Source organism: Desmodus rotundus, chromosome 9, assembly GCF_022682495.2.
Source record: "Desmodus rotundus isolate HL8 chromosome 9, HLdesRot8A.1, whole genome shotgun sequence".
In the NCBI taxonomy this organism is placed as follows: Eukaryota; Metazoa; Chordata; class Mammalia; order Chiroptera; family Phyllostomidae; genus Desmodus; species Desmodus rotundus.
The window spans coordinates 86395584-86539762 of NC_071395.1; the positions used below are offsets into that span (position 1 = coordinate 86395584).

Consider the following 144179-nt stretch of genomic DNA (forward strand, 5'->3'; position numbering starts at 1 on the left):
TTTTAAAGGGGTCAACTTCTGATTCAGCCACATCAACCTATCCAGGCAATAAGCAAGACAGAGGTGAATGTATGCCCCTGGGTACAATTGGTGATCCACTCCCACTGCCAGCACTAAAGTCTGGTAATTCTTCTCTAAACTGGATCAATGTGGATACAAGTCAAAATGGTCTAGTCGCTCCATTTATAGGAGAAATCGAAGAACTTAGCAGACCCAACCATACTTACTTGTACTAAGATTTTCTTTCTTTCTTTCTCAGAATATCTGCATCGCACCACTGCCTGATTATATAAAGCAAATTTCCTAATATTACGTAGGTTACGCATAGGATCAAGGGAAAAACTGAATGACTAGTTGACCTGTTAGTTCAGTGCCAGGAACACAGGAAGGCCCAATAGTCCTGGTCTTAATCTCTTCATTCAAGCGGTCTGGGCTATCCCCACCACAAGCCACCTGACGCTGATAATGAACTATGGGCCTTCACTTCCAGCCTAGGAACACTGACTGTAAGATTCGTCTGAAGCCCACGGCAGATGCAATGGCTTTCCGATGCGTCCTCACGACTGCGACAGTGTTGTTCAGTTACGTCTTCTTCCATTATGTTTTGGAACTGCAGTAATAGAGACGGGGGCAAACAAAGAGCAAGCCGTTCAGGCAACACTTTCGCCTGTAGGGCTGCGCTACTCGAAAGCAGCATTTCTGGAACAAAGGGCTTCCACGCGCAACTCCATGAATATACAGACTCACGGCACTTTTTAAATGTCTTTTATTGGTTGTACATCTTTTAATGAGACAAACACCCCATTTCTTTGAAGGACACCTTGCTCCTGAATAATTAATTATGTTCCTCGTCCTAGCTCTGAAAGTCACAGCAAGCGCTTTGACAGAAAGAGGTGGTTGGGTGTCTTTTGCCATTGTCACCGTCTTCTCAATCTTTGAATTGTTGAGTCCATTCACAGACTGATGCAACACCGAACACAACACACACAGTGCGAAGTTCTACATCCACGCATCCACGCACACACACACCCGGAGACCCGGCCCAGTGTCCGGGGCTGCTCCTTCCTCCTCAGCAGCAGTGTGAAAGGAAGAACATCCTGAGACGGGAGATCCAAGTGGAAGCGCCTCCTCCACAGAGGAGTCGAAGTCTGACTTAATCTCTCCGTTTCGTTTTCCTTGTGACGTGGTGAGAGCGGAGCCAGAGCGGCCCCCACGGGGGCCCTGCAGCCACCACTTGAGTTCCACAAACTACATCTCAGCCATTTCCTTTGTCAAAAAATACAGATTCAAAGAACTATTTCGTAGCATATCCTTGATTTCTCCTATGCTCTTAGATCAGAAAAGAGGAAGGAAGTTATAAAGTTATGCTTTGTGCAAGATACTCTGATTGGAAATCTCATCATAGAATAATCTATAAAAGGCAAAATTACCCCCACCTTTGGCAATTATTATAATCCCTTGGTTATTGACTGTTAATTGCTTGTTTATGAACAGATGAATTTCTCAAGAATAAGGATGCAGGACAAGTGGCCTCTCCCAATGTTAAAAACAAACATGGTTTCTTTAAAGCCACATGATGCCTCAATTCAGTATATTTCGGGTAACTCTATAAAAATTTAACCTACATCAATACAAAAACTGGCATCTACCCCAAGTCCCGTGCATTAGCTATTTCACTGGTTTCAAAATTTTGAGATAATGTCAACAATTATAATAAGCAGTAGTTCAAAAGAAAAAACAAGAAAAACTGTACACAACCTTGATAACGGGAGAGCCAGGCTTACGTGAGAATGCATGGAACCCTCAAAGCCAATACAGCGAGGACAATAAAGGCACGCTTGCCCACAAAAAAAGGGGGGGGGGCATTTTTAAATACAACTCTCCAGCTCGACTGAAGTTACCAATTGATATCCATAAGCTCCCTTCCCCCACACAATGCCAAGCAATGTTCTCTCCTTCAGAAAGTTGTCCCCCACATTTCCATACAGGAAAGCACAGAGTTAAGTAAATCCCACCCCCCACCCCCCGCCAGTTCCTTCTTTGCTTCAGCAGCTCCCAAGCAACAAGTTCCCAGGGCCAGCACAGAAACTTAACAGTCACCTCAAAGGCATGGACACATTCTACCCACATCCTTCAGAGGTCTCTACTTGATGAACCTCTAATGAATTCCAGACTCTACAGTTCACTCATAAAGAAACGATACTGCAATCCATGAAAAAGAGATGAATTCCTCCAGGGAAAGTGAGCAGCGTGCTACACCCGGCGGGAGAGATGAGGGACGTGGGTCGATGACGGAATCCACATGGTGGCCATTCTTTCATTTCCAAACTCTCCAGAGACAGTGTTGGAGCTGGGTTTTGAAGGACAGGGGTGCCCAACCCTCGTATCCCCTTCCAGAATATCTCAGGTACCAGGAAAAGATAGCAGAGCCTCCTGACTAGCATATGGAATTACTTCATTCTGGCATCAAGGAATTTAAACACCAGGGGTGTTTCCACCTGCCCAACAGCTGTCTTTACAATCAACATGACTTCAAAGCAAATTTGCAGTGCGACATAGGAAAACAATCAGTCATATATACAAATACAAGAAATGTCTATCGTGAAATTCACACAGCGTAAGGGGAAAGGTGGGGTTTTTTTTTTTTCTTTATAAAGACCCGAGTAATAAATGGAAGCAACATTTTCAGAGATGAAACTGAAACACAAGGGAAGTTAGGGAAACCCACCTATTTCACTACAATTCACGTAAAGTTCAATTCCATAAAGAAATTATACTGCGCATCTCATCGAGATTTTCACAAGCTATATAGAAAAATGTCCATGTACTGAAATTAAAAATTTGAACTACATCCTTCACACCTCTTTCAGCTGTAATTGACCCAATGGGATTATTGTGCCTATCGGGAAATATGCTCCGATTAATTGTGGCAGTTAAATACACACAGAAAACATTTTTCCTCTAAAACTACCTGTTGTTTTTATGAAACATCATTTCAGTTCATGTAGAAAATCACACCACTCAAAAAATAAATTTGAGACTGAAGAGTAAGTCAAACACCAGAGTATTATGACAGATAAACTGTCTGACTTTTCTTAATCAAACTACCTTTTGTGACTTTTACACAGAGATTGGCCGGGGACTCTATACATTGTTGCCAAATGTGACTTTCTGACACACACAGTGTCCTGAGAGGGCCGGTGTGAACCCCCAGCTGTGAAATGTGGTCTAGTGGCGAACAGGCCACCATCAGAGTTCACCACAGGCTCCAGACATGCATGTAGAAGGCACCGAGCATGAATCTGCTGAAGTCCAAACGCTCCCTCCTGCTCAGTTCACAACAGACACACCCTTGCAGTCAGTTCTCCGCTGCCCAAGGCTGTTCCGGCTTCCCATGGCCTGTAAACTTTGTAAATCCCAGCGACGGGAATTCTGCTAGTTGGAGTCTCAGACCCTACCCTTCCGTGTGCCACAACTGTCCCAAGCGTTCGACTTTGTCCTACACATCAATGAACAAAAAGGACAATTCCTGCCTCTGCAAACGAATTTAGAAATGGAGCCCAGTCACACCACCCTTGTCACTGAAATCGGGTTATTCTCACTCACTTTAGAAAAATAACCAATTTAAAGTTCTATAGGCATGGCTATCCCATACTGATTTTTGCATTTTCTTTCAAACGATGCGGGCTTCAAAATTAAAACAAATGGCCCTCTCTTGTTGCCCTTCCTTCTCCCAGCTCTCTCAGCATATCCTGACAGCAAAAGCCAAGGACTCACAGGCACTGTTGGCCACAAAATTTCCCAGATGCGTGGGCTGCTTGATGTCCTCAGGCTGTCACTTAAAGTTCCCAAGCCTTAAATGGCCACAGATTTCCAGTTAAAGGGGAAAATATCAGTAGCCACAGAGTGCTTGACCTTGCTTTGTGTTTCTGCTTAGGATATTCTGCGTGGAGGTTGATGGGGGTTTCAGATGGGCAAGGCTAACCCCCAGGGGCACCGCTGAATAGAACCTCAAAACCATTTCCATGTTCTTGACTCTAGGCGGCCATGGTCCACATTCTACAGCAGAGGTTACTGACCTTATGGGGTCTTTACACAGTACTCCGTCCCCCGGCCCCTCGACAACAAATGGCTGCCCTGAACATGCACTAGCACAGACAGCCTGAGATCAGAAGCAGGAAACAATGACTTCTCCACACAATTCACTGCTCCTCAAAGTCCCAGCGAGCTGAGTGGTTTTTAACTATACCTTCTAGCTCTTCTAGTGAAGACCTGTAGTGTATTTCTATGAACATTCCTAGCTCTCTGCACTGTGGGAAAAGTAGACTCACAGGGCCACCTTGGGTGTCTGCCTTTCTTAAAGCCACCAGAACTAAAGACTGAGTGGCTCATGTCTGGATTTGTCTTCCTTTAGCCAGAAGGTAGCTGATGGGTGGGCTGTATGCTCTCAAAGTATGGTATCACCCATCTAATTACTTATCTTCTTTTCAGTGCTGTATTTTAAAATGGTGACTCTGTAGAATCAATAACACCAGGGAAACACAAGAAAATTTTCTGATATCCTACGGCCACTCTCTGAATCTTCTTAAAGTTCCTTATTTTTAGAGGAAATAATAAATAAAGGTTTGTTTTTCTGATGTTTTTTCTTCTTCCCCCAAAGGAGATTGTCTCTGTAGCAACACTGAAGGTAAGTTAAGGAACACACACCTGTCTTCCAACTTCTTTTACCAGTTTGCTCATTCACGGGTTTCCTAGTGCATCACTGTTCCCCACATTTACCTTTTCTCCCAGCCCCAAAACATGACTTCACATCATAGTTCAGCTTTAAAATCCAAAGCCCAATGATAATCCCTAAGGCAGTGGCCTCTCTTTGTTGAAATAGCTTGTAGACTCCACTATAAACACTGGTAGTGTCCAAAATGATGTTAACTACTCATTTCTGGCCACAACAGGGTATGATTTAAAGAGAAAAAGTACCCATCCCAGCTGCTATTCTTTAAAGACCAAAGGGAAGTTTTATTATAAGGTCTAATATTTTGAATGAGTGTTTGGCTAAAAGTTCTCTTAAATATCCTTTACATTTTCAAGACTTGGGGACAGTAGAATCCATGTAGGCACACCATGCAAAACTGTTGATTCTGATTTTCAATAAATGAAAATAGTTGGGTCGGTTCCTTTCCACATAAGTGTTAAGTCAGCCCAGGTCATATGTGATGGGCACAGGAATAACAAGAAAATGAAATCAGGGAAAACATAAAAGATTATGACGGCTTGGCTGAAGCCACAGACTCTGGGGATTACTTAGGAAGTTCTGTTTCCTATATTAAGGCACAAGTAAGAGCTTAGACTTCCCCATGCTTTCCCTGAAGTCAGTTTCCAAGTCATAAGAGCAATCAGCCTCCCTCCTTGAAAGAGACTCTAAATCCCAGAAATGCAAAAGTATAACCTGGGGAAAACCTGGGCATGCCAAGATTCACTGCCCACTGTCCCAAGCTGCCCATACTGACACGGTAGGAGAGAAATACAATGCAAATCTCCCGAAATCTGTTATTTCCCAAGAATAAAGGGCTCAATTGTCCTGGCTCAAGTGACATTACAAGTGATATCAATTTGACAGTCCCAGGGACATAGGCTGGATGTTTTTAAATTCTATTAAGTTGTGTTACAGGGAGATAATGGGTTCTTCTTAACAAGAATATCCCTACGATAAAGTCCTTGCTTTGTGTTTCTACTTAGGCCCCAGTCCTCTTCACTTCAGATAGGAAAGAGGGTTTTTTAGAGAAACTTTGCTTACAAAAGGACTTTGGGTCAGAAACTGAAAAACTAAACCCAGCGTAAGTCTGGATTCCAAATGACCTTATCAGAAAACCTTCAGTGGCAGATTATAGTTGCATAGCTGTAAACAGTGACTCTCTAAACCTCAGAAAAATGACATCTTTGCAGACATGAGGAACAGGTGGTGAGTGATGTGTTTGGCGGCAGCGTGCTCCCCCCAGAGAATAACTTCAGGTTGAAGGCTCTGGAATGCAGGGTTTGTTTCTCTAGGTAGGGAGAAACATTCTTTCAGGTAAAGTGCCAGATCAAATACTTAAATGTGCTTTCTTAAGGAGTTCCTGAGTGTAATTTATGTTTGATGGTGCAGCAGGGGAAACATGTTTCGGAATATGAAAGAGACTCTAGCTGGAAGTGAGATGTGTTATACTGTTCTGGAAGAAAACGGATATAGCTTAGGTGACTGGCTGACTGTCGTCTGCAGAGCATTCTGTACAGAAAGAAGGGGGACGGACAGAACTGTAGACAGAAGGCAAAGCCAATCACGTAGTGGTTGTGGTCCCACCGGGAAGACAGAGCTCTCATGAGAGGCTGCGGAGCCCTGAAATTCAACCAGGGCTGGCAACCCAAGAAAATCACATCAGAGAGGAGGCACTTTGCACAGACCTCTTAAAATAGAAACTAATGGTTTAAAAAAGGATTAAGGCAAAGCAGCCTCATCTCAAGTCCAGAGACGATACTCAAGGGTAAGGCCGAGGTCAGCTGTCACAGTGAGAGCTTGGAGCTCTAAGTCCACAGAGAACAAACCATTTTTTTTTCCTTTCTTAAAAGATGGCAAAATAGATGAGATGGACGAATTGGAAGAGTTTAAGAATTTTACCTGCCTTCCACCTCTGATGTAAGCATGGCCTCCCAAAGTCTCAATCCTGATGCAGCTCAGGGAAAGGAAAACCGGGTGACTCACGTCCGGGGCCATGATTCTCCTTGCCTGAGAACCATACCACGGAGGGAAGCACAAGGCAAAGCCAAGAAACGAGAAGGCAGTTAAGGTCTAAGAGAGGTGTGCCTTTCATTTCCAAGTTGAAGTAAGTTATGTTGGGTATTTATTTTTTTTTTAAAGTACAAAGTAGGTACTCAATTTAATGTAAAGAAAATTGTCCTAATGGCTTACACAGCAAGGAATACTTACCTGAGGAAATCAAGAGGCAATTTTCATGGGACTGAACAGTTTCAATCCTTTCCGAATTTTTTCCTGTGTCCATCTTACTAATCTGCCTCAGCAGCTGCTGAGCTACACACTAGATGGAAGAACTCTACACACATCTTGGATCAATTAAGAGTTTTGTATTGGCTGGTCTAGGACAGGTGTTGGCAAACCATGGCCTGGGGTCCGAATCGAGCCCATTGCCTGATACTCTAAATAAAGTTTTATTGGAACACAGCCCTGAGCTCACTCACGGACATACTTACGTGTGCTTTCACACCTGCTTTTGCACCTGCAACAGAGACTGGATGGGACACAAAGCTGAAAATATTTACTGTCTTTCCCTTTCCAGAAACTGTTCGCCAAGCCCTGGTCTAGGATGTCACGATCCACCTCCCACAGAGCACAGGTTACTGATCTTATGGAATCTTTACACAGTACTCCACTCCCCTCCCCCTCAACAAGAAACGGTTGCAAAAGTTTCATGTACAATGTGTATGTTCCTAGGGAAAAGGTCCTAGCAATCACCAGATTCCCAAAGGAATCCAGAGCACCCCAATTAAAGTCAAAGAAAACTGCAAAGTGCCTTTAGCTGCTGGCACATTGGACAGTGCTCACACGCACACACACAAACACACACACACACGCACACACAAGAGGAATGTGGACCCTCAGAATGAAGTATCTTTTTTCCTCTCCTCTCAGGTTTGGTAGCTTCCTCTTTCTAGATTTACTCTGGCATTTTTCCATCTGAGTATGTCAATTGTCAGGGGTCTAATTGAAAACTATACTTTCTACATGGTAATGCAATAAAAATTGAAGATTCCTTTAAGCCAGCACATTTCCCTTTAAGCTTTAAGTCACAGACATTACGAAGGCAACATCCCCAGCACAATAAAGCTTTAATTCATTTTACGAGATCTGACCACCAGCTCCAACGAATTTTATGACTATGCTATTCCCATCCTCAAGGTCGCCAAAAAAAAAAAAAATTGGATCAGAAATCAGAACCGGGAACCCACTGTACTTTCCTGCAGGAGATAAAGTGTTTGTTAGACACTATGGGGAGAAACTGAGTAGTTTCTGAGCAGAGCTGACGAAGCCCCTTGGTCAACAAAAGCATTTTTACTGTTCAACTATGAACACGTCAGTCCCTCCTTGCCTCCTTTGTGATTCTACTCCAAACATACGAAATCAATTGCACTTGGAGACGCGGGGGCCCCTTTAGTCTCAGTGCCAGTCCCCTCTCATGCTGGGGGTAACGAGTATTTCATTGTCTAGATTATGAATGACACAAGGCGTAGCAGGAGCGATGAAAAGCAAAGAAGGGCAGGACCTCAATTATAAAGCTAATCAACCAGAGGCAAGCAAGACAATCGTGATGGTGAAACACACAGAGTGAAGCGATACAGAAGACTGAGTAGCCAGGAATTCCATTTTGTCACCAACCGTGGACAGTGCGACATCAGCAGAGCAGACATCGATGGTCCCCAAACTGTGTGCTTAGACACGGTGGAGCAAGGAGCGAGCTCACAGGGGCACCACCAGAAAGGGTAAATTTTTAAAGGAAACACAGCAACACCTTCAGGACACTGTGCAAACTGCTACTATTAAGTTGTTGGAACCTAGTTACCCAGTAGGTGGAATTATTAAATATCTATTTTGGCCTAGGGCACCATGAGAAAAATTCCTAAGACAACCATCGGGGTACCACGAAGAGAAAGTCTGGGAATCCCTGGCATATACTTTTTTTTTTTTTCGGTGAGGCTTGGAGGACACACAGAACAGTAAAATACAAACAAGATCGGGCTCTATCCACACATACTCATTTTCCATTTAAGATGGCTTAGTGAAAACAGAGGCTGCTGCTTAACCACTTCTTCCTCACAATAGCAGTGTGACTAAACAGTCTTTGGAACAATGGAACTGTCCCTCCATATCATGGCTAAGAGATGGCTATGAAATCAGGGACAACCTAACTGTATTTTATCATCAAATATATACATTAGGTGAGTTCTTTTTCCTTCAAAGTCTGGGAAGCTCTACACTTATTCCAGGAAGGCTGACATTACTTAAAAGCAAATGTACACTTTTGGGGGAAATATACTTTTGAAGTTATCTTCAGAGCCCAGGACGTGGTCTTTTAAAAAGATGTAGTAATTGCAAAACGTCAGCTGTGAAGGTGGATTTGAATTCTAGAAATTGCCAAACACAATTTGGCACTAAGTCTGATAATAAAAATCAGGTAAAGCAACGAAGACACCTGGTAAGGATTTTTGTAAAGCAGACGAACAGCTAAGGAGTAATTATAAAATGATTCTGCATGTGACACATGTGGGGGAGGAAATGAATTCTGAAGCCCTTCCTGAAGGAGAGGGAAGGGGCAAGAATGTTTTAGCAGCATTATTTATATAGACAGTCTTTAAGTAGCTATCCTGAAGGACAATACTCAGTGATATATAAGGCAATTGTCTTAAAGTCATTCACATTACTTTTTTGGCACACCTTGGCAATCAACAAGATATAGAGATGGATACTTTTATAAACATAAAGCCAATTTATAATATGAACAATTATGATACCAAATCAGTACATTTGAAAAAAAGGACATAATCTCTTTTGTAGAGACATTCTGACGGGTCCACACTTCTCTCTCTCTCTCTCTTTTTATACACATATGTATATATACACACACACATATATTTATGTATACACACATATATATTTACCTATATATGTATGTATATATGTATACATTATAAGTATGTATATGTGTGTATACATACAGCTGTACATATACATTTATATACATATATACGTATATATGTATGTACAGGAGACTCCCAACTTATATCAACTTAGATATAGTTTATGCATCTCTATATTTATTTTAATATTAGTTGTTTATAACTTATAACAGTTCTCAAAAAGCACATTCTCAACTTCAGACCGTTAAGGCTATCAAGTCATTCTACTCTGGTACCTAACATACTTAATCACATGTAGTACATCATGTCCATGGGGAAAAGACATCCCAAAGTTCAAATCAGTATTGCAGGAGCATGCCTTCTCTGACAGTGGCAAAGATGTGCCCACTGGTGAGGACAGGGAAAGAAGTGGGGGCTCCTGTTCCTCTCTGCAGCCACTAATTACTCTCTGCAGATGTTCAAGACAAATTTTAAGTCAACTCTTTCTTTACGAGGTACTACACTTGTGTTCTCAATCCTGGTGCACCTCAGAATCACATGAGCAGCTTATAAAAAATACCAACTCCCAGGCCCACCCGGGGCCCGATGTAATCCAAATCTCAGGGATGCTGACATTGATGGTGTTCCAAGCTCCCAGCTATTCCAATGCTCACTAGGGTTGAGACCCAATGACTAACGTCTCTACCACAGTATGATTGTTCTGGACGCTCAGGCCCCGGGCTTACCGAATGGAGGCGTGCACACATGAGAACACACTTGGTTAAGAATATTTCCAAGGAGAAACCACACTGAATAACAGCTAAGAGTAATCTGACCCAGACCAGAAAGATGTTTTGCTTTACATATTTCACAAAGCTGTAATGGAATGACCTCAGATTTGTTACTACTACTTTCTTTTTTTTCATAAGATGGATAAATAAAGCAAAAAATACAGTTGTGATTTTTTTCCCTCTCTGACTCGGAGGGAAACTTGCAGATGCAGGAAGATGGGTCGGAAAATGAATCGTCATGACCACTAGGATAACACCCCTTTTCTGGCTGGAAAAAGACGAGAACAGAGGTAGCTTCAGAGCAGATGAAACGGTTGTTGAATCAAGCAGGTATCTCTTGCAACTGAATATGAAGACATGTATGGAAATGCCATCGCCGCTTTAGGCGACTGCTTTGAGCTAGAGGTCAAGAGCAAAGAGAAAATGCTAACAGAGAAAAATATAATTGCACTTCAAAATCTAAAAGGGAAAGAACGGGAGGACTGGGGGAGCAATCCTCTCTCCATCTTTGTGAACTCGAGGCAAAGAAAGAAACAGAGTGTGTCCTCTTCTTCCTTCTTTTATCAAAATCTTCTGCCCTTGCACTGCCAAGAGTAGCCTTGAAGTTCCAAAAGCAATGTTTCCGGGTTAGTATCAGTAGTATTCTCCCTGTGGTTCACTTCACTCCTTGACCTTCCAGGAACCTAAAGCCCAGATCAGAGAACCCATTGGTGTATTTGGCCAGGAGGAAGAGTTCTTGTTCAATGCTTACTCAGTCTGCTTGGAATGCACAGTGGAGCTGGCCTCCTACTGTGGAGCAAGCTACTGCATGCTACTGAGGAAAGATGTGGCCTCAATTCAACTCGTGGAAATCTGGCAGTCTATTCCTAGGAATAATTCACCCCTCCCCATCTTCTAATTCATTACCTCCTCATCTTACCAAAGGACAACTACCTGCCTTTAATTTTCTTCTATGGCAGCCCTTCTGCTAATAGTAAGGCTTCGTCACTGAACAAGAAACAAACAAACAAACAAACAAAGCAAAAGCGTACATTAACCTCCTTGGGGTTTGTATATTGTAGGAGGGACAACAGCAGAAGGAACAAATTCTCTGTGTGGTTGGATGTGATACTCCTCCCTCAGGACTGACAAATGTCCTCCTTACTAAATGTGGATGCTCACAGAAGCCACTTGGCAGAACGTAGGACTTACCAAATACACACACACACACAGACAGGAAGACAAGGTGATAGAAAAATCACATCATGAATCACATTCCATTAATACTATACCACAAATGCCAAGAGAACTGAATTTGTGACTCTTTGAGCTATGATAAAAGTGATGTTTGTTTTCCAAAGTTAGGAAAAGAGTCTGACCAGGATACCTTGCCACTTCACCTAGGATATGTAGTTGTTACCCAGGACTGAGCAGAAACTTGAGAACATGCGGCAGCCACAACAGCTGAAACAGATATTTCACAAGAAGAGCTGCTTGTTGATAATTTTATAATACTCTTAAAGATGCACATTAAATAATTTCTTCTGGACCACAGACACAATGGAACTTAAAAAATAAAAGCCCTATAAATATTGCCAAACCAACCTTGTCTTTTGTATCTCCCTCCCTGCATAAAATGGGATCTTTTCAACCAAGCGCTGAAACATAAATATTAAAATAATAAGTTGGACGGACTACAAATCTACTTACAATTTCATCACTACTGTAGCACCTTTTTTTCCAGGGCCAATGCATTCATTTCGTAAAGAACAAGAGAAGTCTGAGAAGCTTAAGGACTCATAATGACACATCATTAAATATTTAATCACCTTTTAAAGTCCTAAGCCTTTATATTTCATCCATCCCAAAGTTCATTCTATACTATAGATTTCAAGGCCCCTTTTGGAGGGGGGGAAAAAAAAAAGAAAATGGGGAGAAAAAAGCCTTCTGGGAGGCGGGGTTAAATTATCTCAAAGATGAGTTTCTATTGGCGTTTTAGTGAACTTCCTTCACCCCGTACACCCACCAATCCACAGGAGGGTCAACTGATCGAGTCCACTGCTTCTAGTCTCCAATAATCAGTTTTACAAAAGATGCCACATCTGTTGCTTTGGATTCATGTAGGGTGAAAAATGGATGTTGCTGGGAAAGAAAAGAAAAAAAAATACATAGTATTAATATTCGTCACTGACAACATAAGAGATTAGCTGATTAACAGATCTGTTTGGTAAACGCAGTACGAACGCCTATCAGGGCTTAACTGGACTCTTCCTACCCTGTCCCAAATCAAGTACACATCCGGTGATACAAACATTTGAAAGACATCTCCTCTTAGTTACCACTCTCCCATTTCGGTATGTTCCCACTGCAGCGTAGCTATCGCTTAAAAATACAGATGCAATTAGGCTACGTAGATCATATCTATGGTAAACTACAAGGGTTCACAAAGACAGTCCCAACTCTGATGTACACAAAACGCTGTTCCCTACAAAGTAATTTTAGACTGATATAGTAGTAAAATAATCAGAAATTTCATAGGTTTAGGCACAGTCATTTCTCAGGAAACGGGTAGTAGAGTAAAAAACCAACTTCGTGGAACAGTAAATGGACAAGGCATTCCCCGCTCTTGACCTTGTGGAACGGGTCTGGACTGAATGAGTGAACAAAGCCACTTTCTAAGCCACATCCACAGCCATGAGTTATACTTATGTCTCTCCTGAGGAAGAGCTGATGCTTCTGAAAAGTAATTTAGACTGCCAAACTCTAGGTATATGTGGAGAAGATTCAACTCGGAGACTGAAGATAGAAAAGCAAAAGAAATGGTCTCTATTCACACAGGCCAGATTAAGTAAACTTCCCAAGAACAGCAAGTCCAGCACTGTGCTGGGGGAGTGGGCATGGCACGACACGAGAGGCTGTGCCTTCCAAAACAACTTCGAAGGAAACAAAGCCATCTTCTCTGCACCAGAACCGTCCTCCCTTCAATTTCATTGCAATAGGTGCCCCGCCGTCACACTGGGACCTTCCACCTCTAACTGGAAGGAGATACATCGGCTCACGATCGATGGTTCTCAGAGGGGAAACAGAACCAACCACCCAAATCAACAAGGACGACCCCTTCAGGCAGACCCGGTGCCAGGCATTGCTCCCTACTGCCCCAGCTGCCCCGGTGGCCACCTTCCTGATTGTCTGGTGGCATCATTTTCAATGACTGGTAGAGCAGCTAAATATGAGCATTTCTGCATGCAGACCAGTATGCAGATGACTCACTCTGTTTCCCTGACTGGGGATTTTAGTTTATAACCTTCATGTTGCCTAGCTGTAGGTTTTCTAATTATATTTGTTTTAAACCTGACAGCGGAGGGCTGGGTGAGTCAGCTCTGTGGGAAACTGAATGCCCACCCATGCAAGTTTTAGGAAACAATGCGAATGGGAAAGGAACAAAACAATAAAACCCCAAAGAAGGTAGAAGGTCACTGTTAAGTATCAGGACACAGAAAATGGCAAGAGGTTTTCTGTTTTTGCCTATCTGAAGATAAAGGTTGGGTGCTGGCTCCGAGCCTCACACCCACTCTATTAACTGAAGCTCTTGATGTTGGGTCCTTGGTCGTGAGCTCTCTGGATAAATAAATACAGCATTACTTTTGATTACTAACCACTTACACAGCACACTTACCAAGTGCTTTACCATCATGCTTATTAGCTTTCCCACATCCTCTTGACATTTGGCGATCTTTTAATGTACTTAAAAGCCTTCGACCATCAAAACAGGACATGTTAAACCTCAGATTACCTCAAGGACTGCGTGCCAGGCCCGCCAGCCCCATATTGCCTCTGGTTCTGCTGGTGGCTTTGAGCTCAGTGGATGCAGCCCAAGTCTGTGAATGAATTCAATAACCTGACCTGACATCTTAAAAAAACAATTCTCAGACGTCTTTCAGTTTATTCTCAGGCTGGGAAAATGCTGTGAGAGCCAGAGGGCAGAGAGAGGGGAAGCGGCAGTCATGTCAAAATGGAAAGTGACTCGCCTTCTTGTGTGGGTTTGGAGGCTGTAAAAGGTTAGGGGGGAACCCAGTCCCTTCTATAAGCAGCGCACTAAGAATAGCAAGGACAGCAACCGAGAGATGAGCAAATTAGGCACCATGAAATCATCTCCAGGCTGGGTTTCTCAAAACAGGAGCCAGGTACGGGAAGGAAGGACTTTACCAGTGGCCCTGCCTGGAGAAAACATGGAGATCCACGAACGTACTGCCAGGAGCATCGGGGCACCATACAGTACCAGTCCTCCCCTATCCTACGTTCAGCAGCTCACCCCTCAGGACGATGGTTTTCTGTGGGTTCAGTCATCGGCTTTAACACTGTGATTCAATCGAGAATGTCCCAGGGTATGTGGAGAACGTAATCACCTCACCAGGCAATCACTTGCGTGGCCTGGTTATCATTTCTGGTGATTATCATCTGGGACGGGGGTCAACTCTAGCCTACTTCCTATTTTCCAAATAAAGTTTTATCGGTACATGCCACATCCATTTGTTTACAGACTGAATATGGCTACTCTCACAGTCAAACAACACAAGCGAGCAATAATGATAGCCCACAGTGCCTAAAACACTTACTGTCTAACCCTTTACAGAAAACGCTGGTCTGTAGTCTAGAAGAACAAATCTCCAAGGGGAGTTTGGGAGAACAAGCAAATGAGAGGATATCAAAGCAAATACACCCACTCAATCCAAGTTAGAAAGAAAAACATTTGAGATTTCTATAAGAGGTACGTGTCTGGGCTGGGGCCTTAATTACAGTGTCCTTCACCTGAGAAAAGGATTTTTGTTTTCTTTTCTACCTCTTCACCAACTCCTACAACCTAAACAATGGCCTCTCAGCATGCGTTTTCCCAGGGCTAAAGTCAGTGTTTGGACTCAGATTTTCCACTTAAAAACCTCAATTCCAAAGAAAAGCAGGGAGCAGTGATGGCCTTAAAAGGCAAGACCAGTTGCAGTACCACAAAGACTAATGCCCTAAAAGGAAAGGGCTGCCCACACGACCTTACCACATTACTATGTAGGCCACAAAAGACCACAGCATTAGAACACACTGGAAAGGTAGAATTCAACATCGGCTGCCAGTGTATATTAAGCTAGAACTTGGCATTTTTTTTCTCAGGTCTGTTCCACTGAAACCTCTGATAAGAAGTCACTTGGAAGGAAAAATTAAGGTTTGCATTTTGCAGTCAGAATTATATAGGAAATGTTCCACAGGACCCCACAGGGATTACTCACGTCTACTGTACTTTATGTGAAATTAATGTTTAAATGCTCTGGGGGTTGCATATACCTACTGAAAAGGGGACTCCAGGACTGAAAAGACCCCTCTCTGGCTGGCTGTTAAAAACCCAACTGGGAGGAAATATTCAACCCAAACATGTAGTGTGCTAACACTTTCTCAAGCATTATTCACCTTTTCTCCCTCAAGTGTGGGTCTGAGTTTAATAAACATGGTAGAACGCTGAGTTGCAGGAGCGACCTTTGAAAGGGCACAATGGAGGCCCACAGAGCCACCCATCTCTCTTCAGACTCTTCCCAGAGTTCCTTTTCAGTCACCCCACTGGAGAACACTCCAGGCTTAAATCAAAGCTTAACCCACAGGACTGAACATCCATGAGTTTGGCTGTGACTATCACCTATTGCTGAATCAGCTCTCTACAACTCTTCTGAGATCGACATCTCCAAACGATACTTTTTCTCTTTGTTTCCAGCTTTACTGAGATATAATTGACATACAACATTGCGTAAGTTTAAGGTGGACATCGTGATGATTTCATACATCTATTTTTGCAAAATAGTTATCACAGTAAAGTGAGGGAGCCCATCCATCACCTCACATAGTTACCATTCTTCCTTTTGTGGTGGGAACATTTAAAAGCTATTCTTTATCCACCTTCAAGTATATAATGCAGTAGTAGTAACTATAGTCAGGATGTTGTACATCACATTCCCAGAACTTCTTCATCTTATACCTGGAAGACGGGACCCTATGACCCCCATCTCCCATTTCCCCCACCCTCCACCCCGGCACCACCAATCCACCGTCTATTTCCATGAGCACCACCAATCCACCGTCTATTTCCATGAGTTCTACTGTTTTAGATTCCACAGAAGTGAGATCATACAGAATCTATTTTTGGTTTTTTCCTGTCTGGCTTATTTCACTTAGCATAATGCCCCCAAGCTTCATTCATACTTTCACAAACGGTAGAATTTCTTTCTTCTGTGGCTGAATAATATTCCCTTGTGTGTGTAATATCACACTTTCTTCCCCTATTTATCCACTAGAAGACACTGAGATTATTTCCACGCCTTGGCCATTGCGAACGATGCTGCAATGACCATGGGAATGAGATAGGGATTTCCTTTCCTTCAAACATATACCCAGACATGGAATTGCTAGATCACACGCTAGTTCTAACTTTGATTTTTTTGAAGAACCTACATACTGTTTTCCATAGTGGCTGCACCAATTTACATTCTCACCAACAGTACAGAAGGGTTCCCTTTTCTCCACATCTCCACTCACACTTGCTATCTCTTGTCTTTTTGATAAAAACCATTCTAACAGGTGTGAGATAATATCTCATGGTGGTTTTCATTTGCATTTCACTGATGATTAGTAATGTGAGAACCTTCTCATGTACTTATTGGCAAAAATCAACAAGTGGAATTACATCAAACTAAAATGCTTCTGCACAGCAAAAGAAATAATTAACAAAATGAAATGGCAATCTACAGAATGGGAGAAAATATTTGCAAACCATATATCTATCTGATAAGGGATTATTATCCAAAATATATAAAGAACTTCCACAACTATATAGCAAAAAAAAAGTCTGATTTAAAAATAGGCAAAGGAACTAAAGAGACATTTTTTCCAAAGAAGATGTACAAATGGCCAACAAGCTATACCTTTTCCAAGTTAGAACCACCTCACCCGGCCATTTGTTAAGAGATATTAGGACCCTGTACCTCTATCACCTGCCCTGAGTTAGTCTGCAGCTGAGCATGGCTTGTGGGTGAGGGGAGAGGAGACGGCATTCAAGGCCCGCTGAGTAACTGTGCTCCAGCAAGAAATGCTGTCACTGCTGTCTCTGATCTCTTCTGAAGATGCACATGAACAGAACCCTTCCATCTCCTGCTAAAACTAAAACCTTGAAAATTATACCAGATGTAGGGAGGGGTTAACACAAATTAGTAAATAGTCTAAATTTTATAATATTTCAAAAAAAGGTGTTTCTCCCACATTCAACCATTCAACATATACTGAGATAAGAATGGCCAAGTTAGGTCTCTGAAAGAATCATTTGGCCTTTGCCAGTGTGGCTTAGGTGGTTGGAGCATTGCCCCATAAACCAAAACACTGTGGGTTCGATTCTGGGTCAGGGCATATACTCCGGTTGTGGGTTCCATCCCTGGTTGGGGCGTGTACGAGAGGCAACCAATTGATGTTTCTCTCTCACATTGATATCTGTCGGTCTGTCTGTCTCTCTCTCTTTAAAATGCAATGAAAAAATGTCCTTGGGTGAAGATTTAAAAAAAAAAAGATTCACTTATCAATAACTAGCTTAGAAATGTAGGTACCACAACTTAAACTATTTTAAAACAACAAGCCTGAAGTCTTATTTTCACTTTTTTTCCATAGGTCATTCAAATGGTAAACTGTGAATGCTGAAGTTGTATAATTCAAATTATTAAGGCTTTGTTTTTTTTCCACAAAAGTAAAAACCAGAAGGAAAAAACAAAGAGATTCTTTCCTCCCTAAACACCCACTGAAAAGTTCATCCAAGTAATCCTAAATATTTTATCAAAAATTCATCACTCACATAGCATTTAAATTTCTCTCATTATTAAAATCTGTTAAATCATGCTTTCCTGTATTATATATTAGTACTTTGTGACTGTGTATCTTTAGTTTGAAAATATCAATTTTATAGACATAATTTGGTCTATGCCATTATTTATCAGCATGGAAAATTTGCCGAGACTGGTAACCTGCCCCCCGTTTATAGTAAAGAAGGATTTAGGATGAATGAAGGACTCAACTCTTTTTGTTTTCAGTTCACTTCCAGTTACCAACGTCTCAGTGAGTCAGTTCTTCCAATATGGCTGTCCGGTTGTAATTTAGGTCTTAGTCACTTAGTCACTTTATCTTTACTAGCTGTTAGTTTGGACATGTTCACACTGCTGACAATACTCACCATAAGCTCTGGATATGTTGGCCGTTCTTTGGAATTCTTCTTCAAGCTTAAAGAAAAAAAAATAAATCCCATTAAATCTAGAAACCATCTGTAGTATCACTAGACTAGCATTTCAGAACTCGTAGAAAACTGAACATAACCAGCTTTAAAAGTGTACTGAAAACACAGATCGTCTATCCTGACTTTCTCCTGCTACACTTGCAAATTGTGGTTTAAATCACTCTTGGTGTACCTTCAGGGAAAAAATAGGTGTGTGTGTCTTTGTGTGTGTGTGTGTGTGTTCACTTTCCTTTGATACTTTGCCAGCACCATATACACTAGCCTTTCCAATCTACAGACATTATATTTCAAAATACGTATCTACCTTCCTTCAACACAATTTTTACTCCACCTCCATTGGTCGGCGTTTCTTACATTACATTTGTTATCGCTTCACTGTCTTCAGTGGGTTGTTTTGCTTGCTTCTGACCCCCCCTGAACGTATAGTTTGCTTTTATATAGTCTTAACCAAGCCCGCCTGCGATAGAAGCGAGACACACAGTGAAGCGTCTAAGATGACGCCACTTGCTGGGGGCCCTGTTGTGTTCTCGGACAGGGAAAGCTCGCCCAGCCTCTGACTTAGCAAGCACGCTTCTCAGCAAGGCTTTGTGGCCACGCGCTCTTGTCAAGCGGCTCCCGTGGATTCGGCGGTCTATATACACAGACATGTGAATGGCATTTGACATTGCAGACAACAGTAATAAAATGGAAATCGGAAGAAACCCATTCCTCCACCCACCCTGTACCCATGCCCAGCCTTAAAATGGAGAAACAAAAGAAGTGGTTGATTTGGAGTTGGAATCCCAGGTTACAGAATGGAGAAAAGGATGATTTTGAAAACTATGATTTGCAAGGCAACCTACAGACTCCCCTGCCCATCGGGTCACAAGTCAGACACGAATGGAAAGGCACTTTGCCTGGTATTGACGGAAGCAAAGTGGGACTGATTATTACATTGCTGGGACCTGCGTGAATGGACCGTTTGGAGCAGATGAGACCCGTATGCAGGATACAGCCCAGCAACGAGGGCGGTGGGAGCCAGGTACAAACCCACAAAAGAGTGAAGTAGTCGAGACGCTTTGAGAAACTGTGGTTTAAAATAAATCAAAATGAAGAAAAGAGGAAGCTTTTGAACCAAAACAACTTAAAGCAGCCTACCAGTTTATTCCAGGCAATTCTGTGGGTAGAAGCCAGGGAACCTGAGACAGGGTACAGGTAGATGTGAGGAGAGAAGTTTCAGTCTGGAACTGAGGGCAGATCTAGGACCTAGTGACCTCAGTGACCAGACAACCTATGAGAGAAAGTTTCATCTCAACTGAGGATAACAATAAGAAGGGATTAGACAGGAGAATTATCAACTGTCAGAGCAGATTGACATGGGAAGGTGCGTCTGAGTGAAATGAATGACACCTCGTCACTCCCCCTCACGACTCTGCAGGTCCCTATACCCTGAGATTCCATGGGGCCCTCCTGGTGGTTCTCAGCTACAGGGGGCTTTGCCCTCAAGAGGGTATTCAGCAAGGTCTGGCAGCATTTTGGTTGGCACAGCTGGTGGGGGACAAGGGTGGTCTTGGCATCTATAGGCAGAGGCCAGGGATGTTGCTAAACATCCTATAATGCACAGGACCGTTTCTCATGACAAAGAATGATCCAGCCCCAAATGTCACTAGTGCCGAGGCTGAGAAACCCAGGGCCATGTGCCCTGGGTATACGTCCTCGTTGCTACCTTCCATCCCCTTCTCTGGAATGAGTTTCACTTAGAACGGCGATTCCAACCTTTCTCATCTCATGGCACACATCAACTAATTACTAAAGTTCTACAGCACACCAAAAAATATACTTTTTGCCGATCTGACAAAAAAAATAGTTGTAATTTCGATTCATTCACACCAGACTGCTATTGTTGTGTTGGCTGTTGTCATTTTTTTTTTATCTGCCAGTCTAAGGGAAAAGAGGTCAGTGCCCCTGACTACATAGTCAGGTGTTCGATGTTTAACTTTTCACGGTACGTGGGTTGAAAATTGCCGACTTAGAAGCATCTCCAGCTGATTTGTCCGTCCTTTGGGCACATTCCCACCACAACCACCCGTCCCTACCTCCACCCCTGAAAGCAAAAGTTCTTCCTTCTAAATTCAAGAGCCACTTCACCAAGAAACACAAGCAGAAATGTGATCTCGGGAGTGTGGCTGACTTGCACAGAGACCCCAGTAAAAGCAAACACACAGGCTAACATACAAAAGCCCTACATTTTCAGCTGCTGTCAAAAGCAAATAAAAAACCGGTATGTCTTCTCTATAATCTGAACGATTTACCTTGCTAAAATCAAGAATGAGAAATGCAAATTCAACATTATATCCACAGTCAATGTCGAAGTGGTTCGGTAGATGGAACATGGCGTCCGGCAACAGCCCCTCACTCCACACAGACCCTGAAACTCTTCCCTTGAGGACCACGTCCCATTGGAATGAGAGTTGGGAAGAAGGGCTTGTTTCTCAAATGTTAAAAACAATGGCCTCTTTGGTCCACCAGAGATCTTTGTGAGGCTGGAGAATTCTGACCTTCTACTTAGTAGATAATGAAATTATAATCTCTTTTCTCTTCAGGTAGAAGAACTTGAAACTTCCATTTTTTAAGGAGAGGTAATTTTAAGTTACAATGTTTTTTCACTTCTGGAAGAATTTAAGAAAATTTCTCTAGTATTGTTTTTTAATCGGTACAAAGAAAATGTGGGGAAAGTACCACAAGTTTATCTGGCATAACGTGATAAGAATTCCTGAAATCTCAGAGATTGCTAACCAGTACTCATTCTTGACTTACAATCCCTGATTAGAAAGCTCAAAATTTAACACGGCTGTGCGGATGGAAAAAATACTTACACAGCAAACCAAGGCTGTTTATTAAATTAACGTAAGAGATAAACCCCATTCCCTCTATATTTTAAATTGAGAACACTTCAAAACATGGCCTAAGAATAGCCAAATACTCAGTATAAGGTTAGGGGAAAAGGCAAACTTTCCATGTTTAATAGGAAGTGCTTGAAATTCAGTATAAAATAACAACTACAGAGTTCAAAGCTACACTGATTTCTTTTTGGAGTGGAGTCAGACTTTTGAATTTTCAAGTGGCTTGTCATTTTCAAGCATGCAATTAGCTAACAGCCCTAATTCCTCTTCCAAATGCCACAACACACGCTCCTGACCGTGGCCGACACTAAAACACAGCTTCGTGCTGTCTTGAGAATTGCTAGCTTGAAGTTTGTGCTGACCAGAGGGTTTCTGCCGATTTGAACTCCCCACCCCCTCCCACCGTTTCCAAGAAGGCTATGTGGTATATCCACAAAACAAAAACACACTACGCCTCCCAAGCCATACCTATGTCGTAAGCTAAATACACATCCAGTGCCCCTTTCTGCTGTCTTTCCTGAACAAGTTGGGAACTATATCATCGGACTGTGTCTGTTCTATACTAGTTCCTCTGAGTCAGACGGGATCGATGTCTGGGTGGGCCTCCAACACACGCCGCCAGGCCAGCAGGCTGGTCAGCTGGGCACTGAGCCTCTTCAATAGGCCTCAAGGGAAAGCGAAACGGAAATCCAGCTATCCTGGTGTTCAGGAGTCAGTTGCCAGTGACTTCCTTCAGTCCCCAAGCCTGTGGACCTACAGGAAGAGGTTACCGTAAAAACTTTAGGCCTGCAAAGATACCGCTGTCTTGAGAAACTCATTTGTTAAGCCTTCTGCAGGACCAGAAGGCACAGCTTTTCCATGAGACTTCTCTATGAAAAAACCCCAAACTCAGTGTACCTGGTCAGCACCACTCATCCCAGGAACTCATTAAAACCTCCACGATAAGAAAGCCTTGAGTGGGGAAAAAAGAGGAAGAAAATACCATTCCGTAGTCCCTATTTCAAAAGAAGTACACAAAGGACGGGTTTGTAAGCTATCACTGTGTTTTTGTTCTTCAAGTTCATAGGGAATAAATGCCCGAACTTTTTCTTTTCTCCACCCCTCCCCTCACGATAATGTTTCTCTGATGTTATTACAAAAGAAATTGGTATCAGCTGGACCTCTGGGCTCTAGCTTGAACTCAGGATGTGACAGGGGTGGCCTGTGAGAGCTTTCTCCTCAACCCCACAAACTGCAAGCAGCAATCAGAGGAGAGTGGCCACCAAGCTGGGTCCCTGGATGGTATACAGCCAGGGTCCCCAACCTCGGGGCCGCAAACCGGTACCAGTCTGGGCCTGTTAGAAATCATCTCCAACCACTTCCCCCCCCCCGACCCCCGCCCCAGTCCATGGAAAAATTAGCTTCCATAAAACCGGTCCCTGGTGCCAACGAGGTTGGAGACCGCTGGTGTAGAGTATTTAGTGCCACTGTCACGTCAGCAAAAGCTTAGTGGGGACATCTCTCGTCAAAGGCCACAAATACTCGCACAGATCACCTAGGCTGTGAGTGATGCACCCTTTCTCTTCTAGTTCTGCTTGTAGCTCAGAGACAGATGTAGAAGATAAAAACATAGATGCATTGACCTTGAAATTTGAAATTAAATCTTTCGCTTTCTAAATCGGTAGTTCCCTTCCCCCACTTACGACAAAGAGTTGGGGCTTTTTGAGATGTCTGGAAGGATCATAGCCCAACTAGGTAAAAAAAAAAAATACAAAAAATGCAAGGAGATCACTCAAAAAGGGGGTTCTTGCATAAAGATGTGTCTCAGAAACACAGTTTTCTACAGAGAAAAATGGAGAAACAGCTACAAAAGGGAGTTACACTCAGAGGCTACGCCCTTCTCTTCATCATGAAATAGAAGAGGTGTTCTTAGGTCGTCATCATTTTTCCATTCTTTCCAGCCAGCTCCGGATCAAACTTAAAACTAGCAGAAATAAAACAAGTGGAATAATTAGACTGCCCCCAGGGGTGGTCTGCATCTGTGTGCTAATACGTATGAAAAACAAAAATGTTTCCACAAAGATCTAAGCCATTCATAAAATCTTTTATTTTAAAAAATCAGCACCATTTTTGGAAGCATCTGATCGTGTTTCCAACTCAGCTTCAAAACAGTGGTCATACTAAGGATGTGTCAAAGACACTGTATTGGTTTATGATAGGCAAAAAGCTACTGACCTGGCATGTGAAATAGGAGAGCCTATACTCTTAAAATACCCGACCGAGCACAAGTAAGAACATGCGATAAATTCGCCCTCTACTTTGCAATTCCCATACCAGCAAAATGAGTCCGCTTTTACACAACTGATATTCTTCAGCACCAGATTCTACAGCACCAAAAGTCGGAAGGAGACTGTATTCTCTGACAACTTCGATGCTAGTGATTTCGAGTTCTCTCTCTCTCTCTCTACCCCCCCTTAGTAAATCCCAAAAGCAAGCCAGATAAGCTGACTTGAGTGTGAATGAAATGAAACAGAATTAACAGCAGTAGCAGGATTGATGGTTCCAGCAAAGCTGGAAAATGTCTATGGCTCATAAGTTTTAAATGTACAAGCTATAGTAGCTGGGACTAAAATTGAGAGAAAAAGAAAGGGAAATGGAGACCTTGGAGGGGAGCCATGAAGACCACGAGTGTTTTGGGTGGCGGGTGGTGGGAGTGGGGGGGAGGGAGGTTGGAGTGGGCAGGCACAGGGTGGACACAATATAAAGAACAATAATACAAGTATCTGGGATTTCTACATTCGTGCACATACATTAAAAATGGTGAGCACTTACTTTTCAAGGTTTTCATTTTTAAAATATCTATAAAAAGCTTTAACACTCTGATTCTTTACGGGAAATTCTAAGTAAGAAAAAGAAATACTTTGCTAAAAAAAATGTCATTGGATGCTTTTAAAAAAATAAATTGAAGTTGGTCCGAAGGTTGTGGGTTATTGTTAAGCTGATTAACATAAAAAGAAATGGAAGAAGACGAGCTCCTGGACACAAGCATTGGTCCATAGGTCTAAATATGGGGCTCTCGACCCGGCTGCACAGAAGAACAACTGGAGAACATTTGGAAAATACCACTGTTCATTCACACCAGTGGAATCAGGATCTCTGAGGGGGAGGCCCGGGTGAAGAAGGATGTACACTGGAGAGCTCTCTCACGGTTTATACGTGAGCAGCCAGAGTCGAGAACCATTGAGTTAAACTGGTGAATCACCAAAGGCGGGCCAGCTTTCCAGAACTTTTCACACCAGCCTTGGGCTTACCAGTCTGCTGAAGTACCCAGAATCTTGGAGAAAGGGGGCAAGCGGACAAGGTTGTAAGAAGGATAGTTTGAAAAGACTCCTCTAGTTAAGACCCTTACTGCCCCTCTTGAAAACGGTTGGTCTAAACTCTCCAAAATGACTCATCCCTTTTCCTATATGACTTCTGGATAGGAAAAGGAAAAATTTTTGATTCCAGAAGGCAAACTCATGAGCTCATCTCAACCTGACAGGGGAGCCCCCATATGTGGCACATACCCAAGAAAGCAGACGGGAGGACATATGTTGGTGGCCCAGAGGATATATGTATTAAGAGGATCCACCATTGTAATGTAAGGGATCCTAGAGCCTTTACATACTAGAACCCAATGCCCCAGCCCCTCTCTGGCATTCAGCCAGAACAAAAACAATGGTAGGCCTCCCTCATACATCATTAGGAGGAAGTACCAGAGGTGACACAGGGCTAGAACTAACAAAGAGTCCAAGAGGCCTCAGTTTCACCAGCCAGAGACAGTTGCTTCATCTCAGCAAGTCTCCCAACAAAAGCTGTAATCAGAATACTTCTTCCAAAGAGCCTGGAGGCCAAGGAATGGCAATACTGAGGGAGCTGGATTCTCAAACAGCCTTCAGAACTCTTTCTCTTCCTCTATAGCAAGTGGCCAGCATTGGTCCTGTCCGAGAGCCGCAGCCGGGTCCATGACCATCTCCGATTCCCCTTCCTCCCCATTCTCGCCTGCTTCTGCAGGATGCCCCGATAAACTAACTCAGCTCCATTCTGTGCATTCCCTGGGCGTCATTTTCCAGCATCACTTGCAATGGTCGTGAGCGTCAAGTTTCATCAGGCAACACGGTCCTGATGCAGACAGAAATCACTAGATTTTCTGGAGAAAACTATCCCCTCTCCTACTTTCCTTGATTCCACTGGCAATTTTGATACAAGCAAAGTTCACAACATTAGTACGGCTCCTTTTATCTTTCCACTCCAACTATCTTTAGATTCCCTTCTCAGTCCCTGGATGCTGTCCATCAAATGGCCATGGGCACGTGGATCCACAGCCAGCAAGTACTCTGCCGGAAACAGCCTACTAACCACCAGAACTACTGCAAGACTTCTAGGTCCAAAAGGAACACTCTGAAATTAGCCGCCGCCTTCTCACCCCAGCTCATTCTTTGCATCTTACCTACTTCCTACCTTGAAACCTCCAGTGGGTCCTACCATCTTTCTCTTCGTGCTCTAACCAACATCCAATTGCTTCAAGATCTCGTAAGAGTCTCTCGCTTTGCGACAAGATGCAGGGTGCTTTTTCTGCTCAGAATACCCTTCCTTCCCCTACTTGCCTTTCACTTGGAGACTATCTCACATGGTCTCAGCTCAGAATACATCTCCTTCAGAAACTCTGTCCTGATGCCTTTTCTCTGAGTTCCCCCCAATACCCTAGGAATATCTCCATCACTGGACCTGTGTATCGTACTATAATTATTGGTGGATGAGACTCCCCTGCTTGACTCTGAGCTCCGTGAGGGCAGGGACTGAACAGAAGCATCTGTGTTGCTCCAGCATCGAGGGTGCACTCCATAAATGCTTTTGGAATGAATGTATGCAGAATGGGGTAAACCTGATGGAGGGTATTCATGAGAACTCTTCTTCCTTGAACACGGCATCTGGGAGACGAGGCTCTCTTACCACTGTGAGGTAAAGTCCACAAACTCCTCGGAGAACTTGTCTGCTGGGAGCTGTGGCGACGGCTCCTCTACCACCTGTTTGAGCTGCTGGAAGGGAGTTCCCCACGAATCATAGGGAAACCGAAGGATGGCCAACTCAATCTGGAGGGGAGAGGAAAACAGGGAGACAGCAGCTGACACACAGGTCCTTTACGGAGACCACTGGGTTTCCTCCCAGGAGAACCAGTGGAAAGAAACAATGGTGAAGTTCAAGGAAAACTTCTGGGGGGAATAAACTAAGAATATGTTCTCTACAAATTTCCCCCAGTTCCTAGTACTAGGGATTTTCAAATACTAACTTACTAAGCCTATTTAAAACTGGATCCTCACCAAAACCCACTGTGGCACTTTAAAATTACAAGCCAACGGTCTTGAACTTGAGGATAGAAAGCAACCATGTTTTTCCAATTGCTGAGTCTAAAAAATTATTCTCGCCCTCATACTTTTTCAGAGCTGTGTACATCTGCTGCCACCTGCAGGTCTCGTGCTGGAATGAAATAAAAACAACCGAGGACCGAAGGACTGATCTTTCTCTGGACTTGACGTAAAGGCCTCTTTGCTGTTACAAGATCCCACGTTTTCTGGACAGAAACATGAAGTTGTTCACAGGATTTAATCAGCTGCCAGGCCTGGGGAAGAGTCAGGACCTCAGCGGAAAGCTCCCGGCCTCGGTGATGCACTGAACAGCAATGATGACCAGTTAGTAACTAAGCACCGACTGTATAACTTTAGGGCTGTGCCTATGGAGATGACAGTACTGTGTCACATCTGTTAGCCACACGTGACCTCCACAGCCAAGACATCTATCATAACCGAACTCTGAGAAGCACTGTCTGTGTCCTAATCGGGGGCCTTGTGCCTTGATTAGAATAATTTAATTTTAAGAAAACTATGAGGAACTACAGTCAGGCCCTCTCATTTTACAGAGGATGGTAAGACAGCCTACGTGCATCCATCCTCAGGGGCACACAACTACTTAGAGGTGGAATGAAGAGAAAACTGGCTTTGCCCAATCCCAGTTCAGCATTTCTTCCTCACCACCCCGCAGGCGGCTGTCACTCAGAATCTCCTTCTATCTCTTGCAGGAAGGATGCCCGAGACCAGCATTTACGGCACTTGCCGCTCGGTCTGGAAGGCCACCCCACTCCCGCGCGTGCCCAGAATCTCACGGTCCGTGGTGGTTATCACACGCTACCATTGTGATGCCCAGACTCCAGATGTCCGACTTCACGCTGTATCCCTTCTGGTTGAGCTCTGGGTTTATTCTTTCAGGCTGGAAAAAAGACAGAAAAAGACAAGTGAGATGACATTCTTAGCTCAACAAAGTCTCTGGGGTGAGGAGCAGCACCAGCTACCAAGTGAGTTGTCTGATGCTGTTAACATTGCCTTCCAAGAGAGTCTCTAACTGTAATAAATATCAATGTCTCGGCAGTCATTTCCCATTCTACATTAGGAGACAATAACAAATCAAAGTCCCCTCCCAATTCAAAACTAATTTCAATTTTCCTCCAGAAGAAGCAGGACATAAAGTTACTTCGCCAGTCCAGAATGTTCCTTGTTAAAAACACCAACAGTCCAGAACTCAGTTTAAAAAAAAAACATCGACAAAAGGCACTGGGCTACCCTCTGGTGTTAATAGACTGAAATGCTTTTAGTGGAACAGGGACAAGAAGTTTTTTAATTCCAGCACAAGTCCATTTCCACATAGAATACGGGAGAAGTCCTGTAAGTGGAAAGGGGTCCCAAGGCCTCTGCTAATGGCCATGAGTGCTCACAGCTATGAGTTTCTCTCAGGACTGACCTAACCGACATACATGGGCAATTTAAACCCTACTTACTGTTCTGTCCTCAACAAACAAGGTAATGCTCTCCCGCAACTCAGGGTGGAAAACTGTGTGGGCTGTATGCATTAGTTACATGTTGTGTTTTCCAAACAACATAACTTTTCGCTTAGGTTTTTAAAAATACTATACCTTTTTACAAAAATAATATAGATGAATCAAGTAACTAAAGATACCAGACAGGACATATTTAAGAAAAAAGGTGGTGCAGAATAGCTCTTGCATCTCAGATACATTTCCGTTTTCCCTTCACAGCCATCCAGTTTCTACCTCCTGGCAGGGTTTGCGTTCTGAGACACACCACCCCCCACCCCCCCAGACCCCGCCCCCGGCCATGTACTTACAGCCATGTATGGCTTGCACCCTGCATCAATGGTTTTAGCAACTGAGTCTACAAGGTAGCCACTGATTCCAAAATCGCACATCTTCACTTGGCCCAGGGTATTGATCAGCACGTTGGAGGGCTTGACGTCTGAAAGCAAGAACAACCAGGCGCCCATCATCTCAGCCTGCCGGGAAGATTCACTCCTCCACCACCAGAGGGCCCAATACCTCCATTTCTCCTTCAGCTTTCCCCAAGCCCAACATAAAAGTAAATGCCATCCATGACCAGTTATGTACTTCTTATTCTTGAAAAAAATGATTACTGAGGCAAATGCCCAATTCCATGGCATAGTCTAAATCATGCGAGATGAGTAAGTTCTGGAGATCTGCTGTACAAGACAGGGGATCAAAAAAAAAAAAGGCCGAATTATCTTCTGGAAGGCAAGCCCTTTGTCCTGTAGGTGTCTCCCACTAGGTGAGTGTTCTAGGAACCCATCTGTGCCAGTGTACCAGCTGGCATTGTTGTGAGAGGCTGCATTCAGCTTCAGTGATTTTTCTTGAAGATTCTTTCAGTGCATTTGCCCCTTTCATGATGGGTGACTTACAAGCACACCTTTCCACACCACTCTGAGTATTCAGCAGTTCTTAACCAAAAAACAGCAGGACCCCCAAGCCCCACCCTCCCTATTCACCCAATCTCGCCCCAAGCAACTCTTTTGTTGTTGTTGTTGTTTCCCCGAGGAAAAAAGTCCTCAAAGGGAAACATTTTGCCGAGGTGGGAGAGGCGAACAAAACACGGCAGGAGCACTAAAAGGCATCAAAGTTGACAAACTCGAAAACTGTGTTGAGCAGTCAAAAAAAAGTCTCAGTAGGTTTACTGCATAAAATGGAGAGTATTTGAAGGTGACTAAAGTTTCAACATGCAAGATAAATGCAGTTTTTTATAAACAAATTCTGGGGGTTTGGGGCCCGCCCTCACACAATATCCGCCCTATGGTGAACTAGACACTTCACTTAAAATTTTGTTATGACAGCAGATCTCATGTTACGTGTTATGACAATAACGTAATTTTTAAAAGCCCAGTTTGTACTGATCTTCTGCACGTTTAGCGTAGGAATAATAGATCATGGAACAAAGAGGCATACTGTGACACAACCAAGCACAATCAAATCAACCGATTTTGATCAAAGCCCCTCCAAAAGGTGTGTCGGAGGTCACGGAGGACAACTCATCGTTATCTCAGACATTCCAGACCACGAGCAGGTCACAGGATACGCGTGTGGATGAAGGGGTATCACTGACCCCACCAGCCAGGAAAGATCTGACACCTACCCACCCCCAAGTGGCTGAGCTGCTGTTGCCTCTGGGTGATAGAAATAGAAATTACAGCTAACTGTTTCCCTGTGGCACTTTTCACAAAATACACGTAATCGGAAAAATAAAGTTATCCTAAAAACTTTTAAAGTTATGCCTTATAATTTTCCCTTTCAATAGAATGGCAGATAAACACATTTCTTTTCATTATTTTTTAAAAATTTTACATACATTCTCTCACATGAATGAAATATTTCGTAAGTTTGAAATAAGCCCCTAACAATCAGTTCACTTTTGTCGGGAATCTACATTTTTCTTTCTATCTGGATTCTGTTTCAATGTCTTCTCCTCCTCTTTCTCTTTCTCATTTTTCCAATTTTTCATAATAAAATAACAATAGACACACCTTTGAAGCATTTACATTATTTTCAGGCTCAGAGACTACAGAAATTACCAAATTATAGTGCCTTATTAGCTATCAATACTTTCCAATAATCTTTCCCAAAACCTGGTGGCGCAGATCTCTTCCAAGAACCTCCCCTGACGATCGCCACCAGGGCCCCTCATTCCCTTGTTTTGTACTCCCCCTGCACTACTCCCATATTTGGTGCTTTCCCCTTCCTACGTGTGTTCATGGCTCTGTTGTATATGGGCTTATTTCCCCATCAAGAATTCCTATGTAGAATTTTAATAAGAATATGTTTTCTTCTCAGATACCTCTCGGAGCATCTATCACAGCGCTGTAACAATGTGGTGGTATATAATGCTGGGAAGGTGATTTTCCGAGATAAATGGGCGGATACATGGACTGACGAAAGATGGAAGAGTGGATGTATGGGCAGATAGATAACAGACCCACAGGAAGGAAAAACAGAAGGAGGGAAAGAAGGAAGGGCCAAATCTACCAACTGTTTCATTTTATCCTGCCTCCTACTATCTGAAAATGTTGCATTTTACACCAGAACTTTTCACACTTTAATGTGCACAAGAATTACCTAGCCATCGTGTTAACATGCACAGTCAGTTGGTCTTGTGGCCAATGGTTCTGCTTTCTACAAGCTTCCAGGCGATGGCCAACAGTAGATGAATTTTTGCCCTGTTCTCTAAAGTTGTGGAAGTGTGGGGGAGGGTGATCCCCCAGCTCTGGTTGGTAACAGGTTTTTTATATTCAACTTAGGGGTAATATAAAGCCCATGTCTTCTCATGTCCTTGGACAAGATCAAGAACAGCTAATATTCTGATTTGCTATCCAGTCGCAAGGGAAAACCCTTTAGTTCTCTTGCCTGACTCAATTCCATTTCCACCCATTGTGGGGTAGAAATCAAGTAAAAGCAACAAACTTTAGAACAGGAACAGCCAGGGAAGGCCCGTAAATGCTTACCTCGATGAATGACCGAGAGCTTACTGTGTAAATGTTCTAATGCTTTTACAATCTGCAAGAGAAACACAAGGTAGATTTATGTCGCCCATCACTGGCAAGAAGCTCTGATAAGTATATCCAGGTTTATCATCCCTGACTTAAGATCACAAGTTGACTTATTTTCTCAAATAGAGGGGGCCCTTTCCAGAAAGATACACAGGGAGTTGCACAAATTGGACTCCACCCACCAGAGGATGTCTCACTCACATATCTTGGTTTTCATTTGGCCTCTAACATTTTTTTTCTCCATCCTCCTGAACCTCAGTAGCTTTTAAGGGCAAACACCTTCATCCATTTTTTTTTTCCTGTTTCCTTCTATGCCTATTAGTCCTAAGAATATGTGTAAAAAATCTACAAATGAAAATTAAACTAGTGTCAGAATTCAGACACCAGGAATGCAGTCCTAGCAGATGAATGCATTACGGAGAGGCACTTGAACTGAGAGTTTTCCAAACTGAGCCAGTGGTAGACCCTTCCACAGGGCTCACAGAGGAAAGCATTCGTTTACCCATAATGCATTCAACATGTTCTGGATGTTTCCTCACACGAGGCCTGGACATCTCACATTTTCCTTGTAGGGTTCATGGTGTACTCACAGAAACTGCTATTTTCCCTAAGATGTCCTCTGGAATTGTTTGGCCTTTATCAATCACTTGCTTGTAGAATTTATCTAGTGACGTATCCATGAGCTCCATGCAGATCCAAACATCACCCTGGAAAGCAAGTGGTTAAGAGATTGTTAAAGGAGATGAAAAAGGGAAAAAGAGAAAACAGTGAACACCTATTAGGAAGAACTACTTCTTGCTTGAGTTTTTGGAGGAAATATACAGTTGCTCTTCAAGATCTCAAAGGAATTCATAAACAAGCAAGATTATCTCCAAAGAGCAAACTAGCAGACAGCCAAGCAGAAGCAGCACGCGATCACATCAAAATACCAATAGAGACAAGCAATAGAAGCCCAGAAATCCAAGCCTCTACTGTGACTGCCCCAGGAGCAACGTGTACAAGCCTACCACATACCTGACCTCCCCCACAGAGCACTGGCCAGAGTTCATCAAAAGGCTGGTTGTAAGAGTGAGGAGAAGCATCATAACCCACAGCGTAGTGGAGTGAAAAGCAGAGGTAGAGCAAAGACAAACATAAGCCAGTATGGTACAAAAGCAGGCTACATAAAGTGTAGCAAGTAGCTGAAGGGCCAGAATATTTCAGATTTTAAGGATTCTATCGCAATCAGTCAATAGATCACTGATACAGGCAGTTCTGCCAAAAGAGACAGAGCAAAGCAGAAAGGAGAAAGAAAGCTGCAGCATCTTTAACAGGGCTCAAGACATTTGAAAACACCGTCATTTCTAGCCAACTTTGCACCAGGGCATCATGTTATCAGCACAAAGCGTAAAACTCTTTATGGGAGGCATGTCAAACAAGAAAGGGCACCACAGCCATGCACAGCATTTATGTGATCAGAGATGCTTTCTTTTAAAGCTATTGTTCTTTGACTTTAAATGGAAGGATTGCCTACCTCCCGGAAGAGTGCGCCATAAAAGGTGACCGTAAAAGGACAGTCCACTGTCCTCATGGAAACATCCAGATCCATCAGTAGCCTTTTCTGCTCCTGGCTGTTTACTGTGGCCCGGATCCGCTGAATGGGAATGCAAGCAAAAATGAACGGTTACTGCCCTGAGGATGAAGCCCTGAAGAACGCAGGGACCCATCCTGAAAACAGTACAAAAATCCACGGCACAACTTGTAGCAACAACCTTTCCAACATCCACCTTAAGTAATTAGCTATTTGTAACAGAAGAAAAATAAAAAAAGACTGTTTATTCATTTGATTTCCCGAATAATCCTTGGTTAAAAAAAACCTGATTATATATTTTGGAAAATGTGCAGATGTTTGGGAATGTATTTCCAAGTTACAAAAACAGTCTGACTTATTGTATTACATCTGTTCAGTGCAAGAAGGCCACAGTTATGAATTACTCTGTGGCTGATTTGGAGTCCTACAACAAAAGCCAAAAGCCCCTCTTTGGGAACAAGTAAGAATATTTGGATTAAACAGCAACTGTGTGAGAACTGGTACAGCTGTGGGAAATAGAAGGCATCTCACAGAAACGGAGAAATCTTTCATTCTTATCCCAGTGATTCTGAGAGAAGAGAAACCTCTCACATCAGCAAATGTAGCCTTATAGAAATACGATTATGCCATTAAATCACAGGAACGATATATACCAGGCTTTCACATGCTGCCTGTTTAGCACAGAGTCTCCAGTAGAACTGAAACATCTACGAGCTAAGGGTAAGTCATCTCCATTCTCTAAAAACAAAGGGGTCCACGTCATCTGGCCATCCACATTCTTAACAATGGCCCAAATCTATTCATTCGTTTAGAGATGGAGAGTCTCCAAGGTCCTTCCAGCATCTACTCGAGAAATATGCAATGATTACACATTTCTTTTTATAGTGCAGCAACTATGCAAATTCACTCAAGATGTATTTTACCCTCCTTTTTTTCCACAAATGGAGGCAATTTTTCCTCTCAATACTGGTTTCCTGATTTTCAGGGACAATTCTTTAAAAGAAATAGAACATAGAATAAAAGAGACTTTTCAGACATAAAAACCAACTGCAAAATGTGAACATTTGTTTGGATTCTAATTTGAACAACCAATAGGAAAAACAATAACAACTTTGAGACAATCAAAGTAATTTTAATTTGGACCCAGGATTAGATGACATTAAGGAAGTGCCTGTATTTTGCCATGTATAATTCACACTTTTGGCCCAAATTTTTGAGGTAAAAATAAGGGCGCACATTATACATGGGTAGTACTAATTCCATGTCTATATACCATAAAATGAAAGATTTTTTTTCCTGAAAGTTTGGGCCAAAAACACAAGTGTGCATTATACACAGCAAAATACGGTATTTCCCCCACATTTGGAGGGCAGTCTGTTCCCCACAAATAATCTCTTCTGTTTCACCCCATTGAAGATTCTTTCGCTCCCATGAAGAGAGCTGACGTGCACCTGGGACAGACAAACAGAAACACCACAGGGAGGAAAAACAACATGCGGGGAATGTCAACGCTACCTTCACGGCCATGATCTGCCCGCTGGGCACGTGCCGCATCTTCTCCACCACCCCGTACGCACCTCGTCCCAGCTCCGCTATGGGCTCCAGGTCATCCGCCTTCACCTCGAAATTCTGCAGGACAGAAGCGTAATGCAAGAGAAAAGAGAAGAGTAAACTCGACATAGACTATGTTGTCCTCTCTCTGGTTTCTCCCAGCATTCCAAGGGGTACTTCTGAGCTACCAGTGTCAAAGTTTCTCCAAGGAGCCACTGAAGGCAACAAGTGTCAGGAGATGTTTAGACTCCCAGAAAATGCCACCGGCTTGTCACTGGTAATATGGAGACCCGACTCCAACCGAGCTTTCAAAGTGCTCAGCGTAAGCTGTCTGCCCTGCAGTGCATCAGCCGTGCCCCCTCCAGTCCATGTGTGCCCACGTGTGTACTGACTGGCAGCAACCAAATCCATGCTTAGTACACCCTGCCCCCAAAGAGAGGCATCTACTCTCTTCAAATGCCTTCCCTCAACACCTCAACAGCCTGACTTCAACTCCACACTCAAAAATATCAAGAGATCCACATACTACTTCCACTTAAATTCTAATTTTCTGACCTACCCTCTCACAGCATATTACAGAAAATACATTTTTCAATGGGCAGTCAGAAAGCACACACATGAATGATTAAGATATGAACTGGCCAATGTGACTTTCCTCACCTGATTTCCAATAGATATGCATGCTTTGGAGTCTAAATCTCGAGGTGGCCTAAGGAAAAAAAGGGGAAAAACAAAAAACACGAGATTTCAGTCAAAAATGTCCTTCCCAAATTATATGCAATTGGATTTTTCCTTGGAAATGAAAAGGAAGTTTATGAATAAAATAAAGCAGCATAAAAGTGGTAACAGTGAAAGATTTGGAATAAAATACATGTGGGATTAAATGAATCTCTTTGAGCTTCTGTTTCTTTTCCTTCATCTTTTTCTTTCTTTCTTTTAATTTGAGAAAGAGAGAGAGAGAAGCATCGATTTGTTGCCCCATTTATTTGTGCACTCACTAGTTGATTCTTCAATGTGCCCTGACCAGAAATTGAACCCACGACCCTGGGGCATCAGGACAGTGCTCTAACCCACGGAGCCACCCAGCCAGAGCTCTATTTCTTCTTTACCATGAGGGTATTAGCGTACCTACCTCGTGGAGCAGGAGTATTAAATGAAACATTCCAAGTAAAGCGCTTAGCAGAATGCCTGACGTGGAGTAAACACCCAATACATACAAGCCATATGCATGTAGTTATATAGAGGTATATCATTCCAGTAGCCTCAAACCTTCTTCATCCAAGAACACCAACGTGCCCGCCCGATTAACCCCTCACTTTCTCCACAACTGTTTAAACAACAGTACTGACAAATGGTTATCTTAATGCGCAAAGTTCCCAGACCATAAGAATTCAAAATTTATCTAGTCCCTGCCTTTACAGATGGAAAAAAAGATGGTCCAGAGAGGCAAGCTGACTTGTCCAAAGCCACACCTCACCCAGGGCCCCTGATTTTCAGGTCAGAATACTTTCTGCTCTCCCAGGCTGTCTCATTCAGTTGTGACATCCCTTCCCTACACAGTGTACACACTATCCAAAGGCCATCTCGGCAGCCAGAGGCCGCTGATTTTGTGTCTCCGTAAGACAGCACGGTCACCTCATGTGCATTTATTTCTACTACTTCAGTGCTGCCTGGGTGGGTATTAAGCCACTCCAGAGAAAGATGTTTGGTTTTGGCTGTGCACCTAATGAGGAGCCTAGAAAAGCATTTTTCCTGAAATAAACGCACCAAAAGCATCATGACACAAGGAGTGTATGCCAAGAAACATACTGTTAACACGGCCAAATAATAAAGCAACTGGGGGACGTTCCGTGCCAGAGCCGTCTCTAGAAAAATACAAGGGGAAATGGAAGGGAAGGAAGATGAAAGGAAGAGAGAAGCAAATCCCTTGCCAACAACAACTTTTACCAATCCTAATGTATTATAATTCTACCCCCTCTGCTGAAACTAAATCAATAAAGAAAACAATGAGGGAAACATAGAAATATAAACACAGATATAAACATGAATCTCTGGCTTTAATGGCGAGCCTCCTCTCACCTCAAAATCCTTCTGAAACACACAGAATACATACAATAAGCTTCTCCATACAAACTTAAAACCAGGGCCTAGGAGGGAGGGAGAGAGCAGAAAACACACGCACAACATACACACACGCACGGCAGTGATGTTTTTACATATCTCGTGTTTCTGAGCAGGGACTGTTTCTTCCGAAACACTTTCCAGATGAATTATATTACTACAAATCTGATTTCTCATCCCTAAAATCTCCAAAGCTATTTTTCTTTAGTTGTCACTATTTGTTCACACTAATTGCAGTGGAACTTTGAAATAAAGACAAATATTACTTGATATGTGTGACTAATGCAAACAATAAAAAATCCTTTGCAATTGTTCAGCATTCTTCCTTTTAGAAGCAATAGAAGCAACAGAAAGGTCACTAGTATTGGGGGCTACCTCTATTTTCTTGTCATCCAATAAGGGTGCTGGGTAAGACCTCTTCCAGGTCTAATAGTCTAGAATTCGTACCAGGGCTCTGCAAAGTACAGCCTGTGGCCCAGCTAAGAAAGACTTTTACAAGTTTAAAGGGTTATAAAAAACCAAACAACAAAGAATATCCAAATGATTAGAATTAGAAGCAACTGTGGCCCAGGTAGCCTAAAATATTTACTCTCTGGCCTTCTGCAGAAAAGCTTGCTGACTCCGGCTTTATATTAATTTGCGTTATATGTCTACTTAACAGGAGGGCTTTGTGCCATTTTTCAGGCTGAGAAAAATGAAGCATAGAAAAAGTCAGTGATTTCCTGAAGCCACGGTCCTCAACAGAGCTGAAAATAAAACTCACGCCACCCGACTCTCAGTCTTGACCTAAGGAGAAAAGGATATATGCTGAAAACAGGGTTAAGTGCTTTATCTGCACCTCATGAACTATTTAAAACACACACATGCACACACGCACACCCTTACCTATGAATACCATTATTCCCACGTTCTAAATGAGTTTGGCTAACCTGCTTCCAAGTGGTAAACCCACAATTCCAATCCCAGGCTGACTGAATCCAAGGAAGCTGCCCTCAACGCCCAGTCTTCCTCTGATGAAACGATCAGTCCACCCAAGCTTCAGGCCATAGGGCTCACCGGGTCTGCCAAAAGCATCAAGCGACAGGGCCAAGACTGAGAGATCATACTGGATTAGTTGACTCTGTGTTCTCTCCCAGATTGGGCACAGAAGTTTGCCGGGGGTGCGGTGTCTGTAAGAGGTTTACACTGTGGGTACATGTTCCCTGTCACTCAGTCCATATTTTAGTCCACTGGGGCAAGAACCAAACTTATTACAAAATTTCTTCCCTGGGAGGTATTCCAAAGGGCACCGAGTATTATTGTTTTATAGGAAAAACCAGCTTTGGTGTATTAGAATTATTTATTTTTAGTACTGCATGAGTAATCAGTTCACTGGTTATTGTTACAATTCTTCTTCTAGTCGACAATATTTATTAAGCAGCTACCTGGGCCAGAGACTGGGCTATAGACCCTTTACATAAAATATCACCTTTAATTTCCACAACCCTTACAGGTATTATTATTTCTATTTGAGTGTGAAGAACTGACATTGAAGCAGACAAAATAATTGAAGGTCATCCAAAGGGAGATGGGTGGGATTAGAACCCAGAGCTGTGCCATGAGTCTTCTCAACCAGAGAAGTGTAATATTCTGCCACTCATTGCACAGCCAGGGACTGTTTGGCCAAAGTCCCCACCTGTCTAATATGTGGCTAGCAGGACAGACCTGAGAGTCAGAGAGCCCTGAATCTGTATGCCAGTTCTTCCACTTAGTGATAGTGGAGTAATAACAATACCAGCCACATTTGGAGCTATCTTCATCAAGAAATTACAACGGAACAGACTCTAGGAGACTTATTGTGGATCATACATCTAATCTTCACAGCAAGCACATCGCTGTTTATTCCTGTTTTTCTGAAGGGGAAAATAAGTCTTAGCAGGGTTAAGACTTAACCGGGTTAATAACTAAACTATTCAACTAGTGAAGTTTAAATCCCAAATACAAACCTTGGCATTCTAGCACCAGGGCCTGAAGTCTTACCCACAAGGCTATGCTCAACCGCTTTAAGCAAGATACATGCCCCTTTCATAGGTCTGTTTTCTGACTTATAAGGTGAGAGTAATAGTATCTGCCTCCCGAGTTTCCTGTGAGGGTTAAATGAAAGAAGATTGACTGGCACAGAATCGATTTAGAATCAGTTGCCTTCTGCCGATCAAGTGAGGGGACAGCTCAGAAATCGGAGTCAAAGACACACTGGCATCAGTTTACTCAAAGAAAAGGCTCAAGCAGAGGGACCACACACGTGGAACTAAAGAGAATGGCGCTCTGTCCCAAGCTGTTTATTTTTGCGTAGCGCAGCAGAAGGAGGCAGGGTATAAATGCTAGGAGTCACCAAGACAACCTCAAATAATTGCCAAGAAAAATTCACAATGTGGAAGCTATTTCTTTAGGAGGAAAAATGTAAGCCTAAGTATTAAAAGAACAATTAGAATAACAAGGCTTTCCGTGAGCGGAAGTGGTATAGTCTGCCATAATGAAGTGATGCTCTTGGCTTTACAGAGTGAAACAGGAAAACATCTTCAAAGCTGATTGTACACATGAGGGAAAGGCAACACAGAAAGTACTTTTATCCTCGCACATGTTTTTGTTCATTTGTTCATATGAAGGAAGTATTTATGGTGGTTTTCAAAAATTTATAAAATACAGAATATTAATATAAATTAGAAGGTAAAGAATAAAAATTGTAAAGGGAAGTAATACAAGACAGTTGAAAGGCTGATATAAAAAATATATCCCAAAGAAAAACATAAAGAGGAGAAATCAATAAAAATGAAAATAGGAAGATAAAGAAAACAAAGTTGGTCCTTTCTTTACCCTCACCTGAGGACGTTTTTTCATTGCTTCTAGAAGGAGAGGGAGGGAGAGACAGTAACATTGATGAGCCATAGAAGCATTGATTGGTGGCCTCTCACATGCACCTGAACAGGGAATCAAACCCACAACCTAGGCATGTGCCCTGACCGGGAATCGAACTTGCAACCTTTCAGTTACAGGACAATGTTCCAACCAACTAAGCCACACTGGCCACGGCCAAAGTGGGTTGTTTAAAAAAAATCAGTAAAATTAATAAACTTCGAGCAAGACTGACAAGGAAAAGCGAGAAGACACAAATTACCAATATTGGGGGGAAATGGGATAGCACAATATACCTTGCAGCCATTAAAAGGATATTTCAGGAAATACTATGAGTAGCTTTACTCTTATTAATTCAACAACTTAGAAGAAATGGATGAATTCCTTGAAAACCTCAAACTACCAAAACTTATCCATGATGAAAAAGATCAGGGGACTATTCCTATAACTATTAAAGAAATTAAATTTGTAGCTAAAAACTCCAGAAAAAGAAAGGTACAAGCCCATTTTGTTTCACTGGAGAATTTTAGAAAACATAAAAAGAAAGAATTGCATACATTGAAATATTATGTTGTATACCTGAAACTAAGATAATGTTATATGTCAATTTTATCTCAAACTATTTTCAAGGATATTAACACCTATTTTACATAGTACCTGCCAGAAAATAGAGGGAACTCTCATCAACTCATTTCATTAGTCCACTATTACCTTAATCCCAAGACCAGAAAACAATGGCATACACCAAAAACCAACTCACTAGAGACCAATATCTCTCACAAACTTAGACAAACTTCCTAACAAAAGTTTAGCAAATCAAATACAGCAATATATTAAAAAGTAACATACTACATCCAAGTTGGAATTGTTTGGGGTATGCAAGTCTAGTTCAATATTTTAAAAATCAGTCAATTTAATCCCTATCAACAGGATAAAGAAGAAAAATCTATGTTGTATCAGCAGATGCACCAAAAAAGCATTCAATAAAATTCAACAAACATTCATGGTAAAAAAATTCTCGGTACACTGCAACCTCATAAACAGCATCTACAAAAATTGAATATCCTGCTTTATGGTACAAGATTGAATGTTTTCCCTGTAAGATACAGAACAAAGCAAGGTTGCCGCCTCCCCCTAATCTTATTTCACACAGTACAGGCCTTTCTTGCCAGTAAAATAAGGTAAGAAAATTAAGGTTTAAAAAATACTGTTTGAAAAGGAAGAAACAGAACTCCCTCTCTCTGCAGAAGGCATGGTTGTCTATATATAAAATTCTAAGAAATCTACAACAGGCTCCTGGAATTATAAGTGATTCTAATAAGATCACAGGACAAGATCAACACAGAAAAATGAACTGCATTTCTCTACACTGACGATGAACAAGTGGAAGCCAAAATCAAAAATAGAATGCCATTTCTAATTGCTCCCCCCCCCAATAAAATCCTTAGGTATAAAATCTAATGTAGAGAATCTTTATGGTCAAAACTATAAAATAATGAAGAAATGCAAAGATAATCTAAATGCTTGGAGAAATTTACCATGTTCAGGGGTTGGAAGACTCAATGTAGTAGAAGATACCATCGTCCCTAAACTGACCTATAGGTTAAACACAATTCGTATCAAAATCTCAGCAAGTTTATGTGAAGACACAGACAAGCTTATTCTAAAACTTACATGAAAAGAGAAAAGCCCTAAATAGCCAAAATAATTTTTTGAAAGATTAACCAAGGGGAAGGAATCACTTTTTTCAATGTTAAGGTTACTATATAGTTGCAGTGATCAATACAGTGTGATATTCACAGACATGCACACAGATCAGTGGAACAGAACAGAGAACCCAGAAATGGATCCACATAACATGCACGATTAATATTTGACAAAGGAGCAAAAGCGAGTAAATGGAGGAGGGTGAGCCATTTCAACAAATGGTGCCGGAGCAATTGAAAATCCGCTGTCAAAAAAGTAGAGCTCAACCTAAAACCCCAGGGAGAGGGTGTCCCGCTTCACCAGAACTTTAGCTCACTTGGGGATTTGGGCCAAAGCCTCAGCTAATTAAAAAGTGTTCCTTTACCTCATTTTGCCTTCTGTTTATGTGGGATAGGACCTAGGTGTCAGGATGCTGAGTCTTTACCAAAGACCATTTTCCATCTCGACCTAAGTTTTATAGTGGCGGCTCTCACAAGGATTTACTTGTTTGCTCAAATCTATATGGCAAAGGTAAAAAAGTCCACATCCAGGGACCTTTCTGGACTTCCAGAGGACCCCATCTGCCAAACGCACTTGTGACAATCAATTTGCAGCCAACCAGGAACAGGAGACACTGAGTTCAAAGCTGCCTATTCAGTACAGACTGACTGACCAGGTGTGATTATTTCAGCTCTCAGAACAGTAAACACACAGCTTCCCCTTTAAAGGGCTCTTCCTTTAACAGCTATTTCCACAGTCAAGGCATTGCTCGCCCCCATTGCTCACCCCCCATTACAGCCCCCAAATGAACCCCCATTGCCCAGGCACCTATGAAGGGCAAATGTTTGGATGCAGAAGATGATCTTGCCAACTTACGTGGAACTAGTCTGAGGCTGTTCAAATGCTTCTTTCGGAATTTTAAGGCCAGGGTTTCGCTTCTTGCCTATAGGGAAAGATGTAAGGATAAAGTTAAGGTCTGTATCACAGCACTAGTGAAGGGACAGAGATGGCAGCAGAAGGCAAGAGCTGACCTGGGAACGGAGCTCTCCTCTCCCCGTCGGAACTGCACTCCCTACCCACGACACCTGTGAGACACAAGCACCCAAGCGCCAGGCTGAGCAGAGCATCCCAAAGGTAGGCCGTGGTCATGGGTGAGGTTCTTCACCAGTCACAGGTGAAAATGTCAGTATAAGAATTCCACCTCTCTTTACCTCGGAAGACCTGACCTTTGTCCCTGATGAGGTTTTGTTTTGTCATTCCATCTTCTGTGTTCTCCCTTGTACACAGCGGTGGTGATGGTAGATGGTATTGGTTATAGTTTTTTTATCTTTTTAATGTCAGTCAAATGTAGTCACCCTGATCCCTGTATCCCACAATTTTCTAAACTGATCTGTGAACAACTGACAGAGTTAACCATGGAGGTAAAATTAAAAATACTTTCCCACCATCTGCCCTGCCCATTCTCAACCACCTGCCAGGAGCTGAGACACCTAAGGGAGGAACAGAGTGATGTTTATTTACATGTGCCCTGTTCCAAAAAGGATTAAGGTAACAGATGGGCTCATGCAAGGAGGTTATCGCTGCTCTGGGAGCCAGATGGGCACGTAACTGATGTGTTCATCCCTGGGCTGAAACCACAAGACAGCTTGGCTCAAATACTTTTGTTGATGAGTAAAAAAGAACAGATTGAGAAATGCCAGCTCAGGAAGCAGATCAGAGAAAAGAGTCATGTAAGGGCCCGGGGTTTTCCTCCTCTAAAGAGATCCTGTGTGTCTCTTCATGCCAAAGCCAGCCGGATAGAGTGGCCAAGGTCGCACTTTGCTCCTCGCCTCCCCTGTAGGCTGCAGGCGAGCGTGCAATGCTGACACAGGCCCCGGACGAGGTCCTAGGCAGAGATTCTGAAGCTGCAGAGGAGCTTAAAAATCAAATACTGTAACCTGCTGGCCAGAAAATGACTTCCAAAGACTTCAGCGACCACTCACCATCACAGAGCCAGCTATGACCCAGTCAGAATTGGAGTCGGGGTCTCTGGATCCAAGGTAAAAGCTCTTTCCACTGTTTCACAATGGAAGGAGTTTAGGGATGACCAGAGAGCAAAGGAGGAGAGTGGAGGGAGTAAGGGATTTTTGAGTTTAAGAAAAAAGCTTACATTGGGCTCTTCCACTCACTCAGTGACCTCAGAGCCACTTCGACTCTCCATGTCCCCCGCTGTAAAATGAGGAAGTCACAGCAATACCCACCTTATCAGACCGATATGAAAATCAGATGCGATAACATGAAAGGCACTGAGATACCTTAAGTAGCTATTACTTACAGTCGTTCAGAGGAAGAATCTGTACAATCACATTAATAAGTCATTTAAGAAATTAATGAACAAAATTGGCCACATTATCCAAGCTCAATATAATGCATAATTGAGTCTTCTTTTTTTTTCACCCACACATTCAAAATCTAAAATCTAGTTCAGTTCTGCCAAGTTACATAAAGCCAGGGGCAAAAAAAAGCCTTTTAGGACCACCTTCATGTTAATAGGTTTCCTCAAGTCCCTCCTGATTTGGGCTTATCTATACATTTTATAAGATTCAAAACTCACCATTTACTTTCTTACTCCTGGAACTCAGGTGGCCATTTAGCACACGTTACCAGCTTAGTGTCAGCTGTTGACAATACACCACGCTGTACTGTGTACCGGGAAAAATACTAAGTGTGAGATCTGATTGTGAGAATCCAAATACTAGATATATGACCTAATTCCCTCAGCCAAATAGAGGGGGAATGCTATTTTAAATGAGCTATTCTAGTAGGCATTGAATAACAAATTCAACCTCTCCAGATAGCTAGGTCCCTATGCCAATACCAGTGATAGGTAATTCAGGCAATCCCAACAGATACAAACCCATCACCCCCTTGACTAAACTAAACTAAACTAAACTAAACTAAACTAAAGTAAAAACTATTTTACCTGTGATAAAGGCTCTCCAGTTGCCATTTCAGTGAACCAAAAGCAGGAGGTACTCTTCAATTCCTACATCTCTCTCTTCTTCATTTTTAACTCAGCTCTTACAAGCTACATGTCAAAAGAAATAGCTATGTACGGAGAAAACCTCCTTTGCAAAACGTTAACATAGCAATGAATTAATACACCATAGCAATGATTTATGAGCTATTCATTAACAGCAATCGATTATTACACTGTAACTTGACTAACCATCAACACATCTATACAAAGAAATAGTGAATGAGAGGAAGTGGGAGAAACCTTTTGGCACAGAGACTCATGGAACAAATTACCAAAACAACAATAATGTCTTCAAGGTGTGAGAAAAGAAGGCCCCTAGTTCTCTTCTGATGACGGCAACAAGTTCCAGGAGACACAAACACTAAGTTGAATTACTCAGTTAGAAAATACCCTCTTCATTTTTAAAAGTAGATCAAATGAAACAAAAATCACAAGCACACACACCAACATTCCATCGTTCACTTACGTGCCCACCGCTGAAAACGCAGCCCAGTGAAAAGCCACCAGGAGCGGCTCTGATGAGCTTTTCAGAGCTGCAAGGAGGGCTAGCAGGAGAAAACCCCACGGAAGGCATTCTTCCCTCGCACAGGGAAGCGGCTGGGAACAGACTCCGCCCCCTCCTCAGTGAGGATCACAGCAAACCTCTGGGAGTTTATTGTTCCCGGGAAGCTGCCACTTCAGGAAGAGAGAAGGGAAGTGGGCCCATTTGGACAGCAAGGCGTGACATTAATCATTAACCAGACTTGGCGGAGTAAATCTATAAAGTAATTCTGCACAGTACAGCATTCTCCGGCCCTTCTATAAATGCCTCTTTCATTTCTTAAAGGAAAGAAAAACAATATGTGGTCAGTTTCCAGCTGTGTTGATTTCAAAGCAATCTGTTCCCCCGGCAAAGCCGCCAACCCCTGACGCTAACATTTGATACTGTTATAAAAAATTAATGAAGGAACAATATGAATAATAAGGCTAAGTGGCCGATGAGGTTAAACGGCCTTTTTTCCCTTGATAGTCTAAAGCAAAAATGAAAAAACATCCGAACACAGGCTCTATATTATGTTTCCTGCTAGCCACAAGCCTCCTCAGAAAGACAAAATTCTGTTGATTTCTGGAGATCTGGACAAGCTTCGCCCTCATATTCATGCGATCCACCACAGGTAAGCGTCCTGGGCCTGACAGGGCACAGGCAAGGCTGTGCGACGTGCGCCCCAGTCGTACCCATGCCTGTTTTCTCTGAAAACACTGTAGTCCCCGCCCCCAACACATTTTTGCTAAATTCATCTTAAACCAAAGCTGGGTCACCATGATCTTGGCCTGGAGCAAAATGGCACTGGGGGGAAAAAAAAAACAAAAACAAAAACAAACCTTGCCCATCGTTAGAAAACATTTACCAGGCCACAGAAATGTTCACTAGCTGTGCCCGTACCGAAAATGATGGGGTACACAAGACCTCTTGCTCAGCACCCACTCACAGAGGCGGAGCACAAAGGGCTTCTCTCATGTGCCCTATTACATAAAACAGAAGATCGTGCTCCCGTGCCAACCCAAACAGCAAGAGAATCCCACAGGGTCAACAGAAGGTGGCATCATGAGGATATGCTGCCACCCAAATATTTGTCAGCTTGGCTGACAATTGGGGGGGCGTAATTATGAGGGTTTATGATTATTGACACAGCCTTACAAAAGGATGGCATTGCTTCCAGTGCCAAAATTTATTTTAAAAATCTGTTTCCCCAATGTGAATGGGGTTGCCAGTCAAGTAACTGGCAACCTGGATGCCTTGGCTGCCCTCTCCTTAATCCTTGCATCTAGGCTTAAGTTCCAAGGGATTCTGGCACGAAAATGGGCAGAGAAGTGTCATTCTATGTTATTCAATGGCAATGATCGGATGCAAAGCAACTACGGAAGCAGGGCAGTGGGAAGGGAGTGCAGAGAGAGTGCCGGCTCTGCCACAGAGACATGAATATGGGCCCACACGCTCCTGGACCCCAAACCCCAAACCTCACCCACGCCTGAGCCTCCAACCAGCATGCCAGACCTCTTTGGGGTTACATAACATTTAGAGAAGGAAAGCAGCAAAGCTCACTTTAAAATGTGCAGTCATTTTGATTTCAAAGAGGCAGATGAGTCTTGACTTTCCCTTGGGGTTCCCGGTGGATAGGAACTCAACCTTCCAAATTCACCTCCCTTGCTGCGCCCCCCACAGAACCTTCCCAGGCCTTCCTGAACACTCTTTGAGGATCCCTGCCGCAAGTGCCAGCTTTCGAATTCTGGCACCTAGCACACAAAATGAACTCAGTGCAACTTCACTGAACCTCCAACATTTTATTTCACTTATTTGTTTTTTTCAATCCTCACCCAAGGATATGTTCAATGATTTGAGAGAGGAAGGGGTTGGGGAGATGGGGGGAGGGGGAGCGAGAAAAGAAAGTTGATGTGAGAGAGAAACATCCATCGGTTGCCTCCCGTTCGCACTCCAGCTGGGGACTGAAACACAACCTGTTGGTGTATGGGACGCTACTCCAAGCACCTGAACCACCTGGCCAGGGCTGAATCTCTACCACTCTAGTGTAAAATGTCCATTGTGTCTAAAAGAGATCTCCATGACCACCTTCCATTTATATTCCTCTGACCTTCTCTCCCAGTCTCAAATTACTTTATCTTTGCATTTATTTATTACTTATTTATTATCTAACTTGCCCATAAAAATTCCATTGTGACAGCAATTTTGCCCAGAGACTGAAAGGTTACAACTAATAATTTTTGAATTTCAGGCATGACAGGAGAAGTCATCTATGTTTTTCAATTACAGGAGTATCACATCACGTCATGTATGTTTAAAAAATAATATAACAAGATTCATCTAATATCTGCAGGGTGTTTTGAAACTGTGGTACACACACACACACACAAATCCCACATATACACACCTTAGCATTTTAAGCTTCCAGGTCTTTGTTAATATTTTCCCTGGAATGTTCTTATCACCTTTCTGCACTGGTTGACTTCAACACAGCTCAAACATGTCCTCCTCAGGAAGTCTGGCACAAAAAACCATGCAATAAACATCCCTCCTCTATGGGGTCACACTTCCCATGACATACCTTTAAGTCTCCCTTCCTGCACTGAATGAACCTATACTATAGTCACCCATCTCTCCCACTAGAATGCAAGCTCTTCAAAGCCATCCTCCATACTTTGCCTATGTACAGAGTAAGCATTAGACCCAAGAAATAAGAAGCAGAGACCACAGCAATCAGCTCATAAATAAGCCACTTAAACTTTTCAGAGGCAAAATCTATAAGCTCTGGTAATTTACTGGATAAGACCTCTTATAAATACAAATATAAAAGATCAGAAGCATATATTTATATTAAATATAAATACTTACATTTATATTTAATATAAATATAAAAGATCAGAAGCAAAGTAGTAATAGTAGTTACTAGTAGTCATAGTAGATGTTGCAGTTAGTAGCAGTAGTTAGTATTAGTAATTCGTAGTCATAGTAGGTGACGGTGGTGTACTAACAGTAGTTAGTAGTAGTAGTAATCTGGCTTTACCACACCTAGATAGAATTAAGTGAACACGGAAAGGCAGGCTAGTTGGCATGGTGGTGGGAGAAGGCAGATAAGGAATTGCAATCTAAATGTGTTAAGTACAAGATGCTGGAGGGACCTGGCAGATTTTAAGCCAGTAAATGGAGCCTAAGAGAGGTAGGGTGGGTGGAATGTGTAGATCTGGGAATGACAGAGAAGTAGAAAATTAATAAGAGAGGCAGGGAAATAAGAGGAACACACGAGAGCAGGGGCAGAACATTTGGAGACAATGAGATGTGGATGAAGAATTGGTGAGGGACAGAAGGAGTCTCTGGACATGTCAAAGGAGAAGAAGCCAGCCAGTATGGAGCAGCAACTCATTCCTGGGGGTCCTTTACAAACACTGAAAGCACGCCTGCGAGGGTCCTTCTTCAGTTCCATGTGATGGAAGCTCTTTTTTTAGACTAGGAAGAGCTGAAGTTTGTCTTGTCATGTTCACAATCTGATGCCCTGTGCTCCTGAAAGAACCTAAAAGCAAATCACTGCCAGTGCCCCTGAGCTGTGGTCTGAGCCCAGAGCAAAGGTAGGAGGCAGGCAGCGGTTAGCCGGGACATCCCCTCCTCTGCGCTCCTCTCCTTCCTCATTTCTGTGCTGCTTCATTCATGAGTCTTTATCAAAAGGAAATGTAGTCATAACAGCGTAAAAAAATACCACTTTAAAATAAAAACATGTGACAGTTTGCAAAAAAAAAAAAAAGGTAGTGATGCATTTGATCTTTTCAAAATGCAACACTGAGTTTTGGTTAGGTTTAAAAACAGCATTCATGTTTTAGAGATAAATGCTGAAATGTCTTCAAATGAAATAACATGATTCCAGAATTTGCTTCAAAATAACACGGTGGGGCTGGGAGAAATGGAGAGATGATGAAGCAGGGTTTGCCATGAGTTGGTAACTCTCAGGGCTAAGCAGTGGCTACACAGCAGTTCAGTACACAGTCTTCCTTTGGGCCTGTTTGAAATTTTCCGAATCATAACGATTTTTTAAATAGCTACTGAACCACAGGAAACTCTTCTAAAAGTGAAAAAAAGTGAAAAAAATTAATCACTAAAAATTGAAAAATTTCAGTTGAATTTTTTTCTTGGGAAAAGTGGACTCTTTTTCTCCCTTTGGTCCCAGGTCCCAATTTTAATTATACTGTGATCTCCTCTCCGTTAACTAAGGAAAACTACGGGGTCGTAACACAGATTCAAGCAGCTGATTGAAGAGTAAAAGATTACAAGAAAATACATAGAAAAGTTGTTCATTTACATCCTTTCTTAGAATGTTAACAGGATAGAGTCTACTGTGCCTCTCTCCTAGCTTCGTCCAATTTATTGCATTGTGCTGCGCTCTGTAATAATACCACTCTCCCATGTTGAAGAATACCTTAAAAACAGGCTCTGAAACTCACCTCTGAAAGGATGCTTTTCATTACCTTTGATAACACCTTTCATTACCTTTTATAAAGAAAAAAAAAGTATGTTATCAATAACAAGAAGAGTTGGCTTTGCCTGTATCATTTGATCAATCTCTTTCGATGGATAATGTGAATGTTTCTTTACATTTCCTCCCTTGGGTGGTTGGTTAAAAGCTAAGGACCAAAATGGGACGCATATTCATCTGCATTTGTGAGCCAGTATTTTTTGTTTCTTTTTACCTACCTTTTTAATAACATTTTATTAAATATATGAAAAAGTAAACAAAACAGTTAAAATCAACTCTTACATACCCATTCCCCAGCTTCAACAAATATCGACTCACGGCCAATTTTGCTTCATCTACACCCCACCCACTTTCAACGACAGCAATTTTAAAACCAGTGTGCCACAAGAATTTCTTAAACAAGCAATACCTGACTGTTTTGTCGGGAGCACTGACCTCTTTTCCTTTAGATAGTCAAATTAAAAAAATGACAACAGCCAATACAACAATAGCCATTTGATGTGAACGCCCTGTCTTGAACCAGAAACATATAGGTCATCTAACAGAGTTGCATCTGATTCGTCATGTCACATAATAAAGTTGCATCTGATTGGTTAACTCTTGGTACCAGAAATGCTTATATACAAATATAGGTGCCTGATGTTTTTTTAAAAATAATTTAGGAGCAAAAAGGTTGGTAAATAATTATTATTATTTTTTTGTAAACCAAATCAAAATTATACCTATTTTTTGTCAACCCAGCAAAAAATATATTTTTTGGTGTGCTTCAGAGTTTTAGTAATTACTTTACGTATGCCATGAGATGAAAAAGGATGAAAAATTGCTGTTATAGGACATCAAGTCATTTCATTCATAAATATTGTAGCAAATATCTCTAAAAGAAATGGACTATTTTAAAAAACAACCACAATACCATGATCATACATAAAAAATAATTTCTTGATTAAACTCAGTGTTCAAAATTCTAATTGTCTCAAATACCTCAAACATGTTTAATTTACACTGTGTATGAATCAGGATCAAAATTAGGTCCATGTTTCACGATTGGTGGATAAATTTTCTTAGGTCTCTTTTAATCTACAAGCTCTCCTTTCATTTCTTTGTCTACCCCTCCCCTCCCTGCAATTGTTTTGTGAAGAAATCACGCCATTTGCCCCCAAAATCTTCCCAGTGGATGCCCCCGTCCTCTTCCCTGTTGTTGATTCACATATTCCTGTTAGAGTTTTATCAGATTCGAACTCGACTTTCTGGCTTGGCACACCTACTTCACAGACGGCCTCACCTGTTTACATTCGTGTTAAATTGCTGAATTCTAGGCAGCCTGGTAAGCTATCTCAAGCTTTTAGTGAAACAATTTTAAAAAAGAATAAATGAGTGAATAATGAGTGAATGAGTACGTGAATGAATTTTGGTATTCAACAAACTTTTTAATCTTAGGCAATTTGATAAATAAATATGGGTAATTCATTGTTTTTAAATTCATTTAAAAATATTTAATACAACGGAGTATTTTTGTATGTCTACTGACATCTGTATTTGTTTTTCTGTAAATCGAAACCATTTTGCTCATTTTTACATTAGGTCATTGTTATTGTTATTTTACTCTTTAGAGAAGACATTGCCCCTTTTGTAGTTTGTGTTGCAACACACACACGTGTGCACAAGTGTGTTCACACGCTTGGGGGTTTTCCCCCTTTTGATTACACAAATTTAAAAATGTTTGCATTCTTTTATAGCTGCTGCATTTTTAAAAAATCCTCATCCGAGAACATGTTTATTGGTTCTAGACAGAGAGGAATGGGGGAGAGGACATCAATCGACTCCCTCCCGTATACACACAGAACAGGGATCGAATCTGCAACTAGGTGTGAGCCCTGACCAGGTGCTCCGTCCATCGCACCACCTGGTCAGGGCTATAGTCACTGCATTTTTAGAAGACAGGAATATTCTTTCCTCTTCCCCAAATGTTGTCTCAATACCACCTGTTAATCTGCCATTTGTTTTGGCATTAATTTTTTTAAATATTTATTTCTCCTATCTAGTGCTCCCGCATGAGTTCATTGGCTGCCATGTCCAAAAATTATCAAATATTCAAGGTCATTGCAGACATCTTCGCTCGATCCTGACTTTGAGAGAACTCTTTGTAGCTTTCCACCTTGGGAAATGCTGCTGCTTTGGATTCAGTTTGGTAGAAGTACATAGCTATTCCTATTTCAGTGAGCAGGCTGACAGTGGCTCTCAAAAATATGCCCATATCCTAATCCTTGGAACTTGCGAATGTTACCATAGCAAAGTTTTGGCCAATGTGCTTAAATAAAGGATATAAAGGATTCTGGGATGAGGTGATCATCCCAGATTATCCAGTTGGGCCCTGCAGGCCATCACAGTGTCCTTATACCAGAGGCAGCGGCGGATTAGGCTCCCACGGAGAAAGCCATTTGAAGATGGAGGCAGAGACTGGAGGGATGCGGTCACAATTCCAGAAATGCCAAGGAATGCCAGCAGCTCCCAGAAGCTAGAAGCGGAAAGGGGTGGGTCCTCTCCCACAGCCTCTGGAGGGAGACTTACCGGCAACACCTTGACTTCAGACCTCTGACCTCCAAAAATGTGAGAGAATAAATTTCTGTTGTTTTAAGCCACCGAGTTGTGGTTATTTGTTATAGCAGCAGCAACAACAACAAAAAACTAATACCCTGAGCCATTAAAAGTGGACATTGAATTTTACCAAATTTCCTTTCGACGTTTTTTGAAATAATCCAAGCTCCTTCCTACCATACCCAAGCTGCCACCTCTCCAACAAATGTATTTCTCACTTTTCCCTTCCTCTTTGCTTTCCCTCACCACCTAATTTTCCTTCTATTTCCGTCTCACCTGCTTCAGCCGCTGGCCTTCCAGAGCATCTTGTGATCCTGCATTAGCACTGGTCACTAAAACTTAGAGTCTGCTAATTCCTGGATTCCAGAAAGATCTACAAACTCTTCAATCTGACCAGAAAGGGGCAAAACAAGCAGCGGTGAGAAATTAACTAGGAGGAAAAGTATTGGTAGATGGGTCCATCCTGCTCCTCAGTGGATGCCCTTCACTGGAACAGAGGAGCGGGAGATGATGACCTCCTTCTAATTCTTTCTAACTTCATACCTTCTCAGAGAAAAAATCATATAAAAGAAATGTAGCCCTTTCCTCGGGCCTGTGGCCCATTCTGATATTCCTCATGTCCCTTGCCAACAAAACACAAGAAGAGAAACCGTAACCAACGCAATACCAAAAAGGGTTCTTCACCTTAAAACCCAAACCCTCCAGCTTGAAAAAACAGAGTAATATCCTTTGCACTGTGGTTGTTTCTGCAGTATCTTGTCCCCTTTCTCTCCATGAAGGCTGGACATTTTTGGGAGTTGTGTTTTGCAAACCACAGCCTGGCAAAAATGTAGTGGCCTTTGCCTTTTGTTCTGCCACATACCCTCCCGGCGTGGTGCATCTCTCTGGCTGACACTGCCAGTCAGAGGTTCCTGAGGGCTGATTAAAAATCAAAGACAAAGGAATGGCTTCAAGAAAACCACAAAATTTAAGTGTGAGATTTTCCAGAAAGAGAAGTCATTCACAAAAGCGAACAACTCATGTTCCAAACAGTTTTATTTATGCACGTTTACTCATATTTCAATATGATTTCAGGTTCTCACAGAACGCTTAAGGAAAAATTGAAAGGCCCTGACCACCCGAAGTCATCGTGATTAACAAACACTGCTTCAGGAGACGTCATAACTCAGGGCCTCAAAAGAAATGGGATTCTCCAGTCTTAGGTAATAAGTCTAGAATTCGTTCCAGGCAGTCACCTTGAAACATGTAAATCGGTTACTCTCCAAGACTGAGCACAAACAAAAGAATATAAATTCCCTCCTGCACCAGGAGAATGCCCCACCCACCTCCCTGATCAGAAATGTGAACGAAAGGCATGAATTTCAATAGGCTCCGTGATGTCTTATACACAGTTACTTACAGTCTCCCCAAACTGGTTTGAATGGCTAACCAAAAACACAAGGAGTTAATACATATACTGATCTCTGGATATACTGATTTTATATAAGATTTTAAGTGGCAAGTTTTTATTAGATGAATTTTAACTGAATATCACTGATGGCGATTCTCACAAATCTTTCTTCTTGGAACACCACCGGAAGGGCTGAGGCAAGTGCCCACTCCCCTGTAGGTACAATCTGATCATTTGAAAGTATCCACCAAAGTTATACTATAGTTAAGTTGGGAAATAAAAATGAGGCCTGGTGGGAAGGGAAGCAAACTGCAGCACTCCTTAGCTTGGGAAGTTACTCATCTCAGCCCCCTCCTCACAATGGGAACACGACTGTCTACCTTGGGGGAATTAAAGGAGCTAAGCAATATATACAGTCCACCGGATAAATGCGTGCTGGGTACGTGAAGGTTGCCAAGTCAGCTACACTGCTATTTTTGGCAACTGCTTTCTTACTAACAAGTAGCTGCTCATGAGAATAATAAAAGTAACGAATATTTATTGAGAATTCATTAGATGCAAGGCCCAGTGCTTAGCTTTTTACATTAATCCTTAATGTAATGGTCACTACCACAGCATGGGGAAAATATCTCTTCCTCCACGGAAAGGGCCTTGTCTGAGGCCCAGCTCGTACAGATGTGAGCAGGCAGCTTTCCCATACAATTGCATTTAGTCCTACCACGGCAATTACTCTTCATCGCAAGTCCATCTCCACTAGCTTGCAGAAGGATTACTGCTGAACTGTGTGTGTTGGGGCTATATATGAAATCTCGAAGAAAAAAAAGTGCTGAATTGAATCCCTGGTACAGGCTTTCTCCTCTGATGTCCAGACTTCTTTAGATAACAAACTCAGGTTAGAAAGACGTTTACCAAGAATCACAGTGACATGAGCCAGGTCTATCGGGAGATCCAGACTCAATGGTAAAGCTACATGGTCATAAACTTTGCCCAAGACACTTTAGCATTGCTGGACTTCAGCAGCCCTGATGCTAATAACAGGGAAAACATTCCTTCAATAAACTAGCTAATTTTCCCATTAAATGGTGCTCTGGTATTTGAGAGGAGCACCAAACCAGCTTTATAGATAATGTCGACTGTGATGTGTTTATAAACGAACACCCCTGCCCTAAGGGGGTTCCAAGGAAATTGATAAGCCTACGCCCTACCTGACAGAAACTGTGTTAGCAGGAGGTTCGTGGCCAAGTGACAGAAAGCAGTGACTGTGGCTCCTGTTTGCAAAATGCTGTGTCTTGGTGACACAGTGCTGTGTGTGTTGATGCCCCACCTCCCAGCATCAAAGAAAGGGGCTCTCAGTCTGTGAACAGATTCCTTGGTCGCCTCGCCCAGACGGTAATCTCTACCTGATGCTTCTCCCTTGCTACTAGAGGATTAACCAGTCCCCGACTAGACTAAACACTCAAGGTCACTGAGACTCTCAGATCAGGCTAAGTACCAGAAACCTTAACATTCAAAATAAAATAAAGGCACAGAACCAAATGCATCTCAGCAACCACGGGGGTGGAGGGGCATTTTCTGTGAAGGAAGAACCCCCGTCTCTTACTAAGGATGATATTTTCTCTCCGGAAAACTGTTCCATTTTTCCAATGCCTAAAAAATAAATAAAATGAGGCTTTGCACCAAATAGCACTCTCACTGCATCTGGCCATGTAACCAGGACACGAGTCTGCCTGTGGTTGCTGGGCTTCTAGCATAATGCCTGGGAAAACATTTTTCGAAACTTTGCTCGCCTCCTGTTACAACCTCATTTCACTTTCACATCCAGAATTTTTCTAGGTATGAGATGTTCTAGACTTAATTTTAGCACAGGGCTCTCAACTTCCAACCTCAGTCTCTTCATCAAATGTACACATCAATGAAAATAAGAAAATACACAAACTTTTCCCAAAAGGTAACTGTGAGAAAACATAAAGAACACAGCATATTGAGAAAGAAATAATGATCTAAAGAAACTTTTGGTGTTTGGGTTTTGTCTTTTTTTTTTCTTTTGGTACATTTGTAACTGCTTTCTAAAAAATGATGGGAAATTTGAGCAACAATCTAGCCACGAAAAGAAACAAGTGAGAGAAAGGGACAAAGAGACCAGAGAAGTGAACAGAAATGACGGGCAAGTTCCCTGTGGATGTCACAAGATTTCCAACACAGCGGAGGTTAAACTCGGAGAAACGAGAGAAGGATCTCTCTTAAGATGTGAAGAAAAAAGGGCTTGAAGGGTGACAACCAAGAGAAAATTCAATGTGAAGGGAAGTTGAGAGAGGCACTCATATTGACATATAACAGGGTGTTCTGCCAAGATTTCCCCTGGGTCCAAGGAAACATGAAGCCAAAACACATTAGAAACAGCCAGAATAGGTCAGCAAAGGAGTTCCTGTAGTTTCAAATGAAATTTTACCATGTATGCTTGCAGTGTATAAGCTCCTGAGGAAGTAGCTAATGTCCTGTAAGAAATTTAAGAGAAAATTCCAAGAGGCAACTCAACTATGTAAGGCTGGAAAGTAGGTGGGATCTAAAACTTCCTTATTTCTTCTAAGAGCCTCCTCCATTCCAAAGTTGTTCATCGTAAAACACAGAAACAAATGAGTCACAAGTGGTTACCAGCTCAAGAATGACTCGTGTGAGTATGTGATACATTGCACTCTTTGAGAAATATTAGAAAGCTTGCTACTAAAAAGTTTGAATACTTAATTTCCAAGGGGGCAAACCCCAAGGTCTACAACAGATCCATGACATTAACTTTGGCCTCCAATTGTTATTACAACAGCTTTACTGAGATATAATTCACATAACATACAATTTACCTACTTAAATTGTATAATTCGATGATTTTTAGCACATTCACGGAGTTGTGTGATCATCACCACAATCAATTTTATAACATTTTTATTACCCACAAAAGAAACATCATACCCGTTAGTCACTCTCCATTCTCCACCAACACTATCCTTCTCTTTGGTCCTAGGCAACAACTAGACTACATTCTGTCTCTAAGATGCATCTTCTACTCATAAGGAGATGGACTAAATGAAGTATAGGGCATTCGAACAATGGAATTCTATGCAGTTGAATAAAAGTAGAAGTTTTTTCTCCATCAATAGAGAAATATCTCCAATATACATCAAGTGAAAGAAGTCAAGATGCAGAAAACTATACGCCACACCGAATTTAAAAAATGACACTCATAAACGGATTTGTTTGCGCATGCATAAAATCTTGGTACGAATGCATTAGAAAGTAACAGTATTGGTTGTCTGGGGGGAAGATAGCCAGCAAGCTGAAGGACAAAATTAGGAAAAAGATATTCTAGAGTACATTTTTATATAATTTTTCAATGTAAACCATGTAAATATATTACCTATTCAGAAAACGAAGTCTAAAAACAGAAGAGTGGAATCAAATGCCACGAAAGTCAGCAAGTACCTAATGGCAAATAACGTAACAGTGTACGTGAAGGGCTGCAAGGAAGCGGCGCATGGCGACACCAGAGTCCGGACGTCGTCAGGACCCGGGTTCCTCCCCTGAGTCTGCTGCTAACTAGGAACGTGGATCCATGAACTGCTTCTCTTTTCTGGACTCAGTTTCTTTGCCTGAAAATTCTGGAAACAGGCAGTTTAGAGTCCATACAACCAATTAAGAGTGAAAATTCTCTGGGGCCCACCAACCATATGCTAAGTGCTTCACATGCATTTGAATCTCATAACCACTCTATAAAAATAAACTATTTCCTCAAAAAATTAAAAATACGATTACCAGGTGGCCCAGCAATTCTGCTTCTGGGTGTACACCCAGAACAACCGAAAGCAGGGCGCTGCGGGCTGAATGGCGTCCCCGCCGCAACCACGGGTAGAAGCCCTCACCCCTCGGACGGGTTTGGAGACAGGGTCTTTGAAGAGGTGGTTAAGTTAAAATACGGTCACTACGGTCAGTCCTAGTCCAACACGTCCAGTGTCCTTATGAGGAGAGAAAATGTGGACATTTTCAATTGGAACCATGTGAATATGTTACCTATTCAGAGGAAATTCCACATGAAGATACAAGAAGACAGCCGTCTACACGACATGGAGAGACGCTTCAGAAGAAAGCAAGACCTTGAGTTCAGGCTTCTAGCCTCCAGAATTGAGAGGAAATAACGTTCTGTCGTTTACACCACTCAGCCTAGATAGAGCACTTTGTTATGGCAGCCCTAACAAACTAGCACACGGGTGTCAGGGAGACGTCTGCACAGCCGCGTCCATAGCAGCTTTATCCCCAACAGCCAAAAGGTAGAAGCAACCCAAATGTCCATTGATAGATACATTAATAAATAAAATGTGACCTACACATACACTGGAATGTTATTTAGCCTTAAAAAGGAAGGAAATTCTGACCCATGCTACAAAAAGGATGAACCTTGAAGACACTGTGCTAAGTGAAATGATCCAGTCACACACACACAAAAATATTGTATGATTCCACTTACATGAAGTACCTAGAGCAGCTGAATTCCTGGAGAGAGAAAGGAGAATCGTAACGAGAGGTGGGGAGAAAGGGTGAGAAATGGCAGTTGTTGTCTAGTGCAAGATGTCCCGGAGATGAGTGATGGTGGTGGGAGCCAACAATGTGAGTGTCCTTAATACCACACAACGGTACCCTTGGACATGGCTAAGACAGTACATTCCGTGACATAATTTTACCACCATCAAAAATACAGTAAAATACCTCAAGTAAAAAATGAAATATTATTCTCGCTTTACAGTGCAGAAACTAACAGGTTTTCTGCATGAAACTAACATGCAGAAACTAACATGTTCCAACAGTCAGTATTCCCATCCAGGTCTGAATCCAAACACCAAGCTCAATATGCAACTTTTCCATCCTGGCACTACACTGTTTTTTTGTTTTTTTTTTTTAATTTTAAATCAAGAAGAAGCACTATTTATTATTCTTGTTTTTTTCCTATTACTCCCAAACTCAGATTGTTTTCAGACAATTTTGCTCTCCCAACCAGCATGCTGTCTATTTAGCTGCTTCGGAGGTATAAATTTTCTTCGGAAGGTTCCTTGAGTTGTTCCCTTCCCTAGTCTCACCTACCAATCTCTATATTCCTGACACTTGTACTATGGCCTCTTATTTCAGGATCCAAAACAAGAGAAAGAATGAAGTGGAATTTTTCCAAAACACCCAGGGGCTATAGTGATGGATGCCAAGATATCTTCCTCCTTCTGTGCCAAGAGTATGTTCTCTAAAGTAAAACGTATTACTACCTCTCCCAATTGTCTCAGTATTCTAAAGCTGTTGGGCCAGAGGCTTTGGTCTCTGCAAAGCTGAAACTATTATTGTCCCAGGCGTAAGACTGTGCAGAGTCCTGTTCGCCCTGTGTGCCGAGTTGCAAACAGGTTGGGGCTGGTGGGAAGAACGGAATGTCCTATGACAAAGAGGAGGGGCCCCGAGGTAGCCACAAGCAACCAGAGGAGCTGCCACAGCGTTTCACCGTGCTGTGGAACGAAAGTGAAAGAACATGAAGGGGCTGAGGGGAGAGATGCAACATTCCAGGAAATGATGCTAAATTCTTCAGAATACTTGGCTCTCAAGAATATAAGCCCCGCAAACGGCTGAAAACTATTTTTTAAATACTATTTTGAAAAACTGTTCTTTTTCTCTTAAATTGTATACACGAATAAGAAAACATTCAACCCAGGACTATCAGGTTAACTCTCCAAATCCTTCTGTATTGGAGAAAAGCACACAGCCAAGTAACCATGCAGCCAAAAGAGGTATTATAGAAAATAAAAGCACATTTCCTAGGCTTAACTCCCCAAATATTCTCACGGGAAGTCAAAAATATGTTACGTATTTAAAACGGCTTTGAATAAATAGGCCATTAACTGGGGCTAGGACCTTTTTTTATAGAAAATAAATGGCTGGCTATTGTAGTGCGTCTTTCTTTTGCAGAATGCAACCTGTTCTAGATACGCTGGCAGCGGCTGCAATCACTGGCCACACCACGCTTCCTTCTGCGTGTTTACATGGCCATGTTATTTTTCAGTGAACTGCATGCTTGTGCAAGCACAAGCTGAAACACAGCTTGCTCTGACCTCAGCAGAAAAATGAAGACATACATTCAACGTGTATCCGAGCTCGAAACCCCTCCGAGAGTCTTTGTCCTCTGGGCTTAAGAAAACTCACCTCCATGGCAGCTAGGAAGCAGGCTGGCTGATCCCTCGCAGGCGGTGCTGGCAAAAGGAGAGCGAATGTCTTAACCAAGAGGGCACGTAGCTAACAGTGCCACCAAGAAAGGGACTGAAGAAAGACACAGTGCTTTCATTTTGTACCTACTATGTATCAGCACTCAGTTATGCCCTGAAAGTAAAAAATAAATTAGGACTAGCCCCTATTCCTCCTCATTTCCCACCCCCTTCGACCCTTCAGAATATTGCTCCTGAAATGATTAAGTTACACTGACTGGGATATTCCCAGAGGCTCCAGGAAGGGCAAGGGGTGGACAAAACAAGGTAGCCCCTTTCACTGAATTCCCAGTCTTTGAAGAAGTTTGTCTAGGCTGTCTTCCTGTCAGCCAGGTATAATTTAAGCTACATAAACTGGCATTCAAGAGCCTACCACAGTCATACGATCTTCTGCGTCCCCCTCTAAGAAGTAACTAAGAGAAGGTCAAATGGAAATCCTCTCTATTTCCTCGAATTCATCTCACCTAGGCTTTCGCTCATTCCTCTGGCCATGGGGCTCCTGCCACCTGGGTACTGTACTGTTCCCACCGTGGGCACTCACACACAGGGTCCTCCACCCAAGAGCTCTTCTCCCTGCATTTTGGTCCAGTGTTTTTTGTTGTAGTTTGGGTTTTTTTTAATGATCTCATCCCTTCCCTCCTATCTCTTGCCCTTCCCCACCACCTACAAGACTAGAAAGTTAACTGTGCATCTACTGCTTTGCATGGCCAGGAGGCAGGTCAGTAATATCTAGTCCAGGCTCAACGCAAGGAACTTAACAGATGTCACCTTTGCTAACCCTCCCAACTGCATGAGTTATTATCTGCATTATGCAGATGAGAAAGTGAACTTCAGAAAAGTCAGGTAAACATACCAAGCTATCACAGTAGATAAGAGTGGAGCCAGGCGAGTCTTGCTCAAATCCTCTATTTTCCCTCACTCGCCCATTTGGAGTGTAGTGTGTGCGCAGGACAGCGCGCGCTCGTGCGCCACTCCCAGATTCTCTCCCGGATTCTCCCCACCCACCTCCTCCGGAGACACTGATGGGCTTTCCAATTCAGCACAGGCTCTGACCAGCTTCCAAACAGACGCAACATGACAGCGCCTCATCTTTGTCTGCACCAGATGGATGCCTTCTTCCACCTCTGGATTCCTGCTCTAAGACTCCTCTGGCACTTGACGGGACCTGCTGGGACAGCTGACATGCAGAATCTAAGGGGTTAAAGCATGGGGGCCACCTGTGATCCATGAACAATGATGGACAGGAGGCAATGATTAGTCCCCTGGACACACAGTTCTGAATAATTTCATGAGGCTCTTAGAAGACCCCATAGATCAGTTGTCCCTAGCAGTGGCCACTGCACTGGCTTTCCCTCCTTGTCCCTCCTACTTACTGAGATCACACTGACAAACAAGACTCTTGCTCATAACCCTCTCCTTCATGTTCTGCATTGCATTCAGTCAGTGGGTAGCAGAAATGTGGGTCAAACAGATGGGGCGGGGCAGGCTGTGGTGCAATCTCCCCTGCCCCTCAAGCCATATGAATCAGCACATCCAATGGTCCTTCAGGGGTTCCTAGAAGAATTTAGGACCCACCTGTAGAAGTCAGCAAGCCTCCTCTGCTCAGCCACTCCAGTGCTGGCACAATGGACCCATGAACGGAATGGCTCAGGTGGCAGGAATGGAGGCTGTGCGTGTGTCCAGCAGTATGGGCTCCCTCTTACAACTCACTGCCACTGATGAATGAATGTCCAATGAATCAGTAGCAGAGACAGATACCTGTCCCTATAGCACCTTCAAGGGCATCAGCCAGCCCCTCGGTGGAAGGTTGATTATAGCAGACCACTTCCACCATGGAGGGGAGGAGGAGATTGCGATCCATTCTTACCACAATTCATGCTTACCTACTCCAAATGTAAGTCAAGAAGGCTTGCCTTCTCTGCATGCAAGCCCTCTGCAAGCCCGCTATCCAAGGATGTAAGAATGCCTGACCTACCAGCACCGTATTCCACAGAACACTGTTGCAGACCAAGGAGCTGATTAATATCAAAAGATGTGCGACAATGAGTATGTGACCAAGGAGCCCAAGAGTCTGATCACACACTTAATTGTTCTAAAACCGCCAGTTTAACTGAATGACAGACTGGCCTGTGAAAGGATCAGTTAGGACACTAGCCTGAGAACAACCTTTGTTTTCCAGTCTCACCTTGATTCATGTCCCACCCCTCACATTTCTGCAAGGAAACTTGTTTCCTTTCAGTGGTCAGTGGTATCAAGATCTGGGTACAAGGCGGGCTCATTGTTACTAGCGTATCACTTTTTCTTGGCCCTTTCACCAATCAGAGGTAGGAAATACATGAATGTGCATATACTATACCTTTACATACATGTAAATGTACATACACTCACATAAAAATACACATAGGTATATACCTGCACATGAACATACATACATCCATAGGCCTATCTTAGAAGTCATTAATTTATACCAAGCCACCACTACCAATCCATTCCCATCAGGTTCTTTTTGCCTTCTCTCATGCATTCAATCCTATAATACCAAATTGTTTCCTCCATACTACTGTGCGCCTCATTTTTAAGAGAGATGAAATTTTGTCCCAAGGCTGCCCCCCACAGAATCACACTGCTGTGTTATTGGCCAATGAAGTATCACATACCTATGGCAGAACCGATCTCTGGCAAGGGGCTATCACAATTGGTTTAGACCATTCATCCACCCACCACCTCCATCCCTGGGGTGGGGTCAGAGCCTCCCCTCAAATGCACAGTCACATGAGGAGGGAGAGATACAGGAAGAGAACAAGGTTTCTAATAGGGAGACGGAGGGGAGCGCGGAGTACTCACATCGGGGAGTTGGCTGCCTGTACCTGCTACATTAATCTAGACTGGGCGACATAAATCCTCGGAAATTGCATGTAAAGTTGTCTTTGGGTGTGCACATGCATCATTTTCTGGGAAGAGGATCCTCAGTTGTCATCATTTCCCAGAGGGCTCAGAGACTCAGGAAAAGTTTAGAACCACTTTCTTCATTTTAAATTAGCATAGCCCTTAATCTTAATTTACAGAACATGAGAGGTTTCTAGGAACTTAAACCCCAGTTCAGAAAATGCAAGCATCTCCCCGATTTCAGTTAATGCACGTTTAGTGCACATCTGCTCCCAGGGGAGGAATCAGAAGCCCGCATGGCTTTCGTCAAGATTCAAACGTTTGTCTCAATTTGAGTCCCTCTTGAGCTTATTCCTAGAGACTGACTTTTCAGGCTTCTAGGGCAATTAAGGGGCACTAAATCCTCTGCGAATTAGACATGCTGCCTTTAAACTCTTATTCTTCTCAAGAAAAAGGGGGTCGAGTGGGAGTCCCAAAGGAATAAAGGAAACAGAAGTGCAAACTGTCATAAAAAAAAAGAAGAAAATCCCTGGCTTAGGAGCCAAAGAGCAAATGTCAAGGCAGCTTGTCGGTTTGAATGTGTTCTCGGCATTTTATCCCATTGGCCCCAAATGCAGAGTTCAGAGTCCCAGAAATATTACCACCATCTGGGACAGCTGTGGTCATAGAAAGAGATCAACATGTCCAGGGCTTTAATCTGCTAGGGCTCCTTCAACAGAGCTATTTATCTATCTGAAAAGGCTGAGTACAAAGGCGGCTACTGCAGGCATTATTTATGCCGGGGAGGGTGGGGGCGGGGCAATAAAAAGCATGTGCGCTTGGGCGTGGCTCTTACATTTTTGCCAGGCAGACAACTGCTGTGCAGGGAGAGATAAAATCATGGAACCTAGATTGTTCTTATCCAGCTCGGTCACAGGGTGACTCTATAAACTGATCATCCCAAATGGGACACACTTTTGGGAGTGAAAGAGGACACCGTTCATGATTAAACCAAGACAAGAGCTGCGACGAGGTGCAGTCTCAGCAAACCTAGGTGGCTGGCACCCTACTCAGTCAGTACTTCACAATACTCTCCTCTGCTCCGGTCTCTGTCATTTGTCCAGCACTTGGCAGGTGCCTTACATTGTGTTAAGCATCACAGAGAATATGAAAAGCATAATGAAAATACAATGGTATACCATAGCATCATGCCACAGAGTCCTTGCCCATAAAGAGCCCTCTGTCTTCGCTCTTCACATCACCGTGGCGGCCTAGAGCAACACCCCTTCTGGTAGCCTTGAAATCAAAATGCACTGACGTCTACTCCGAGCTGAGGCATTAGGACCTTTTGCATGCTTTGGTTTTTAAATCTTTGATTCAGAATATATCCAAGTGACTCACTGGACTATTTTGGTCTTGGGAATTAAGCTGCATTCAGAAAGCCTCGCTGCAATCTCATGTACCAGGGTAGACAGAGGCCTTCCTGAGAAACCTCTGGAACATCTCCCTGAGACTGGGGAGTCAAACACAGCTGATCAGGTACACTTTGAAAGTCTCTTGAACTCCGATGATATTTCCACATTTTAAGTCATCTCCAAATCCTCTCCTAGGTCGATAATCATTTAGGAACACTAACCCCCATGTTTCTCCAGTCCTCTGGGCTAAAAAAAACATTTCAAATCTAGGACCCCTGGTTTCTTGCTCTCTTTATCACTGGCCAAAATAAGAAAATGAAACAAAATTTAAAAACGATCTTACCACCGATGCTCTAAAAATATAAAGGCATCTACTGCAGTCATTACGCTGGTTTGGGAGGGGGCGGGGCGTTACAAAGCATGTGCCTTTGGGTGTGGCTCTGAAATTGTTGCCAATATTAATAATAATTTTTGCCAGTAATAATAAATTACTCTTGAAAATAAAATCATGGATTTTTTTTCCTGAAAATCCTACAGATTTCCTGAATTCAAAAGTAGAAAATAATTAGTACAAAATCTAGAAAACAAAAACAAGGTATAATGAAGAACATTGAAATCACCCAAATTCCCACCACGAGGCAAAACCACTTGTTAATATTTTGGGGCACTAGTTCGCATCCTTGTGTACACGTATCTACAACTTCATATACTTACATAGATACAGAAAGATTCCCATAAAATGAAGACCATATTATGTGTACAATTTTTTTAATGCTTTCATCCCATAGCATTTTATGGTGAATAAATTCTGCAGGCATCAATCATCCTTCCGTAAACATTTTCAGGTGCAAAATTCTCCATTCAAAGTACTACAAATACTGGTTGTGAAGATGTTGATGGCAAAGTGACCATTTGCATAGCTAGCATGCTTTTTAGTGGCACGTGTGAAATCTGTCTGCCTTCTTAAAAAGAACAAGTTGAAGAACAATATGCTAAGTCACTCAGCTTTACAGAAGTTGGAATCAATGCACTGAGAACAATCCAAGACCTCTGCAATGGGTAAAGAGATCAAAAGCAGGGTTGTATCAGACTACAGGCTGATCAGAGACACCAGGACCCGCTCTGGAGGGGAAGGTTTGCTAGATACTACAGCTTCTAGAAAAGTACTTTTAAACTCCCATAAAGTAATTTAAACATTTCTTATGCTTTCTACAGGCTTTGCACTGTGCTAAATAACGGCGATACGAAGATGACCAAGCTCTGATCTTTTCTCTGAAGGACTTTACAGCCTGTAGGGTGATGCAGATTCAAAGCCAACACTTGGGATGCTTGAGCCTGCTGAGACCCAGCTGTGGAGAGTGGGCAAAGTGAAGTTATAACAAGTCAGTGAAAAGTATAACAGTTCATGTACACTAAATAGATTTTTCCTATCCTGCTTTGATACTGTTTGACACATATGTTCAATCAATTTACCTGCTATACTATTAAGTTCAACAAACATTTATTGAGCTTTGATCACGTGCCGGCACTGTGCTAGGTGCTGTGGCTACAACGATGAGCCACGCCTCCACTCCCAACGAAGTCACATTTTAGTAGAGATTGCAGATGCTACACAACAAATAATTACATCAGGACTTACAGGAGTGTAAACAGGGACTTCTGAGTGAACTTGAGCAGCTAACCAACCTGGGTGAGGCTGTATTTCAAGGCTAGTTCCACGAAAAGGGTGCACTGGGGATGGGCATGGGAGAGGGTAAGAGACAAAGTTAGAAGAGGCCAGGCATTCCAGTAAAGGCAATGGGCAAACACAAAGTCAAAAGCAGAGGGGTGTGGTTATCTCCAGAAGTTTCTAAGGAACGTGTGAGAGTACGGTGCAAAATCTTAGGCAGACAGGGCCAGAAAAGGAACCCAGAGGTAAGCAGGTAGAGCCACTGAAGAGTGTGAAGCAACGAATCGGCATGGCCACAGTTCTGTTTCAGAGGATGACCCTGCGTCACACTTCGCTGAAGACATGGAAGGCATGAGATAGAATCTTATTCGTGTCCCATCACAGGTCACAAGCATCCATCTTCTTCTTTGCTCTATGAAGGCAGGTGTGCCCCTCCCATCTGGATCCAGCCACTCCTGTCTTGGTAAGGACTCCAAGGCTTCCGGTATCTGCTCCCTGCTGATACTTCCCACAGCATGTTACTCTTGTGTGATTTATTCCTTATCATGAAACTACTAAGCTCTTGTATCTGACATAACATACACTTCACTTCACTCACATCTCCCTCCAGTCTTAATCCCAGTTCTTTAAAGAGCTGTCCACACATGATGTTGTACGTACATCCTGACTTCTCCTTTCGTTGCCCAACCCACCAAGAGATAGCTCTCCTTTGCCCTCACACTCCGGAAAAGAGCTTTTACCAAGGTCACCAACCACATCTAAATGCTTTTCTCATTTGACTCTGTGGTGGGCAGAATAACATCCACCCTCCAAAGACATCCACATCCCAACCCACAGAACCTGTGAATATGTCACCTTACATGGCCAAAGGAGCTTTGCAGATATGTTTAAGGTTAAAACCTTGAGATGAGGAGATTGCTTGGATTGTTTGGGTGGGCCCCGTCTAATCATATGAGTCCTTAAAAGTGGAAGAGGAAGAAGAGAGGGTCAAAATCTTCTTCCTTTCAGTAGATGACCCCCTCCATCCAGCTGTTCAAAACCGCCATCCTTAATTTCCTCCCGTTCTTTTGTTCCCATGTCTTATCCGATAGGAGATCCCATTGATTTTATCTCCAAAAGTTATACTAAATCTGCCCAACTCTCTCCATCTCTCTTGCTAGCATCTAAGTCTACACCTTCATCACCTCCTACTTGGACTTCCACAGCAACCTCCTCCCTGGTCTCCACACTTGCTCTTTCATCCTCCACTGACACATGCTCTACAAAGCAAGAGTGATAGTGAAATGTAAATTGGATAAAACTGCTCCCGTGCTTGGAATTCCTTATTGGATTCCTATTGAACTTGGAGTAAAATGTACTCCTTACTATATAGCCTGCAAGGCCCTGTGTGATATGATCCCGCCCATTTCCTTGATCCCATCTTCAATCTGTCTCCTCCAACGGCTCTGTGCATTCATTGCTCTCTCTTAGTTTTCAGTTCTCTGGGCCCGCCAAGCTTTCACACAACTCAGTCTGCACAAACTGTCTTTTCTGCCTGGAACATTTATGTCCCCACTTCTTTCCATTCTGGTTCCTTCTCATCCTTTGGATCTCAAGCTTAAATGTCATCGTCAAGGACAGCCTTGCTCATCTACACTATGTAAAAATGTCCACCCTTTTATCCTCCATCTCAGATTGTTTCCTCTTGATATCATTTATAAACATGTTAGTTATTTGCCTGTGTACCTGGCTTTGTTGGTCCTCAGCACTAGAAAATATGTGAGAGCAGAAGCAGGATTAGTCCACTGTGCTACACCCAGCCCTGAAAAGAGAGTGGATAGACTCATACATGGTACTCAATTACTTCTTTAGTCATTCTGATGCCAGAGAGTGGATCAAGATGGGGGGCAAGACTGGAGGCAGGAAAACTGAGTGAGAGACTACTGCAAAGTTCCAAATGAGAGAAGAGAGGAGCCTGGACTTGATCAGTAATAGTAAAGATGGAGAGGAGGAAAACTGAACTATAACTAGGAGGAAGGGCAGACTCCCACTGAGGAGAAAAACACAAGAGAAGCAGATAGGGCAGATGAGAAGGGATGAATTTGGGTTGAGTACAGTGAAGTTGAGGGATCAGCCAGGTAAAGAAACAGGATTAGACAGTCAATCATGATTTGAGAGTTACGGTTATCTACAGTCCAAATTTGTGCCCATTAACATTTTATAGGGTAGTATTTTCAGGATGTTCCCTGTTGTCTCATCAAAAACCATCCAAGTCTAAAACGACTGTTTAATCGTCAGCCTAGTAGTCATGAAAATGGAAAGGGACTCAGTCCAGAGCCTTCCTCTAGTAGAATCAATCAATACACAATGAAAGGAAACTCACCACAATGGCATTTCAGAGCTCAGTGCAACCCCCTTTCCTCCCACCTCTTCCCCCGATCATCTTAAACCTTCCTGGCTGCAGATGGCCCACTTCCTAACAAACACCAGCCCGTGAGCACCAAGTGGCCACGATGCTTACAGAGCAGATCAATCAGATATTCTTAAGTGTTAGATACAACACCACTTCAGGATTTCTCCCTAAGAAGTATTAAAACACAAATTCTGACCTTTTCTAGTCTCTTCCTATATATGTTTATCATACATGGTAGCTGTTCCTTTACTTAATCCCATATTCTTTGCCTTATCAAGACCTCTTTATCCCTGCTTGTATCCCTAGCTGGTATTCAGGTAGAAAGAAATAATTGCTGAGTAATAGCCAGCTTCAAGTAAAGCACTGACCAGAAGGATAGAAAGGGATCCAGTAAGATGACCAGTTCATGAGCCATCACTGACTCATATCATAATCCATGTAAATATTAGGATACAGTTTTCTGCTTTGTTAGTATTACTTTTAATAGATTCCGTGGCAGATCAAACTCCACAAACAAATGGTATATCAAAAGTTTGCCTGTTAACCTGATTATTTAAAACTCTGAATATAGTTTTATAGGTACTCAATATTCCAATAGGGCATCTCCTATACCTGCCCACCAAACACCAATTTAACTCATAACATAAGCAAACCATACATCTTCGCAGCTGGAACGAGGCGTTCAGTAAGTGGAAGTCATCTTATCCTTTACAGATGAGAAAACTGAGACTGTTGCAGGTCCTATTGGTCCTGTGAGTAATCCTTTAAATCCATGCACCAAGTATTACCTGTTTCTACGAGCAAATGCAGGGCAAAACATCCAAGGCATACAGACAGAAAGAAGGCCAAGTTCGTTCAGGGTGATTACGAACTTTACATAGACGAGCACTTTACCCAAGGCCATCAGACTAATAATAATGGGAAGAACTGGGACTTCAACCTAAAGTTCTTTCGACTGCTGTTCTAGAATTCACTCGAAGAAGCCACTTTGCCATAACCCTCCAGGGAGAAAAGTGGGGGGGCTCCACAACAATGCAGCAGCCCTCACAGCACACGGTGTCCTCTGGTCGTTTTGCGGAAGGGCTGCATGTTCTGGGACCCGCTGAGACCAGCCAAGCATTTCTTCCTTGCTGGAATGTACTTGCCGCCCGACCATCTGACCAGAGCCCTCACCCAGGTTAGAGAAGACTCTAACCTGCTCCCCGCGGCCTGAGGCCGAGGCCCTCAGGTCCTCTGTTGCTGGGGCCCCCTTGCTGTAATCAGAGCCTGCCTGGAAAGGATTCCATGTCCCAGGGGTATGAGAGAAAGCAGGAAGGCCCGAGAAGGAAAATTCAGCATTATGTTTGCACATTATAATCCCAAATGTGTGTGATTCATTCCAAATGCAAACTGAAAACCTCACTAATTTCACTTTCCTTTCCAAATTGCCTCCTTTCAAGTTTTTACACATAAATTCTGACTAAAACTGACATCGTGTTTTCTGCAAAAGAAAGCAATCTGACTGCCAACCATGGAGGAAAAGTTATGAAAAGTGGTACACAGCTGTTGTTGGATTTTTTTTGTTTTTTTGTAATGTGATTGATGATTAAAATGGAATCTTGCTGCCTGGGGCTCCTTCCTGGCTACTATTAAGCTGGTGAAGTTGGTGACAGTTTCTCCTCCCCTAGCTATCAGTGTTAGACTTGGGACGAGGACGCAGAGGCCTCAGATGACCTCCACTGGGCAAGGGGCGCCTTTGGGATGCTAAACGGCAGCTCTCTGGGAGGGCCTTGGAGGTCACCCCAGAGCGAAGTGGAGCCCTACAGCTTTCTCAGCAGCCTGCGTTCTCAAACCAGCTCTCCCCAGAACAAAAACGAGCCTGTCAGGCACCATAAACAGTCAGAAAAACATGCCTCTAGACAAAGCGAGGCTATTCAGCGGTCTCCGAGCTGTCTCTTCCACCCCTCGGGTTCACTGACCCAACAACTCACGCAGAGTCAGGCTATAAAATTTGGAAGAAAGAAACGTCTGCGGAAGGAGGAAGGAATGGAAACAATGGGAGGACATTTCCCTTATTCTTTCCATCCCATGGCAACCACACGCTCCCGGCCAGGCCAGCAGTGCAGGTAAGTGATCAGAAACCATGTCCCACACAGACGGAGAGACAACAGGGGGTGTGTGCCCCGGCGAGGAAAGGTCAAGGGAAATCTCTGGAGCTATCTTGCAATCACTTCAGGAGCTGTTGCGTGGCAAGGGAAGCAGATTTGTTCTGAGTTACTTCCGGAGATGAAGGAATAAGGGGACGTGAGCTATTTCAACATAAAAAAAGGACTTTCTTACAACTAGCTGGAAAGGGTAGTGAGCATTTTAAATCTGCACCACACAGGTTTTCCTCCTATTTCTCTAAGCAACTCTTTCTTCATCCTCCCCATCCAGAGTCAACACGACCCAAGATTCTGTCCTTTAGCTCTTTCTCTCCCTGTGCCTCTCACCTGTGTGTTGTCAAGGTCGCTATGAGCCTGAGCAACTTCTCAATATCAAACCTTGGTCTATCCAGTCTCAGCTAGACTTTGCACTGGTCTTCTTGCTGGCCCCCCATCTTTCAGGAATGCATACTCCTCGAAGCCACAGTCCTCTGAGCTGTCACCGATGCATGGTCACGCTGCTCTCTACACTGAAGTCCAGACTTGTGCCCCCCTCCCTCCCAGCCTCCTTAGTCAATACCCCCTCAGGACACCACAGCTGCGCCAGGTACACTCTTACCTCCTTGTCCTGGGCCTGCTCAGGCCACTGCACTGCCTGAAAGACCTCTGCCTTCGCCCTCCTAACGCTGCAACAGGACACAGCTCACCTTTCAAGATCGAGTTTCCACCTGCTTCCCACTCACTCCATCTTCGTCACTCCCTCTCAGGCCCTCTGGACCCTCACCTCCCCTGTGTGTTTGGCAAATTGTTTTATTCGATGATGGTACCCTCCAGCACTAAACCCTTAGCATCTTAAAGGCAAGGGACCAAGTTTGTTTCATTGCTCTATCCCCAGAGCCTAATGAACTGTCTGGAATGTGTTTGCTGAGTATGTAAAAAAGAGAAAGAAAGAGCATAGGGAAAGAAAGGCAGGAGGAATGATAGGTGGAAGGAAGGAAGGAAGGGAAGGGAAGGAAAGGAAGGGAGGGAGGTTTGGGGGGTCAAGGATGCCCTGAATTCAGTGCATTCTTATTCTATTTCCTTTCAATTTGAGTGCTTCCCCTTCCACGGGGTTTTAAAGACTTAGTTTACAGGTTCTCAAAGGGAAGATAATGACTTACCTACTACTCTGAATACGGTGCATTCTATAAAACAAGGAAGAGTCTAGTCAGAATCAGCTGCAAAACAACACGCATCACAAGAGTCATACCGGCAATTATCTATCAGAAGAGATTTCTTAATGAAACGAACTCGGAATTAATTTGCAGTAAACCTAAATTTGTAAAACACGTTTTTAAGTATAAAAACCTTCAGTGACTGACTACTTTCCTACCCTGGGGGTTGGCAAGGAAAGGGAGAGTCAGGTCCAATTTCTCCCGGCTTTGAGGCTGACAGCCGTGCTCAACTATGCACACCAGCAAAGCAGGTTAGAATGGTGACACATGGTTTTTTATAAGGTTGCCAACCTCTAAGAGGTTTGCTTTAAAATACTCAAAAAGGTTGCTGGAAATGAAAATAAAGAAGTCCCTGGTGACTTTTGCGAGAAGAGATCTGGTGGCAAAGGGAGGAGAGAAGCCAGACAGCAGGCACCAAGGGACAGTGGGCATGGAGAAAATGCAGAATGCAGACACAGCGGCAACACTGGGCACTGAGGGGTGCACGCGGAGAATGCGGGGCTGGCACTAGAAAGGCACCCAATGTAAACAAAAAGCTCTTTTTCTTTTTCTGAATCTTGGGGACACTGTGCATTTTTTAATGCCTCGTAAAAGTGTTTTCCAGTGACAGGGTGAGTGCCAGGTGGAGATCTGGGGACAGCAAGAAAATGACATACTGTCAACTCAACATAAAAAACTCAACAGAATTGACACTAATTGTGAGGGTGAGCCTCCAAAGTCCAAGGTTTTGGAGGAAATCCGAAAATGTAAAGATTTGCCCTGGGACACGGTTCTTAAACTTCAGGGCCATATAAATGCCCTGGGGTATTTGTTTAACAGGCTATGGCCCTACCCCCCTCCCATTATGGCCTGTGAATGTGCATTTTTTGAAAGAAGGAAAAAAAGGTGGGGGGAGCAGAGAGGGAGGGAGGAAGGAGGAAAGGAAGGAAAGGAGGAAGTTAGTGAGTTAGTTAGTTAGTTAGTTGTAACTTTTTTAGAAGGACCCCTGGTGTTCCGGGGGACACGTGTTATCTGTAGTCATGGGGACACAATCGGAGACCAGCCTAGAGCAGTACTTTTCAAACTTTAATTTACGTATGATTCTTCTGGGGCTTGATAATTTTCTGTAGTCTGTGGCTGTCCTATGCACGGCATCATGTTCAGTAGCATATCTGACCTCTCCCCCACCCCTTTGTGACAAACAAAATATGTCCTTAGATGTCACTTGATATACACTCCAGGGAGTAACAACTCTCCCAGTTGAAACTCACTGAGTTAGAGGAGAATTCAAAGAGTAAAAGAAAGTGCTTTGGACATTGCAATGACCAGTCCCACTGAATTTTCATATTGTGGTGACCCAAGGATGACAGACTTTTCACTTCTATCATTTCTTATTTTCTGAAGAAAATGAATAAAGCAGTGGGACAGTGGAAGCGGTAGTAATACTCAGTGTTCCCCATATTTCCTAGCCCTCCTTGCAGTTGGACGAACCCACATGATCAGGGCCGGGCAGTGAACTATGTCCCTTTCAGGCTGAGGCCGGGAGAAGCTCAAGAGCTGTTCTCCAATCTCTTTCTTTCCCAGGTCATGCGATCCCAAAGTTGCAGCTCCATGACGGTGGAGTCTCAATCAGGCTGGGTCACTGAGTCCCTCAGTGGGGTAGGGTTCCCTGCTGAGTCATTTGGGGCATGTAGCATAAGCAAGGAATACCGTTTTCCTGTGTTAAGCCACTGAGATTTGGGGGGGGGCGGGGTGTTACTCAGTCTAACCTAACACAGTGAGAATAATAACCACACTCCAACAAAAGGACCAAAGTCCTCAGAATTCAGAACCCAATTTTTCTTCATCAAATGGCCCATCACCAAATTACTTTAAAGTTCGTATAAATGGACAAGATATGGAATTGAGAGGCCGTACTCCCCCACAGTAGAGGAAAACTGAACCAACTGAAAGTCATGAAATAATGTTTTATTGTGATCTAATCAGAATTCCAGGCATATCCAAAAGGGGTGTTTAGATGACAGAATTCCCCAGTGATGACATGGGCATACCAAGAAAGAACAAAACAACGATAACAACATAAGTAACTCCTAGGTGTTGAGGGCCTTTGATGTGCCCAGAACTAGATTATTTGCTTTATTTAGTTATCTCATTCAATCATCATTACAACACTTTTACACATTAGATTCTGAGGCAAACACAGGTGGCTGCCCACTCGAGGAGCCAACAAAATCACAGTATTGTTTGGAAAATGGGTGGCAAGGGTGGACACCACCCCCCCACCAACCTCAGGAAATGAAACATAATTGGCTAGCTAATGCCTGGCACACACCCCTAGATCTTATAGTGGTTTTCACATTTTCACAGGGTTAAGAAGAGAAAGGGAAGAAGATGGACCAGAGAACACATGGGGCCCACAAAGCCCCAAATATTCACAATCGGATTTTTACAGAAGTTTGCTCACCCCTACTTTACGCCAACTATAGTAACCCCTTCATAGTTTAAGGGTGAACAAGTTGCACAGCGTTTGGGTCCAGGCTTGAAACCTGAGAGGAAGTCCGCTGGGAGCTCCTGGAAGCTTTCCCTTCCTGATTAAAATAATAAGACCCAGGGGAGAAATGCCCCCCTTGTCTTGCTGCCTTTGGACATTGTCATATGGCCAGGGAGAAAAAGTCAAGGGAATCAGAAATCCAATCAGATACCATCCAAAGCCAGGGCATAGCTCAATTCCTGAACTAGCCAGCCCTGGAGCACTGAGGCATCTCCAGGTATCCTCGCAGAGCGGGTAACAAACCCTGATGTTGCAACTGCTTTCGCTGGGTCTTCAGTTACTAACAGTGGACAAAATCCTGTTGACTTTCCATCACCTCTCAATAAACAAAACAACGCTCACATCTCTAGGAGAACCGGAACCTGAGAAGCTGCGGTAGTCATTACACCATTTGCTCCTGGCCAGAAAACTCCTCCCCAAAAGTCTGGATTCTCCTAGCTCTTGCTTAGGAAAGAAAGCACTAAATCTTCCACATTCAACCTTGAACACTACATGCTTGAGCAATTCCAGTGTCACAAGGTCAGAATCTTTCATTTGTAAAACGACCAAAACATTGTTTGTGAACAAAATGCTGTTGGATCCCTTAAAAATGTCCCTGCCCACAAACCATCACTATCCCCCTATCTACAGTTCCAAAATATTTCAACATACCTTTAGGAAAGTTCCTTGAATTTTTCCTTTTGAATTGCCCTCCATCTCTCAACAAACAAATGAGAAAATCATCCAGAGCTTGGTCAATTAGGTCCTCTTTAAGAAATATCATCAAATATGTACACGCCCATGACGATGTTTGAAGGTTATTCCCTCTGGACAGTCAGAGCATCTGTCGCCATCACTTACGCTGGTGAGGCTGGCTCCCGTGGATAATGACTAAATCGCTGAAACCTGGAAGCTTTCACCGTGCTCAAGGGCTGTCACCCAACTCGCTGATGGAAAAAGCACTACTGGCTAGAAATACAGACATCAGCCAAGTCACAATAGCTTCCTGATAGTTCTTTTATCGCCTCTATCAAACCACAACAAAGAATTGCAAATGTGTTCCTGGGAAGTGTTGTCTGCATACAGCCCTTAAAACCTGAAGAATCTTCTTTTCACAGTTATAACCTGCGAGTCAAAAACAGTTACCTACACAGGTTAAATTTCCCTCTTTATTTCAGGACTTTTTTTTTTTTGTCTTTTAAATCCAAGGTAGTGGTTCTTAGGTGGTAGTTCCAAGGTAGTGAGTCCCCAGGGAGCTTTGAAACAGAATGATGCCTGGTCCTATCTGTAAGAGTTCTGATCCATTGCTCCAAATGCAGCCTGGGCACGGGGATGTCCCAAAGTTCCCCAGGTGATTCTAATAGACACGCAGGGTGAGTACCACTGACCCAACGTGGCTCTCAACCCTATATATTCAACACTTGTAAAAATAACAGAAAATCAATTATTACTAATCAAGTGTGTGTGTGTGTGTGTGTGTGTAAAGGAGAGAGATGACCAGGATAAAGAGACCAAAGTGAAGGAAAGAAAATGAATGTCTTTGGCCCCTTAGTCATAAATCTTAGTCATACCCATGTCTCCATGAACGACTTCCTTAAACAGCACATCAAAATAATTTTTATGTGCACCCAACTTCTCAAGACTCTAGTCCAAGGGTCAGCAAACTCCAGCCTATGGGCCAGATCGGGCCTGCCGCCCCCCCCCCCCCCGCCCCGCTTGGTTAAGTCATGTTTCACTGGAATGCAGCTCACTCGTTCATCTGCGGGGCATCTGCCCACTTTCACACTGTACCCGCAGAGGTGCAAAAGAGACCATATGGCCCTCAAAAGCTAACATTTTTACTATCTAGGCCTTTATACAAAGTTTCAGACCCCTGCTCTGGTCTGTAATCCAGTATTCTAGTCCCAGCAATTAATATGCCTCCCTGTACTCTTCCTCCACCAGTGCCCCAACATCAACCTGACCCAACATCAACCTGACCTTGTGCTCCTGACAAATCCCCAGTGTCTCCAGGACTCACTCTGCTCCAACCTGCCGGGTGTCATTCCTCAGCTCTGACCAGGACACTCAGAGCAGGGCGCTGAGGCCATCACTCTGTGCAATAACCAGCTTTCAGCAAAAAAATAAAAAAATAAAATAAAAACCCAAACCTCATCAACTTGCTGTAAGTGAATACGCTCATGTTAAGAAGCAAACCAAGGTATTTTATATAAGGCTTGTCCACAGCCTAAGTCCGAACTTCCCAAATCAACTTCTGGTTTTGCTGAATTAAATTTAATTTTCTTCATTTAATCTTCTATGCTTTACTACTTGGCTAAAACCTAAGGCAGTGCCTTCTAAAACGATCCCCGGAGTTCATTTCTCTGTAAAACTTTTACTACGTCAGCAAAAAAACAGAGGCTATTCTAAGAGCCCCCTTAGTATTTTTTGCTTTCACCTCTGTGGTTTTAAATACAGGATGAAGGTCTAATTTAGGTCTAATTTACTTTAATCTGTTGGGAGACAGAAGGGAAAGACATGAGACTCTATCACTACCTAGAATTAAAATTTTCATAGGAGCCTGGCAGGGCGTTAGAGATAATGGGGTATGTATTCGCTTACAAAGTTCTCTTCTTTGCACATCAGTCAAGCACTGTCTCCACTCCAACCATCTGGTACTGCATCATGGACTCAATTCCCAGAGTCCCAGGGCCGGAATAGAGAAAGAAGGCCTCGCACGTTGCCTTTACTCCTAATATCAGATCAACTTTGATGCAACTGACATTTGGAGCCTAAAATTCCTTTACTTGTGGGGGTGGGGGGTGGGGTCCCATGCATTATAAGATGTTTGGCAGCATCTCTGACATGCACCCATGAGATGCCAGTAGCACACACACAGACACATGACCCCCCAGTTATGATGATCAAAAATGTTTCCCGACTTTCGGGGGCAGCCCTCGCCCTGAGCGAAAAAGCACTGCGTTAGAAGAACCAGTTCTATAGCCTCTACCTTCCCACTTGCCCATCCATACCTCCTCCAAGCCCATGGCTGCTGCTTCACCTTAGGCCGTCATCATCATCTGTAATCTGCACTTCCGTAACACTCGCCCGACCATTCTCCTTGCCTCCCACCTCCCACAGAGCTCAGATATCCCCAGACTGCCACCAGAGCGACATGGATGATAGGGTGCAACACCCGGAATGGCCTCTAGGCCCGAGGCACTCCCTCCCCCACTTGCTGAGCCTTCCCCAGGGAGTGCCCTCAGTTGAAGTGAGCCACTTCACCATGGCTAGGTGCCCCTCCGCAGGGGCAGCCTTCCCCTCCCCACCCTGTGACTGCAGGTGTACACAGGCCTGACCCCTGTGCCTCTGGGTGGGGACCATTCAGCTCCAAAGCGTCCCTGCGGGACCAGTCCTACAGCAGCTCCATCATGCAATTCTTCCATGCAATCCTGTTTCATCTGGTCCCCCTCAAATGCTAGGTGTCCCAAAACACTCCCCAATATCTCCCTTTCTGGGTCTACTTCCTCAGGGCCAGGACCAAAGACACAGTGTCGTCTCTCTAAATGACAAACTTGACCATATTGCTTCCCTGCCAATCAGCCTGCACTGTCTCCACCAGGCCTACAGGGAAGGACCCTAAAGAGTAATTATCAGAGAGGCATACAAGGGTTCACAATCTGTAGAGTGCTGGTAAAGCAACTGTGGAGAGGGGGGGAAAAAAGCCCTGATGTGTAGCATTTGCTGATCCCGTGGTGTAAATATCCTCACCACTGTCAGTTTCAAGCAATCAACAGTTTAACAAGGAGCTGGCAAAACTACTGGCTATTTAATAAATGGCTCTCTCGTGAGCCAGACACAAGCCAGCTCCAGCATGCCGCTGATAACCCCTGACCGTTCGCTATTGTGAATTCTCATTGTTCTCCTTCATGCTTCCTTCATTTCAGCGGATTCTTGTAATTCTCATACCACCGGGATGCTTTGAGGTTCTGCAACCTTACTCATGCTGTTTTCTGTCTCGAATATGCTTCCTTTCCCGTCTGACTCATGCAAACCTACTCGACATTCTGGGTTCAGCTCAAATAAAATCTCTTCCATAAACATTTTCAAGATTCATCCCTGCCCATCCCATTTCACATAAAGGTTAAATAGAATTCCCTTGCTGTTGTGTCTACAAGTACCAAAAATTCTTTCCTGCCCTAGTGTTCCTAGTCTACTTTAATGTATATGTGTGTGTTCACAAAACTGTACTTCTAGACTGTAACTACTCTGAGGGTAGGGTCTTATTTAGGTTTTTCTGGCACAGAAGATGATCACAAAAATGTGTTTTTTGAATTGAAAAAACTAGCCTTACTTCCTAGCTCAACTTTGTCATGAAAGCAGCTTTTAAAAAGAAAAAGGTCTCGAGGAAAAAAATACTCTTGCTACCCCAAATGTGAAACAGGGTTTGATCGCCCACCCCCAACTCCAGAACATTGCAGAAAGGCAAAGCATGGATGAAGGTTGGACCGGAGCCTGGCTTCTGAATATTTGTCCCAAACCCAAGAGTCTTGGGACAGAGCAGAAAAGCAGTGGGAACAAGCGTGCCACCCTCAGGTCCAAGGATTTGGGCAGGTGGACCGCCTGGTTACATTCTGGCCAGGCAACCTGAAGACCAGCCTTTCCAAATGCTACTACTGCTTCTGACTCAGAGTCAACCACGTGTGTTTAACGTGCCTCAGATCAAATCAAGCTACACATCCTCACTCAGTGCCTACTACTTGCAAACTACTGTATCTTTACTATAAAGACAGAAATGACAACCAACCACTCAGCTGAGTCTGAGGAAGAATAATCAGCCTTGCTTATAAGTCAAAAAAAAAATGTACTCCCCCTCCAAAAAAAAAAAACCCTCCACAAAACAAAAAAATAATAGTAGTAAACTCATATTTACCTGCTTGCTGTATACCAGCTCTGTCCTAAAATCTTTACATATATTACTTATATATGTATAGTTCATATACCATATCTTATGTATAATGTTATTATATGATAGCATATAATATAGGTTATGTATTAGAATAATATATAATAAAATATAATAATATAAATATATATAATATATGTTACTTCATATTTGATGTTTTTATATATAAATAAAATATATACCAGAATCTTCACATTGGCTTCATGTCCTGGGTACTAGTATTATCCCTCTTTTACAGATTAAGAAACAAAGATGTTAAGGAATTTACCTAACGCTAATTAAGGGAAGAGGCAGGATTGGAACTCAGGCTGATTGACTCCAAAATCCATGCTCTTAAACTAAGAGAAGGAGAAAAACCAGCTCCCTTACAACTTCTGCCACTGTCATCAGAGGATGGTGAAGTCCCTTTCAAAGTCTGTAAGCTGGGAGTGCCGACCTTTGCCCTGGGCCTTGGCGCCCTACCTGCGGCTGATGGCCTGCAACAGCTACAGGCAGCCAGCCCTACAGCGCCTACTGGCACCTCAGTTGTCGAGGGATCCTTTCTTGTAGCAAACTCACCATGTGAAAAATCCACGAACCCCCAGGACAGAAGAAATGAGAAGCACAAAAAAAGAGAAGGGGGATGGGGGTGCGGTGGGGAAGAAAGCACTCCCCCAAGCCCCCCATCCCCTGCCAGCAATGAAAAACACTCGGAGGAAGGCTTCGAAGAGCCAAGATGGGGGCGAACACCAAGAGGACATCCAGCCCCGCACACAGTCCAGTCCGTTCACTGGCTGGCAGGAAGGAGCCTCTGGTTCCATGGAGATGGCTGAAGAAGGAAGCCACAGGACCCAGGAGTGGAGATGTGGCTGGGGGAAAGAGCCAAAGAAAAATGCAATGGAGAATGGAAAGGGCCTTCGCTGGCGGTGGCTACCACTGCAAGTGGGCCCAGCACGGTGATACTGACGGCTGCAAAGCTTTGGGACGGCAATAGGAGACCCCAGAGGCACCCAGGGCCGCTGGCACAGGAAGGCGCGCACCTTAGCAACCTCTCACGAGCTCTCTGTGCGCTGCAGACCAGCGAGATGATCACGTTTCTTCAGTAAAAAGTTAGATTGCCTTTAAGTGGCAAGAAAAAAAGAGAGTGCCTTTTTGAGTCTCGAGAAAAACAAGGCTGAATGAGGCTTCAGTGCTTAGAGGACTAAATTGTGAGCTTAGAAAAAAATGCCCTGAGAATATTTCCCTGCAGAGCTACATAACTGAGCCAACTGCTTGATTTTATGGTGGGGCAGGCAGTCCTGGGCATATCGACGAGCCACGGCAAGACGAACCAGAGGTTCGCTGCAAGACCCTTGAGGTGAGTTCGTCTCCCTGTTCTAGTCCTAGGCTGACTGACTGACTTCCTTCATCCTCCCCCTGAGCCACAGGGTCCTGGCTCCACCACGTTGCAGAGGCAGTCTCTCCATTTGGCTTGAAAGGGCCCTGTCTGCCAACTGACCTCAATCGTCTGGCAGGTCTGCACTTCCCTGGAGGCAGCCCTGTTTCTTCTTCAGCAAGTCTCCCCAGCCTGCCTCCCTGCCCGGGATCCCTGTCCCTCACTGCTGTTATGCCTTTCTTAACTGCGTCCTCTCTGGTCCGCCAGTGCTCACCCCAGACAGGCCCAAGGGAAATCATTGCTCTAATCCTTCCTCTCCAGTGCCTTCCTCTTCCAGTCCCTGTTTCCTACACTGCCTCCCAGCAATCATCAAATTCCATTTCCCAAACTTACTTTTACCTACAACTCCTTGTAGGTAGGAGCCAAAGATTACAAGAATATATGAAGTTACAGAAATCACGCACATCCGCCAACCTGCTAAAAGTGTCAAATTCAACTACTTCACAGAATTGCATAATGCAGTATCATTTTCAAAAAAAAAAAATCATTATGAAGTCCAGTCATTGTGTTTTCAAGCACCCGTTCCCCAATAAACTCCAAACACAGCCGTTGGACAATAAGAATGGTGGTGGAGGAGGAGACAGGAGCACTGGTGTTTCAGTGTCTGTGGGGAGGAGGGAAAGTGCCCTCGGGGCGGAGGATAAGAAGAGGCGAGTAGGCTGAGTGGCTCTGGAGAGCCCCTGATCTAAGTTTGTATTCCCCACCCTGCTATTCACAAGCTCCATGACCTCAAAGAAAATCACTCACCCTCCCTGAGCTTTGGTTTCCTCACCTGCAGAAGGCAGAAAAACAACACCCACCTAGTAGGGGAGTAGTGAAGTCAGGAGCTAACACACACGGACACCTGGCCCACAGCAGATGAAACACGGGTGGAGAAACTGAGGTACAGAAAGTAACTTGGATCAGCCCGTCCTGCTACTACTGATTTAGCCCTTGTAACTTGATTCTTAATCCCGCAATTCAATCTCTAAGCACTTCGTGTAGTTTAGGCTTCCTGTGCGTCACTCAAAACACTTGTTGACTAACGTAAATCTAAGCTGTCTGTACCCTTGTACTCTGTTCTCAGTCCCTGGGAGAATGCGGAGTTCTGTCGCTTAACAGTCAACTGTCAATTACTGGCTCGATTATATAAACTTGGTATTAATGGAAACACCCCAGTTTCCATTAATCATCGGAAGAGACTAAGGCAATGAAAGCTAATCTCACACTAAAGGAGGCAGCAGCTGGTAAGGCAACATGCTGTATACCCAAAATACCTTTGTTGCAGGGTAAAAAAATAAACATTTTTTTTCCTTGCTCAAACTCTTAACTCCTTAGGTGTGTGCGTACCCGTTTGATTTCTTGTGCAATGTGACATATGTGTTTTAATGAATTGAAATGCATTTGAACTAAAGTTGAGATTGACACATTTGAAACTGAACTTGATAGTATAAATACCTCAAAATAAGGAAGAGAGAGACCTTCATGGGGTTTACTTCTTCAAGCCAGAGTATAGAAATGCAACATATCCCTCATCCAAATACCCACCCATAAGTAATAAAGCTATTGTTTATGTTCCACCAACACAATTGTTATGCACCAAATCAAGACTTCTTTTAATAGCCCTGATGGTACTCAGGCATTTACAGGCAATTCATTTGTTAACCAAAGAAAAGGGAATTCTTATGGGGAAATACCCATGGTATGAGTGAGAATAGTGAGAGAGACATTGAAAACTCAGGTCTTAGGCTCGGGCTTGCCACCTGGTACTTACAGAACCCCAAACAAGCTACTTCATTGGTTTTTGTTTACTTTATTGATTTTTAGAGAGCAAGAAGGGGGGGGGAGAGAGAGACATCAATTTATTGGTTCCACTCATTTATGCATTCATTGGTTGATTCTTGTATGTGCCCTGATCTAGGACGGAACCTGCAACCTTGGCATGTTGGGACAGCACTCCAATCAACTGAGCTACCCAGCCAGGGCCAAGGTACTTCATTTAAATATGCAGCAATTTCCCCTTCTGTGAAAAAGAAAAATAACTGGTCTACTACATTCAGTTCTTTACAAGGATAAAACAAACTTTTACCTATGGTTTTATCCATGATTTCTGAAAACTATTCACAAATCAAGGCAACGCGTCCCCATTTAAAGTTGTACTTTTGTTAAGTGAACTAGAATTAGCTCCTGACATACCTAGCGAAGGCTGAGACAGCCCTTTTGCTTTTGAGGTCAGTACGTAATCTAAGACTTGAGAGTTTTCTCTCCACTGCTTAACTTCCCCGAGTCGAGTTTCCTTCCTCTATCTCATAGAATTGGTAAAATCTTTTCTTGATATTAATGCATTTCGGATTTCCTATGTCTCCAGCTAAACAAAGCTGGTGGCATGCATACAATGGCCAGCTCAGAGGTGGCAGTGGACATCTGTCATGCAGTTGGCCTCTGAGTTGCTTTCCTATGTTTGGAGAGTCCTCCACCTCATGAGGCAGCGTCAGCCACCCATTATTAGAAGCTGAAAGTGCTGAATACTCACTTTGCCAGCATCCTCTGCACTGGAGCAATGGGCCCAGGGCAATCACTGTAGACTTGGGATCAGTCCCTAGCCATGTAGACAGGCAGGGACAGCACAGGAGCCACTTCAGCACTTGACAATGACAGTGGCAGCTCCATCTAGTTTGGGGAACTTTACTGGCAGCCCTTACACCGGAGTTGCCAGGAGCAGTGGCGTCTGCTCGAGCCCCCTTTTTCGGTGTGTTTAGGGTCTTTGTTCCAGCTCTGTTGTGTCTGATTCTAGTTCTCTGGCCCTCTGGCAGCTGTTAAGAGCTACCCCAAATTCTCTCAGTTGGGTTCCCTCCCTGCCAAGATCAACATGAATCAATCTGACAACAAATTCTCATTGATGTAGAAATCATCCTCAAGGCTCGGAAACCAACCAAGACTAGCAGGGCACTCTGCTCCACCCAGAAACTTCCAAATGAGGATCCACTAAGCCGCATGACCCTATTCAACCTCTCCATTCACAGTGTGCATCACCCAGCAAGCACAGAGGTAGAAAAGGAAAAAAAGCTTGAAAGTAAGCCAACTTAGTTCAATGGTGTAGAGAGACAAATTAGACTTAAGGAATCTAAGGTTAGACTATTTAGAAATGTTTTAGGGCCAAGTCTATTCAGACCTTTCATATGCCATAGAATAAGGTACTAAAAGAGGAGCATGCATTTGAGTCAAAAAGAAAATTTAACTTTTGGTTACTCCATCACCTCCTCTCCTCCAATGTCCTAAGGACAAGGTACCCCAGACACACCCCAGTTGCACCAAAAGCTTACACACTGCACAGGACGCACATGTTCATGCCTCCTTTGCTTTTCCTATGCTCTCCACTGATTAAAATGTGTTCTCCTTGCTGGCGAACTTTTATCCATCCTGCAAAACCCAGCTCGAATGTCATTTCCATTGTGAAGCTTTCCTCAAACCCCCTAAATTCATCATTACTGCCTCTGTAATGTTAGAACCTCTACCGTAGCCATTTTTTTAGAGTGTCTGTCACTCCCCCTAACCACCACCCCCACCTAGGACAAGCGAAGGTCCTTACCGTGCCTGGGATTAGGTTAAAGCAAAGAAAGTACTTAAAGAGGCACTCACTCTCAAGTACAAGTGCAGAAAACTGGTCCTTACTATCTTTGTTTCTTAATTCGGAGCCTATCATAGAATAAGCATTCAGCCTTTTAACCACTGAATGGGGAATACTACAAGGAAAGTGTATATGATTCAGAGAATATTTACATGATACAGAGAAGGTAGTGTCGGACAAGCACGTTGAATAAATAACCTTACTGAAGACACTTAACTTGGCCAAGTGGAAGGACAACACGGTGCCCTTCACTGCCACAGTATATGGCTCTGTGACTCCAAGTTCAAATGGTGTTCATAAAGGAAGAGATCAGGACAGGAGGGATCAGTCGCAGGAGACACTAGCACTTGAGCTGAGGCCTGACATATGTGCAGGACTTGAAGGAAGGAGGGGAGAAGAGTCAGCCTAAGAACAGGGACCAAGTATGGGAGGGGTGAGCTATGTGAAAGGGAGAGAAAAGTAAGAGGCTGACGAGAGGAGAGGGTGCATGTTAGGGGGTAAAACTAAGCTAAATATAACTGAACAGTTTGGGTGGAAAGAGGCAACACAATGCCCTAGAAAACCAAGCAGAGTAATTCTGGGGCTTAGGATTAAGCAATAGGATAGAAAATAGGGTCTCACGATAGTAGAAGAACAAGAGCTACAATTCTTAGTGTCTCTTAGATGCCAGGCACGTTTAGGTATATTGTCAAATCAAGTCTCTGCAACTGCTATAATCATCATCCCATTTAACGGATGTGGACACTCAGATTTAGTGCAGTTAGATGTTCAAGGTCACACAGCTGCAAGTGCAAGAACCAGATTTAATTCATGGCTTGTTGCCCTAAACAGGTCTAAGAGGAGAGGGATCTCATTCATGCAGGGTGGGGTCTGGGGTAGGGTTGGCGGTAGGATCAGAAGCAGCGGCCCAAGGGAATGTTGTTCTTAGAGTGCAAGCTTAATACAACAAAGAAAAGACCATTAAGGGGGGGTCGTGGGATGGAAAGGAAGAGGGCATGCATACAGGAATGAGGTGGGGAGCGGGGAGGGGGAGACAACTTTAGGTACTCAGAAAGCAGAGGTAACATCACTCAAGAGAAGTAAGGGCCCTGGCATCAGAGAGACTGGGGTTCAAGCTCTGGCACCATGGCTTCTTCACTGATGTGTCCTAGAGACCTCCCCAAGCTTCACTTCTCACATCCCTAAAATAGAAATAATAAACCTGACTTTGTATAGATCATCTCTGAACCTTCTTCACAATCCCATTGAGTGCTTGAGAATCACAGGCCTCTAAGACATGGCAGCCTTGTTATGACTCAGATTAGAGGAATCAATAAAGGGACGCATGCAGAGAGAGATGGGAGGTCAGGCCACGGATGTATGGTGGGGCACGGGGAGATTTCTATTTTAGACTGTCTCTCTTTTCTCTCCAAGAGGCCACACTCATCTGTTGAAAGGCAGAGAAAGTGGAGACGTCACAAAGCAGAAGATTAGATGACCTTCTCTACAATTCTCAGAACATTAAAGCTGCAAGGGACCTGAAGAATAATTGACAGTCAAATCCCGGTTCTTGAACGACTCCCATCTTGAAGAACGTGGTTCTCAACCAAGGTGTTCATGGGAAGAAAGAATGTCTCAGTTGTTCAACAAAACTTCAGTTCTTGACCTGACAGCCCTTTCATATGGATATTTGTTTCTAATGGGAAAAATAATTCAGTTTTTGAACAAATTGCTTCTCAGACAGCCTTCCGGGATGAATGAAGTTCAAGAACAGAGATTCCACTGTAATTGAATTCTTGTCCTGCCTCCATTTTACAGGTGCGGAAACTAGCAAATTTGTTCCCCAAAAGGCCAGATAGGACATACTTTAGGGTTTGTGGCCCACAGTTTCTGTCCCAATTACTCAACTCTGCCACGACAGCATGAAAGCAGAGACAATATGTGAACAAATGTGTGGCTATGTTCCAATAAAACTTTATTCACAGACACGGAAACTTGAACTCCATATAATTTTCATGTGGTACGAAATATTCTTCTTTAGATTTGTTTTCACCACTTAAAAGTGTACAAACCATTTTAGCTCACAGGCTGTACAAACCACACAGTGGGCCATTGGTTCGCCAACCCCTGCGGTGTAGTGGTTATGGATTCAGGCTAAAGAGAGGCAGACGGGAGTTTGAGTTTTGCCCCAGCAATGTACTTGGTGTTCAACTCCAGTCATGACATTGAGCCTTCCAATATCTCGTGTATGGACTCCTCATTTATAAATGTGGATAAACATTAAACCTAATCCATACCATTTTGGGAGGATTAAACGAGATAATGCATATAAGACAGGTTAGCAGAGGCTGTGGTTCCAAATCAAACCAAAACATCAAACAAAACCGTGGGCTCAGGAAAACACAGGCGACAGTTAACTGAAAACCACCTTTGTGCCCATACACTCAGTTCAATACCTTTTCCAGTCCCAAAGCCATTGGTAGACTTGGGTTTACAAGAATTCAGACGTTCAAGAATATGTTAATTCATTGGCACTGAAAAAGTTCCCTCTCCCTTGGAAGTGTTTCCCCATCCCTGAGATTTCACCATTAGAAAGGTAAGAAACCATAAGGAGGAAAAAATGTGACATATCCATAAAACGGAATGCTGTTCAGCCATAAAACAGGAACGAAGCGCTGACACCTGCTGTGTATAACATGAACCTTGAAAACATTATGCTCAGTGAAAGAGGCCCGGCACAAACACAGGAAATATCTACAACAGGCGAATCCACAGACAGAGTAGATTAGCAGTTCCCGAGGGCTGGGAGGTGGGCAATGGGTATCGGCTGCTTTCCACCTGGGGTGATAAAAGTGTTCTGGAGCTGGAGTGGTGACAGTTGCACAACCTTGTGAATACACTAAAACCCACAGAATTGTATGTTTTAAAATTATTTAAATTGTGAATTTTACATGGTGTGCATTTCACCCCAATAAAAAATATAGAAGATGCATGAGGATTCTGCAGGTGCGGTAAGAAGTTCAATTGAGAAGTGAGAGGAAAGCCTTAGAAGCCATCGTAGCCTACTTTCCAAGTTTGCATAAGGCTAATCCTGCGTACTATTAATAAATCATTTATTCAAACAGCGCTTGTTGAGTACCTACTATGTACCAGGCACTGAACCTGCCTCTGAGAATAAAAGAATAAACAAGATAGAAAAGTATTTCTTAAAATTCTTTCCCATCTATAATTAAGCACAGCAAAAGCCCCCATCTAGTCATTTTTATAAAAGTGCATGCATAATATTTACTGTAGGATCATTATTATAAAACTTTAAAAAAAAATGGCATCATTTCTTCCTTGCCTCTCATTTTCAGACTGCCTGATAACTAGCACACTCAACAGGGAGAAAAAGGAAGCAAGCCCAGTCGGATGGAGAACCCCAGCACTGTGCTCCGGGGAAGGGGGTGGAGTTCGGGTGGCCAAAGCTCCAGGGGGAAAGGGTGGCATTTAGATGAGATCTGCTAATTAGCAAACCTGCTATCTCTCCAAAGCTAAATCTCTACAGAGGACACAGAAGCGTGACAGCTGCTCACTTCTTTGAAAGCCTCGTCTGCAGCCTGACAGTCTAGCGTGGTTGGCAGGAGAGTCACTTGTTTTCTTTTAAATCAATTCCAAATGATTGGAATATATTTTAGATTTTTTAAAAACAGAGTTTTAGAACCATCCGATCTAAACCAAACCAAAAAGCTAACTTCTGTCCTTTTCTTGTAGACTTCATACCCCTTCTTAGTCCTATATCCTGGCAATTGCGACACGTCTACAAAGAACTAAGCTCTTCTTCAAGCTCCATTGTTTACCTTTTATTCTTAGCAGAGTGAAAATGGATAAATGAATTTTGGAAAACAAACAAGGGTCCAGTTAAATATAAATTCAGGTTACTATGAGAGTATGGTTTAAGTAGTTAATTTCTCCCAAACATCTACCTAAAACACTAAAAACATGGATGATTTTCTTGAGCCCAACTGGTGTTGAGGAAAAGTGAAATGTTAGAGATACTTCACCTGCTGGCATTCACCCTTCTTAGTTTTATGCTTTTTCATTTGCACTACATACATCTCTGTATTCCCCACGTGTTTTAGCCTTAATGTATCTTCCCAATCAAATTGGGCGTTTCTTTAAAACGATGTAGCCACCATCCAGTTCCAAGAAGTGGAGACTGAGACCTAAGGAGGTTAGATGAAGGAGATGAGATCTCAAATCCAATTTAAAACATAGATAAGAGATTAATCTTTTCTCTCTGACCTCTCGCTAAATTTGCTACTAGGAACTATGCCTATACAACACTGTGGATATAGACTTTGGAAATTATTAGTTAAAAAAAAGGAAGTTAAAAAATAATGTTAGTGACTTTATAATTTGGAAGAAACTACCTTAGGTTTGGGTTTGCATTTCATCATCACCTAGGCACCCCCTCCTGCATTCCTGGAAGACTCTAGAACCATGGAGTAGTCTCCTCTTCCAGAGAACAAGACTGACTTCCAAAGCTCCAGACGGTGAGGTTCTCTGGCTCAAGAACACAGAGGCTGGGGTTTCTGTTCTGTTCAACGTCCAGAATGGCAGGCACTCAAATGTGACCTCATCGAGGAAACAAGTGGGGTGAGCAGACAAGCTCCCCGCTCTCGGCAGACAGGAATGTCAAGTGAGTTAGTTAAAAAAAAAAAAAACCACACACACACAACAACAACGAAGCAGGGTGGGAGACGGGCCCACATGAATGAAAACCGTATAATCGGACCTCACGGCATGCCCCGTAGAACAGTGGCAAGTGCACGTTGGTGATGAGCCAACAAAATGTCACTATGAGCTGAGTCATCGAATGGTAAGTTACAGAAAACTGCATTCAATACTAATCAACCTGTGCAAACTCTTCCCTATAAAGGTTGATAGCTTTTTTTCCCCCTGATAAAGAGAGTTAGTCGTAGACTTGCCAAAGGAAAGCTCTTCAATGCCAATTTGGCTCTCCATTTCATACTGAGCTCAGAATATTAACAAAACCTGTTGCTAAGGGACATAGATGCATGGTTGAGGCGAAATGCAAAATTACATTAAATATAGCTGCTGGAAGTAACCCTCCCTCAGTAGTACTTCATACTGTACATTAGAGTCGGGCGACAAATGCCTCGGGAAGGGCTAGGCCTTCCGTGCCTTGGCCTGTTTTCCCTACCTTATCTCTCACTGCTCTACTAGATGACCTCTACATTCCAACCAGTTTTAGGATTTTCTGGATACTCGTGCCATTCCACTGTGCTCCGCAGACCAGCGCCAGGTCTGCTCTGACAACCCACCTCCAACCCCTGACTCTCCCACTCATTTTCCAGGATCCAAGCAATTAATCATTTTTCCTTTGGGCCATCACTAAATCATAAATGTTGATACGCCCATCTGTCCCCATTAGATGTGAGCTTCTTGCGAGTAGGAATCGTCTCTCTGCACACTCCCCAGCGCCTCGCTGTGACCCGCACTGAGAAGAATCTGATCAATGTACAGGGAATGAATAAATGGATGAATGGCTGCCTGCATGATTGAACAGACCCCTTCAATCATCGGATGACAGATGGAGTAAAAAGAGGTCCTGATTTCCACTGTGCCTGGTGCCCTGGTTTATTTTGTATCTTTAAGCCTCAGGAGTTAGTTTCTGTCATGATACAAAGGATATAAGGGCTCCCCAGAAAGTCAAAGGTTGACTGAGCAGCAAGATGCCCCTGGGATGCTAACAACTGCCCAGATGTGAGTGTCAGGAGATCTGCCTTCCAGATCTAGCTCACCATCACCTTGGTTTCATTACTTAATCTCTCTTGATCACAATTGCTTCATCTATAAAGTGAGGTGTTCGGCCAAGATGATCTCCAAGGTCCCTGCTAGCTGGAACATTCCATGGTTCTAAACTCTTTACATCTTCCCAGGTATCTATTGCCCAGACTCTTTGTACCACATGCACTTGGGCAACCGTCAACTGTCACAGCATCAAAAAACTAATCTTGCATTCATCAACCATTAGAGAGCACCACTGTGCCTTTTCTGTGTTCTTCTCTTATTGCTTTTTCTACTGCTCAAGTGGCCTCCTTTCTTACAAAGGCAATGAGCAACAGAACAAATGATAACATATTCGGTCTGGTCCTCTTCCACTCATAGAGAAAATGAGAGAATCTGAGGAGATACATTGCCTTCTTTAATAACCAAGGTGTTTATTATTAACAGTATGCAAATTAAAATATGATACGAAACACCACAGGTCACAATACTGTCAAAGGTTCATTCTAAATTAAGCAGCCATATTTGTTTTCACTTTTTTAATGTATTTTCTTCCTGCTTGCTTTACTATGTCAACCTATTTATCTGTTGCAATTGTGCCCCCTACTCAGATAACCTGTTTCTACAGCACCTCTAAATGGGTGTGGGCCATGGGATTGCTTATCCCTTGTGCACACAGGGATGAACACCTGACACAGGTCTAGCCAATCCGGCAGCCACTCATAATCAGAGATAGAGGATTTGATCTCAGACCAGAAATGTAACTAGTCAAAGAATGGTGGGTACTAAAACTACAAAGTCATATAGACGCAGAGCTTATAGCTCTTTTAAGCCATGTGCATATTGATGAGTTAGCAAAAGCCTGATCTGCAGGGGAAAGCAGAAAAGACTCAGGAAAGCAGAATGAGGGCTCCCGTGAAGGGAGAGAGGGAAAAAGAGGGAGTGACAAAATGCAGGCTCAGCTGCAAATGGATTCAATGAAATTCTCCCTCATAAAGACTCCGAACTGCGGTAAAACAAAATGCACACAAACACGTACACATAACCTTGTATATAGGTATATATTTCTCCATTCTTCCCGGGCCGTAAGCATCGTTCCATCAATGTTATCGTCCTCTCTCCATAACCTATTGCATCAGGTAGGCATCTGTCACTTAAGCAATTCCCTTATTATTATGCAATAGGGTGTTTTTATTTTTTGCTATTTTGACACAGCAGTTACATACTGAAAAACATGAACTTTGGAATTTAAATGAACTAGATTCAAATCCCAGCTCTGCAACCACTACCTGTATAACCTGGGGCAAGTTACCGATCTGAGTTCCAATTTCCTCCTTTTAAAATGGGGGTAACTTTATCTACCTTGCAGGTTTTTATGAGAGAGCTGATAAGTAAAGTGTTTCTCACAAAGCCTTGCACCCAGGAGGCCCTCAGAGAAAATCACTACCTATCACAGGGTAGATTCTCCTAAATAAAAATGTTGGATCAAGAGGAATGAAAACTGTACAGTCTCCATACTTCCCAGCTGCTTTGGCAAAGACTGAGTATACATCCCCTGAACCACTTTAAAAACAATTTCTTCTTCCCAGCTTTGACTTGTAACTTGGATGTCTAGGAGCCAGGGCTGCTTCTTTACCTCCTAACCTGAGAGAACAAAACCAGGAGCTGGTTTCTGTCTTAAACCAAGCAATCGCCATTTCCTGCTTTCCTCTGACTCCACTGGTCCCACTCGGAGAGCTGGGCATAGGTTCTCAGTGTGAAGATAGGCCTGGGCTTGTTATAAACAAGCCCCAAACTAGTTTCTGTTGCTTCTTTCCTGCGTATTCTTCTACACCCAACCTCCCCAGGGCTTCCTATGATGCATCATGACACAATAGCCGGAGGAGCAAAGATTGCTTCTGAAGCTGACAGAAACAGGTGAGGTGGATACTCATTTCTTATACACAGGGTTCCTGGGGAATAAAAAGCATATATCCACACCTGCGTTCTGCACACTGGTATCTCGGACCCCTTCACTCTCTGATCCCCGTTTTCCCACTGACCTCCCGGATTATAATTTGTCTTTCCCCTCCAGGTGGACTCATCTAATACTTGACTTTCTGCCTCCGGTCTGCTGGATGACCACTCCCAGAAGTATCTATCGCTGAGCTCTGAAGGATTCCTGACCTACCTGTGGCTTTTTCTGGGCTGCCCACCTGGCCCCTGCACTTGAAGCAGGCCATCGTCAGAACCCTGGCAGGACAATCTGACTGGGTGATGGACATCTGCTGTAAGCTGGGAAAGTTGCTTCCCTCTGACCGCCCCCCCCCACCCCTACTACCTCACACAATCCGTCCTGACACTGTCATCCTTTACTGTCCCCCTTACTGAAGCTGATCCTGGTGTTTTTATACCTAATTTCACGCCAAACATACTCAGACCACATTAAGAAAATAAAGCTACATATTAAATGTATTAAGTAGGCATACAGTTAAAAAGACCTTTGTTAATAATCAACATTGTAAGAGCTCGGGAACACTTGTGTAGTGTTTTATTTTGTGTTTTGTTTTGTTTTGTTTTGTTTTGTTTTGTTTTAGGCTTCCAGGCCTTTTCTAAAAATAAGCTTTCCCTGGCTACAGGTCCTTGGTTCTTGCTCTCATTCCCTGTTAAGCTTTGTTCCATTAGGACTGGAACCATCTGTTACAAAGGGGAGGATGTGCCTTTTCCCCGCTCCAAGTGCCACCTCTGTACACGTGACAGCTTGTGACAGCTGAATGATTTGCATGTCTCATTACCACCAAACACCAAGAAGTTTCAGGGATCAATTAAGCAACAGCACATGTGTGTATGTGCAAGTGCTTTCCAATTTAACACCCGCCTCCCCCGTTTAAAAGCATCCGGTCTGTCATTACGATAGAAAATCAGAAGACGGAGCAGGTAGTCTGTGCAAGGACCGGTGGCACATCTCTTATTTTACTTAAGTTCCATCATACCAAGTTAATATCCTCCATCTACTGACAGGCTTTCCTGATCTTCTCAAGCTGTTACACCCTTCACCTTCCTCAGTATCCCCCCACCCCGCATCTTGTGCCGAAACTTACACGCGCCCCGCACAGAACAGCATTCGTTTGTTGACGTGTTCGTCTTGACACGGTATGGGCTGAACTGTGTACCCGCCCCGAATTCCCGTGTTAAAGCCTTTTTTTCATAATTTAAATTTTATTTTTCAATTACAGTTTCTATTCAGTATTACTTTGCATTAGTTTTCAATGTATATGTATATCATAGTGGTTAGACAATCATATACTTTCCAAAGTGTTCCCTGCAACCCTATGTTAAAGTGTTCACTCCTAGTGTCTTAGAATATGACCTTACTTGGAAACAGGGTTGTTGCATACATCATTAGGTAAGATGAGATCATACAGGATGAGGGTCAGCCTTTAGTGCTGACTGGTGTCCTCATAAAAGGAGGAAATTTGACACAGGAACCCACACAGGGGGAGCTCCACGTGGTAAGCAATGCCAAACATTGTCAGCAAACCATCAAAATCGTGGGACAGATTTTTCCTTCACAGCCCTCAGAAGCAACCAGCCCTGTCGCCATATGGCTCTCAGACTTCCGGTCTCCAGAACTGTGAGACGATACACTTGTGTCGTGTGAGCCACCCACTTTGTGACGGCGGCCCTGGCAAAGGAATACATCCTACCCGACTGGGAGCTTCTTGAGGGTAGAGATAGAATTCTATTCATCTTTGTGTTCGCCTAGTAAATAATCTGTATTAGGTGCAGATCACTTACTTAGTTTTGTTAATAATGTTTGTAAAGTCAACTAAGAAATATTAATACATGGCCCTCGGCACCCCCCAACCCACCCACCCACCCTCTCCACCCCCTCCCCGGCTAACATTCACTCTCTTGTACTTAGGCACATCAGAAAAGATAAATTAAATTTGGAAAAAGTCTTTCTAACTATAATGTATCCAAATTTCTCAATCTCATTTTTAAGTCAATTCCAGTATTAAGTTTGCATTTCCCCCCCTACTTTACCTATAAAAATAGAAGCTCATTCAGGAACACAGTCCCAAACGAGAAGACTTGGCAGTCCTCCTAAATGAGATGGTACAGTTGGCAGGTCCTATCTACCTGGCTGGGTCGTACAGTCGCTTTAACCGTATGGCAAAGGTGAGGCAAAGACTGCCCTGTGACTTGCGGGACTCTGACGGGGTGATTCAGCCCACCCACCCCATTCATGCTGCTGACCCTGCGTTGAATAAAGTCACTGAGGAGAAACCAGGTGCCTCGGCCATAGTTACACTGAGAAACAACCTATTGTAAGCTCCAGAGTTTAGGTCGCTGTTTTTGAAATGAAGATAATGTAAGGAAAATTAATTCAACCTATCAATTGTATCAAATATATTTATCATTTCAATGAAATTTTTTTGAAATTAAAAATACACGCAAAAACAAATTATAAACTCCCTTGCCGGTATCCAATACCCTGCTTTGAGAAAGTAGGTTTGGTAAAACAAAGGGCCATCTGGAGCTCCGCTAGTAAAATGAGAATTCAGAAGTCCATTAAACAGTTTTCCTCCTCCTTAACTGACTTCAGATGATTCTAGAAAAGGGGAAAAAGCACTAAGAAATGGAAAAGGCAAGTTGGCAAGTTATGAAAATTACAGCTATGGTCATGCTCTGGAAAATATTCCCTGACCTAGCCAGACACTGATTATTGAACCAACAGCTTGCTTTTATAATTACAGTGTGCCTGTAAACCCAGTTGATATGATGATATACTTGTTTAACTATTAACTGCTAGATTTCCTGGAGTTTCCACAATCTAAAAACACCTAAAAGTACACGATATGACAGACTCCATTCATTGACCTACCTTGATTGTAAGCAGTAACTACTTCCAAAGTAAAGGAAGTTCTTAGGAAACACAAGTGAGGGCTTTTAAGCTCCAGATACTTGCTAGGGCATCTTCTCTTTTTTTATTTTCTAAAGAATTGCTCTGCCTATATTAACATTTTATTGGTGCCCTTAGATACTTGAGGTCAAGATTCCTTCTCCATACCTACTTCGGACCTAGGACACAAATTCTTTATAAACTCTGAAAGTAACGTTAATACTTCCACACTCATTGTAAGAACTTTCCTGATCTCCCCCTGATCCACAGGACCTCCCCACTCATAGCACCCATTCTAGGCCTATCTAGGAGTCTAGCTTATATTCTGCACTTTTCTGTGCTTTTCTTACCTCCTACTAGACTGACAAGCTTCTCAAAGGGTAGAGAAACAGAAGAATGAAGCAAATCGATGTTTATGGTGAATTTACTCCAGCACAATGCCTCAAACCCAAAAGTGCACTCAATAAATAATTATTGAACAAATGAATGAATGCCAAACACTGGCCAAAGCACATAACATGCATGACTTCGCTTAAGTTTCATAACAATCCAGTAAATTAGGGTCACTCTCTCCATTTAGCAGGTGAGGAAGCTGAAGCTGAGGTTAAGTAGATTTTTTTAAGGCTCATAGGTAGTTAAGGGGAAGAGCAGAATAGAATGTGTTTCTGTATAGCTCTACCTAGCACGTCTTAAATGTTTTAACAATAGACCAGAAATTTATTTGTTAAATAGATCTGGACAAATAAATCCCTTCTCCAAGTTCTCACTTTAGGTATATTCAGAGTTTTTGAGATTATTTTTTTCAAATGGCAAAGGAGTTTGGCATGCAGGAAGGAGTAAATAAAGTGGGGGAGAATATGGTTCTAAAGTTTTCGAAATCACAGGAAGGCTGTCTCTGAACATTCACTGCAAAGGGACTCCCATACTCCTTGCCATTCAGTCCCCACCAGTTCTTCGGGTTGCAGCCTTATCCTTTTCTCTAATTCATCCTTCCCATGTGGTAGTGGAGCAGGGAGAAGTAAGAGAGGGAGTAAACAATTTGTCACTCAACATCCAGACCATGTATTTCCATGGCTTCAGCATGGATCACGGGAAACAACTCAAGCATAGGTATGACTGTTCTGCGTTGGCCAGAGAGAAAGCTAAGAGGGAATCCATTAGTTTAAAAGAAAATTCATTCCCAAACCCCCCTACTACACAAAGAGGCAATCCTAGTGCCTTGTACGCCATCCAGTACAAGAAGAAAACAGTGGAACGTAGGTTCATTCACAATTTCAAGGAAACTGCACTTGTTACATTTACATAGAAATAACCAGGAAGAAGAAAAAAATCCCTAAGCCAAAAAGGGGCCACAGAATTCCTCTAGTTAGGTATGGTGTCAAACTGGCCACGTTCTTATTACTGCGTTAAAACAATTTAACTTCGATGTACAGGAAAACACACAGTTTGGATCTCCTTAGTTACAGCCCGTAAGACAGCTAATGAAATCAATGTTCATTTTCGATATTTAACATAAACTTCCAATCTGCATAGACCAGTATCTATTGGTAAACCAATTGTAACCAGCTTCCTTCATCCTGTGGGCAATTTATACTTGGAATTCAACCCTAAGAGTCAAGTAGTCAGACTCACTATTCTACGATCAACACAGACTTAAAGGAATACGTCAAAGGGGACGCAAGCACAGGTCAGGCCCTCTTACTCACCATCCCTGTCCCGGCTATGCTCAATTCCCATGGAACCCCATTCATGTGATCTAGCTCCAACCACGTCTTTTGGGTAATAGGTTCATCACTTTATTATGGAGTAACAAAATAAGTGGAGTAGCCGGGAGCTCAGGTTCTGGGGACAGACAGACATTGATTAAAGTCTCTGCTCAGCCACTATCAGCCTTGACATCAAAGGCAGGTTCCTTGACCTGTCTCTGGCCTCAGGTTGCTCATGTACAAAATGCAGCATCACCTTGTCAGGCCCTAGTGAGGGGAGAATCAGATCCTTCCCGTGCATCACTAAGCATAGTATCTGGAATATGGAAAGAATCTGTAGTGGTGTTACCATCTGAGATGGCACAAATTAGGACTTCCTTCTATGTGACTGAAAATCACCTAACTCTGGATACAGCGAACAAATGTAGGCTCATCCCACCAAAGCTACTCTGTCTTTATGGAGCTTCCACCCCGTCCCTCCCTCCCTCCCTTCTTTTTAGGAACCTTTATCATGACCTCCTCTCCTAAATATACACAGTCCCCACAAATTAAGTGATTCTGTAAATAAAAGGATACTCATACTTCCTCAAAAATAGTGTCCACCCAGGGCTGGGAGGTGGGGGACTGTTAATGTGAGAAAACGGCTCTGACCCATATAGGAGATGATGGCCAGAAGTCACTCTGGGTAGGCTGGAGGCTGTCTTACCATGGAGGGTGGTTTCATCTTTGCGCCACGCAAAAGAAAGGGTGGAACCTCTGACCTGGGCCACAATGATAATCAACAAAGCCAGGGAACAGTGGTAGCATGAGAGTTGTTTTTATTGATCTGCTATTTAAACAAAGTCTGGGATCAAGAGCAGAATGAAGGGACAAAGGAAAGAACTAATGAGCAGCTTTCTCAATGGGAAGGGGGGAGAAAAGAAATATAAAGCGAATAGGAAGGGTGCAGCTGAGGGGAAAGGACCCCAGGATGGGCTAAAGGAGACCAGTAGCTCTGTTCAGTGGAAATGAGCAAGAGGCTACAAATCTCATAGCCGGAGAAACATCTCTCAGACATTGCCTGTGGGTGGCCCCAGAGGTCGCTGGCCGAGTAGTGAGTAAGCAGTCATCCAGGTTAACAACTTCCAATTAAAGCCAAAGAGGAATCTAGTACAAGGGCCCCGTCAGGAAAAGATGCCAGGCGGTGACAGAGTCAAGTCGTGAAGGACAAGGTCATCAAACTTTGTTTGAAAAGGGTGGGACAATAAATATTTTGGCTTTGTGGGACACTTTCCATCACAACTATTCAACTCTACCATGGTGGGGCAAAAAGCAGCCATGAACAACCCAGAAATGAATGAGAAGAGCTGTGTTCCAATAAAACTTTATTTGTAGACACCGACTTTGAATTTTATGTAATTGCCAGGTGTCATAAAATATTATTCTTCTGATTTCCCCCCCAGTCTTAGCTCAAAAGCTGAAATTAAAAAATAGGTGGGGCTGGATTTGGCCCACAGGCTGTCGTTTACTGACCCTGGTTCTGAGCATGGACCCTGGGGTCAGACAGACCTGGCTCTGCACGGCGCATGGCTCCCCAGCCATAAGCAGGTTAGTTCACTCACCGGAGCCTCAGCTTCTTCACCTGTAAACTAATGATAACAGTATCTGTCCCCACAGGATTGGTGTGAAGTTCAAAAGCATAATATGGAGATTGACTCACATAAAATAAGTTTCATTGGTGATGATGATGATGATGATGATGATGATAGCATTGGGTGTGGGGGTGTGGGTTGTGATCAGCATCTAGGTCTGTGAATAACAGTCTTTTTTAAAAGGTGGATCCTAACCCAAATTAAGGAGGGATGCATAGAACAGAAAATAAAACAGATCAAGAGAGTTCCAGTAAGTGCCTCCTGAATGCTTCAACTCAGAACTGAGTTGACTACATCGCAATGATTTGCAATAGACTTCCTGTGTGCAGGTAAGCCTATCGCAAACCTCTGAACAACCTGAACATCCTCTCATCATAGAAAGAGGGGGTTTCAAGGACTTCATAGCAAACGGTGTGGAGCAGCTCAGGGAAAGAACACCCTCTAAGGAGACAGAGTGGGGAAACAAAACCCAGGGTGGAAGGGGGCAGCAACGACAGTGGCAGTGGTCAAGGAGGAAGTAGGGAATCATTTCACTTGGGGGTTATCCACGCAAAGTTCCCTCTTTTGCCATAGGGCAGCCAGTGGCAAAAAAAACCCTTTCAGACTATTTGTGATAACCCTTCAAAGGCTCAAGTTCAGAAGTAATTTGCAAACCAGCTCCAGAGACCAGCAGAGGATGGAGGGATTCACTTTAATCCTAACCCATTAGATTCTTTGGATAACTCACCTTAGTTCCGCAAACTTTTAAAAAAGGAAAGTTCCTTAGCCAAGGATCCTGCCACCTTTAAATCTGGTTAGAGGAGAAATGACACATTTGGGCCATCGGAAGTTGCTTGTTATGCAATTCTCACATAATCAAGCAAAGACATAATGGGAATACTGGTGCAAACACAGAAGCACAGGAAGAAAACTACATTATAATTTAGTTAACCCAAACTTTTTATGAAAGGTGGAGGATAATGATAGAGAATCCTATTAATGAAGAATACTTTCATTGTCGGACATTTATTGAGCATCTATTATTTACAAGCACAGTGCTAAAAGAGGTGGAGAGGCAAAGATGTGTAAGAATAAATGTGAGCTACCCGGCAAGGGTTTTCAGAGATTGTCCCAAAAAGGCAAACGACAGTCACAGTGGTTAAAACTTGCAGCGGTATAATGTAGGTAATGGGAATTACAATGAGGCATTTGCAAAATATCCTCTGGCAGGGGGAACTGGTAAGAAACTCCACCACCATGATTCATATATCACCATTTCTTGGGTACAGAAAAAGAACCCCCACTGATCATACCATCAGCCCCCTTGCCAATCTGCTCCCCACAAAAGCAAACAGAAGACAAAAATGTGAAATATACTAAAGATGATGAAGAAAAAAATGTTTTGCAAATGTGGATTACCAGTGTTTGCGTGCGGTTTAGTGAAATGAATTTCAGGACAGAGAATCAAGAGACCTAAATTCTACCTCTGGCAAAGCACTTACTGCCAAGGCATCGGTTTGCTCATTTGTTAAAAGATACGGCTGGACGATAACACTTCTTTCACAGCTCTGAATTCTATCACTTACATCAGGATGCTTAAGTAGGCACGTTTACTAAGGAAGGCTATGTGAAGAATTTGTTAGTGTGGCTGACTTATTTAACTTCTGAGTTCCTCAAAGCTGAAAGAGCCTTAATTCTTCTAACAAATCTAGTAAACTCAAGCAAAGCACCCTTTGTGATTAGACAATGCACATGAAACTAAAAAGAAAAAAAGAAAAAGAATTATTCTGCAACAATGCATGTAACACAACCATGTGCTATGTAACAATCATTTACAAAGCTAAGGAAGGACTACTTTTGCCTGTAGAGATAACTGAAAAATGCAGAAATGTCCAGAAGTAAGTTATTTCCCAGACTGGAATCTTAATCACATCATTACATCTTTCTTATTATTTTCATACAGGTCTTGATAGCTATAGAGAGTATAATAAAATGAGTTTATAAAATGTGATGTTTATACAAGACATTTTGGTTAAAATTAAAATTAGAACTCACCAAGGACTTAAATTGTTTAATGCATAGAACCCATCTTTCAACCCATGATTATTTAAGCTTTGCAATTTTGGAATGTTCTGGCCCAACTCTGAAAATCATTTGATCCCTTATTTAAAATTTTAGAGATACATTTTATAAGGAAAAAAAACCCTCAAATATATGAAACACAAATGTCAAGAAGGGGTATATTCAACTTCTTTATTACTAAGAAATGCAAATGAGCGTAAGGTGTTAATATCTGTTACTGAACTGGTAGTTTTTTTTTTTTTTAACCTCTCTGGAAGACATGTTTATTGATTTTGGAGAAAGGGGATGGAAGGGAGAGAGAAAGGAAGAGACACATTGATGTGAGAGAAACATTCATCAGTTTCCTCTCATACACACCCCAACCAAAGGACCTGGTACAAGCCCGGATGGGGACCGAACCAGCAACACAGGGATGATGTGCCCTGACCAGGAATTGAACCCGCAAACTTTCAGTCTACAGGATGACACTCCAACAAATTGAGGCCACAACAGCCAGGATGGTAGAGATGTGGTTTTAAATTATTCTACCCGAGATGAAGAAAAGCAGACATAACGTTTCTGGAAAGCAATTTATTTGGCAATATTTACCAAGATGTTTAAAAGGACAAAATGGGCACTTTCAAATATGTCTGGGGAGAATAAGAATTAGTATTATTAGCTCTCTGGAGGGCTATGCATGCCCTTCGACATAGCACTTCCACTTCTAGGGACTCGTCCTACACAGGGGATGCGGCAAATGTGCAAAGAAGTGTGTTCAAGGCATTCTTTGCAACTTTGTTTACGGCTGTAAAAATATGAAACTGTGTTAAAGTCCAATTGGAGATTGATTACATGACTACATTTTTACAAATTAAAATAAGCAACTGTTTAAAAAAATGAGGTCACTATATGTGTACAAATATGGAAAGATGTCCAAGACACGTGGTCGAGTATAAGGCCATTTGCAAAGTGTCGTATCTAGTACATAAAGCAGCACACATGTGTGTGCGTGCAAACTCAGAGAGACAGTCGCCAAAATGTTAATAGTAGTTAGCTCTGGGTGGGGTGACAAAATAAGTGGTTCTTATTTTCTTATTATAAATTTCTTTTTGCTTTGAATTTATTGTCTGCAAGTATATTTCATTTTACAATAACTTAAAAATCTATTTTTAAAAGGTGAAGAAGAAAATGGAGAACTGGGGAAGAAATGGATGACCAAGGCAATTTAATCTAAAGCCACAGTACGCACAGTAACATATAAAATGGGATGATCGTTACGGTAACACTCACAATATTGAAAGTTAACAGCACCTCCATGTTCACTGCAGCACTATTTACAAAAGCCAAGATATGGAAACAACCAAAGTGTCCTTCGACAAATGAATGGATAAAAAATGTAATGTACATATTACATGTTTACATATGTAATATATATAAATGTAGTATATATCCATATATCCAATGGGATATTATTCAGCCGTAAAAATGAATGAAATCTTGCCATTTGCAACAACAATGGATAGAACTTGAGGGTAGCATGTTAAGTGAAATAAGTCAGACAGAGAAAAACAAAATACCATATGATCTCATATGTGAAATCTAAAAAAAACAAAAAGCAAAAAAAAAAAAAAATCAAGCTCATAGATACACAGAACAGATTGGTGGTTGCCATCGGCAGGGGTAGGCAACATGGGTGAAAGTGGCCAAAAGTCACAAACTTCCAGTTACAACAGAAGTAAGTCCTGGGGACGGAACGCACAGCATGGCGATCGCAGTCCATGACGCTGCCCTGCACGTCGGAAAGTTGCTAAGAGTAGGCCTTGAAAGTTCTCATCACACACACAGTCCGTGCCTAACACACGGTGCCGGATGTCAGCTAGAGGTACGACCGTTTCACAACATACGCAGCTAGCGAACCACGCCGCGCACCCCGAATCTAACAGAATTGTGTAGGTTAATTATACCGTCAGTTTTAAAAAGTTAATAAACGCTAAGGTTCTATTTAAATAAATACAACAGATGTGGATAGTATCTCAAAAGAGATTAACTTGGAAATATTTCACAGTATATTGGTAAGTAAAACAAAAGCTAACTAAATATCCACTAGTTTTATACATATTTTGGAGATATATGTGCATATATACCATATTTTGGATACATAAGTGGATATATATATGGATATATGGACAAATACATGTATGGAAAAAAGGCCAGAAGGGTATATGCCAAAATGCACATTGCAGTAACTGGTGATTCTTATTTTCCTTTCCTATATTTTTTAATATTTCTACAATGAACAAGTATTATTTATGTATTTTTTAAGTTTTAAAAACATTCCTTATGGATCTTTCAGATTTTAAAACACTGAAAATGCTTACACAACACTAATCTGAGGAAGACAAAGGGGTGAGAATCTTAACCATTTCCTCCAGCACTAAATTTCCCACCAGAGACCCCCTGCAGCCCCCGCAGCGGTGGTGGCGGGCCGGCTGTGAAGGGCTGAATGCCACACGAGCACCAAACAGGCTCAGGGAACTCAAGGTGCCTATTCTGATTTTGTGTCCTGAGACGGACGAGCTTATAAAACATACTGGCTCAGATTACAGGCTAAGCATGACAAGTCCGTCTGGTACAACCTCACAAAGGAATTTACACAGAATGAGAAATTAACACATCTCATTTCCCAGGGTGGAATCGATTACAAAAGCAAAGACCCATGCAGGGTTAAGTCCTTGCCTATCACTGTCCCACATGCTTCTGAATTACGCCTCACACGCACTGCTCACGTCAGGATTGACCTATTACCATATTTTTTAAAAGGTGAATTTTTTAATTTTAAAATCATTTTAAAAGGTGAGTATCTACTATGTACTATCTTAAACTAAGATAAACTATTATTTTGAAAAGGTAAATGGAGAGGGAAGTGAGGACGAGTGCCTTTCAACAGAGTCGAACTTTTTGTATATTTTCAGGTGAACTGGGAGAGGCCAGACCACCCCACCTCCCTCCCCGCCCCTCTCCCTCCCTTGTCTGACCATTAGGGCTGATAACAATAGTTTTTCTCTCCCTGGTGATGCAGATGACACATTTTTCCTGTAGCCTGTCTTCCTGTAAAGTGCAGGAATTCCTGCACTTTCTGGGTGCCCTTCCTGTTAACTTACATTTCAGATTTCCTCAAAAGGCATTCTACTGCTTTAATATTTGAAAAATGTCAGCTCAACTCCAGACAGCTAATATAAACAAGCTGAAAAGCATACCACCTAAAGTTACAACAGTGGAAAACAAAATTTCTTTTTAAGAAATTCTTTCTCGGAATCTTACTGTTGGTAAGGCTGGAAAGAAGTAACCCAGTCCTTCCAGCTCCCAGGGAGTCTATAATTCTTTTGCCTGTGCTGTGCCTTAAATTAGAGGTCTGTAAAACCGAATTATAGTGATCTAGAAAGTTCGTAAAGGTCCTTGAATTGAACATGTTGTTAAATTCTTCAGTGCTAAGAGGTTGTATCCACCTTTCACTTTGCCTCCCATTTCATTTGGTTCTAGCATTACAAAGAAGTTTTGGTACTGCAAAAAATGTCTTGGCCATTTGAGAATACGTAGCTGAATTAGGCCAATTCCACATTTAAAGTCCAGGCCAAGGCTCCTTTGCCATTTCTGAAATGATCACCTACTTCTTTCTATCAATAATTTTCTTTTTGGCCAGGAACCCCGTGTTCACACCAGATAGATGCACCTTCCAATGGGACTGAATTAAGAAAACTTAGTCATTTATTATGGGAATGCTCATAATGGAAGCATACCATGCTAATATCTTTGTTAGCTTCCCAGCTCAAAAACTTGCTCTACTAGGAGGGAGCTACCTTAGGAGTATATCCAAAAAAAAAAAAAAAAAATGCAAATAGGGACCTGATTTAATTTAGACCCTAAGGTCCAACGATAAGATCTCCATACCACCACCTTCCTCATGACATTTTCCTGACTATCTGCCAGAGAGAAAATCACTTTTATCTTTAAACTCCAACTTTGCCATTTCTCTTCACTATCTATGCAATTAGCAAGTATTACAATGACTTGCCTTCTTTCACCAACCACATGGTAAGTTCCCTGATGCAAATGACTACATTTTAAATATTTTTGTATGCACCCAACTCCTGTGCAGTGTGTGGGGATATATATGTGCGTGTGTGTATATGTGCACACACATACATACACACATACACATCCATATGTGTCATAATATATATATACAATATATTAAACTGAGCTGAATGAGTGAACATATACCAAATACAAACTAATCAGATGCCATCTCTTTAATACATCAAAGCACAGAATGCCCCTTGAAGCTGTTACTTCTCTGCTCAATTAGACTGTAGATTTCCCCTATATTAAGGAACCTCTGCACCTCATAATGCCAATTCCTGGGCTCTTCAGCACTCAGGTTTTTAGATTTTCATGCTCCCCTAACACTCAAAGAAAAGCAGAGCCCCACCTCGAACTGTATGTATCACTTTCTTTAGAATATATATCATTTTCTTTATAATACATATCACTTTCTTTTGGGGGCTCAGATGTATTATTTCCAGCTAGTAAAATTAAAAAGTGGTGCAGCAACTCTCAAAAAAGTGGCAGAAAGCTTATGAGACACTTAAATTTCACCAGGTCTTCACCTACATCCTTACAATGGATATACTTACTTACGTAGTGCCCCAGGTAGCCTAACTCGCCTGGTGCTTAACTCACCTCTTCAGTGCATACATGCTCCTTTAGCAAACGCCTTCTCTATGGTGAAGGATTTGTTCTGAAACAAGTGACTTACAGTCCTACAGGACCTGACAGCAAGCACTCCCTCAGCTCTCTGATGCCATGTCAGGAATTTTAGTTTTTTAGCCCCCTCCCCATAACGGCATTAGGCTTCCAAAATACAACTGTGTAAAAAAAAAAATTAGAAACAGAAAAAACATAAGGAAAACCATAATCTTGAACTTCTGACCTATTATAGCTAACTAAATATATGCAATTACAAGTAAAAGATTTCATTATGGTTGTTAATGAAACAGGACAGTCCCTGGATGTTGGTATAATGTTTCAAAGAACAGTTTTTCTCCCAATATTCCTGCGCCTCCGCCCCAGATGCAACGCATTTCCCAAGTGGGAAAACATAAAACACCAATGTCCTCACTGCTGCTTCTAAATACTGTGAGCCAATAAGCAATTGGTGTAAAGTGCAAAATCTCGGGAGAGAAAGACTTCTTGTCTGCTTTTTTTTTTTGTAATATGCTATTATGCATACTTCACCTTTACTTCCTTTAAAAATCAAAAGTTGCTTAATGTTCAAGGCGTATCAGTGGAAATTTAGCTAAATACTGGCACAGCAACGGCTCATTCCCAAAGGAATATAAGATTACATTAATTTCCTACTAGTTTAACTCAAGTTTTACCTTTCATCTTCACCCACAGACTTTTTAAAAGTTTGTATTTCTGTTGCACAGAAAATTACTTACAATATGCGTGCATACTAAAGAATTTTACAATTATATAAAGCATTGCACATTTAGACGCTACCAACCTGCTCTATCTCTCCTGACTGTGCAAAAGGCAAAAAGAGCTCAGTAATCCTAGCAGAAGAATGCAAATAACGTCAATGCACAGCTGAACTGCAAGCCCTGCCTTACAGGAACTCTCTGTGTCTGCAAAAAAAAAAAAAAAAGACACACACTAAACAGGAAATGCAACTGAGCTGTGGAAAACCTCAAACTTAAACATGCAATCGCCTGGCGAAAATTGCATCCATGCATTCATAAATGCATGCACAACCCTTTGCATTTTTGCAATTAATGCAAATAGACTCTTACCTTTCGACTGAGACATTTTCCCCTTTCCTTTGATGGGGGAGGGGAGCACAAAAGACTTTGCCTTGCTTCTCTTCTGTAGCTAGTTTTGCAACAAAGATGCAAGCTGCAGGCGTGCAATCTTCATGCAAGTGGAGTTTCTCTTGACCGATGCAGCAGATGGGCTTTCAGGGAATCCAGATGGAAATGCACACCTTGCAAAACAGACTGGAAAGTGATTTTTCCCCCAGTTGCAACGTTAGGGAAGGCTGTGCTGCAGCTACATGATGGGCCAGGGCTGGCAGCTAAAAGCTCCAAACTTGGAACTGAGTATCTTGTGCGCAGACGTCCTTCCTGCGAAGGGCGCGGGGGCCGCTGGGTAATGTAGTTCACAAGCAGAGTCCACGGGGCTCTGATTTAAGGAAACGTGGTCGTGCCGGTCGCTGAGCGAGGTGACTGGGTGCGACAAAGATTGCGCCTAGATAAGTCTGACGTGCACTCGGTAGTAAGTGGTGGACGAGAAACGGCAAGTCCAAGGGGAGGGGGAATTTTTGTTATCGAAAAGCCCCTGAAACAACAGCTGAAGAACATTATGTAGGCTAAACGTTTTTGGCTCGCTCAGAAGGTCCATTTGGGTGTTCAGTGTTTGCAGGGAGCACCTGTTGTTCTCTTCCTGCCTGTAGGTGTTTTATGCTCACATCTCCATTTTAAAAAACATTTTTCTCGCGTGGAGAATTTGTTGATGACTTGGCTGGCTAGAGGTAAGGTTTCTCTTGCAACTGCAGAGAAGATGCAACGTTTTATTTAGTAAGAAATGATCCCGGTCCGTTATTTTAAAGTAACCTGAAATTCCGTATGAGGGCTGGGTTAGAGAGTTCTCATTTCTTGAAGGACTAAAGAGGAAGTTCTGCTTTTTATGTATCACAGCTAACTTCATCAAAATTAAAATATTTAGATGTTTTTTCTTACCTGGAGAGAGGAAAGTCCCTGGCCTAAGGGAAAAAGTGGGTGGTCATCTTAAATCAACAATGTCAAATGTTTGATTTGTTGAGTTTCTTCAACAAAATTAACAGACATTTGTTGAGCTCCTAAGATGTGCCAGGCACCTTTCTAGGGCCTTGAGTCATTCATCTATTTGTCACTATTGGTCATGGGTGGGGTATAGGTGGCCACATGGTGGAGGACAGAGGTGCATAGAGTTGGAGTGGAGAGGAGTGAGGAGGCCCAGGCTGAAATGAGCTCAGACTTCTACTGCACCGAGTAGGACCAGACTCAGAATTGTGCTTTTAAGGTAGAGAGGGAAGAATTGAGGATTTCAGACTTCTGCCGTCTGAGCCAAGCACAGTGAAGGAACGAGGACAGCCTGGTCAGAGAACACTGAGGATAGCGTATTGCCTGGTGTGCAGAAGCGGTGGGAGTGGGTGGAATTTACAGGTGTGGACTCTACCGGGCCTTAAAGGCAGAAAGAGATAGATCAGGGCAGTAGCAAAATGCAAAATGAGGCCCTTTTAAAGAAGGTTCAACTACATTTGATGATGGCTAATGAAAACCGTTGGAATTTTATGAAGAATTTTAGGAAGCTAGGGCCTTCTGAGTGATGGAATAATCAGAGGAAGAAGGCCACCATGTTTCAGCTTCAGATCACCTCTTAAAACAAATATGCAACAGGGCATGGAAGTAACATTAATTTACTTATGTTGATCCCCTCTATTGACATAATTATGAATTAATGGACTTGACTGTGAATTAATCAAGGGCACTTCATGTTCCTGGTTACCCCTTCTGCTCCTAAGAGGGAGGCATTTCTGTCCCATGAGCACCGATACAGGGACTTACTAGCTCACTTCATTGCCCTGGACAAATGCATGCTGCCTGTCTCTTCCTTGCTTTCTTGCAAGGCCTATCTCAGCGCCTCAGTGAACCAGCCATTTTTTTCTGTCTCCTTTACAACCCGGAGGCATGGGTGTGTGGAGATCCATTGCAGTGCATCTACTTCACTTTTCCAAACACTGATGGAGCACCTGCTGTATGGCAGGCCCTAGGAGAGCAAGTAGAATTGTTTAGCCCAGCCAGGGCCTGAACAGCTGCCTAGAGCTCACTTCAATTTGCGTTTTTATGTGGTCAGCGGCATTGCTCTTAAATTGCCCCAGATTCCCTTCTTTATGGGAGAGTTGTAATCACAACTTGTCTGGTGCGTTTTACTACCATCATTTGTGCTTGTACATTCTCTGTATAGGCATGCACAGTTCATAGCTGGCAAATGGATTGTGTTCTGAAAGTCAATCAGAAATTCATAGTCCCGTAGAAACAATGATATGTTCAACAGCCAATGCACAAATACACCCATGCATGCAAAACACCTTTGACCCATAAATGACCTGAACCATATATTTAAAAACAGCAAGATTTATCACTTTTCTTTCTGGGAAACATACAGGGGTAGGCCAAAGTAGGTTTACAGTCGTTCATATGAAAAATAATACAATAATGAAGATATAATAGTACAAGAATGAACTCTGTTTCACATACTCACAACTGTAAACCTTCTTTGTGTAGTTTGAATTTCCACCTGGAAATCAACCTCTCTGTGAAGTCTTAGATTCCAGAAGAAAAGGTTTTTCTTCTTGCCTTGGTGGTAAAAGGTTTCCCATGCCCACATTCCTGGCCGGAGGAAAGGGCTGCCCACTGTACAGTTGTGGATTTGTGGGTCTTTCCTCTTTTTGCCACTTTGTAGCAATGCTCCTAGGACCAGAATCCCTCCCCTGCTGGGACCCGCAAGAGTGGAATCTGGCGTGATTATTCTTTTTCTGGACAGTACATCAGATGTTTATCTTGAGATGGCCTGTGCTCCTACTTCAAATCCTCCATATTTGTAATTTTCTGTATTTCAGATATTTCTAAAATGTAAGGTGTGTGTACTCTGCCCTGGCTTCTAGTTACCTTCAAGATCAGTCCCAAACTCCTTGGCATGATATAATTGGCTCCTCGAGACCTGGCCCCTGCTTACTCTCCGACTTCACTTCTCACCCTATGTTGACACACTACTCCCTCTGCCTGGCAAGCCTTTTCCTTTCTCTACCTAGTTCATCCTGATGTGTCCTTGAAGATACGGCTTAGCTGGCACTTTCTTTGGCCACCTTCTGTGATACACTACCCTATGACCACCTTCAGTGTGAATGAAATATATTCCCTAATTGTGTAGTACTCTGCATACACCTTTCTCCTAACACTCATCATAAGGCTCATAGGTGTTCATTTACATATTTGTCTCCTGCAGAAGACTGGACTAATAAAGAAAAGAGACTTGTGTGCCAACTGCCCAGTATCTAGCATATAATAGGTACTCAAACACATGCTGAGATAATGAATAGGGTGGATGAGGGCAGGACCTATGACCACGGCTAACCTAGAAAAACTAGATTCCAATGATGGAGTAAACTAGATTCCAGTTGCAAGAGAAACTTGAACACCTGGGGAAGGCCCACTGCTGTCAAATTAGAGGTATTCGATTCTTGGAATGAGGCCCTTAGGTTAGGTCAGACTGGCTATGAAGGAATTATTCTAGAGGTGTATGTGGAATGGGGAAGGTGTTGGGGGTAGGGCCGTACAACCGGGGATGATTTTGTACCCTCCTCCCCCAGAGTTCATTTGGCAGTGTCTGGAGACCTTTTGGTTGTCACAACCAAGGTGGTGGGGTGGTGATGCTGACATCTAGTGGGTAGAGATCAGCGATGCTGGCCGGCAATCATGCTACAATGCACGTGAAGCCCCCACAACAAAGAATTACCTGGTCTGAAGTCAGTAGTGCTGACCTTGACAAACCCTGCTGTGCGGTGATACCATGAGAAATTACTGACGTTCTATTTTTACATTAGTTTAAAGCTAATGAGTTTTGGTAAGATGTACCTTTTGATGTGAGAAAAATACTGGAATCTACGAGATGTGTGTTCTAGTCCTGGCTGTAGAAAAAGTTAGCTGTGTCTCCCTAGGCAAGCCACTTCACCTTTCTGGACCTGTTTTTTTTTTAAATTTATTTGTTTGTTTATTTATTTTTTAAAAATGGGTATAAACTTTAATCAATTCAATTTAACTTGGGAGTTTATTCTAGAGAAATTTTTTTGATATATTTATTAATTACGCTATTACAGTTGTCCCATTTCCGCCCCTTCACTCAACTCAATCCTGCCCACCCCCTCCCTCCCACATTCTCCCTCTTTAGTTCATGTCCATGGGTCACACTTATAAGTTCTTTGGCTTCTACATTTCCTACACTATTCTTACCCTCCCCCTGTCTATTTTCTACCTATCATTTATGCTATTTATTCTCTGTACCTTTCCCCCCTCTCTCCCCCTCCCAATCCCCTATTGATAACCCTCCATGTGATCTCCATTTCTGTGGTTCAGTTCCTGTTCTAGTTTTTTGCCTAGTTTTCTTTTGTTTTGGTTTTAGGTGTGGTTGTTAATAACTGTGAGTTTGCTGTCATTTTTACTGTTCATATTTTTTATCTTCTTTTTCTTAGATAAGTCCCTTTAACATTTCATATAAGAAGGGCTTGGTGATGATGAACTCCTTTAACTTGACCTTATCTGAGAAGCACTTTATCTTCCCTTCCATTCTAAATGATAGCTTTGCTGGATACAGTAATCTTGGATGGAGGTCCTTGCCTTTCATGACTTGGAATACTTCTTGCCAGTCCCTTCTTACCTGTAAGGTCTCTTTTGAGAAATCAGCTGACAGTCTTATGGGAACTCCTTTGTAGGTAACTGTGTCCTTTTCTCTTGCTGCTTCTAAGATTCTCTCCTTCTGTTTCATCTTGGCTAATGTAATTATGATGTGCCTTGGTGTGTTCCTCCCTGGGTCCAGCTTCTTTGGGACTCTCTGAGCTTCCTGGACTTCCTGGAAGTCTATTTCCTTTGCCAGACTGGGGAAGTTCTCCTTCATTATTTGTTCAAATAAGTTTTCAATTTTTTGTTCTTCCTCTTCTCCTTCTGGCACCCCTATAATTCAGATGTTGGAACGTTTCAAGATGTCCTAGAGGTTCCTAAGCCTCTCCTCATTTTTCCGAATTCTTGTTTCTTCATTCTTTTCTGGTTGAACATTTCTTTCTTCCTTCTGGTCCACACCATTGATTTGAGTCCCAGTTTCCTTCACATCACTATTGGTTCCCTGTACATTTTCCTTTGTTTCTCTTAGCATAGGCTTCATTTTTTCATCTAGTTTTCGAACAAATTCAACCAATTCTGTGAGCGTCTTAATAACCAGTGTTTTGAACTGTACATTCGATAGGTTGGCTATCTCTTCCTCACTTAGTTGTATTTTTTCTGGAGCTTTGAAGTGTTCTGTCATTTGGGCCTTTTTTTTTTTTTTTTTTTTTTGTATTGGCGCATCTGTTACTTAAAGGGGCGGAGACTTAGGTGTTCCTGGGGCAGGGTAACGCTGGTCACTGCGCTGTGACGATGTACGTGGGGGAGGGGCTGAGAGGGAGTATTGGCGCCTGCTCCACTCTCCGCTGATTTCAGTCACTTCTGGACCTGTTTTTGATCCACTAAAATAAGGAGGGTAGGAAGAAGGCCTCTTCCAGTTCTAACATTCCGCAGCTCTAAGTACAGATCTGTCAGATTAAAACCACCAATGATTTAAAGAGAGGCAAAGAGTTGTGATCACACATTCTTTTTTTTGCACTGCCTAAATATCCTTCTCTTTAGGAATTAGAAGGGCTCCTGATCTCAGGTTCTGGTAAAACCACCAATGATCATCATGCCAACATCGCTTAAGAAATGAAACAACAAATATTCTTATTACAGTTTGCAATATTGCCTCGCAGGTAGCAATACTCATCTGCACGTGACATTTATGTGTTACAACAGTGTCTACTAGGTGTCAGGAACATGGGAGAAGAAGGTGCCAAAGTCAAGGCTAAGAGTGCAAGTCTGAATACCTACTTTTTTCGATTGTAGAAAATTATGGTATGAATAGGCATGTTACAATAGCGAAGTATATTCGGGACAGGCATGTGGGAGATTGGTTTAAGGGAATGAAGGATGAGTTGGAGTTATACAATATCTCTAAGTCACATTTTCTTTTTACTGCATTAAAATACATCACGATGAATCACAATTGTTGGCAGGAGTTTTTTAAATCCCAAAATATTAGATTCGGCTCAGCTTCTAGGACCCCCCCCAATATGGTACAATTGTACCTCTGCAGGCTTCTCTCTCTCACCTACTCTGAGTTTCCTTTGTTGAAGCAATCTGCTCAAAACAGGGTCACTTATCTTACCTGAGAAATGAATTTGCAAGTCACCACCTCTACATGTTACCTGATGCTATTCTGTGTCTCCACCTTCTCTGGCCCCCACCTAAGTCTTCATTTTTCTAATTTCTTGCCTGAAATTACCCTTGATCATATCCCTCTCTTTTATAAAAGAGCATCCTTCCCTTTAAATTCTGATGGCATTTGTTAGCTACTATGGCCCACATATCTAATATTACCTTGTGGTAATATTTTTTGAGTACAAATGTAACGTCTTATTTCTTGCCTATTCCTAACCTACTGCCTTGGGCAGACCTACTTGCTTGTCTGGATTTGTCCCTTGAGTCTAAACTTGGGCAGAGACAGTTTCATCTTTATCATGTAGCCCAGGCCTAGCATATGTCATAATATGTGCTCACTCAATACTTCCTGATCTGATGGATGGATTTTTTACACACTGAATAAATTCATCTAAAACGGGCTGATTAGTGTATCTCAGTGTGCTTTGTTCAAAGTTAAAAGAAATGGCAGCATATAAATTTGCTAGGAAGAATAATTTATTTAATTATATCTGATTATCTAAAAAACATTTGGCTAATATTTTGTTAAGATTCTAGATTTTCAAATTACATTCAGATTAACCTTTCAAATTAACAGTGTCTGATGTATCTTGTGGAAATGCCAACCACCCACTCAGAGTCCTCATCGGGTTATATTTTCATTGACTAAAACGAAGTGTAATACGAATGTTCAGTGTTTCTTGGTAATCAAGGAGCCACGTAGAGCTCCAGTGTGAGGCTGTTTCAAATTTGCCCCAAAACCATATTGAATCTCGGCCAGATGCATTAACATGAGCTGACTGACAAAAGATGTAGGGTCTAGGAAAGTAAGAATAAGAATGATTCCAGCCTCGCATTAACCCTGCGAGGGTGTTAGTGCACCATCTGTGTTGTGTGTTAAGGCACTGGCACATAGTGAACTCCTCTGCTCTTCCTCCTCCAGCAAATGGATCCATCTCTTTTTCCCAAATATACATGTACATATACATATACACATGCGTATGTGCATGTGTATGTTGTACAGATATTTCTTTCTCTCCTACAACATTCACTCATTTTCTTCTCTGGTCCTGCCCGATTTGGCTTTTGAAAGTGTGAAGAAATCAGAGCTCTACAGAAAGCCAAATAAAGGCTGTGTTCTATATGTGAAGTTCAAGTTACACTTGAATTTGGAACCCCTTTGTAATATTCCTAAGTCCACATTTAATTAATTGCTGATTTCCATTTCACAGGGTGATTCAAGAAGAATTGCACCTTGGCACCCAGATTCCCCGACACCTCACGTTGCAGCTTCTTCCAGAGAGAATACTTCCAGGACCTCACGTTGGCACTGCGTCTTCATTTTCAGTCTTACAGGGCACAGGCTCTTTCCACATACACCATATTATTGTATCCTTACAATAATGACACTGTGCAACGGGTTGTCCCTACATCCCCTTTTATCATTGTCACCTCCTGTTGTCGCTTTACTTGGACAAGATGGAAAAACATGAAACTGAAACCTGTCTTGACTGCAGATGTAGAAACTTGTCTTCTGATTCCTCGTTTGTAACTTTAAGCTCTCCACCCAATCTGGTCTTGAGCTACGTGACTTTTAATAAATGCCCTAGAATTGTGCCTTTTTCAGCCACAAAGTAACCTGGTAACATTTTTGCTTCATTTTATATTAGTTATCAATGGGACAGTCTCTACTCAAGACTTACAAAGACCAAAATAAATCTGTGTATCTCCTTTACACTCTGTACTTCAGCCCATGCACTGTGACAAATTTGATAAGTGCTGTCCTATTTGAAGATGAGTTAGAAACACTGATAGAAGACAAAGCATTGTGCCCTTCAATGCTCCTTCATCTGTTTACATTGATATTAATAGATGGCTCTGGGCTTCAGTCACAGACCTGAATAATTCAGGTCACGCTGACCTGCTACACTTTTTCAAAAAACTGTACAATATTGTGGAAAATATTTTAGATAGGTGATGTATGCAGGTTATATAAAGCATTCAAAAGTCCACAGAAAACTAAGAAACTGAACTAGAATGCTATAAGAATAATTATAGATAACATAATAAATTAACTTTTCCTTAGTTGTTCCATTAGGGTTTGTTTCCAGAGGGAATTTTTATTATTAACAGCGTATGACAGATAAGTAGAAAATACTACCGGTTTTCCATATTTACTCTTTTGAGGTGGGTAGACTAATAATTTCATCTGTGGGCCAGACTTATAAAAGCAGTGGGGTTTTATATGTTTTCAATGAATGTATTACATAACCAAATAGTATTATATAATTGTATAGTGTTAGAAAGTAGCTATTTGAGAAGGTAATGAACTCTGATGGTATTTTATCAATTGGGCTTCCTACCAGATAGAGGTTAAGGTTAAGATTAGCCTTTTTTTGGTGCAGTAGTGAGACCTACATGCTCCATGCCTGTTCATGATTCTGTTCGCTGCATTGTAAGGACTGTAACAGAGATATGTGAGATTGAACTCTACAGCCCCTGGATTTCTCTGGTGGTCTATTTTAGAGACCGTTTCCAGCAGCCTTCCCTTACTGACCTGTAGATGGGAAATGAAGATAACCTCAAAACCTGCAAGTTTGCTGAAGACAAATAGAGATTTCCATTTTATAGGGCCCCATTTATCCTTTTGTTTCTGATTTTTTAAATCCAAATTCATATCGAACTGCACTTATTAAATGGTTTTGGGGCATATTGCCAAATTGGACGCTGCATTTATAAAGAAACAGGAGTACGGTAACACCATCTGGCACTGTGAGTAAATTTTGGAATTCTTGTAGAAATTTCAAAGAAAAATATAGGAAATTTTGTGTATAATTTTCTTATACTTATTTCCATGAGATCCATGATTTAGGAAGCTTTTCCTACAGGTTTTCAATAGACATTGTTTTTTTTTTTTTTAATACCCAGATAGTGCTTTATGTAAAAACACAATTCTTGGCTCTTAACTTTTAATGACTTGTTGATTTTGGTAAGATAGAGTTTCTAATTGAAGTTATTTAAAACATGCTATGTAAAAAATCTTTAAAAGTGTTATGAACTTCATGACATTAGTTCTTACTGCATCTTCATGGGGTAGCAAGCCAAAGTTCATTCTGGTTGCCAGTTAGGGAAGCTAGTACATCCACAATACACATCTGTTACTTTATGGGCAGAATCAAGAAAGGAAGCAGAGTATGAATGTGATATCTGACTATCTACCAAGATGGGGTAAAAATATTATTATACCACAGGATGTGAGTAAAAAGTCACCTTAAATGTGAAATACAGTCTTCTGTTTATTCTTGTATCTAAAATACCTGTTTCCTTGTTCATCAGCATTGGAGGAGTTAAGTTGATTCCGATTTTTTGATTCCTGGTTTGGACACCGGCTCTTGTAATTACTAGTTCTGTGAGTTGGGCAAAACGGCTCACTGCTCTGTGCCTCCGTTTCTTTTCTGTATAAAGGTGATAAAAATAGTACTCACCTCACAGGGCAGTTGAGACGATTAAGTGAATGAATATACTCAAAGCTCTAAGAAGAGCGCCTGGTCTCTGATGTATGCTCAATGGCCATTAGTGATTGAAGCTTTGGGTTATTATTATTTCTGTGAAGTTTCCAGGCATTGAAGTAGAAGAGCACTGGGATGAGAGAGCATTGTGTCCTACCAAGTGATAAGAAAAAAACCTTTTAAGACAGGAGATAAGAAAGCTTTGAAATTAGAAGAACAGTTACCACCACATAAGGAAATAGAAATAGTAATGCTTAATTTAATGGAAGGGAAAGGGAGAAGAAATATTTTAATATTATTGTAGGAAGTCGGAACACTGTTGGATGCTTGTTAGGAGGAAATGGAGGCCATCTGGAGAAAACAATTCCATTCCACATTGTGGAATGGATTGAAAGGACAGCTGAATAGCTGAGGCATGAATTATGTAGGCCTTTGGCCGTACGATGTCATAGATTAACGTAGCGAACAGCAGGGAGCATAGTGGTAGTTATTGAGAGGTGGAAAGAGTTGTCAGTCCTCAAAGGTCGGTTTTTATATGGTTTTCCTTACTAACGAAATAACACTGATAACATTATTTCGGTTCTTTCTAATCGTTTGAACGCATTAGAACCTTAATAATATAAATCCTTCCATTTTCTCTATGTATTTCTTATATTTATTGTCTTTTATTAATTTTTGTCTTATAACCATTACTAGTGGTTGCTGCCTTTTAGCTCAATTTTAAAATTTATATTAGGCATATTTTTAGAATCACCAAAATATGTTTTCCTGGTAGCCTAGTTAACCTAATAACTAAACTGTAAGGGGGCTTAAGTGTGTTAACCTAATAACTAAACAGTAACAGGGTTTAATAATAAAATAATTTTTATTATTATTTAAAAATAAATTCTTATCAAGATTTATTGCCTGATCTATGTTTTAAAAATTATTTAATGTCTATGAAAAATGATCTACTAGAACCAGAAAAAAAATTAGATAATTTTTTATCCAAATTATTTTACTTTCCATCATGAGTTTAAAAACTTACATAAAAATAAGTAGTCTTCCTTTATCAATGTTAAGAGAAGTCCAACCCTGGCTGGTGTGGCTCAGTGGATTGACTGCTGGCCTGCAAACCAAAGGTTCACTGGTTCGATTCCCAGTCAGGGCACATGCCTGGGTTGCAGGCTGGGACCCCACTCAGGGGCTCGTGAGAGGCCACCACAGATTGATGTTTCTCTCCTTCTCTTTCTCCTCCCTTCTCCTCTCTCTAAAAATAAATAAATAAAATATTTTTTTAAAAAGCTAAAAAAAAAGAGAAGTCCAGACTTGAAAATTATCCTGTAAGAATCTCCATAATTTCAAAAGGATAGGATTATATTGAAATTTTAATAACTATTCAATTAAAGGTAGCGCATAGGTAGCATGTTCTGTTGCTTTCCTTCCATAATGTTTCCCCAGTGATTAAGCTAAGTTTTCACTCAACTAAAAATGTATACAGTGTGGGGCAAAAGTAGGTTTGCCATTGTGAACACGCAAAACAGTTTATTCTCGTACTATTATTTATGAATTATTGTATTATTTTCCATACAAACAACTGTAAACCTACTTTTGCCTCACCCTGTACATTAAACTTTTAACTATAATTCATCCAAATGAATTACTTTAGGGATTTATGATTAGTGCTCCCTTTGAGCAGATAATATGTGAGACAAATAAATTATCTTTAAGATTTCATGTTCACAGTGACTGAGAATCCTTCAAAGAAGAAAGTTCCTGCAGCAGGAGCTGAGCAAATATCAGTGTACCTTCAGGGGGGAAAATGAATTGAGCCTAGTGTCTTAAAAACAGCCTTTTAAAAATGTCATAAGGGAGATGAAGAGCTGAGCTGTGGTAGATGATATTCCAGTTATCTCTTCAATCAATTTTGTATAATGCTTTAGAAGCAGAACAACAAGTAATATGAAATTATTTTTCAAGATGCTATATGTACACACTCTGCGTTCTATTTCTGTATTCATTGGAACAGACAATTTAAGCAATGTGCTTGTAACATTCCAAGAACAAAGACCAATTTCCCTGAAGGTTATGAGCACTTCTGAATTTTACAAATTCAAAAAATAAAATTATTTTCATCTTGTCACATTTCGATCATGAAGTAAGCTTGATTTACAGTCTCCATGATGAATCTCAGGAAGTCTGCCCACTGTGTATATGCAGAAAGTGGATGTAGACGGTTCTTAACGAGCATTGACAAGTAGTAATTAACAGTGAGTCTTGCAGAAGATGGAGGGCTGAAAGGATTTGGGAATTGGCTTCTGAACAGGAGGTCTTTAACTCCTGGGAAAACAGGTGTCCAATTGATCTATTAATGATCTCTAGTCTAGGTTTCAGGGTTGAGACATGAATCTCCTTGTGAGTGAAATGAACCACCCGTTGTCTTCAAATAAAAGTAAGAAAAGGTCAAGTAAGGACAATATATCCCCCCTTTTGGCACCTCCTAGCCACTTTGCCTGTTTTGTTTGACTTTGGAGAGATGTGTAGGGCTGAGAGTAGAATGCCTTACACTTGGACCTCCCGCTGTGACTCCACGCATGACCATGGCATGCATTTGAGCACACAGTAGAGACACAGAAAATCCCAGAGTTCACAAGTAGCCCCGTATTTTTGCTCGCTTGCTGTTTCTTGAATGTTTACATGGTTTTATTTGATCTTTAATTGTGCCTATGGTGCCCTGGGGGAGAACTATTTCCCTCACAACACACATAGAAACAGTGTTCGTATTTCAGGGTTCATAGGTACCTGACAAATAATCCAATGTGGAAATCCATGAACTGCAAGAAGCACGGATACTTTACAGCTTTCCTCCCTCTCCACGAAATCTACCCTGAAGGAACAGACTTTCTCCACACACTCTCTCTAAGTTCCCCATCTTTGGGGGCACAGTCCTGCTTAAACTTGTTTCTGTCACATTCCACACAGAGGGCAGAGTTCTGAATGTGCACACTCTACCCTTGCCCGGGTTCTTGTTATGTAATAGCTGTAAATGCCCTTGCCTGCCTGCTTATAAACTACAAGGAGGAGGCGGATAGTGCAGCGCTAAGCCTTGATACAGTTTCTACGAAAAAAGAGAGAGAAAGAAAAACCCTTTGTAGTTAAGCACAAGCAGAAAGGCGCTTTGGCCCAATCTGCTACAGCTTGGGACTCCATTAGAAGATCACAGAGGAAAATCAAGACAAGAAAGGGTCTGAGTTTATAAACTCTTGTCTGTTAAACTTCAATGCAGAGAACTAGGGCTGGTTTGAAAGTTTTCATGTGCTTCATTAGCTTAATAGTTGGAAAGTTACTCTCAGATTCCAGCTGCTCAGAAACCAATAGGCTCATTCAGATATATCCAACTATTGAAGTTGCCCCATTTAGTGACTAAATTTAGGGGCGGGAAGAAGGGAAGAACAAAACTGCAAGGATCTACACTGGGACTAAATGAATGCTTTTATGCCAGCTAGTATGAGATTTTAGTTATAACTTCACAGGTGGTCCAAACAGATGAGCAGGAATATGGATGGCTGTAGAGGTCAGGCAGTCTGCCTCTTGAGTTCTGCCACTCGTTTTAATGGTGTTTTCACTTATTTGTTCATTTTATTCTGCTTAAGAGAGAAGGTGGAGTAGAGATAAAAATGAGCTCGGGCATCTCACTTGGTAATCTTGTTCTTCCGGAAAAGTTTACCTATCTATTGTGAATAGGAGAGGACTTTGCTTGCAAGATCAATTTCAGCTAACTATATTTAGCTGGGTTGTGATCATGGTGATCATTTTCCTTAAAGTTGCATTTGAACTTCCTTTTCTTATCTATGTACTTTGAAAATACAGGAGGCCCCAGCACCATGGTGTTGTAGCTGAATTGAGCCTTGGGTAAAGGAAAGGAGAGCTGAGGAGTAAGTAGTGAGGGTCCCAACAAAACCCTGGCCATAACATTAAGGCTAACTAATTCTTTCAGTTGTATCACCTCTTAGTGCTTTGCTGGCCTTGTATGTTTTTTAGAAGTAGCCTGGAGAGAATGATAAACAAGTGAAGAAACAAGCATCCTCATAATCTGTCTCTTCAATCACATCGATCTTCATCTCAATTCATCTCACTAACCCTGGCCGCCTCATTCTCTTCCCTATCTCTAGGGCAGGGTTTCTCAACCTTGGCACTGTTGACATTTTGCACCCGATAATTCTTTGATGCGGGGTGCTGTCCTTTGCATCTGTGACCTCTCCCCTCTGGGTGCTAGGATCAGCCACTTAGACGTGACAACCAAAAGTGCCTGGGGGCAAAATCGCCCATGATGACCACTGCTCCAGGATGGACAGACTTTTCAAGACAGCCCAACGTACACAGAATTTTTCAAGTGCATAGCCTTCCCTTTCACTCTCAAAAGTGTCATAATTTGGACAAAGAATTAAATGGCCACTCGACATAGCTCAGTAAATAGCAACTCCAGTTCCCAGTTGCTCATGCTGAAACTTTGGAGATGTTCTTAATTCCTCTCATTCTCTCCGTACTCCTGGTCGACCGTTAGCAAATCCAGTTGAATAAAAACTACTTCAAATGAAGTGTAGTGTCCAGCACTTCTCTGCATCCACATCTACAGACACCACACTGGTCCAAGCCACCTCTTCTGTCCCCCAGAGGAGCATGTGCCCTTCCTCATGTTATTCTCAGCACAGCTGCCAAAGTTGCCGTGTTTAGTTAACAACTCGGGTCATGCTATTCCTCTGCTCACAATCTCTCCATGGCTTCCCACTCCAATCAGAGTAAAAGCCAAGGTAATTACACTGGCCTGTAAGTAGCCTTTCAGGATCTACCTAACCACCGCCCTTCTTCTCACTCCAGTTAGCCTCTCTGACCTGATCCCTTTGAGCTTACTGTCCCACCTATACTGGCTTCTGCTAAATCCTTGAACACCCGGTACATCCTGTTTTAGGGATTTCCTCTGTCAGTTCCTTCTACCTACAGCCTTCCCCCCTCCCTACTCTAGATATCCACATAGCTTGCTCCCCCATTTTTTAAATCTATGTTCTAATATCAGCATCACAGTGATGCCTTCTCTGACTGCCCTGTTTAAAATCACACCCTCAATTCATTGCCCTGGCTTATTTTTTGCCAGAGCCTTTATCACTATCTGATACTAAAATTCTACTCATTTATTTACTTACTTCCTGATTTATTGTGTGACTCTTAGTATGCAAACTCCAACAGAGCAAGGATTTTTCTCTTTGTTCACTGTCCCATATTCAGTGCCTTTAGCAGTTTTTCCAGGTAACACGAAGTAGGCACTCAGTAAATGTTGAATGAGCGCAATAGTGAATTTATTGAATACCTGCTTTCTTCTAGGCTATAGACTGTGTTCACAAGTAGTCAGTACACTTAGGATCTGGTAGAGGACACATGCATGTAAATAAAGAAGCACTGATGAGTGGGAGGCACCTGCAATAAAGAGGAGAATGCACAGATGTAGCGTAAGAAATAGACAGGGGTTGGTGGAGCACAAGCCATTGCAGTGTGTTGCAGAGAAAGTAGAGGTAGTCAAGGAATAATACTTAAGATACCCTTTTTTTTTGCCAGTGTAGTATAAACAGCAGCGTAAAGCCACGGTGTATGCCAGTGGCTCCTCATGCATACACTAACATCTGCAGTGTGGAATTCTAAGTCTTTAGCACGGTATGTAAAGCTCATCATAATCTGGGCCCTGTCCACACCTACCTATTGCTCCTTTCCTACTAACCAGAGTAGTACACATAAGATGTGTTTTCAGCACTTTCAGGCTCTTCCTTGTCCTGGAATGCACTCCCCCACTAAATGGTCTCCCTGACATGTGTCAGGACTCGGCTGAAATGGATTAGCCTCTGTGAAGCCGTCCTTGATGACACCTCTCATATAGGCGAATTATCAAACAAAAGGCAGGAGGCAACTGCATCAGACAGCTTGGAAGAGTTATGGGTTTATTTCTAAAGAGAACCTATGACAAAGGTTTGAAACAGTGCGAAAAACAAATAAATACCATCCATCAACACTCGCATGAACTTTGAGTAATTGCAGTCTGAGATCCATCTATATTCCCAGACCAAGAAGAAGTGACAAGCCTTTCATAGGTCAATGTAAACAAGGAGACGGAACAGCGCCAGGGCCTGGACAATAAAAGAAGAGAAAGATTGGTACCAGATCAAAACATTTGCCTCATCTGCCTGAAGTTAAAACTGAGAAGGACTGGAATTAACTTCTGGACGACACTATGCTTATGACTATATATTGGGTTGGCCAAAAAGTCCATTTAGTTTTTTCCGTAAAATAAAAGATAGATTTTTCATTCTCACCAATAACTTTACTGATATGGATATTTTGAGGATGCCAGTTATCTCCTGCTATGGCTTCTACTGGGTGGAGGCCAGGGGTGCTGCTAAACATCTTCCAATGCATAAGCAAAGAATTATTTGGCCAAAGTGTGAACAGTACCAAGAAACTTTGCAAATGACTTTGAAATGTTCGACCAGTCACAGTACCTTCTCTATATACTGCACAAATCTTTTTTTCCATTTCAGTTGCATTTTAAAGCATACTAGGGCAAAAATGTTCCATATCTTCTCCCATTTTCAACATTAAATGGCTGCACAAAAATTCCCCTATTTTGATGTTTCTTTTTTAAATGCATGCTGGTATGTTAGCTGCCACAATACAATCTAACAAAGTTGTTTCAAAGACAACTAAGCACTATTAGAGCCATTGTATGGAAAAAAACTAAGTGAACTTTTTGGCCAACCCACCATTAATTGTAGTTACTGTGTGAGTATACACACACACATATATGGCCTGCCCAGAAGGTATCCAACCATGTAATATGAAAAAGAGACACTTATTGAAGAAGATACAAGAAACATTGTACATAGGACAAGGACGCCTCAGTTCCCTTCAAGGTAGGCACCTTGGGACCTCACACAGTTCTCCCAATCACCATCAGCTGCCTTGTCATATATTCCTGAATTTCACTGATGGTCTGAAATCTCTTTCCTTTCAAAGCTGCCTGCCCCATCATATTTTCCTCATTGACGGATATCTGAAATCTCTTCCCTTTCAAAGGTGATTTTAGTCTTGGGAAAAGCCAGAAGTTGCAGGGCACCAAATCTAGGCTCTAGGGGGGCTGAATCACCTGTGTGATTTGATGTTCCGCCAAAAAACTCCATGAGATGTGATGCATGAGCAGACACATTGTTGTGATGAAGCTGCCAATCACCAGTTGCCAAAAGCTGTGGCTTTCTGAATCATCCAAACAGTTTCTATGGAGGAACGTTCAATGCAAAATTTGATTCAGATTCATTGCTCTGCTCATTCAGTCATTTTGAATGTGACGGCCACACAGTACACATGCTCACTCAACGGTGTCTACTGCCCCCACTGACTAGTACAGTGCAGTCATCATTGTTCATGCCTGCGCATTGCAGTCCACTCTCCTAGGCTGCCAGGTCACATCCATGTTGCACAAACCATCCTCGTTATATTAACAATGGCTGGACTTTTTGTGCTCATATTTATCTATGTACACAAACATGTATACACTTGAGTTAAACGTCTAGTAAAGCTTATTTCATGTTTTGAGTTTTATTATTTATAACTACTAATTCCTATTATCATGATAAAGGTGTGGCTTGAAAGTGCACATTTGAGTATTGTTAAAGGTAAATACAACTATCAGGTAGCCCAGAGCAGTGGTTACAATCATGATTCCAGTGACCAGAGTCGGACCCGTTGGGCCAACAGCATGCATTACAGAGTAGTATCTCTGTAGTACCTGCTAGTGTTTTAATATTTATCCAACAATTGAAGGATTGAATACTCAATTCAATGTTCAGTGGAATAATTCAATAACCGAAGGTCTAAATGTTAGGCATTCTTCTGATCCTATAACATTCTCAAAATGTTACAGAGGTACAGGGAATAAGACGCATAATGGGTAGCCATAAAATAGATGAAGAGGGGTTAAGAAGAGTATAGGAAAGAGTGTTGTATCAAAGGAGAGAAGGTTAGCACTCCCCTTGACAAGGATGGAAGAGGCCCTTGGGCCTAACAACACGCATACGGTTAAGGCATTGCCACTTACTTCGTGGCATCTAACCACTGTTTTTGAACTGGAGAGCATTATGCTAAGTGAAATAAGCCAGACGGTGAGGGACAAATACCATATGATCTCACCTTTAACTGGAACATAATCAACAGAAGAAAAAAGGAAACAAAATATAACCAGAGACATTGAAGTTAAGAACAATCTAACAATAGTCAGGTGGGAGTGGGGAGGGGACAGTGAGGAGAGGGGATTACAGGAACTACTATAAAGGACACATGGACAAAGTCAAGGGGGAGGGTGGAGGTGGGGGAGGGAGGTGGGTTCAGCTGAGGTGGCGTGGAGGGAGGGGGAGAAAAGGCATACAACTGTAATTGAATAACAATAAAAATTAAAAAAAAAAGAATAGTACAGGAAAGAGAGAAGCCAAAGAACTTGTATGTACAACCCATGGACATGACGTAAGGGAGGGGGGGAATGCTGGAAGGGGTGGGGTGCAGGGCAGACTGGGGATGAAGGGGAGAAAAAACTTGGGAAAACTGTAACAGCATAATCGATAAAATATACTGAAAAATAAAATAAGATAAAGAAATTTTCAGTATTATGTTTCAATAGTTTTCCTTTTTAAAAGAAACAAATGTAGAACAAATAAAACTTATTTACTATTCGATGCATAGAAGAACATAATGGGTTGGAGTCTATATTACTATTTATATGATGTTATACAAGTCAATTCTATACATTTGGAATATTTTACTATGCATTAAATATAATTAGAACTTTGGATCCTAAAATATATGTTCTAAATGTTTTTGCCTCAGTCTTTCATTAATTTTAAAATAGGATTTTCCAACCTATTTTAAGTAGGCCTATAATTTGTGTCTTGGATGATACTTATGCTAAAGGCAAATTTGCTTTTATTCCCTCCATCTGTTCTTTGTTCTTTGCCTCCTTGCAACAATAGGCCTTCTCCCATTATAAAACCTATGCAACTCACTGTGTTACTTTGCTGTCTATTGTGTTCACCTTCCAGGATTCTCCCCAAGTTTCCTGAACCCCCCCAAAAAAAAACCCTGGTAAGGTAGACCAAAGATCCATGGATGATCTCTATAAAAAAACTATATTACAAGTTATTACCATCTCTTCTACTTTCAATATTATCTGTCGAGGGGAAACCACCTGTTACAGGTTGTTCCGAAAAAGAAATGTTCAAGTCTTCACCTCTGTGAATTTGAGCTTTTGTGGAAATAAGGTTTTTGCAGACAACAATCAAGCTAAGATTAGGCCATTTTGGATTCATGTGGACCTCAACCTAATGTTATCCTTAAAAAGTAGGGAAATTTGGATGCACAGAAGACACACAGAGAGAACTCCACGTGAGAACAAAGGCAGAGACTGGAGTGATGCATAGACAAGTCAAGGAATGCCAAGGACCGCTGGCAGTCCAGAAGCTAGGAAGAAGCAAAGAAGCAAATGTGGGGAGGGAGGGATCTTTCTGAGGCACTTTACTCTAGATGTGCTTTGCTCCTTGGCCTCTGCCACTTGCCACCTAAGGCAATGGAACTGAACCCACGTCTGAGGGGTCAGCACATGTCTTCTCTAGGTCAAAACTCTCTTTGATGTTCTGATATAAAGCTTGGCTAAATTTTTTTGAAATTAAAAAATACATAAAAGTCCAAAGAAAAAATGTTATTTCCATCACCTACAACTAACTACTATTTATATCCTCTTATATTTGTTTTGCTATATTACTTTTTAAAAATTATTCATGCCCTTTGAGGTAATTTAGACAAGAAAGAAATCTAGAAATATAAGCCTTTAAGAACTTGTGTTGTCAATATTAAACAACATTCTAGACACCACTGATGCCTGTGCACCTTTTTTTATATATGGGCAGATAAAATATCGCTGATGGATGGGTACCTAGAGAGAAAGATAAAAATACTTTAGTAAAAATGGTAACTCTAAATGCTATTGTAATTAAAATATTAAACTTTCTTGAATTTAATGTAATCAAAACAGCAGGAAGTGAAATTGAGGGAGTTGTCAAGCTTCACGTGTCTCTTTATCATAGGAAAACTCATTTCCTAAAATTCGTCTCTAAGGTTAATAAAAACAAAATACAGGTGTCAACATTAAAAACATTCAGGTATTGGAGCCATTCCATGCTTCAAATTTAGAAAGCGTTGATCTACTCTCTGCGTGAAGGACAGGGATGTTCTTCCTCCCTTCCTCCTTGTTGTGAATTAGGCCGGTTTTGTATCGTCCAGGTTGCTGCGAGCACATCCAGTTCTTTACAGTTCTCATGGTCGTTCTGCTCTCTGTTCAAACAGATTCAGAGTAAACACCGTGATTTCACTTCTTGATTCTCTGTTCCTGAATTCTTTAAACATCTGAATTTTGTTATCAAGGCTTCAGAAGGGCTCATGGGTGTTATTTCCCTAAGTAATTTCATGATTGAAAAGATGACCTTTGAAATAAAACGACATACTAACTGAAATAGAATATTCCTGACAACACTTTCTTTCAGTGAGAGATTTATAGATTACTAATCCTCAAAATTTTAATATGCACAGAAATCTCCTGGGGACTTGTTAAAAATGCAGATTGAATAAGCTTGGCATTGGGCCTGAGACTCTGCATTTCTAACAAGGACCGAGGTATTGCCCATGCTACTCACTTGTGCCACTTTGAGTAGCACATTTGTGGACTTTGCTTTATTGTGTTGGGATCCCGGATGCTGCTATAAAGTAATTTAACACCAGCTTTATTTCTCCCTTGAAGATGACTTGCTTTTTCTGCCTGAATGTGTGGAGAATTCTTCTGTCCTTGAGATTCAGTCATACTGGATTTGAGCATTCTCTATCAGACTAACAAGAAAAAAAATGGGTTCTGTGTTCTTTTACATGTGGAAATGTGTTCTTAACTTATAGTATATTCTTCTTGAAATACATATTTAAATACATCTTCTGTGTCCTCTGATGGGGCCCCTATTTCATGGAGAGAAGTTATTCTTATTGGATTATTCTTATTTGTCTGTGCTCTGGGTCTTTTACCATCATCTCTATTGCTTTATTCTCTGTGTTTTTATATGCATGCAATCACTCTGATTATCCAAAGCTCCTCTATGTCACTAATCTAATGTTCAGTAATGTCTACTCTATCATTATTTTTAATGTTTTCACTTAGTTTTGTAATTACCATATTTTGCCATGTATAATGCGCACCCATGTTTTGTGTGCCTTATACACAGGATTATTATACCCATGGTATGTACTCATTATACCCATGTATAATGCACATCCTTATTTTTCCCCTCGAAAAATTGAGCAAAAAAGTATGTATTATACATGGTAAAATACCCATGTATAATATACCATGGGTATAGGACCTTTTTATGGTTTTTCTTAGGCCAATGTTACCCCCTTTTATTCTGTTCTTGACTTATATTTTCCTCTCAGCTGTGCCTTTTGTATGCCATATTCCCTCTTCCCCTCATGTATTTGCACAGTTACCAAGCTATTGCTTTTGCTAAGGCTTGAGTGCCTCTGTTTCACCTGAAATAATGCAGTGAGTTCTTGACAATATTTTTTCAGAGTGCATTACACCTGCTTATTCAATCTTTGGACCGTTTTCCTCAAGTCAGAGTGTAGTCCTGGAGTCTCATTAGAGAGAGTGAGACTCACTGTTCATTTATCGATCTCAGATTCTCATCCTCAACAGCAGCACAATGTTGTGATCAATGGAAAATATATAGATTTGGTTATTCAGATAACCAAATATATTTCTCATATACATATGTGGGCTCCACCCACAGTTCCTGGCTCACAGCTCCCCCAATCCCTGTAACTTCCTAAACAATAAGAGCAATGGAAGCATCTTTTGTTATAATTTTGGTCTCTCATCCTTAGTTTCTATAAATGCTTTGGGCTCCTATAGATGAAATGGGTGTCTTATTATTCATAACATGTCCCTTTCCACTACTCCTGGTTTGTATTAATGCGGTGACTTTGGGAAAGCAACTAAAAATGGGGACTAGTTGCCAGTGGAACTAACAGAGAATACTGGGTTAGAATTTTCCGTATTACCTCCTGATTTCTGGGGAGAGGAGGGGGCTGGAGGAACCAATTACCAATGGGCAATAATTTAATCAACCATGCGTATGTAATAAAGCAGAAAAAACAGAGAGAGGGAGAGAGAGAGAAAGAGAGAGAGAGAAGGTTCAGAGCACTTCCAGGTTGGGGCACCAGAATGCTTCTGCTTCTATCTGCCACCATGCTGGGCTCAGAACTCCATGACGACAGAAGTCTCTTTGTTTGGTACCTTGCCTTCTGTATCTCTTTATCTAGCTGTTGACTAGTATCATTTAATATCCCTTGTAATAAACTGGTAATCTAGTGAGTAAATAGATTTCCTGAGTTTTGTGATCCACTCTAGCAAAGTATTCAAACCTAAGGAGGGGGTCATGGGAACCTCTGATGCATAGCCAGTTGGTTAGAGATACAGGTAACAACCTGGCCTTGTGACTGAAGTCCAAGACAGGGTTCCTGGGAACCTCCAATCTGTAGCCAGTTGGTCAGCACAGGTAAAGAACACCCTGGGCCCGGAACTGGCATCTGAAGTGGAGGGCGGTCTTGTGTGACTGGGCCCTTTACCTGTGGAATCTGATGCTGTCTCTGGGTAGAACTGAGATGAACTCTAAAACAACCAGCTGATGTCTTGAGTATTGCTTGGTGGCATCGGGGAAAACATCACACATACACACACACATTGGAATTGGGTACAAAACCCAAAATTAACCATTTTACTAATCCCCAGTTCAAAGAGAAAAAATAAAGTGAATGATCCAACCTAATTTGGCAGTCTCCGGAGTTGGGACGAGAATTTTTCACTAAGGCTTTTTGGAGGCAGGGCGATGGGTGGGACATCATAGGGGCAGTATAGAGCCAAGTCCTTCTTGGTTTTCTCTGTAGACTCTTCTAGTTCTTGTTGACCTTTTCATTGTTCATTGAAGTTGCTGATTTTTCCCCCCTGGTGATCCTTTTAAAATCTAAGTGAGGTCCTATCACTTCGTTATTCACAGTTTTCCAGTGGCTCCCGATCTCTCAGAGAGCGAAAGCAGAAGACCTCGCTCTGGCTCACTGGATCCATAAGGATCTGTCTCTGTCCTCACTTCCACCACCTCCTTGACCTTATCCATTCTCATTTTGCTTATTCTGCTGAGGCCAGCTGGCCTTGTTATTCCTCAAGCACACCAAGTGTTTCTGCCTCAGGGCTTTCTACCTGGAACATTCTCCCCTCCCCAACCCCACCCCATATCCTGAGGGTTTGCTCCTTCTCTTTCTTTAAATCTTTGCTCAAATATCCCCTCAAAGCGACCTCTGTCCAAGTTACTTTGAACTGCAGTCCTCAATTCTTTCCCTTCTTGCTGTTTTCACTTTTCTCCATAGCACCTATTACTTTCTACTATGCCCTTTCATCTATTTCTTCAATTTAATCACTGACTATCCCTCCTACTCTGCTCCCTGCTCTCTCCCAAGGTAAGCTTCACGAAGGCAGAGATTTTTCTTGCTAAAATAGTACCTGGCACATGGAGAGTATTTAATGAATGTTGGTTGAATCTTTGTATTTGTCTTTGTTGCTGTTTATTTTGCTTATCATGACATCAAGGGAAAGAAAGTCTTTTTCTCCTGCCCCTTCAACTCGTCTCATTTAATCTGTAGAAACTACTACTTAATATACCTTGATAAAGGTCAGTCTTGTTCCTAGGAAACCTGTTCCAGTGTGTAATAAGCTCGTAATCAGAATTCCTTCCTATTTATTCAAACTATATCTTTAACCAGAGCCAGCTCAGGTTTCTTTGTTCAGTGGAGTAACATAGAAATACACACCTAAATAAAATATCCTTCACTTCTCTGCCTTGGAAGGTGGTAAGATAGGCTAGGAGGGAAAAAATAGAGGGCAGTTGGAAGTTATTTTGACTCCCTTATTTTCATTCTTTTATTTGCCACCCCTTCTTGTACTTTCCTCCATGGTGATAAAAGCCATTTTGTTAACTAATCAGCCAAGTGGGTGACTTCCATAAATGGTAGGACCGTGAGCAGAGAGAAGCTGGTTCCCTTCACACACTACTGCTTGTTTTTCCAAGTGGTTTTCTTGAGTCTCTGCATCTCTAGGCACTTCAGCTGGTAACTAAATCTCTGCTAACCCCTTCCAGATTTTTAAAGCATTTAATATGAAATCAAAACGTGATTTTAAGTGACATGAATATTTGAACATTTACACCAAAATATATGTAGTTAAATGAATCCTAAGTCTTCCGCTCAAGTATACTGTAGTCTTAATTGTCATCAAACCATCTCAGCCAACTTTTATGTTATTTTGGATTCTTACCAGTTAGCTGTGAAGAAGACACCTGTGAACTAGAAGCAAAGTTCACTTGGTCATTAGAATAAATATGAATCATTATCATCATTATGTCTCAGGCACTTTGCCAAGTGCTTAACACGCATCACCTTTTATTCAGTCCTCACAGTAATCTACTGACTTAAGTAAATTAAAGGATAATTTTTAAAGGTTAAAATCATGACTCTAGTACAGATATAAGCTGAACACATGCTCAAGATTTTATTTAACTTATTAATTAATGAGGAAACAAATAAGATGTAACTGATTCAAAGGAAAATTCAAAGAACTACATATACTGAGGCAATTAGGATTGCTGAGATGAATTTATGAATGAATGAAAACAGGTTACTATCCAAAGGCAATGATCAATTGCATTTCAGTGGACACAATTTGCCTACCTAGGGACAAAGGTCATTTGAATTATAATCAGTATTTTACATCTTCTGGAGTTATAAAATAGCTCCAAGACAAAGGTAGAGATAACCCAGAAGGATTTTCCAAACAGGACACCCAGTTCTGTGCCCATTTTGAAGTCTTTCATTGTTGCTGTTTCAGTATTTTTCTGACAGTGTTATTCTGACTTCATAGACTTTAGAACTCAATACATAAAAATAAAAGATTAGTTAAATATACATATATATGATATTCTATATCTGGAAAACAAAAATTGATCTTTAAATGAAGCAAATAATCATTAAATATTAGATCTGGATCAAATATTACAGATCAAGTTTCACATATTATAGACAAAAAAACCCGAGGTTAAATAATTTGCCAAAACTCATAAAGCTGGTTGTTGGCAGACCAAGGGATAAAACAGAGAAACTAGGACTTTGTCCTAGAGTATTATTAAAATAAACAGAAACAAAATTTTTAAAACCTTGTATTAAAATTACCTTTAAATACAGGGGTGGGCAAAAGTAGGTTTACATTTGTGAGTACGTGAGTTTATTCCTGTATTATTTATTATTATATTAACCTACTTTTGCCCATTAAGTGTATATTATACTTAATGAATTGCCCCTCCAAGATACAAATGAACTGAAGCAAACATCAGTTAGGAAAATCCCTTAAGATCATAGTTCAGAATAAGATCAAAGACTATATTGGTAGCAGAAAACCTGTCTTCTCCCAGCAGGGCAAATGTAACAAAGTCCCACTGCTTAAATACACAAGTGGTATATTCATTTTAAAATTACGGATATGTTCTCTATCCGTAACTTTTCACTGAATGGATTATTGTTTGATTCAGTGTATCTGCAAGGAGACATTCTCTGAAAAGACATACTCATCGAAGCCATTCTCCTTTTAATTAAAACAAAGCATTCCCTTGCCTTAAGGATACATTATCAAAGAGATTACTTCAATTACAGACTTGAACCCTGATGTAGTATATTAAGGATGTGCCTGACATTTAATCCAACAGACAGCTAACCTAAGTGCTCCAATATTCAAACGAAAAATCAAGTCACCATTTGATTTACGTACATAAAAATGAGTTGTTTTTCCTAGCTGCTTAGGCTACTGAAATGCAACATAGGCAATCAACATAGCTTCATTTAACATAGTTTAGCAAGTGGGAAATTCCCGGAAACCCACTGATCTGCTTATTCAGACTGGCATTTCCAAAATAGCAGTAAGTGAATAGATACTTTGCCTTACTGTCGAGGGAAATAAGCCAAGGGCTCCTGTGATGGACTGAGTCACATAACTCTGTTCTTTGGGCTCATCCAATCTATGTCCTGTGTTCTATTATCTCAAAACCATTCCCTTTGACTCTGAGAAAGTATTTTTTTTCTTTGATCCAAGTAGCAACTGATCAGTCAACAGCAGCCCTGAAGAAAGCCTGTTTCACTATTACATGATCTAAAGGCTTGCACACATCTGGTGAAGGAAAAGGAGTGCTGCAACCTCCCTTTGGATCAGAGACTGCCTGTCCTGTGCTAATACATGCCTGGCTTTCACTGATTCTTAGAAAATCGCTTGTGCTGGCAAGGACACCGGCTTGTCAAACAATGAGATTTTCTTTCCGGGGATATCTTACATTTGGAAAAGCTGCTGTGAAATCTGTACAGCAGGTCTTCAAATAACGGTTTCATTCAACATTGTTTCATTGTAATGTTGATGAGATGCTCTAGAAACTTAACTCTTGTTGATATCAATTAGCCTGCAGTAAAATTGTGTTAAATTGTATTTCGTTAAATGTCATTTCACTGCAGTTCCAAGGACCTATTGACAACATTAAATGAGGACTTACTGCATTTGTAATTTTGATTGGTTTTCCATCCAGTACCACGTTGAATTTTACATACTGTAATTTGAATTTTGTATCGAAGACTTTGGGTCTGTAGAAAAACTGTCATTAAAATTACAAACTGGGATTTGAGAATATAGAATATAGCGGTTTAATGCAGCTGAGATTTAATTATGAGAAGAGAAAGATGACTTTTTAGTCCTGAGTTACTGATTTAGTAAACACGGAGGCCTGCTGAGTTCTGGGTCCTGAGTACGGGCTGGTGAAGGTGATGGGACTTCCTATTGTCCCGAAGCTTTTCTACGTCATTGTTGCAGCAACTGAAAAGGAGGTGCCTCCTTGTAGATTTAAATTTTCCTTTTAGTAATTCCTGTGAGAATTTGGGGGAGTTGCTAAAATGCTCTGTTCCTTAGTTTCCTCTTTTGTAAAATGGGGATCATAAGGCTCACTGCCTACTAGAAGGGTTATGAGGAAGATTAAATAAGTTAATGTTCGTTACATGCTTAGGACAGAGTCAAGAACATACTAAGCATCATGAAATACGTAACCTAGACAAATAAGCCCATTATCCTAAGGTAATATTGGAATCCATCTGGTGCTAATACACAGAAAGGAAGTTGACACTAAGGAAGAAGACAAGTAAGAGCTTTGTGACAGAAGTTAAAAGTCACCCCCACGTGACCTGAATCTTGCCCTTTGAACTCCTATGCTCTACTCCTCATGAATTTACAAGCTGGAAATCCATCTTTGTGAAAAATCAGGCCTTCTAAGTTTGGGCATTGAAATCCTTGGATCTTTACTTCCTTTTTTAAATACAAGCTTCCCTAACTTTATTATAAAAGACAAGAGATAACAGTGTCAGTGAGGATGTGGAGAAAAGGAACCTCTACACACTATTGATGGGCATGTTAATTGGTACTTCCGCAATGGAAAACAGGATGGAGGTTCCTCCAGGTTAAAAATGGGACCAACATATGATCCAGCAATTCCTCCTCTGGGGATATACTAGAAGAAAATGAAATCCTTATCTCAAAGAGATGACATGCATCCCCACGTCCACTGCGGCATTATGTACATCAGCCAAGATATGGAAACTACCCGAGCCCATGGGTGGACGAATGGATAAAGAAAACGGTCTATCACCTACATCTATATGACGTATACATGCAATGGTATACTACACAACCATAAAAAGAAAGGAAATTCCTCCATTTGCAACAACACAGATGAATCTTTGTTTTTTTCTATTTACACTCTCTCCCCAAGTGATCTCATCCAGTCTCTCGGCTGTAATTTGATAAGATCTAAATTTATATCTCCTACCTGGATTTGTGCCCTGAGTTCTAGATTCCTACTTAACACCTATAATGCAAATATTTATTAATAAATACTAGTAATATGACTAATGATATTAATAGTTTATTAAACTTTATTATGTTATTTTAGCCATTTTATTTTATTCATAACTTTTATGGCCTTTAAATTGTATTTATTTATTTTTAGAGAGAGGGGAAGGCATTGAGAAAGATGGGGAGAGAGAAACATCGATCATTTGCGTCTTGCACACCCCCAACTGGGTGCCTGGCCCAAAACCCAAGCGTGTGCCCTGATGGGGGATCGAGCCCATGACTTTCCGGTTTGTGGGGTGACACCCAACCCACTGAGCCACACCAGTCAGGGCATAACTTTTATGTTTTTAAAAATACTTTTATTTCATAAAATGCAGTATTACACATATAAATATTATTTTTATATTATCTATTTTAATTTATTACATTTCTATTAATGTCATTGCCTTTTATTTATTAATATTTAATATTCAATATTAAATTCTTTGTACTCCCTCCGAAACCAACTGCTCCTGTGGTATTTCCCACTTCATTAATGGCACCTCATTTCCTCCACTTGCTTCAGCCAACAACCTTGAAGATGGCTTTGACTACTCTCTTTTGCTCACTAACCCCTGTCCAATTCGTGGATAAATCTATAGGCTCTACCTTCGACATTGACCCAGAATTGGCTTTTGTCACCATCTCCACAGCAACTTGGTCCATGTCATCATCATACTAACTTATTACTGTAGCCAGTAATATCAGAATGAATTTCTCTATCACAGAACATTAAATAACTATTTTGTAAGTTTTGATGAGTGTAAAACACTATGGTCAATGATAACATCAACAAATCTCCAGGGACTTTCCGTAAAGCATTCGATTTCTAAAATATTCATGTCAATAACATTTTATTTATAAATATTTCACCTGGGCCAGCCTGTGTGCACATTGTAATTTGACAAATTCCTGTGCAACTCTTACTGTCATAATACATCAAACAAACTTAAATTATTTCTAGCATCTCTTTTTATAAAACAGTAAAATAATAAACCTTTGGCCTTTTCCATGATGTCCCTCTAGGAAATCTCAAAGATAGTTTTTGTATAAAAGATGTCCTGAAATTTAATTTTTTTCTATATTTCATGTCGAGTTGTGGAGAGGCAATTTAAAACATTCTCAAAGGAAATTTAGGTCTTGATTAAGACCGGATAATGGGCACCTGAGAAACTATCTCCAAAATTGTAAGAAAGGAAATTCTATTGTTTATTTTAAAAACAAATATATAAACAAGCAGAATAAGCACAGAATACTAGTATTACTGCAAAGAACTTTAGGTCTTCAATAAGTGAGAACCTTTGTTTTTCTTTTCTTAATTAATCAATAACATAATAAAGGCAATATAAAGCCTAAAAATTATTCTGGTAAGACACAGAGTCTTTGCTATGTAAGCAGATTATACATAAGGTAAACAAACTTTGATATTATAGGTAAAGGCATTAATCAGTAAACCAAGGAAGCAAGCCCATCAGAATTGAGAAAATTTTGTTATAATTATTAACATTTCATAGCTTTTATCAAGATTCAGTTAAGTTTTCTGCTTAATTATGCCCTTTCCTATTCTGAAACCAACTGATATTTTATGATAGTAGTTCTCTCTTGGGATATCTGTGATGTCAAAATAATACTAATATAATAATAATAATAATACTAGGATGATATTAATGTATGCAATACTATATGCAATGTGTTCATCATTGCTATCTTGAAGTACATCAATTGATAAATAACTTTTCAATTAGCCGACTAGCATCACTCATGAATAGCCTGAATGTTTGTGTTCCCCCAATGCATGTATTGAAATTCTATCCCCTAATGTGATGGTATCAAGAGGTGGGGGCCTTCTGGAGGTTATTAGGTCTTGAGGGTGGAGCCCTCATGAGTGGGATTAGTGCCCTTAGAAAAGAGACCCCAGACAGGTCTCTCACCCTTTCTGCCATGTGAGGCTGCAACAAAAATGACCATCTGTGAACCAGGAAGTAGGTTCTCGCCAGACATCTGTCAGGGCCTGGATCTTGGACTTCCCAGCCTCCAGAACTGTGAGAAATAAAAGTCTGTAGTTTAAGCCACTGAGTTTCTCGTATTTTTATATGGCAGTCTGAACAGACTAAGACATGTATCTCTCACATATTCTTAAAGTGGCAGAAAACCTACTATTTTGTTAATGTAACCCAAAACTATAGCATCTCCATAGTAAACTTAAAAGACAAAAGTATGTAATGATTATCCATTATGAACTCAATTTAATATCAGTCCAAGGTTTGAAGTTTGGATTTGGGTGGCTCTGAATTCAATAAGAAACTACTGAGGTCATTGGCTTTATTTGACATTTACAATATTAGATTAAGTTTTCAGCCAGTGGGCAAAATGGGAGCTATATGGAGAATAAGTATTCATAAAAATGAATTAGAACTACAGACACCTGAGTTTAGGACCCTCTCAGATTTGCTCTCTGTAATGTATCTATTTATTTAGAAATGAGCCAACATACCTACTTGGTTACTAGAAGATTCACAACTAAGTAGCAAAGTAGCAAGACTACTTATTAAATCTTATAAGCCTAAAATAAAATAATTATGAGATATTTGCATAGATCACTTATCCATGCAAATGCTTATAAACTGTTTTCTGAATATGCTCATACAGAAAGACTTAGGAGATGAAGAGGAAGGGTGTAAGATGAAAAGAAAACCAATCCACAAGGACAAAAGGCATGTTTAAGCATAGGCCACATTGATAAAAGTTTGTTTTCAGAAGGGATCACATCAAACTTAAGGAGAGGGAGCAGGAAAGAGCTTTCTTTATCAGAGAAAGATCTGGTTCATTTTTATTTCCCTTGAAGCCTTCAATTTTACTGTGTTTAGAAAATCTGAGGATTCCCTGTGTGGGAAACAAGGCCAGGCACTATTAGACACAAAACAGAATCAGCTGTTAGTGTGTCCACCCGGCAGTCTCATCTGCGAAGAAACGTACACTAGGGTTACAAGTTGTAATTCAAACAATCCAGTATTAGGGAATAAATCAACACCGAAGTAGTTCTCCTGATTGTCCTGTCTCCAATGTGTAACCATGGGCAGAATAAGGATATAATGCCCCATTTGGGTTTACAGGAAAAGACAGAGTAAATAGAAATAAATAAAGTCCTAAGTTATTTGCATAAAGTTTTATTATAAAATTCTTTAATTACTCTTATTAAGATAGTTGGTGGGTTTCCTATATAATGTACCTTTAGCTCTCCTGTCTTTGTTTTAGTCTGCATTTATATATTTTGTACTTTGGAAAAAATATTTTTATATTATCACCATAACATATGCTTATTGTAGAAAATTTGAAAGAAATGGTACAATCCTGCCACCCAGACATAATGACTGCTAAAATTTTGTTATATGTTCCTTAATGATTTTCTCTATACATCTGTATGTCTGTTTTACATTGTTGACATCATAGCACATAACTAATTTTCATCTTACATTTAAAACTATAAGCATATTCCCATGGTTAGAAAAAACTTCAAAAAAGCCCTTCTATTGATTGTTTAATTTTCTATCTTATGTTTTACCAAAACACTCTCAACTACTAATATATTTGAACACTGTGTTTGTTTTCTTAGTCTAAAGTTTAAAATAATATAATTTCTAATATAAAATGTAGTCTTTAAAAATGACTATTTTTAAGCTTTCATCTAGGGCTACTTTTTCTACATTACCTCGTCACACTCCGAACACTCTGTACCCCCACCTATACCACACACAGGATATATTCCTAGCAGTTGAATTACTGAGTCAAAGGGGATGAACACTGCTTTGAACTGAACTGTGTCCCCCAAAATTCATACATTGAAGCAATGTAACTGTATCGGGAGACAGAGCCTTTAGGAGGTAACTAAAGCTAAATGGGGTTGTCAGGGCGGGGTGGAATTCCACTGGAGATCGGCCCTATGAGAGAAGGACGTGAGAGAAATCTCTCTCCACTCCATGAGCACACAGAGAGCGGGCAGCAGTCTACAGGCCGGGAAGCGAGCTCTCAGAGGAACCGATTATGCTGGCACTTGACTTTCCCAGCCTCCAGAACTGTGAGAAATAAATTTCTGTTGTTTAAGTCTCCTAGTCTATGGTATTTTGTTATGGCAGTCTGAGCAGACTAATACAAACATCTTTAAAGTTACTGACACATATTCATAAATTACTTTGCTGAAAGGTGTTACGGGTATACACCACTCCAGCAGTGTATAAGGAACCCCATTGTTTTGCACCCTCACGAGATATTTGAAACTTTTTTAAACTTTATTTTTTGATACAGATCCACCTATATATCTATCTATCCTCTTAAAGTTTTTTGAAGCTCATTCTTTTAACATTTTATTTCTTCAAGTTAGACTTCGCTTCCATGGCATTCTTTCATGGATGTACCACTATATTTTGAAATTCCCAGTGTCAGTAATATTTCATAGAGATAAAAATGTCCACTCAGGAATCCCAAAACAAAGCCAACAAACACATAAGAAAAAAATTTAAAACTTTCCATCACTTTATTGTCTCCACTTTTATATTTGTAGGAAAGAAAAGCTAAGAACTTGAGGTGGTTTTAGGGCCATTTATTAATGAGATCAACACTCAAAGACCTATGATATAGGTCCTTTACAATTTAAAATCCTCACCTATTTTGCAAAAAAAAATTGTCATTTTTATTAGAAAACAGTAATACAGAAAAATTGCTATAGAAACAAAGTATACGCTCCCTCAGTAACTTCTTTTATCATGCTTTTAAATAAAGCTGTGGTAGAAGAACAAATACCCCTTTTCCCCACTATGCACCCTAAATTGTTATTTGTTCATGTAGAATGATTTTCTCTCCTTCAGCACGCAACAGAAACCAGGGACTTAAGAAACAGAGTGAAATTAAGAACTAAATTCCACTCGCCATCTACTCTGTACTGAGAACATTATGCTGTGCTCTGTGGAGCATGCAAATATTTACGGCATAAATTAATTTACTATTAAGTAGTAAAAGAAATTTGCCCATTATTGCCGCCGACAATTACCTTGAGGAGAAATTCACAGTGTCGTGACTTTATGTCTGACTCACTTTTCCATTCTTACTCCATTCTTCACTCACCTGTTCCATTCAGTATTACTTTACAGCACATCATGCACTGTTTTCCCAACTTTGCCCCGAGTTGGCACCAAGGGAGTGGAAATGAAAATATCTTTCACGTCAGTCTGTCTTGCCTCACAACATTCTCAAGCTGTTTTCCCCCATTTTAGCATTTTCAAGGGCAGTTCTGTCCTCTTAAAGCTGGTTGGGTTTCCATGGAAGAGGTGCGTGCAGAGCCGATAATCGAAAAAAGAAAAGAGAAAATTAAATTCACCTGTGCTGACCTAGTGACAGACGAGGACAATCCAATGCCAAACAAAAGATATTTCAAAAGTTAATCTTAATGACCATGTGTTTTATAGAAAAGCCAGCCATAAATGCCCTTAGCCCAGAAAGTGGTTCTTATGGGCTTGGAGTTTGCATCTTAAGGTTATTTTTATAGCATCTATGTTGGTTTTCAATTGCCATAAATAGAGGAAAAAAACAACAAACCACTGAGTTGAGGAATTGGAATGATAATTTGAGCAGACTGATGAGTGGGTAGGCTATGGAATAAAAATGCCAGTTCTTCATATAGAAAAAATGTTCTATTTCAGAAAAAACAAAACTTTTGTGGTTCTAAAAATGTCTTTTCAGTGCTGTTTGTTTTGTTCAATTTAGCAGTGCAGGTATAGCAATTCTAATTTCTCAAACGTCTAATGCTCTTTAAAGTGAACAGAAAAATATGTAATTACGTGTGTATAATTTACTTGGAATGAAATTCAGTTCAAATTTAATTTTTCCTCTGGGCCCCTTATAATGGAAAATGCCAGTTTTTTAATAGTCTTATAGAAGAATGATGTTTCCTTATATTAGGATCAAATACAACTGAATTCACACTGGAAAATAATGTTCACATAGTTTCAATGGTGACTTTTAGAAAAGACTTGTGTCTAACTCAAAGAACATTTTGATTCCTATTGAAAATCAGGTGGTGTTTCTCCTCTTTCTGTTGACAGGTAAACCTCTGAGAGAAGGTAGCCCAGGAAGGCTACAATTCCATGTCACTACACTTCAACTAGGAGCTAGGGAGTAAGTGTATTGGGATTCCGCCAGAAGAGGAAACCTCTGATAGCATACCAACGTGCCATAAAATACTAAGTCACAGCTTTATCCAGACTGCTCAAGACCATGTGTTTGAGACAAACTAGAAGTTATTAAGCCCTGATCTAAAAGAAAAACAATAACCATATTGCGAGATTACTCTGTGCCAGGCCGTGTGCTACCTGCGTCACTTGTATTATTACATTGTTACATTCTCATAACAACCCTGCAAAAGAGTTACTATTATTATTTCCATTTAAAGGGTGAAGTTACTGACACTGAGAGATGTAAATTTATTTCCCCAAGATCAAACAACCATTATGGGTTGGAACTGTGATTTGAATCTACAATTTGAAAGCCACTTTATTGCCCCTGATCCTCCACAAAGTCCTTGAGGTTATAAGCAGTATTCTTGTGATAGAGGAGTTGAAATATAATGTTTCTGTGACCCCCATATTACTAAGTTATATTCTGTTCCCTATAAAACAGCTGAAGGTATAAATTCGACATTTTGGAATAAGTACATGTTTTAAAGATTTCACCGTGCTTGAGTTTTTTAACTGGCAAGTGGTCTTAGTTTCCCTACTGTAGCTGTGAAGGTGGGGTCCAGGCCGCTTGTTGTCTTTTAATTGCTTTACAATTCTGTCAATTGCAGAAAAGTTAGGATAATGCAGATGATTCTTGCCTTTATACAGGCAAATGAATTTTGTCCAGAGGAATACGGATGATCATCGCCCTGGGGAGATTGACCAATTTTGTATCCATGAGTGAATTTATTTCAGATTCCTGACTGTGTACCTGTGTGTTGTTTGAATTCTCCTCTGAACCAGTTGTAACATCTTATTGATCCCTCCGTTATTAAATGAGCTACATAAAATCGTTGACATATGTTCATTTTGTATTTGTGTATGACTCATGATTGCACCACTAAGTTTTGTTTTTTTTCCTTTAACACTTCCTTCCATCTGAGCATCTATTACAGGGCCAAGTTCAGCCCAAATGCTGTTTTTGCCTGGTCCACTAAGAATGATGTTTGCATTTTTAGTGGATAAAAAATATTTTGTGTCATGTAAACATTGTACAAAATTCAATTTAGTGACCATAAATGAAGTCTGATCGGAACAGCCATGCTAATTAGTTTACATATTTTCTATGGCTGCTTTCTTGCTACAACAGCAGAGTTGAGGACTGCACAGACCAGGTGTAACCTTCTTGGCCTTTCCCTCCTCCCTACTCATCTATATATTTTGACTCTTTCCTAGATCTGCCCTGACCAGACTCCCACCGAATGAAAGTATTCTTAAATCACCAGAGTTCTTTGAGCTCGAACAACACTTGAGAACCCCGTCAGGACTGGAGGTGTGTGGGGGGCTACCAGCAATGGCTGCTGTCTATTTTGTTCCTGGCGTTATTTCCTCTCCCAAAGAATTGTCTCTGCTTCACTGGTCTCTGTTGGCCAAATCATGGCTGCCTACCTTTGCCTCCTCCTTAATCCAGCTCTGTAGTATCACAAAAAATCACACTCATTTGTTAGTTATTATATTTTGAATTAATTAATTTAAAAAGTTACATAAATTTGATTTCACTCTTTACATATGTATCTATATAAAATCCCAGATTTTGCCTCTTAGCCTGCAAAGCCTATCTCTAAACCTTTACAGAAAAAGTTTGTCTACTTCTGGTCTATAAGTGATGGGTACTGTTCTAGCCCCTGGGGATAGAACAGTACTTGTAGAGACCAAAAAAAAGTAGATCTTGCCCCTCTTAAAAGAAAAACTGAAAGAAAACAAGTTAATAATTATGTATGTGCAGGAGACTATGCTGGTTCCTAGATAATACACACCATAGTATTTAGCGGTAAAGGGGTATGAAGTATGTAACTCACTCTCAAAATGTTCAATAGAAACAATGTATGTGTGTGTCTACAAAATTTTGAGGGCAAGTACTAATTTACTTAGCACTGAAAATTTTTCATTTCAATTTTATTTTTACCAAGGAGATTTCTTTTGTTAAACTAGATACTATGTAGTTGTTATTTCTCTCTCTCTCTTTCCTTCCTTCCACCTTTTCTTCTTCTTCTTTGCTATTATTGTAGTTTTCCCCTTGTCTTTGGTTCTCTTCAGTTTTAACTAGAAGTGTCCAGATATAGGTTTCTTTAAAAAAAAAATGTATCCTATTGAGGACTCATATTATTCCACGACTGTGTTTTTCTTTGTTTCTGAGGAATTCTCTGCCATTTTCGCTTTGCATAGTGCCTCCCCTTTATTACCTCTTTTCTCTCTCTTTGGAACTTCTATTAGACGTACGTTGGACCTTCTTATTTTCTTCCACACCACTTAACTTTGCTTTTATAGTCTCCACTTTAAAAAATCCTCTGTGCTGTGAGTAATTTCCTTGGGTTCATTTTCTGATTTAATAATAATCTCTCCTGATGTTTCTAGTCCATCTGTTTAACCTATCTGTTGAGGTAGTTTCTTTTTTAAGAATAAAATATAAGCTCAATTTGTGTATCTTCACCGTTTTATCTCCAGTACCTAGAATTCTGTAAATGTTCAATAAATATTTGTTTAAAAAATTAGCCCTGGCCAAGTAGCTCAGTTGGTGAGAGCACTGCCCCAATATACCAAGGCTGTGAATTTGATTCCCCGTCAGGGCACACACAAAAATCAACCAATGAGTGCATAAGTAAGTGGAACAACAGATCGATGTTTCTCTCTCTCTCCCCCTTTCTCTCTCTCTAAAAATCAATAAATTTTTTTACAAAAATTAATGAATCCATAAATCCATAATCCTATTCTTTTCCAAATATTCCTATTTTCATCTCATCTGGTGCTTTCATTTTATTTTTCTTTATATTTTCTTTTGTATTTTTAACTTTTTTGTAGTCATTTCAGGTTGTTTAATTAACTGAAGTTATTGGGTACAAATATTTTTCAGTTTGATATATCTGCCGACTCTTCCTCATGGTAGATTGTTCCCTTATGTGGTATGCAAATTTGAGAGTTCATCTTCACTGAAGGTTGTCTATTCTGTGGCATTCTTTCTGTACCCTAGGTTGTGCAAGTGTCCTTATCGGGGATTTTGTATTTGCTTCTCTAGGGGCTTGGTAGTTCTGTTTCTCAGCTTGGGTTTCTGTTTCCAAGTGATAATGTAAAATTGGATTTCCATAGACTGGACTTTCAATTTTTATGGGAAATGTTACTTTCCACTTCCACCCAGCCTAGACTACTCTGTAGAAGATAAGAGTGACACCTTCATTAACCTTCAAGTAGAAAACCTCTGTAGAGTTCTATCTTATACAGGAATTCCATTTTAGCTTCTCCCTAAGTGGCTTTAGGGCCACATTTCTTGTTCCTACATGGGGTTAAAAATCTCAACTTCTGGCCCTTACTACTTTGAATTTCATCTTCACGTTTGGGATCTGAAGCTTTGCTTTCTCAATTTTGAGCTCAGATTTATACTTTAAAATAGGTGTGCTGTATTCATCGTCTCCATAAGTTTGGAAGAAGTGGAAGTGTTATGCCATGAATGTCATTTCTAGGTAGAAAGACGATTTGGGTTCCATAGTTTTATGGCTGTTTAATGTTATCCAAATTATCCAAGAGCTTATCACTAAGAATCATCATCTCATTTTTGATTCTTAGAGTTTGGCACTCTTCTTATGGACATTACCACTCAAATCAACTCAGTGAATAATATTCTGCTAAATATTTTAGGAAATATAAAGCTGACTAAGATAGTCTCTGCACTCAAGAGGCAAACATTATTTAGTACAGAGATTAAGAAGTGTTCATATGAAATCATAAGGCAAAAAGAGTTTTATTTACTCTTTTATTCCATAGAGATGCATATAGATTTAGAATAATGCATGCTATAACACATACATTATTAAACAGAATACTAACCTTGCTGAAAGAATGAAAAGGAAATAGGAAGAAAGCATTTTCTTGGTAGTAAGAGAAAAAATTTCATGGAAAAGAAATAAGTTGAAATTTGTCTCGAAAACTGAGTGGGAGTTCTAAATGTAATATGGAGGGGTAAGTATTAGAGGAAAGGGAGTGGCTCTTCTAAGTTGAGGGAAAAGCATACGCTTAAATAAGAAGACAGGAGGGTGGAAAGCATAAACAGGGAACACCAAGTAGTCCAATGTATTAGGTTAGATATTAGAATGATAGTATTATTAGAAAGTAAAAATAAAAGAAATGAAAATAAAGCATGGGTGGGGATGACTTGGTACAAGATGGGCAGGTATGTACAAGTAATTTACTTTTAAATTTCTTACTGTCTTATATATCCACAAGGAAAGGAAGATGTTGGGCTCATTTTTTAAGGTTAAATTTAAGAACCAGGATCACATAAATTCTGGTTTGGTAATTACTTC

General features: G+C 41.6%; 1 protein-coding gene and 1 non-coding gene across 8 annotated transcripts; one reads left to right on the forward strand and one right to left on the reverse strand.

Annotated features, from left to right (window-relative positions):
- Window positions 1-12225: 12225 nt before the first annotated feature.
- On the reverse strand, window positions 12226-106007 carry MAP2K6 (mitogen-activated protein kinase kinase 6). 7 transcript variants are annotated; one of them, XM_045182291.2, is made up of 13 exons: window positions 105695-105995; window positions 42232-42298; window positions 37707-37838; window positions 35317-35365; window positions 34621-34734; window positions 33049-33168; window positions 32126-32242; window positions 31491-31542; window positions 28815-28942; window positions 27825-27902; window positions 26592-26731; window positions 18679-18724; window positions 12226-12575 (listed from the first exon to the last, which is right to left on the reverse strand). In XM_045182291.2, exons 1-13 carry the CDS (start codon window positions 105708-105710, stop codon window positions 12498-12500), a joined length of 1137 nt encoding a protein of 378 aa, XP_045038226.1. In that variant the 5' UTR covers window positions 105711-105995; the 3' UTR covers window positions 12226-12497. The 7 variants fall into 7 exon arrangements, with proteins under 7 accessions (XP_045038226.1, XP_045038225.2, XP_045038224.1 ...); XM_045182290.2 differs by lacking the exon at window positions 105695-105995 and adding an exon at window positions 74515-74641; XM_045182289.3 differs by lacking the exon at window positions 105695-105995 and adding an exon at window positions 42387-43406.
- A 17500-nt stretch (window positions 106008-123507) lies between these two features.
- On the forward strand, window positions 123508-123633 carry LOC112316633 (U6atac minor spliceosomal RNA). The gene has a single exon (XR_002976032.2). It is a non-coding gene; the product is annotated as a U6atac minor spliceosomal RNA (small nuclear RNA).
- Window positions 123634-144179: the final 20546 nt, after the last annotated feature.

Excerpts from the sequence above, each read along its gene's own strand:
- MAP2K6 (XM_045182289.3), bottom strand. The coding sequence starts at position 42,504 with ATGACCACGGCCTACCTTTGGGATGCTCTGCTCAGCCTGGCGCTTGGG. Across the intron at positions 27,903-28,814 it reads GGTGCAAGCCATACATGGCT|CCTGAAAGAATAAACCCAGA; the intron begins GTAAGTACATGG and ends TCTTTTTTCCAG. Across the intron at positions 26,732-27,824 it reads GGAGTCTGGGCATCACAATG|ATTGAGTTGGCCATCCTTCG; the intron begins GTAGCGTGTGAT and ends TCTCCCCTCCAG.